This window comes from Pleurodeles waltl, chromosome 6 (genome assembly GCF_031143425.1).
Source record: "Pleurodeles waltl isolate 20211129_DDA chromosome 6, aPleWal1.hap1.20221129, whole genome shotgun sequence".
Taxonomy (NCBI): domain Eukaryota; kingdom Metazoa; phylum Chordata; class Amphibia; order Caudata; family Salamandridae; genus Pleurodeles; species Pleurodeles waltl.
Window position 1 is genome coordinate 361,723,347 of NC_090445.1, and position 144,179 is coordinate 361,867,525.

Below are 144,179 nucleotides of genomic sequence, written 5' to 3' on the forward strand. Positions count from 1 at the left end.
CAGATGTCACACAGTGGGGCCCACATCTCTGAAATCGGAAGGGAAAGTCACAACTCAGTTACCATGCATTGGGTGAAAAGGACAGACAGTAGAAAGGTAGTAGTGTTAAAGTACATGTAGTATGCCGGTGTGTATTCTTACCAGTGTGTCATTGGAAATATTGCTGTATTACTGTTGTCCTGTTGTCTATGTCATCTTCTTCTCCTTCCTCGTCTTCACTCTCCACAGGCTCCACAGCTGCTACAACACCACCATCTGGACCATCCTCCTGCAGAAAAGGCACCTGTCGTCGCAAAGCCAAGTTATGAAGCATACAGCAGGCCACGATGATCTGGCACACCTTCTTTGGTGAGTAGAATAGGGATCCACCTGTCATATGGAGGCAGCGGAACCTGGCCTTCAGGAGGCCGAAGGTCCGCTCGATCACCCTCCTAGTTCACCCATGGGCCTCATTGTAGCGTTCCTCTGCCCTTGTCCTGGGATTCCTCACAGGGGTCAGTAGCCATGACAGGTTGGGGTAACCAGAGTCACCAATTAGCCACACACATTGCCTCTGGAGTTGACCCATCACGTAAGGGATGCTGCTATTCCGCATGATGTACGCGTCATGCACTGAGCCAGGGAACTTGGCATTAACATGGGAGATGTACTGGTCTGCCAAACACACCATCTGCACATTCATGGAATGATAACTCTTCCTGTTTCTGTACACTTGTTCACTCAAACATCAAACGACGGTGAGAGCATGTGCCACATGGCAAGGGTAGGGATGGGGGGCCACTCACATTGAGGGTGCAGAAGGTGATGACTATTCTTCTCCCCCTGTACATTTCATATAGGTCAGCGCCCACCAGAAGATCGACATTTGGGCGTGCCATCGCCAAGGATGTCCGGACCCTGGGGGTCCACCACAGACGGGGCACCCACTGCCGAATGAGATGGGAGGACATTCGCCGCTGGAGCAGGAAGACGGCGGAGGCTCAGCTGGGGATGGCCTCCCAACGTGGGAGGGGTGCCAGTCGGACTTTGACCCCCCTGATGTCCCGGATCCTGGCGGTGGCCTACCCCGATTTGGATGGGCGCGTGAGGACATCACAGCAGACACAAGGGGGTGAGTACACTCTCATTCTGCTGACTGCGCGCAGTGGAGGTGTCTGGGTGGGGGAGTTGGGCTGTGGGTATCCCTAGGCCAGGGCGATTTCTGTAGGCTAGGCCCCTCCTTAAGGCATGGCCCTGTGCCCCCGCCCCCCACCTCTGTAGGGTGCCAAGTACAGCTATTCATGGCCCTGTGTTATCTTTGTGTGCAGATGTCATCCATAGGCTTGTAGGCCATGTCCAACGGATTGAGTAGTCGTCCCCAAGTGCGCGGCGTAGTGCAGGGGGCTTCTGTGTCTGTCCTGTCCGCAAACGGTGTCGCCAATGCATGCACTCAACATGTCTTTATCCCCCCCCCCTTTTTTTTGGTCTTCCTGTTAATGTGTGCATTAGCATCATCAGGCGGAGGAGAAGTGGCATCGGAGCACGAGGGAGCTGCATCCCACATGGCCACGGAGGGCCACGCAACGGACTCCGAATTCACCAGTGGGACGGAGGGCGAGGTGAGCTCCACAGCGGGGACTCGGGCAGACATCAGTGACACCGACTCGTCCTCTGAAGGGAGCTCCCTTGTGATGGCGGCAACATCTGTGCCCCACGCAACAACAGGTACAGCCGCCACCCACCGCACCAGCACCGCCCTCCCAGCAGCCCCTCAACGTTTGGCCCGTGCCCGCTCACCCAGGAAGGTGGGCATCTCCTTCGCCCCAGGCACCTCAGGCCCTGCCCCAGTCACCCCTGCTGCCCTCAGTGAGGAGGTCATTGACCTCCTGAGGACGCTCACTGTTGGGCAGTCTACCATTTTGAATGCCCTCCAGGGTGTAGAAAGGGAGGTGCACCAGAGTAATGCATACCTGGAGGGCATTCATTCTGATCAGGCTGCCCTTCAGCGATCATTCCAGACTCTGGCCTCGGCACTGATATCAGCCATTGTCCCTGTCTCTAGCCTCCCCCCTCCAACTTCCTCCACCCATACCCTATCACCTGTACCTCTGCCTATCCCAGACACACCATCAGACCAGCCTGCACACACCTCAGCACCCAAGGGAAGCTCAGCCAGACATAAGCACCACACATCACACAGGCATTCACACAAGCAACTTCCACATACAGACATACCAATACCCACTGCCTCCACTGTGTCCCCCTCCTCCTCGTCTCCCTCCTCCCTCCCTGTCACGTCTCCACTCACACCTGCATGCACAACATCTTCAGCCACTACGTCCCTCAGCAGCACACACACCAGAACCCCCCACACACGTGCAGTCACCACCCCCACTGCCATTTACACGTCCCCTGTGTCCTCTCCCAGTGTGTCTGTGACCCCCTCTTCCAAGATACACAAACGCAGGCAGCCACCCACCCAACAGCCATCCACCTCACGACAGCTTCCAGCCCAAGCACCTGCACCCAAAGACACCAGACTTACAACTCCTACAACCACAACCTCTTCCTCCACTCCCATACCCACTACACCTACCCGTCCCACTGCTCCTAAAAAGCTTTTCCTGTCTAAACTCAACCTCTTTCCACCAACTCCCCCACCCCGTCCATGTCATAGGACTACAGTCAGCACCTCAGCCACAACAAAACCGGCACCTGTCATCACAGTCTGCCATGGAATGTGGAGTGCCCCACCCTCCAGGGCAGCCAGTTTGGTGCGAAGCCAAGGCACGGGCAGCCCACCCCCGGAGAAACATCCAAAGATAGGCATTGGCCGGCGCGAGAGGGTGAAAACACCAGGGACTAAAACCCCTACCAGGGCTCTGGCAGGAAGTGCAGAGACAGCTGGCACACCACCCAAGGTGGGGAAGGACCACAGGCGATCAGGGAAGGCTGGGAAGGGCAGCACATCCGACAACACCGCCATCAGCCCAGCTGCCCAGGAGGGCCCTGCCAGCCCCATCCCAGGTGGGCAGGAGGCCACCAACAGCCCCGGCACAGCTGCCCAGGAGGGCCCCGCCAGCCACAGGACAGATGGGCAGGAGGGCCCCGCCAGCCACAGGACAGGTGGCAAATGACCTTCCCACCATGGCCGGAACCGCCGAACTGGGCCCTTCATCTCAAGCACTGCTGCACAGGGCCCTTCATCTCAAGCACCGCTGAACTGGGCACCGCCGTCTCAAGCACCGCTGCACTGGGCCCTTCATCTCAAGCACCGCTGAACTGGGCCCTTCATCTCAAGCACCGCTGAACTGGGCACCGCCGTCTCAAGCACCGCTGAACTGGGCCCCGCCGTCTCAAGCACCGCTGAACTGGGCCCCGCCGTCTCAAGCACCGCTGAACTGGGCACCGCCGTCTCAAGCACCGCTGCACTGGGCCCTTCATCTCAAGCACCGCTGCACTGGCCACTCCATTGCAGGCACTGCTGGCCCATGAGCGGCAGGGGCTGGCCCGCATCTGTGTCAGGCAGGGCTGCACAAGGCACTCTGGGCACCAGGCCCCCTCCAGAACCAGTGGAGACTGTTATCCACTTGTGAGACTGTGGCTTTGCTCTCCCCAGGATTGAGCAGTGGGCAGCCCACCCACTGCCTGAACTTGTGAGACTGTGGCTTTGCACTCCCCAGGATTGAACAGTGGGCAGGCCACCCACTGTCTGGACTTGTGAGACTGTGGCTTTGCACTCCCCAGGATTGAACAGTGGGCAGGCCACCCACTGTCTGGACTTGTGAGACTGTGGCTTTGCACTCCCCAGGATTGAACAGTGGGCAGGCCACCCACTGTCTGGAGTTGTGAGACTGTGGCTTTGCACTCCCCAGGATTGAACAGTGGCCATGGAGGCCCCTCGTGGATCTGGGGTCGTGCACTCATCTGGCTGAGGTGCCCCCCCTTCCCTTCCCCCTGAGGTGCCTGTAGTTTTGCTATCTGATGCCCCTGCAGTGTTCTCTCCGTTGGAGTCAGGTATCCTGTGTGGGCTTTGCCCATGTGATTTGGGCCCAGTGGTCCACGAACAATGCCTGCCTCAATGCTCGGACTTGTACATTTCTGTATATAAGAGTTTTTGATGTGTATATATTTATTTGGCAGTAATGCAGTATATTCCAATGTTTCATTTCCTTTTGTATTTGCATTCTTCCGGGGGGCTTGGGGTGTGTAACTCTGATGTGTTGCTATGCATTGATGTGTGTATTGTAGTGGGTGAGAGTGGGTGTGTCGCGTATGTGTGTACTCGTAATATTTTCCCCTCCCCCCTCCCCTGTGTCGTAGGTGCAGTACTCACCGTTGTCTTCTGCGCCAGCGTTCGTGCTCCTGGTAGAAGAGCAGGAAGACTATCGCTGGGAGTATGTGGAGTTCGGGTTCCATGTTGTCCTGATTCCTCGTGGGGTGTATGGAGGTGAGCGTTTTCCCTTCGAAATGGCTGTTTCCGCCGTGTTTTTATCGGCGGGGCTACCGCCCCGGAAAAGGTGGCGGATTGGTAGGTTGTGATACTGTGGGCGGTACATTGTCTCCCGCCTGTCTGTTGGCAGTGACCGCCGCGCTGTTTGTTTGTACCGCTGTGGCGGGCCGTGTGTTAATGTGGCGGTCTCTGTTGGCAGTTTCTGCCAGGGTCGGAATTCAATTTTTTTTCCTGCCAGCCTGTTGGCGGTTTTGCCGCCGCTTTAACACCGACCGCCAGGGTTGTAATGACCACCAAAGTGTCTTAAGACTTTTTAAAGCAAAGTCTCTTTCAAGCACAAAGTGCCTGGTTTGCGTGAAACATTTCCGCAAAGGGTCGCAGAGGAGGAGAAGGGCGGAAACAAAGGGGTGTGCATCGATTTCTCAGACCGCACACGGTGATGCGTCATTTAGTTTCCATGCAGGGACGGCTGTGCGTCGATTTCCAGTGCTCATCGTGGATCCTCTTTGGGTTGCGGGGTTTTCAGATGCCCCTGGGATGGTGCATGGGTTTCCTGCACTGGTAGGACAAAGTCACATGAGCTGCAATAATCCGGTGGGCGTTGTGTCAAATTTTCTACCGCACGGCAGGTGCTGCATCGATTCCTTTCTGGAAGTCAGCTGTGTCATTCCAGCTCAGCTATGCATAGATCCAGTCGGCCGTTCGTCAAATTTCCAGTTGCTACGCTGGCACTGTGTCGATCTTCTCGTTGCGCAGTCGGGCTACATCATTCCGGTTTGGCATACAGTGAAAATTTCACTGCATTGCAGGCTGTGCGTCGTTTATGGCAGGCAGCGCATCAAATTTTGCCACAACAGTAGTAGTCCTTGAAGAGATTAGGTATTTTTGGTCTTGAGACTTTAGGAACCTTGACCTTGGAGAGCAGGTCTTCACCACAGTCAGGGAGCAGCAGGGCAACAGCAAGGTAGCAGTCCTTCACGGAAAGTAGTCAGGTGAGTCCTTTGGGCAGTCCGGCAGTTCTTCTTGGCAGGATGTAGGTTCTGGTTACAAGTTTCTTCTCCAGGAAGTGTCTGAGTTGGAAGGGGCAGAGGCCCTGTTTATATACCCGTGTGTGCCTTTGAAGTGGGGGAGACTTCAAAGAGTGGCTTACAAGTGCACCATGTCCCCTTTCAGTTCAATCCTGTCTGCCAGGGTCCCAGTAGGGGGTGTGGCAGTCCTTTGTGTTAGAGCAGGCCCTCCACCCTCCCAGCCCAGGAAGACCAATTCAAAATGCAGATGTATGCAAGTTAGGCTGAGTATCCTGTGATTGGGGTGTGTCTGAGTGAATGCACAAGGAGCTGTCAACTAAGCCCATCCAGACATGGATTGTAAGGCACAGAAAGATTTAAGTGCATAGAAAAGCTCACTTATGAAAAGTGGCATTTCAAAAATAGTAATATTAAATCCAACTTCACCAGTCAGAAGGATTTTATATCACCATTCTGGCCATACTAAATATGACCTTCCTACTCGTTTCAAATCAGCAGCTACCATTTAAACAATGTATGAGGGTAGCCCCAATGTTAGCCTATGAAGGGAGCAGGCCTCACAGCAGTGTAAAACGAATTTAGGGGTTTCACGCTACCAGGACATGTAAACTACATAGGCACATGTCCTGCCTTTTGCCTACACAGCACCCTGCCCTATGGGATACCTAGGGCATCCCTTAGGGGTGTCTTATATGTAGAAAAAGGGGGGTTTTAGGCTTAGCAAGTAGTTTTAAATGCCAAGTCGAATTGGTAGTGAAATTGCACACACAGGCCTTGCAATGACAGGCCTGAGACAAGGTTAAGGGGCTACTTAAGTGGGTGGCACAATCAGTGCTGCAGGCCCACTAGTAGCATTTAATTTACAGGCCCTGGGCACATATAGTGCACACTACTAGAGGCTTATAAATAAATTAAATAGTCCAGTTGGGCATGATCCAATGTTACCATGTTTAAAGGGAGAGAGCATATGCACTTTAGCACTGGTTAGCAGTGGTAAAGTGTGCAGAGTCTAAAAACCAGCAAAAACCGTGTCCACAAAGTGGAGGAAGGCAGGCAAAAGTTAGAGGTGACCACCCTAAGGCTGTCAGGTCTAACAACACCTTTTTAGGTATGATATTTAGAAGACTGCAACCTTTTGATATATCAGATTCACAAAGCTTAGGGTCATCCTGGGAAAAATGACAAAGATTATTTGAAAATTATCTAAAAGTGACATGCAAAAAAGACACCGATGAACAAGCAAGAGACTTACTAATCAACTTAATAGGAGATAATGTGGAAGAAATGATGGCAACATACCTACCAGAACAAATTGAAACCTATGAAGGCATGAAGAAATGTCTAAATGAAAGCTTTAACTCACAAGGAAATATTGATTTTGAAAGCTATACTTTCAACATACCTTATCAAGAGGCTGGCGAAACCAGGAATGAAAGTGACATAATTAAGAAAATGATTAACACATTGTGATTTTCAAGAATCTAATAATAAGAATCAATACACTTAAGAGTTACTGGAGGTTGTCATTATCTAACATTTAGAACAAAGTTATTAACAGAATCATTTGATCTGATGAATATTTTACAAATGGCTCTCTCTGAAATAAGAGTGGAAGTTCACGCAAGTAATATGGAGATTTGACTGACTAAAATGATGGGTGATATCAGACATATGAAAGAAAGACCAAAAGATAATACAAATATGAAAACAAATAAAAACATTAATTTATGTTAGAGATGTGGAGTGGCATATCCACTTTCAGGAATATGCTCAAACATAGTACAAAAAGGAAAGATATGTGGGAAAAAGAATCACTTTGCAAGTGCATGTAAAACAAATAATCTGTTAACTAAAATGGAGAACTTCATGAAACAAGAAAGGCAAGTGAAAAAATCAACTTGGCATGTGGAAAATGGAAAGCCAAATGAAAATGATGAAATAGGCATATCTCCTATCAGAAATATTGAGGAAAGACTATGGCCCTCATTCTGACCTTGGCGGTCGGTGGAGAGGCGGCGGTCGGACCGCGAACAGACCGGCGGTCAAAAAAATGGCATTCTGACCGCGGCGGTCACCACCGTGATCGACCGCCACTTCCCCACTCCGACAGCCACGGCGGTCATGACCGACGGGCTGGAGTCTGCGCACTCCGGTCCGGGGGTCGACCCAAGACCGCCAACGGTATCATGACCCTGCTTACCGCCGCGGTTTCTGGCGGTCGGGAACCGCCATGCGAACCATGGCGGTAGGCACTATCGGGGCCAGGGAATTCCTTCCCTGGCACTGATAGGGGTCTCCCCCACCCCCCACTGCCCCCCGAGTCCTCCCCCCACACCCTCCACCCCCCTGCCACCCCCCAGAGGTGGTACGAACCCCCTCCCCACCCCCACATACACGCACCCCGACATGCACACACCCCCAACATGCACATATACACACCCCCTACACACACACACACAACGGGGACACATACCCGCACACATACATGCCGACATGCGCACCCGCCGAACTACACACATTGCCCATAGGCACAGCAGCACTCCCCGCCCGCATGCACGCACTCACACACGCCCTCTACACACTCACACGCACACCCCCATGCACGCTCACATCACACAACACCCCTCCACCCCCTCCCCTCACGGACGATCAACTTACCTTGTGCGTTGGTCCTCCGGGAGGTGACAGGAGCCATGGGGAGGTGATCGCCAACAGAAGACCGCTAACAGAAGACCGCCACACAGAAATGTGGGTCGTAATTCTGTGGGCGGTGTTCTGCTGGCGTGGCGGTGGAGGTTGACCAGTCTCCACTTTCCCGCCGACCGCCAGTGTGGCTGCTGGCGGTTTTCCGGCGGAACGCTCCCAGCGGTCGGAATGCGCACAGCGGCATACCACCGCGGTCGGCGATCTTCACCGCGGCGGTAACTCGGCGGTCTTGCGAAAAGACCGCCAAGGTCAGAATGACCCCCTATATTTAATGGGACATAAAGAAGAAACTGAGAGTAAAAAAACCTGTCACAAACAAGTACATCACTTAGGACGGAAAAAATAAACAAAAAACAGCTTCAGTGGAATTGAAAGTTGGTCAGCATACTGCTCAATTTGTTTTAGATAGTGGTGCAACATGTATCATAATTTCCTTTTCTGAATACAATAAATTGGTGAAAAAGCCAATACTCACACCATCAGTTGTAAATGTGTTCCAATCAGAAGTAAGTAATCCAGTAGAAAATATAGAAAAGTTCAAAGAAACCATAAACTATGGAACAACATCACTAGAAAAAATACATGCCACAAAAGGAGATGTCCCTGCACCATGTTTGTAAGCAATGTCACAGTGAACAAAATGGGCCTTGTAGCTATGGCATCATATAAAAACCTATCACCCAAATTATAATGAATTTCTAAAACTATTTGCAGGTCTTGGCAAGTTACATGACACTCAGATCACTGTACACATAAATGAAGCCATAAATCCAGTAGCTCAAAATCATTGCCGAATACCAATACACTTTCAAATTCAAGTAGAGGAGTAGATTCAGTCTGAAACAGCAAGATATTATAGAACCAGTAACTGGCCCACTCCTTGTGTTTCCCCTTGTGTAGAGGTACCAAAGAAACAAACAAACACAATTTGAATCTGTATAGATATGTGTCATTATAATCCCATAATTGAACGAGACCCAGGTGTCATTGTTTGAGACATGATTAGTTCTTTGAAAGGAGCTACAATATTCTTGAAACTAGACCTATGTAAAAGGTATCATCAATTGGAGATAGATCAACAGTCTCTCTACATTACTACTTTCTCAACTCATCTAGAACTTTTCAATAGAAAAGACTGAACTTTAGAATACCAGCAGCTACAGAACTGTTTCAAAAATTGTAAGAAAAGCAATTATACCTGTAAAAATTGGTTCAATTAGAGCAATAATATTCTTTCGTATAGTACAGATGTCGAAATCAGTACTAAAAGAAGATGACAGAATTTCACAGAGAAATCATCTTGCAAAGTCCAGAATGAAGGAGAACTCGGATCAAACAAGACATGCCAAAGGGTCAGGTATCACTTTGAGTGACTGGGTTATTGTAACATAAATTCAAAGTAGGAAAACAGATCCTTTATTTCATAAAGAGCCTTTGCAGGTAATGCAAATTAAATAACTGTGATAACTGCAGCATCTCCAATCAAGTCCATCACCAGAAATATTTCACATTTCAAGAAAATAGTTAGTCAAAGTAATGAACCAAGAATGTCCTACATGCTGACAGGAGACAAACAAAACACAGCAAATGAATGTTCTTTGTATGATGAAGCAATTCAACATCAAGGCAAAGAGGGACGATAAAGAAAACAACATCCTGCCAGGAGCACATTGACCACGTGTAATTGAAGAAATGTGATGAGTAACAGCTCAATGATTTAATTTGTATTTTTATATTGTTTAATTATTTAATGTATCCATTTTTTCTTTTCTTGACTTTTGAAAGTGGCAGATGATGCAGTGTTGTATGAGAAAATGCTACCTGCATGCAGCTGAGTATCATGTGATCTAGTGTTTCCATTTTGGAATGTAAAGGGTTGGAGGAAGATACCAGAGGAAAGAGCAAGTTGTGAGACATTTTTAATTACAATAAAATGGTCAATAATTGCAACCTGGTGCCACCCAGTCTCGGACACGCATCTGCAGGAGTTGTGTGCAGGACCTGCCAACAGGCCAGGCCCTGCGGTCAACCCCACCTTGTGCACATCAATCAACATCTTACTTAATGTTACCAAAATAATGGAAATCCACTGAAAAAAAACAAAGTTTAAAGTTATGTTATATTTAGGAATTGTAATAATATGTTACTATACATTAAAAAACCCAAACAAATATAATGCTTCTGTTTCTGGGATTATTTGTTCACTTGATCAGCGGTACTCCTCAATGCCAACAGTGAAACCGGCAGTGCATCAATCCAAGACAGTTAAGTGGCTGGGCAGATTTGTCCAATTTTACCTTTCTTTAGCTTAGTCTTGTGTTCAGCTTTAACCTCTGCAAGTGAGTGATATGCAAAGTGGAGTTTCTGCATCTTCTCCAACCCCTTGCAGTAAGACTCGGGTAACTAATGCCAGTACATTATCTGAACTAAGAAGTTTGTGGATGCCAAAACATGGAAATCAGGTCCTTTATAAGGAAATTAGTCATGTTCAATGCATCACATTTCTTTGTGGGATAGGCCTCAGACCATTTGCTAAACATGCACACAGTGACAAGGACTTACTTGAATTTGTTGATGAGTAGTAGTTAGATGAAAGCAATCTGTAAACTTTCAAAAGGCCCTTGTGGAGGTAGGAAGTGATCTGGTGCAGTAGGTGTGCTCTTACCCAAATTAAATCAAACACATACAGTACAACTTTAACACGGTCTTTCAGCTCCTGACAAACGTTTAGATGACTACCATGCCATCACAGCAAATATGGGAGTGTCCATGGATCAACCGTGCCACAGATGGGAGTAAAATCATTGGCAAACATAATTTCCATTAAGACTAATCCATATTCCCTCCTCTGTCCCCTCCACCTTGGGACCAAGACTGCAATTCATCTTCAGAAACTTGTTGTGTATGCTGTGCTCAAGATAGCTTTGTGACCTTTGTCATGTGTTGTAGTGTTGGCAAATCTACTAACCCCTTCACTGCCAGGCCTCTCTCCTCCTGTGCCGAGCCTTTTTTTGGCTATTTGTGCAGTTCGCGCTTAGCCCTCATAACTTTTTGTCCACATAAGCTACCCACGCCAAATTTGCGTCTTTTTTTCCAATATCCCATGGATTCTAGAAGTATCCAGAGTTTGTGAGTTCCCCTAGAAGAGACCAAGAAAGTAGCCAAAATACAGCTAAAATTTCATTTTTTAAAAACAAATGGGAAAAAAGGGCTGCAGAAGAAAGCATATGTTTTTCCCCTGAAAATGGCATGAACAAAGGGTTTGTGGTGCTAAAATCACCATCTTCCCAGCTTTCAGGAACAGGCAGACTTGAATCAGAAAAACACAATTTGCAACAAAACTGTGGCATTTTACTGGGACATACCCCATTTTACTATTTTTTGTGCTTTCAGTCTCCTTCCAGTTAGAGACAGAAATGGGTGTGAAACCAATGCTGGATCCTAGACAGCTAAACATTTCTGAAAAGTAGACAACATTCTGAAATCATCAGGGGGTCATTTGTGTAGCTCCTTCAAGGTTTTACTACAGAAAGTAACAGCTAAAAGAAAAAGATATTGAAAATTAGGTGAAAAAAGAGCCATTTCTGTCCACGTTTTCTCCTATAACTTCTTTCAGCTATGGCAGATTTTTGAAAGCCATATGCTGTTACGTCTGCTGGTTTCTTCGGGTTGCAGGGATATATAGGGCTTGTAGGTTCATCAAGAACCCTAGATACACAGAGCCAATAAAGGAACTGCGTTCATTTGGTGAAATATAAAGAGTGAAAAATAGGTATCAAGAAAAACATTGTGGGCCAGATGTAGCAAAACGCCAATTTGCGACTTGCAAATTGCGAGTCCCTGCGACTCGCAATTTGCAACTCGCAAATTGGTATGCAGTACGGTGTCTCAGACACCGACTGCGACTCGCTATGGGGTCGCAATGACCCACCTCATTAATATTCATGAGGTGGGTCGCTAATTGCGGCCCCATAGCGAGTCTAGGCACTCGCAAACATGGAGGCCTGCTGTCGTCAGCAGACCTCCATGTTCGTGACTGCTTTAAATAAAGCAGTTTTTTTTTTTTTTAAGTGTAGCCCGTTTTCCTTAAAGGAAAACGAGCTGCACTTAAAAAAAAAAAAAAAAACTTTAGTTTCGGTATTTTTTCAGGGCAGGGAGTGGTCCCTTGGACCACTCCCTGCCCTGAAAAAATATTTGTGGGTCCATTCACAAAGTGGAAGGGGTCCCATGGGGACCCCTTCCAATTTGCGAGTGGGTTACCATCCACTTCAAGTGGATGGTAACTGCGACTCCTTTTGCCACCGCATATGCGGTGGCAAATGGAATTGCATTCCACTCCGAATCACAAATAGGAAGGGAACACCCCTTCCTATTTACGATTCTGAAATGCATATTGCGAGTCAGTCCCGACTCGCAATATGCATTTCTGAATAGCAAAGAGGCTTTTGCGCCTCGCAAACGGCGATTTTCGCCGTTTGCGAGGCGCAAACCCTTTGCTACATCTGGCCCTGTATTTCCAAAATGTGCACAAGATAAGGTGTTGAGAATGAATTTGGGGGTCCCCATACTAGCATGTGAATTACAGGGCATCTCTCAAATAGGCTTCTTTTTTACACACTGTCTTACATTTGGAAGGAAAAAATGTAGAGAAAGACAAGGGGCAATAACATTTGTTCTTCAATTATGTGTTCCCCCATGTCTACCAATAAAAATGGTACCTCACTTTTGTGGGTAGGCCTAATGCCTGCGACAGGAAACACACCATGGACACATCACATTTTTACATTGAAATCTGACGTGTTTTTTGGAAAGTGTCTACCTGTTGAATTTGGCCTCTAGCTCAGCCGGCACCTAGGGAATCCTACCAAACCTGTGCATTTTTTTTAACTAGACACCTAGGGAAATCCAGGACGGGGTAACTTGTGGGGCTCTCCTCAGATTCTGTTACCCAGAATCATTTGCAAATCTGAACATTTGGCAACAAAAAAACACTTTTTCCTCACATTTCGATGCTGCAAAGTTCTGGAATCTGAGGGGAGCCACAAACTTCCTTCCACCCAGCATTCCCCCAAGTCTCTTGATAAAAATGATACCTTAATTGTACGGGTAGGCCTAGTGCCCTGACAGGAAATGCCCCAAAACACTGCACGGACACATCAAAATGATCATATACAAAAACTCCCTGTTTTTCCTGGGGGGGGCGCCAGAGTTTTTGGTCCTCGGCTCAGCAGCGATTTAGCGATCTAGGGAACCCTACTAAGCCCAGACTTTTCTGAAAACTAGACACCCAGGAAGCCCAGGGTTGTATGACTTGCGTGGATCCCCCAGTTTTGTCTTACCCAGAATCCTCAGAAAACCTAAAATTTAGATAAAAAAATCTAATTTTTCCCACATTTCTGTGTGGACTCACCACACCGGCACAAATTTCATATCACCCAACATTTCTTTAAGTCCCCCGATAAAATTGATATTTCACTTGTGTGACAAGGAAGAGCCAAAAACATGTCAAACTTGAGGGGGACCAAAGCAGGTCCAAAAGGGCAGTTTGAAAAAATACATTTTAGGCTGACAAGTGGGGCAGAATTTTTATCTTACTGCCACGGGCCCGGCAGAGTAGACCGCCATATTATGCCCCTCATGGTGATCCAACCACAACGCAGCCAAGTTTTCATCAATACCACCAGTGAGATTGGACCGCCGCCAACGGCGGTAGACCACTCCAGGCCGGCGGGGACCAGTTCACCAACCACCATATTATGAGTCAGCAGACTGCCAGGATTTTGGGGGCGGTCAGACAGCCACGAAAAGCCTGGCGGAACCGGTCAGTATAAAAGGAGACACTTACCTTCAGGTACACAGACGTGTCCGCGGCTGCCATGGAACCTGAACTGGAAGTTTTTCCACTGCTGTACCTCGCCATACACCTCCAGGATCAGTGGCGAAGACGACAACCGTAAGTACCCCCGCCTTGCACACACTGGAGGGAAGGGCAGTATTACACACCCAGACACCCAGCATGGACAGCGATGGCCACACACATGCAAACAAATGCCCATATCAACACACCCATCTGCAGGCACACACAAACTACACAAACGCATATGTTAAAATACACACACCATGGACACCACCACCACTGTCAAACACATCCATACACCACACCCCACAATCACACAATGGCAACAACATCACAAACACACAAACGCACTGTCAGAAAGGGACATCAAACAACTGCACCTGACAACACATAAGTAAATAGCAAAGACATTCAAACAAGGTCTCTGGTGACACTCCACGTCCAACCAACACACAAAGTACATCACTGATGCATCACTATACACACGGACGCACACACCACTACCAAACAATGCCACACACCATCATAACAACACTCACAACAAGTACATGGCACAAGTGATCAACCCAATGCATGCAGCAACACAGATACATTCCATACACATAGGACAACCACACCAATACGGATATAACAAAACCACGTTGAAGGAAATCCAGGACAAATTCTTAACCTTGACACCAACATCTCAGTGGTGCAGATGTATTGAATAAATTAATACATTTTAAAAACTATACACAACTTAGGCCTACTGGCCAGTCCAAATGTCACAAGTGCCCCAGAAACATTGGGCACGGTCACATGCCCCAACTTGAATCCTGACTGCAAATTGGCCTCCACATGGCAGGGGCATCAATGGGGCAGGCAGGCACCGCATGGGACAGGAGTAGGGAATAGGTCAGGGCGGGCAAGGAAACGTTTTTTAGGTACACAGGGCGGCCATGGGTAAAAGGTTTAAGAGTAGAGGCAGAGGGAGTGGTTGTAGGAGGTGTTGGTGTGCTGGATGTGGATGCAGGTGTGTGCAAAGTGTGCTTGTGTGTGGTGGGTGTATGTTGGGTGGGTGGGTGAGGGCGTTTATGCTTTGTGAGAAGGGAAGAGATGAAGGGAGTTGGGATGCAAGATGTGTGAGTGCATGTTGGGGTGGTGTTTGCAAGTAAGGTGGATGTTCTGCATGTGGTCATGAGTGAGGATGTGGTGTGTGGTGTGGATGTCTGCAGATCTGCTCTTGTGATGTCTGTGGGTATGACGAATGGTGGCAGGATCAGGGAGTGTTGATGTAGTGATAGCAGGTGTGAGTGGTGATGTGACCGTGAGGGAGGAAGTGGTGGGGGAGACAGTGTAGGGAGTGTCTGTTGTTGTGTCTGGAGGTGTGTGTTGATTGTGTCTGTGGTCTGAATGTGTGCTCTGGATGGGTGAGGGGAGAGGGATGTACGATTGTGTACAGGTAGCTGGAGGGGGGACAGAAGATGAAGGGACACTGGCTGCCATCAAAGAGGAGGCCAGAGCCTGAAACAATCTCTACAGGCCAGCCAAGGTACTGTGAATGCCTTCCAGGTAGGAATTGCTTTGCTGCATCTGGGATACCAGTCCCTGGATAGCAGTCATGATGGTTGACTGCCCCACAGAGATGGACCTCAGGAGGTCAATAGCCTCCTCATTGAGGGCAGCATGGCTGACTGGGGCAGGGGCAGAGGTGCCTCCGATGAAGGAGATGCCCACCCTCCTGGATGAGCGGGCACGGGAAACTGTGTGGGGAGCCACAGGGAGGGTGGTGCTGGTAAGGAGGGTGGCAGACAAGGATAGTGCTGGGATGGACCCAGATGGGTCTGCCAGGGAGCTTCCATCAGAGGAGGAATCTGAAGATGATGTAGCTGTACTGGTCTCCCACGTGGTGCTCCCCTTGTCCTCAATCCCACTGGTCCTTTTGGCATCAGTGGATTCTGCCTCCTGGGTCCCGTGGGCTGTAGCTTCCCCACTCGCCAGTGCCCCTTCTCCTTCAGCTGATGATGCTGATGCACATAAAGATAGAAGAGGACAGGGAGAGAGGGTGGGAGAGAAAGAAAGGGAGAAAAGGTTCAATACCTACCCATCTAGTACACATACCAACAAGTACTCCACTCCTCCTCTAGTGTGGCAAGGAATGGCCATGTTACATTGTCCCCAAATATTGGTCATGTAGACATAACCTAATATTCAAGTTATTACCCCCTACTTTCCGCAAAACTACTAGTTTGGACATGCTGCAGTCTGTCATCAGTCGTTCTACAATGGAAATAACTACCAACTACCCACATATACTTACCAATCTGTCAATTTTGTCACTTTTGTTTAAATGTCCTGGATAAGTACATTGCAAACAAAATATAGGACAGGTAGGTAAAGGACTCATAATGTACAGAGGTCCATTGACAATTTAATGATTTCACACTGGAAATTCTCTACTCACAGTACTTATTACCCAATATCAGCCCTGATAAAATGGCATTAGCTATCTAAAGTAGACTCAGGGATAGAGAATAGAGGTTTGAGAATCACTCAACATAGGAGAGTGTCTAAAAGTAACTGGGCAAGGAGGTATAAAACCAACATATTACTGCCTGCATGATGTTGGAAAGCTAACTTACACCACTTCTAAATAGTGGAAGTAATAGCCAGAGACTATAATCTTATCTTATGTACACAAACCTCATTAGTACCTAAGTATTCTAACTGACACAAAAGAAGCCCATACAACTGATATTAAACAGTCTGTAATCACCCCCTTGTGGCTGTTTTGCAGCCCTCAAGTTCCCATCTATCTCCGGGTAGACCACCACCAATATGCGGGCCATTAGGGGGTGTCAGGGTCCAACAGGCACCACTCCCTAATTGTGAGGACGTCGCCAGCTGGGCCTCCGCAGTCTTCCGGGCCCAGCGTCTCATGTCCTCCCACGTCTTTCTGCAGTGGGTGCTCTGCCAGCTATGGACCCCAAGGGTCCGCAATTGCTTGGCGATGGCTCTCCATATCCCCTTTTTCTGATGGATGCTGACTTGCATGAGAGACACAGACAAAAGGAGATGATCATGTAGAGTTACAGTACACCTAAAGCAGTGGCCTACACACAGCATACACAACACATGCCCATACCGAGTCCACATTACGTCATTATCAATCATACAACACAACCCCAGCAGTCAATCATGCAATGTCAGTATTCACATACTTTTGCCGTCAAACACCACCCTAGCTGATAAGTATTCCACATTGTACTGACCTGTTTATCTGGAGCCCCATACAACTGTCCATACAGGGGTAGGACCCCTTCCACCAGTTTCTCCAGTTCCTCCGGGGTGAAGGCTGGGGCCCTATCTCCTGCAGGACGTGCCATTGTGGCTTCCAGATACCGAACACAGCAGCTCACACAGTGAAGGTCTTGCTTGCTTGAGTGTCAGGAGTCAAATGAGCTGGGCTATAGAAAATGGTGGTCATGGCCCCTGTAGTCAATGACTTCACCGCCGGCAGTTATCATCATTGGCCCCAGTTTTCCATAGACCTCAGTCATGACGCCTACCGCCATGACGACTAATGCCGGTGGAATTAGGTCACTTCCATCTGTCCTCTTCATGCAGGACAGGCGGCTACCCTTTTACGTATTTTTATGATTTCTATGTCATCCCAGGACGTCATAGCTTGATGTTATTTCTAGTTGCTTGATGTACAAGGTCAACCCATGTGAACTCACTAGTGAAGTGGGTGTCACCTGCCAATATGTATGATGTATTATCTTTTTTATGTGTGGAAGTTTGATAACTGTATCCGTCTTCTGGACGATATTACTGTTTCTGACTTACATCTCTGTACAGACCCCCTGTGAAATGTGTAACAATGGTATTCACAGTCAGGATATCACAGTTGTGTAGTGTGTAAATAACTGTTTCTTTGTGTCAGCGATCAAATACCTTACATGACTTGTCCTGTTTGCTACTTCTATAGTGTACTTTTTTGTAAGAACAGTGTAAGAGGTGTCATGTATTTTGTTCTATCCTATGCCTAGATACCGTCCAATAGGGAGAATGAGAAATGCACCGGTCTACTGTGTACTCAGTTGGAACCTGGATCTCCTGCCAGCCATACGTAATCCCTATGCCATCCCTCCAACAATACAAGTGTTATCAGTGATCTACTTCTTAGCCTGTGGCTCTTTTCAGGTGACAGTGGGCTTGGCAGCAGGTATGTCACATTCCATGTTTAGCTTTGTGTTGGACGATATACAGTTTGCATTGCGTAAACACATGGACAGCTACATAAGGTTCTCACAACGTGTTGACTTACCTACTGTGAAGGCTGACTTCTATGATGTAGCACATATCCCTCATGTGATAGGTAGGGGCCATAGATGGCACCCACTTTGCTTTGATCCCTCTCAGGATCAATGAACAAGTATTTAGGAGCTGGACGAATTATCTTTCTATGAATGTGCAGGTGGTGTGTCTCGCTGATCAGTACATATCCCAAGTTAAGGCCAAGTTCCTTGGATCTGTGCATGACTCCTACATGATGGCACAACTAGAGAGGGAGGGGGCTTGGATCATTGGTGAGTCCATTCTTTTGTTGTTCCACAGTTAGCTATTCATTCTTCACGGATTAACTTATGCCACTCCTGGATTGTAATATCTGCAATTGCCTTCCACACAGGTGACTCTGTCTATCCTAACCTCTCATGGCTGCTGACACCAGTGAGGTATCCCAGGTCAGAAGGGGAAAATCGCTATAATGAGGCCCATGGCAGGAAAAGAAAGGTGATTGAGCACACGTTTGGCTTACTGAAAGCAAGATTCCGATGTCTGCACGTCTCTGGAGGTTTCCTGCTCTACTCTCCGCAAAAAGTCTGACAGATACGTGTACCTGCTGCATGCTACACAATTCGGCCCCGAGAAGACATGCTCCTTTACTGGAGGAAGAGGTGCTGCTGTACCAGTGGCAGATGAAGGTGCAAATGACAGCTATGAAGATCTTGATGATGAGGATGATGCGCACTCAAAAACTCAGCTGATCTCCAATACTTCCAATGACAGTCAGGTCTGAAGGAAAAAAACTGAAACTCTTCTGATCTTCAGTGTGGCTGATGAGATGTCACTTACTGGTATTATGGCTAGTGTGCAGATGGTGATTGACATGTGTACACAGTGAGAAAATAAGGGATATGATATATACATTCAGCACAAGTGTTGCAGTACAGATTGTCTTACTGACATGTTTATGCTAAGTGCTGCACTACCTTGTGTGACAACTTCTTTTGGAAACAGTTTACAGTCTTTCCACATGCATTTACCATTTGGACATAAACATATCCTCAGCTGTAAGGCTCTCCCTGACTTAACTCCCAGCCCAGGATGTTAAGAAGCTGTCATTGAAATTGTAACTTTGGATACTGTTTGGATGTGTCCGCTGTGAGGTCCTGATATATGTTATAGCGTAGGAGATGTCATGTGCTATAGAACAATGTTCCATTCGTCCACAATGAGTAATTCAAATCCCATTTTGTAAGTTTATAAGAGTGCAGCATGTTTAGTGCTCACCTAAATTGAGATCCTAATGTGTCTATTCTCACTGTCTTGCACTATTTACAGATAATTTTGTTGTGATAACTCAGTTACCTGCCTCTTCTGCTGCCTGCCTTTGGAGAGGAAATCAGATCCTGTGTGAAGAAGACCTATTTTTTTGGCACTTTCCTCCACCTTCAATCCCCTTCCATGACATACATTTGTCTGACATTTTTTGACATTTTGATTTCGGAGTACAAACCTTGTTATATCACTCAATAAGGAAACGTAAATTGTATATGTGCTCAATTGTGTTTATTCTGACAATGTAGTTGGAAGTGGAGAAGAGTGGGGTCATGGTGTTTGAAATCATCAGAGTAGTATGCACAGCTGTGGGTAGTACAGGTCCAGTAGCCGGGGGCCAATGGAAAATGGGACAATAACAGCAGAGATTCAATAGTGTGTCTCAGAGGCACACAAGGGAGACAGTTCAGGAGAGGGTCACTTCCTGGCAGTGGGATTGGGTTTGCCTTCATTTTCTGCAGGATGTCTGGTCTCAACAACTACTTTTGTGGGGAGGGTTCCTCAGCTTCAGAGGGAGGGGTGCTAGGGGCCTGTGAGTCCTTTGGCAGAGTCTCCACTCTACTAGCTGTAGCGGATGCTGAGGGCTGTGTTGGACTCAGGCTAGTGGAAGGGTCTTGCGGGTGGGTGGAGGACTCACGCAAGATGGTGGGTAGTTCCTTCAGCACCCTTGCTATGGAGGCCATGTTGACACTGAGTGCCTGCCATTGCTGCATGGCCTCCTGGTGGTGTTCCCTCTGCAGTTCTCCTAAAACGTGGCAAATATCTGGCCCATTCTGTCCTGGGATTGCTGGTATGCTCCTAGGACTTGTGAGACGACCTCCTGGCCAGTAGTTTCCCTGGGTGGCCCCATCCCCTGGCCCACAGCTGACCTCCTACTGGCCCTAGCCCCCTGTGCCTGTGTCCCTGGCACAGTGTACCCACTGTGAGTAACACCAGGACCTTCGCCGTTTGGGTGGTAGGGGAAGACTCAGTTCCATGTACTGTTGGGCACACTGCTGATTGAGCTGTCCTTGAAACACAGGTTTAGGAACTTGGAGTTGGTTGAGGTGTTGTGGCTACAGGTGTGAGGTCCTTTGCAGTGGGCTGGGGGAGGCTGGTTGTGGGTGACTGATCAGATGTCCCAGATGGGCCAGGTATGTCATCCGGATCTAGACATCCCGAGTTGTACTCATCACTGGGACCTTCTTCCTGTGGAGGACTGGCAATTTCGGTAATGGGATGCCGGGTGACAGTGGCTGTTGTACCTGTGGATGGACCAGACTATTGTTGGTATCAGGTTTATGTGATTGTAGTCTGATGTCATGGTGCATGCTGCTGTTTAGATGCTTCCAAGGGATGACAATGACAGTTGCTACAGTCCAATTTGACATTGCTGGAGCATTTTCTTCACATGGGTTTCAGCTTAGATGTGGGATTGTATCTTTTGTGGTACATTACTGTCATTGCCATGTCATGGGTTGGAAACTACACCTCACGATTATGTAGCATATGCCTTGCTCATACATGCAGGTGTTCCAATGCTGAATGTGCACATTGAGTACGTAATGATGCATCGTGGGAGTAGTAGTCCATCCAGCTGAGTATGCTTTCCTTTACGTTGGTCTGGATATGGTTGGGATGGTGTTAGTTGGATGGTGTGGACATGCAGGCGAAGGGTTTTAGATGATTAAGGGGTTGAGGATCAGTGTAGGATGGGCTGATGTGAGCAGTGATAGGGGGATGGGGTTGCATGCGGTACAGGTGTCCAATTTGCCTGGGGAGTTTACATGATTTAAGATTCTCCAGTCCTCCGGGTATTCCGGTCAGGCCCTCTGGATGCAGAATAGCCAAGACCTTCTCCTCCCGTGCTGTGAATACCGGGGGAAGGGGTAGGGGCCCACCACCAGTCTTGTGGATGGCAACCTGGTGTCTCAAAGTCATGGAATGCACCTTGCCCCGTAGGTCGTTCCATCTCTTCCTGATGTCCTCCCTTGTGCGTGGATGATTTCCCACTGAGTTTAGCCTGTCAGCGTCCTCTGCCATAACTCTATTTTCCTGGCTATGGTTATTTGTAGGACCTGTGCTCTGAACAGCTGTGGCCCAACCGTGACTATTTCATCTACCATGACCCTCAACTCTTCATCAGTGAAGCGTGGGTGCTTTTGTGGGGACATGGTGATAGTGTAGTGGTTGTTTTAGGTGGGTGGTGCAAAGGGTGGAGTGTTTTTTTGGTTAATGGGGTGTGGGGTGGGTGGTTGTGTGTGGTGATGTGTTGTGATTGTGGGTAGTGGTGATGCGTGTGTGTTGCAAATGGTGAGGTTGAGTCGTGTGTGTGTAATGTAAATGTGCCCATGGTATGTGGGTGTTAAGTGTTGGCTTCTTGGGTCCTCGCTGTCTGTGAGATTGTGGTTGTGGTTGTAAAGGATTGCGGGATGTGTGGGTGTGTGTTTTATAGCGGTGTGTGTGGTGTCTGTATGTGTATCAGGTGTGGGGTATTCGCACTGGCCAATGTGGGGTAGTTTTATAGTGGAGGTGCTATTTCGACTGCGGTGGTTCGCACCGCCAATGGTTTTCTGCCATGCAAAGACTGCTGTGCTAATTTGTGGGTCGTAATTTAGAGGGTGGGATGTTGTCAGCGTGGCGGTATGGGTTGTGGGACTGACTCTCTCCCGCCATCATTCAGCCTTGGTGGTGTCGAATTTGTGGCTGTTTCTTGGTGGTTTTGAGTTTGTGACTCGTAATACGCCGGTCTCGTTTTCACCACTATGGTGGTGTTTCGACGGCCACCACTAAAGACCACCAAACTCGTAGTGAGGGCCCTAATGTTTTGATGATATACGAGCTGCACATTTCACAATAGCAATTTTTGATGGCAACACATGAGTTTGCAAAAGGTCATAGGGCAACTGCACATGCTGTATTTCATGTCCTGCTGAATTGAGAAATCATCTCATGGCCCATAACTGTCTGAAGGCATGAGTGACCGCGAATACATATTGGCTGTGAGTAGACATGTTAACATTTATACCTTTTGCTATCTACCTGGTTTTAGTTAAAGCTATCAGTTCAACTAATAGTGCACTTCTGACACTCAGTAATTGTGCACATTCCACAAGCCTATGTGCAGTACAAAATGTATAGGAATCCTGTAGTGTCACCTGCTGGTCACTCAAGCAGAAACCATCCACAAACAAGTCCCCATCAGCATCAGGAAAAGGAGTATCTTGCAAGTCAGGTTGCACCTTAGTGTGATGTTTGACAGTCAAGGTGCAACCAGTAAAAACCATCATCACTCAATAACTGATTTTCCACCATTGGTAACAACGCAGCAGAATTTAGGGCCAGATGTACTAAAACATTTTTCCATAGACACAGATTGGGTAAAACCCTTTGATACATCTGGCCCTTAGAGTGGTGAATATTTCTATGACAGCGTGTGGTGAAAACAGATGCAGTTCATGTCTTGTTAATCTGGTATTTGAAAGGTTTCAACAATTTTTCTATTGCATAGAGAACATGCCTTGGCTGCTGCTGCCATCATGTCAGTGTGGTGAAATGATCGGCAACTGTGTGAAAGTAACTTCCTTTTTTCTGAGCTAGTAAACCCAATGAAGACAGTCTTCTTTTTCATAGCAAAACAAATGAATTTCTTGGAATTTCAGGAAGCCGTAAAGTCGAGGCCAGTTCTTTCTTCAATGTGAGAAAGGTGACTTCATACTGCTGGGTTAAGGGACAGATCTGCTACCGCCTTATGGATCAACACCTGTAATGGGGGGTGATCAATGAGAAATTAGGAATCCAATGACAGCAGTACCTCACTGTGCCACAAAAGACTCTAACATATTTTTGGGTGATGGGTCCAAGGAAATATGTAATGGTTGAGATCCTATCAGATGACAGTTTTGTAGACTCTTCAGATAATTAATTATCCAAGTATGGTACTGAAGTAGCACAATACTGCAATTGTTTAGGGATACTTCAATACTTTGGTTGCAAGATGACAGAGAAATGCAATAGTGTATTGCTTGCAACCCTCTGCTGGAGAGGAGGCTAGAAGCAAATCGTCTACGTACTGACTCAAAGTGGAGCCTCAAGGAAATGTAGAAACATCTATATCATTCTCTAGCTCTTGAGAAAAGATGGAGGGACTATCTGTATTGCCTTGCACTAACTGTCCAACAGTAAGATTTATTGTTGAATTGCAATGGGAACAGGAATTGACTGTCAGAGTGCAATGGTACTGTGAAAAATGTGGAAGCCAAATCTAGAACAATGAAATGTTTACCATTATCATGAATTGTGGAGGACGCCGCTATCCTATAAATTCCTCTTAAATCTTGTAAAAACTAAAGCTAGGGGAACCATATGGGCCTGTAGAGGCTTTTTTTACTAAAAGAATCAGAGTGTTACAGGGGCTACCTCTAATCTCTCTCAGCCTGCCTTGTTCTAGTAGGTCTTTAATAACTGGTGTGATGCAAAAAATCGCATTCTTTTGGTATTTTATACTGTGGTATATGTGGTAAAAATTGCCCCAGGAGAAATGTTATTTGAGAAGGAAGGTAATCAATGAGTTGGGTGTTGAGCTTACACATGTGAAGTGATAGAGTGTTGCAGATGGGAGGTAGCGAAGGTGTATTAGCTGCTTCAAATATCTGTAACACGATCCCTTTACTATTACTTTCCAAGAGGACACCATTGCGTGTGCAATGAATTGTACATTGCAGTTTAAGCAACAAATCTCGTCTCAGTAGGTTTCCAGGGCAAGTATCACTAAAGAGAAATTGGTATTGCTCTGATAAGGGGCCTATTAGAATTTGGAGAAGTTCTGTTGCTCAGTAACCCATTCTCTTGTTGACTGCCTGCCTTTACTGGTGCTCCAGAAAGGGGTCCATGCACCACTTCAGATGCCTTCAACCTTCTACTAAAAATGGTATAGGCATGTGTGTTAGCCCCTTGTAACATAGGCACCCTTCTGATATATCTGTTTAGGTCGAGCTTTTAGGCAGTCATCTCCTTTTGGGAATCCCTAAAACGTCTCACATGTGGTAGTAACCATCTGTGTCATCCAGATCAGGGACTCACTGATCCTCTTGTTATACTGGTAGGTAAAGTGCAGGGGTGCATTTGTGGATGTGGTGGTGCAGAGGTGTAATTATCTAAGGCTTTAGGAGGATGGGAACAGGCTGCTTGACCTTCTCTATGTGCTTCACCAGTGAATGAACTGAGTTCAGTTAAAACAGTTACTTCCTTGTCCATAGCCACCTATGATCCTCTCTTCCTCTGCACCATCAGTGCCCTCTTTCTGTTCCTGGCACGCCTCTGACAACATTTTCTTAATAACTCCATTGGTAATACTGCGCACATGCTAACATTAATCTATCCCCCCCCTTTTCAACTTCCCTTTCAGTTCTTCAGAAAAGAGTTCTTAATATTTCACAAAGTATTTGATTGTCGCCAATATCTTTTCCATTGCTTCTTTGATGGCAAAATACAAATGCAGTTTGTAAGCGTGTTCTTATATTCTGGTGCTAAATCTTGTACAACAGTGGTGATAAAGGCTGGTAACCCATCACCGAAAGGATTTAGCATCCTAGCAATTTCTCATTGACAATCTCATCTTTGGTTTGAGTGGTGTGCAGAATTTTAGTCAATCAACTATCAGCTCTTCCACATTCTTTTTGATGTATGTAAAAACCTCATGTAACTTTCTTGCCACTTCTGGTCCTAGGCCATTATCTAGAGCTCTGGTTGGCTCATTTGATGACCAATGTACATGCAGCTTGTAGTTGTTCAACACAATTATATTAAAGAGGATGTTTACATCCTTCCAGAGGCCCCCAATTGCCATTAGTCTGTTCAACTTAGTATATCATTGGGTGGGGCCCTCACAGAATTTTGGGAAATCCCTAGTGAATTATAGTAGATCAGCCCGTGACCAACAGACATGGATATAGGCAGTGGAAAGACCATTGTTCCCCTAGGAACTTCACAGAGGGGTGATAGAGTGTTTACTTGATCATCATTGAAGGAAAAGTAATGAGGAATTTGCAGATTCGGCAAATCTTGTTTAAGCTTCTGCCTATTGAGATATTTGCTCTAATTGCTCCATGTCCACATTTTAAATTGAATGACACCTCAGTGATACGCAGATGTGGTTTGGGCTTGTCCCAAGTGTGCATCAGGTATTGAGTACATTTCAAGACATAATGGGGCTAGGTATAGTTATCAGACATATTTTGATCAGCAAGTAATGAGTCCCAATGCACTTCAAATGTGTAAAGAAATTGCTCATAGTCACAAATAAATAGGAAAGAGGTAGAGGAGACCCATTCATGGGCCAGTTCAAGCACGTGGTCTAGCTTGTTTTGAGACCAGGAGGAGCGCAAGTCAGAAATAGCCAACTTTTTTCTTTAAAAATGTCTCATTATAGTCACCTGTGTCCTTATTGGGCTTTTGTCTGGAGCAGTGTTAGGGGTGGTATTATTTTGATTCGATGTGTTTTGCTATCAAGAGCTTCCTTCCACAATGCTAGTAAATCATCATAATTATTTTTCCATTCCCTGTTAGGGCTGCCATCTATAGAATGAAATTACAAAGAAAGATTGGAGAGACATCTGCAACAACTGAGCGATCTTGATATTTCTTCTGCCAATAAACACTATCTAATAATTTGCGCAGGGACCTTTATTTCCTTCTTGTTACATTGTATAACAAGGTCATTAAGGGCATTATACCTATTTTTTGTGTCATTGGCGGCAGCATCAAATTTCTAGTGCCGGATTTCCGTGTCAGTGACAGGATGGAAATCAGAGTCCATTAAGTAATTTGCAAACGGTTTATTAAATAGTGCTGCAGTTGGCATTCGAAGATGGGGCAGTGGAGGTTTCTGTTCTTTTTTTTTTCACAAAGGAAGGTGGTCTGGTGATTTGTCCAAGAAGCTAGTCTTCTACCAGGGGTCCTCTTTATCCTCCTATTTCGACGCCACACTTCCTTTTGTTTCTTGGCCCAGGCTTGTGCGTCACCACATGTGACGATGTCTAAAGACTGACGTTCTCTGTGAACAAATCTATTTATTTAACTGGCTGTGCAAATATCCATAGCAGCTAAATCCCAGTCCCTGAAAGCAACCCATTCTGCTGATCAATTCCTATGATCTTTGAGCAACAGCAATTGTTTTAGATAACTTAGGGCCAGATGTAGGAAACTTTTGCGAGTCGCAAATGGCCCGAATCGCAATTTGCGACCCCGCAAAATCGGAAATGGGATGCAAAAATCCCATTTCCGACTCGCAAACTGTGACGCGAGCCATTACCGACTCGCAAAAACAGCGACCCCATTTTGCGACCCGCAAATAGGAAGTCGCAATTTGCGAGTCGCAACCCAATTGCAATAGCCACTCGCAAATTGCGAGTAGTCGCAAAAAGCCCATTTGCACTCCCAATTTACCACTAACTCAGAGCAGGTGGTAACCATTACCAAAGTATAAAAGGAGACCAAGAAGGCATCTGGGTTACTCAAGATGGCGGAGATATATGTGATAGGAATGAGGAGGAGAGCCCACGCCGCACAGCAGAGGAGGAGGAGGAGCCAGAGACAGGAGAAGATATACAGAACCAGACAGACACTTTTTCAACAAACTGAGGATGAGATTTATGATAAATATAGACTCAGCAGTGCAGCTATACTAGATTTAATAGAATTACTCAAACCACAGCTACAACGCCAGACTGTGCGCGGCTGCACCATCCCTACGCATGTGCAAGTGCTTTGCTCACTGCACCTCTTGGTCTCGGTAGCTATCAGGGGGTCATTGCAGTGGCAGGTGGGGTATCCCAAAGTTCACTCTCACAGTTCTTCAGGGCATTCCTAGATGCCTTACTCACACGCATGTCCAGATACATATACCTACCAAGGAATGAGGCAGAAATCAACAGTACCAAGTTGGAATTCTACAGGATTGCCAACTTCCCTCATGTCATAGGGTGTGTAGACGCGACACATATACAAATATGCCCTCCTGCAAATCTGGAATATCTGTTCCGCAATAGGAAGTGTACCCACTCACTCAACATCCAGGTGGTATGTAACGCCCATTATGTTATCACTGACATGGTTGCCAAATTTCCAGGGAGTACACATGACTCTTACATTTTCAGGCACAGTGGGATACACCAACACCTAAAACGTGGGGAGTTTGAAGACGGATACCTCCTACGTATAGCTGAATACACCTTGCAGACATACACACAGGTCAATGTAGAACCCATCTATGCCCAGCTGTAAGGAAATGCCTCCTTGGCATGGTTACCCCCTGACTTTTTGCCTTTGCTGATGCTATGCTTTGAATTGAAAGTGTGCTGAGGCCTGCTAACCAGGCCCCAGCACCAGTGTTCTTTCCCTAACCTGTACTTTTGATTCCACAATTGGCACACCCTGGCATCCAGATAAGTCCCTTGTAACTGGTACCTCTGGTACCAAGGGCCCTGATGCCAGGGAAGGTCTCTAAGGGCTGCAGCATGTATTATGCCACCCTAGAGACCACTCACTCAGCACAGACACACTGCTTACCAGCTTGTGTGTGCTAGTGAGAACAAAATGAGTAAGTCGACATGGCACTCCCCTCAGGGTGCCATGCCAGCCTCTCACTGCCTATGCAGTATAGGTAAGACACCCCTCTAGCAGGCCTTACAGCCCTAAGGCAGGGTGCACTATACCATAGGTGAGGGTACCAGTGCATGAGCACTGTGCCCCTACAGTGTCTAAGCAAAACCTTAGACATTGTAAGTGCAGGGTAGCCATAAGAGTATATGGTCTGGGAGTCTGTTTTACACGAACTCCAAAGCACCATAATGGCTACACTGAAAACTGGGAAGTTTGGTATCAAACTTCTCAGCACAATAAATGCACACTGATGCCAGTGTACATTTTATTGTAAAATACACCACAGAGGGCACCTTAGAGGTGCCCCCTGAAACCTAACCGACTATCTGTGTAGGCTGACTGGTTCCAGCAGCCTGCCACACTAGAGACATGTTGCTGGCCCCATGGGGAGAGTGCCTTTGTCACTCTGAGGCCAGTAACAAAGCCTGCACTGGGTGGAGATGCTAACACCTCCCCCAGGCAGGAGCTGTAACACCTGGCGGTGAGCCTCAAAGGCTCACCCCTTTGTCACAGCACCGCAGGACACTCCAGCTTAGTGGAGTTGCCCGCCCCCTCCGGCCACGGCCCCCACTTTTGGTGGCAAGGCTGGAGGAAACAAAGAAAACAACAAGGAGGAGTCACTGGCCAGTCAGGACAGCCCCTAAGGTGTCCTGAGCTGAGGTGACTCTAACTTTTAGAAATCCTCCATCTTGCAGATGGAGGATTCCCCCAATAGGATTAGGGATGTGGCACAAAGAGGGTGTACTCACCCTCAGGGCTAGTAGCCATTGGCTACTAACCCCCCAGACCTAAACACGCCCTTAAATTTAGTATTTAAGGGCTCCCCTGAACCTAAGAATTTAGATTCCTGCAACTACAAGAAGAAGGACTGCTGAGCTGAAAAACCCCTGCAGAGGAAGAACAGAAGACACCAACTGCCTTGGCCCCAGACTTACCGGCCTGTCTCCTGCCTTCCAAAGAACCTGCTCCAGCGACGCTTTCCAAGGGACCAGCGACCTCTGAATCCTCTGAGGACCGCCCTGCTTCGAAAAAGACAAGAAACTCCCGAGGACAGCGGCCCTGCTCCAAAAGAACTGCAACTTTGTTACAAGGAGCAGATTTAAAGACCCCTGCAACTCCCCGCAAGAAGCGTGAGACTTGCAACACTGCACCCGGCGACCCCGATTCGACTGGTGGAGAACAACCAACTCAGGGAGGACCCTCCGGCGACTCTACGACTGTGAGTAACCAAAGTTGTCCCCCCTGAGCCCCCACAGCAACGCCTGCAGAGGGAATCCCCAGGCTCCCCCTGACCGCGACTGTCTGAACTCCATTTCCCGACGGCTGGAAAAGACCCTGCACCCGCAGCCCCCAGCCCCCAGCCCCTAAAGAAACGGAACTTCTGTGCAGGAGTGACCCCCAGGAGGCCCTCTCCCTTGCCCAGGTGGTGGCTACCCCGAGGAGCCCCCCCCCTTGCCTGCCTGCATCGCTGAAGAGACCCCTTGGTCTCCCATTGAAACCTGAAGGAAACCCGACGCGTGTTTGCACACTGCACCCGGCCGCCCCCGCGCTGCTGAGGGTGTACTTTCTGTGCTACTTTGTGTCCCCCCCGGTACCCTACAAAACCCCCCTGGTCTGCCCTCCGAAGACGCGGGTACTTACCGGCTGGCAGACTGGAACCGGGGCACCCCCTTCTCTCCATTGAAGCCTATGTGTTTTGGGCACCTCTTTGACCTTTGCACCTGACCGGCCCTGAGCTGCTGGTGTGATAACTTTGGGGTTGCTCTGAACCCCCAACGGTGGGCTACCTTGGACCAAAAACTAAAACCTGTAAGTGACTTACTTACCTGTGAAAATTAACAATAACTTACCTCCCCCAGGAACTGTGACAATTGCACTGTGTCCACTTTTAAAACAGCTTATTGTGTTTTATGTAAAAAGTATACATGCTAAAGTAATGATTCAAAGTTCCTAGAGTACTTACCTGCAATACCTTTCAAATGAGATATTAAATGTAAAATTTGAACCTGTGGTTCTTAAAATAAACTAAGAAAATATATTTTTCTATAACAAAACCTATTGGCTGGATTTGTCTCTGAGTGTGTGTACCTCATTTATTGTCTATGTGTATGTAAAACAAATGCTTAACACTACTCCTTGGATAAGCCTACTGCTCGACCACACTACCACAAAATAGAGCATTAGTATTATCTCTTTTTACCACTATTTTACCTCTAAGGGGAACCCTTGGACTCTGTGCATGCTATTCCTTACTTTGAAATAGCACATACAGAGCCAACTTCCTACATTGGTGGATCAGCGGTGGGGTACAAGACTTTGCATTTGCTGGACTACTCAGCCAATCCTGATCACACGACAAGTTCCAAAAATTGTCATTAGAAATTGATTTTTGCAATTTGAAATTTTTCTAAATTCTTTAAAGTCCTGCTAGGGCCTTGTGTTAGTCCCTGTTAGCATTGCTTTTAGAGGTTAAAAGTTTGGTAAAAGTTTGAATTAGATTCTAGAACCAGTTTTAGTTTCTTAAAAAGTATTCCAACTTTTAGAAGAATAATGTCTAGTACAGATATGAATGTGGTGGAACTCGACACCACACCTTACCTCCATCTCCAGATGAAAGAGCTAAGGTCACTCTGTACAATAAGAAAAATAGCAATAGGCTCCAGACCTACCAAACTACAGCTCCAGGAGCTGTTGGCAGAGTATGATAGAGCCAACCCATCTGTGGATGGCAACACAGAGGATGATGATAGTGACTTGGAGGGTGATTCCCCCCCACCAGTCCTATCTAGGGAGAACAGGGCTTCTCAAGCCCTGACTCCAAAAATAATAGTCAGAGATGCTGGCTCCCTCACAGGAGGGTCCAGCCTCTCTGAAATCACTGAGGATAACTCCAGTGAAGAGGACATCCAGTTAGCCAGGATGGCCAAAAGATTGGCTTTGGAAAAACAGATCCTAGCCATAGAAAGGGAAAGACAAGAGATGGGCCTAGGACCCATCAATGGTGGCAGCAACATAAATAGGGTCAGAGATTCTCCTGACATGTTGAAAATCCCTAAAGGGATTGTAACTAAATATGAAGATGGTGATGACATCACCAAATGGTTCACAGCTTTTGAGAGGGCTTGTGTAACCAGAAAAGTGAACAAATCTCACTGGGGTGCTCTCCTTTGGGAAATGTTCACAGGAAAGTGTAGGGATAGACTCCTCACACTCTCTGGAAAAGATGCAGAATCTTATGACCTCATGAAGGGTACCCTGATTGAGGGCTTTGGATTCTCCACTGAGGAGTATAGGATTAGATTCAGGGGGGCTCAAAAATCCTCGAGCCAGACCTGGGTTGACTTTGTAGACTACTCAGTAAAAACACTAGATGGTTGGATTCAAGGCAGTGGTGTAAGTGATTATGATGGGCTGTACAATTTATTTGTGAAAGAACACCTGTTAAGTAATTGTTTCAATGATAAACTGCATCAGCATCTGGTGGACCTAGGACCAATTTCTCCCCAAGAATTGGGAAAGAAGGCGGACCATTGGGTCAAGACTAGGGTGTCCAAAACTTCCACAGGGGGTGACCAAAAGAAAGGGGTCACAAAACCTCCCCAGGGGAAAGGTGGTGAGACAGCCAAAAACAAAAATAGCAAAGAGTCTTCTACAGGCCCCCAAAAACCTGCACAGGAGGGTGGGCCCAGAGCCTCTTCACAAAACAATTCTGGGTACAAGGGTAAAAACTTTGATCCCAAAAAGGCCTGGTGTCGTAGCTGTAGTCAATCTGGACACCAAACTGGAGACAAGGCCTGTCCCAAGAAAGATACCACTTCTAACTCCCATCCAGCTAAAACTGGAATGGCCAGTCTCCAAGTGGGATCAACAGTGTGCCCAGAGCAAATCAGGTGTCACACTGAAGCTACATTAGTCTCTGAGGGTGGGGTGGATTTAGCCACACTGGCTGCCTGGCCCCCTAACATGCAAAAATACAGGCAGCAGCTCTTAATTAATGGGACAAGTGTAGAGGGCCTGAGGGATACAGGTGCCAGTGTCACCATGGTGACAGAGAAACTGGTTTCCCCTGGCCAATACCTGACTGGACAAACTTATCCAGTCACCAATGCTGACAATCAAACTAAAGTACATCCCATGGCAATGGTAACTTTAGAGTGGGGAGGGGTCAATGGCCTGAAACAGGTGGTGGTCTCCTCAAATATCCCAGTAGACTGTTTGCTTGGAAACGACCTGGATTCCTCAGCATGGGCTGAGGTAGAACTAAAAACCCATGCAGCCATGCTGGGTATCCCTGAACTGGTGTGTGTCAAGACAAGGGCACAGTGCAAGGCACAGGGTGAAAAAGTAGAGCTGTCAACCACTTCTACTGGCCCAATATGTCCCAGAAGGTTAAGGAGTTTTGCCTCTCCTGCCCCACCTGTCAAGCCAGTGGTAAGACAGGTGGGCATCCAAAGGCCCCCCTCATTCCACTTCCAGTGGTGGGGGTCCCCTTTGAAAGAGTGGGTGTGGACATAGTTGGTCCACTAGAACCTCCCACAGCCTCAGGAAATATGTACATCCTAGTAGTAGTGGATCATGCTACTAGGTATCCTGAAGCTATTCCCCTTAGGTCAACTACTGCCCCTGCAGTAGCCAAGGCCCTCATTGGTATCTTTACCAGAGTGGGCTTCCCTAAGGAGGTGGTGTCTGACAGAGGTACCAACTTCATGTCAGCATACCTAAAACACATGTGGAATGAATGTGGGGTGACTTATAAATTCACTACACCATATCATCCACAAACTAATGGCCTTGTTGAGAGATTCAACAAGACATTAAAGGGCATGATCATGGGGCTCCCAGAGAAACTCAAAAGGAGATGGGATGTCCTCTTGCCATGTCTGCTTTTCGCTTACAGAGAGGTGCCTCAGAAGGGAGTAGGATTCTCACCCTTTGAACTTCTGTTTGGCCACCCTGTAAGGGGACCACTTGCTCTTGTTAAAGAAGGCTGGGAGAGACCTCTTCATGAGCCTAAACAAGACATAGTGGACTATGTACTTGGCCTTCGCTCAAGAATGGCAGAGTACATGGAAAAGGCAAGTAAAAACCTTGAGGCCAACCAACAACTCCAGAAGTTGTGGTATGACCAAAAGGCTGCACTGGTGGAATTTCAACCAGGGCAGAAAGTCTGGGTTCTGGAGCCTGTGGCTCCCAGGGCACTCCAGGACAAATGGAGTGGCCCTTACCCAGTACTAGAAAGGAAGAGTTAGGTCACCTACCTGGTGGACCTGGGCACAAGCAGGAGCCCCAAGAGGGTGATCCATGTGAACCGCCTTAAGCTCTTCCATGACAGGGCTGATGTAAATCTGTTGATGGTAACAGATGAGGACCAGGAAGCTGAGAGTGAGCCTCTCCCTGATCTCCTCTCATCAGACCCTAAAAATGGCTCAGTAGATGGAGTGATCTACTCAGACACCCTCTCTAGCCAACAGCAGTCTGACTGTAGGAAGGTCCTGTAGCAGTTTGCTGAACTCTTTTCCCTAACCCCTGGTCAGACACACCTGTGTACCCATGATGTGGACACAGGAGACAGCATGCCTGTCAAAAACAAAATATTTAGACAGTCTGACCAAGTTAAGGAAAGCATCAAGGTGGAAGTCCACAAGATGCTGGAATTGGGAGTAATTGAGTACTCTGACAGCCCCTGGGCTAGCCCATTGGTCTTAGTCCCCAAACCTCACACCAAAGAAGGAAAGAGAGAGATGAGGTTTTGTGTGAACTACAGAGGTCTCAACTCTGTCACCAAGACAGATGCCCATCCCATTCCTAGAGCTGATGAGCTAATAGACAAATTAGGGGCTGCCAAATTCTTAAGTACCTTTGACTTAACAGCAGGGTACTGGCAAATCAAAATGGCCCCTGGAGCAAAAGAAAAGACAGCATTCTCCACACCTGATGGGCATTATCAGTACACTGTTATGCCCTTTGGTTTAAAGAATGCCCCTGCCACCTTCCAAAGGTTGGTGAATCAAGTCCTTGCTGGGTTGGAATCCTTTAGTGCAGCTTATCTTGATGATATTGCTGTCTTCAGCTCCACCTGGCAGGATCACCTGGTCCACCTGAAGAAGGTTTTGAAGGCTCTGCAATCTGCAGGCCTCTCTATCAAGGCATCCAAATGCCAGATAGGGCAGGGAACTGTGGTTTACTTGGGACACCTTGTAGGTGGAGGCCAAGTTCAGCCACTCCAGCCTAAGATCCAGACTATTCTGGACTGGGCAGCCCCAAAAACCCAGACCCAAGTCAGGGCATTCCTTGACTTGACTGGGTACTATAGGAGGTTTGTGAAGGGATATGGATCCATTGTGACAGCCCTCACAGAACTCACCTCCAAGAAAATGCCAAAGAAAGTAAACTGGACTGTAGAATGCCAACAGGCCTTTGACACCCTGAAGCAAGCTATGTGCACAGCACCAGTTCTAAAAGCTCCAGATTACTCCAAGCAATTCATTGTGCAAACAGGTGCCTCTGAACATGGGATAGGGGCAGTTTTGTCCCAAACAAATGATGATGGCCTTGACCAGCCTGTTGCTTTCATTAGCAGGAGGTTACTCCCCAGGGAGCAGCGTTGGAGTGCCATTGAGAGGGAGGCCTTTGCTGTGGTTTGGTCCCTGAAGAAGTTGAGACCATACCTCTTTGGTACTCACTTCCTAGTTCAAACTGACCACAGACCTCTCAGATGGCTGATGCAAATGAAAGGTGAAAATCCAAAACTGTTGAGGTGGTCCATCTCCCTACAGGGAATGGACTTTATAGTGGAACACAGACCTGGGACTGCCCATGCCAATGCAGATGGCCTTTCCAGGTTCTTCCACTTAGAAAATGAAGACTCTCTTGGGAAAGGTTAGTCTCATCCTCTTTCGTTTGGGGGGGGGGGTTGTGTAAGGAAATGCCTCCTTGGCATGGTTACCCCCTGACTTTTTGCCTTTGCTGATGCTATGTTTTGAATTGAAAGTGTGCTGAGGCCTGCTAACCAGGCCCCAGCACCAGTGTTCTTTCCCTAACCTGTACTTTTGATTCCACAATTGGCACACCCTGACATCCAGATAAGTCCCTTGTAACTGGTACCCCTGGTACCAAGGGCCCTGATGCCAGGGAAGGTCTCTAAGGGCTGCAGCATGTATTATGCCACCCTAGAGACCCCTCACTCAGCACAGACACACTGCTTACCAGCTTGTGTGTGCTAGTGAGAACAAAATGAGTAAGTCGACATGGCACTCCCCTCAGGGTGCCATGCCAGCCTCTCACTGCCTATGCAGTATAGGTAAGACACCCCTCTAGCAGGCCTTACAGCCCTAAGGCAGGGTGCACTATACCATAGGTGAGGGTACCAGTGCATGAGCACTGTGCCCCTACAGTGTCTAAGCAAAACCTTAGACATTGTAAGTGCAGGGTAGCCATAAGAGTATATGGTCTGGGAGTCTGTTTTACACGAACTCCACAGCACCATAATGGCTACACTGAAAACTGGGAAGTTTGGTATCAAACTTCTCAGCACAATAAATGCACACTGATTCCAGTGTACATTTTATTGTAAAATACACCACAGAGGGCACCTTAGAGGTGCCCCCTGAAACCTAACCGACTATCTGTGTAGGCTGACTGGTTCCAGCAGCCTGCCACACTAGAGACATGTTGCTGGCCCCATGGGGAGAGTGCCTTTGTCACTCTGAGGCCAGTAACAAAGCCTGCACTGGGTGGAGATGCTAACACCTCCCCCAGGCAGGAGCTGTAACACCTGGCGGTGAGCCTCAAAGGCTCACCCCTTTGTCACAGCACCGCAGGACACTCCAGCTTAGTGGAGTTGCCCGCCCCCTCCGACCACGGCCCCCACTTTTGGCGGCAAGGCTGGAGGAAACAAAGAAAACAACAAGGAGGAGTCACTGGCCAGTCAGGACAGCCCCTAAGGTGTCCTGAGCTGAGGTGACTCTAACTTTTAGAAATCCTCCATCTTGCAGATGGAGGATTCCCCCAATAGGATTAGGGATGTGACCCCCTCCCCTTGGGAGGAGGCACAAAGAGGGTGTACTCACCCTCAGGGCTAGTAGCCATTGGCTACTAACCCCCCAGACCTAAACACGCCCTTAAATTTAGTATTTAAGGGCTCCCCTGAACCTAAGAATTTAGATTCCTGCAACTACAAGAAGAAGGACTGCTGAGCTGAAAAACCCCTGCAGAGGAAGAACAGAAGACACCAACTGCCTTGGCCCCAGACTTACCGGCCTGTCTCCTGCCTTCCAAAGAACCTGCTCCAGCGACGCTTTCCAAGGGACCAGCGACCTCTAAATCCTCTGAGGACTGCCGTGCTTCAAAAAAGACAAGAAACTCCTGAGGACAGCGGCCCTGCTCCAAAAGAACTGCAACCTTGTTACAAGGAGCAGATTTAAAGACCCCTGCAACTCCCCGCAAGAAGCGTGAGACTTGCAACACTGCACCCGGCGACCCCGACTCGACTGGTGGAGAACAACCAACTCAGGGAGGACCCTCCGGTGACTCTACGACTGTGAGTAACCAAAGTTGTCCCCCCTGAGCCCCCACAGCGACGCCTGCAGAGGGAATCCCCAGGCTCCCCCTGACCGCGACTGTCTGAACTCCATTTCCCGACGGCTGGAAAAGACCCTGCACCCGCAGCCCCCAGCCCCTAAAGAAACGGAACTTCTGTGCAGGAGTGACCCCGAGGAGGCCCTCTCCCTTGCCCAGGTGGTGGCTACCCCGAGGAGCCCCCCCCTTGCCTGCCTGCATCGCTGAAGAGACCCCTTGGTCTCCCATTGAAACCTGAAGGAAACCCGACGCGTGTTTGCACACTGCACCCGGCCACCCCCGCGCTGCTGAGGGTGTACTTTCTGTGCTACTTTGTGTCCCCCCCGGTGCCCTACAAAACCCCCCTGGTCTCCCCTCCGAAGACGCGGGTACTTACCTGCTGGCAGACTGGAACCGGGGCACCCCCTTCTCTCCATTGAAGCCTATGTGTTTTGGGCACCTCTTTGACCTTTGCACCTGACCGGCCCTGAGCTGCTGGTGTGATAACTTTGGGGTTTCTCTGAACCCCCAACGGTGGGCTACTTTGGACCAAAAACTAAAACCTGTAAGTGACTTACTTACCTGTGAAAATTAACAATAACTTACCTCCCCCAGGAACTGTGAAAATTTCACTGTGTCCACTTTTAAAACAGCTTATTGTGTTTTATGTACAAAGTATACATGCTAAAGTAATGATTCAAAGTTCCTAGAGTACTTACCTGCAATACCTTTCAAATGAGATATTACATGTAAAATTTGAACCTGTGGTTCTTAAAATAAACTAAGAAAATATATTTTTCTATAACAAAACCTATTGGCTGGATTTGTCTCTGAGTGTGTGTACCTCATTTATTGTCTATGTGTATGTACAACAAATGCTTAACACTACTCCTTGGATAAGCCTACTGCTCGACCACACTACCACAAAATAGAGCATTAGTATTATCTCTTTTTACCACTATTTTACCTCTAAGGGGAACCCTTGGACTCTGTGCATGCTATTCCTTACTTTGAAATAGCACATACAGAGCCAACTTCCTACACCAGCTAACATTGTACATTTTGTGCCACACAGGTGACAGTGCATATGCACTTCGACCATGGATACTTACCCCGTACTTAACACCCATCAATGAGACAGAGAGGCGATACAACAGTGCACATAAGAGGACCAGAAATATCATAGAACTGACCTTTGGACTGCTGAAAGCAAGATTCAGATGCCTCCACAGAAGTGGAGGTGCCCTCCAGTATACCCCAATAACAGCTTTCAAGATTGTTGTCGCATGCGCTATCCTGCACAACATTGCCACCAGACGTGGGCTACCTCTCACCCCAGAAGACCCAGATTCGGAGGATGAAGAGCAAGAGCTACCACATCGCCATCATGGGGATAGAAGCACCGCAAATGAAGGCAGACTGAGACGGGAACACATTGCAAACCAATACTTTGGAAGGTACGTGCTAACTGTCACCACACTCACTAATGTCACACACAAAGAGTCCAGGTGTGAAGTGGAACTAACAAGTGTTTTAATTTGTGCAACCAAAAAAAACTATGTACATTGACAACAGTTCAGGGGCTGTAACAGGTCTCCTGGCATGAGGACACATTGACCTCATGTGCCCCAACCCCAGGACAGTGTGGAGCTAATATCCTATGCCGGCCTCGGCCAGCATGGCTGGTACCAGGGGTGTCAGCAGTGCCCTGCCTTGCGCTTCCACTGCGCAACACCCTGGTGTCACTGGCAGAGACACTGCTGATGGTGGAGCCCTCCTCGCTGTCTTGCGGCGTGTCAGCCGCGCCCCTGGCCACCTTCCGTGTCTCCAAAATATCAACAGCGTGACTGAGACGGCCCAGTCCACGTGCCACATCACTGGCAAAGTGGCCCATGTCAACTTGGAGGCTGACCGTGCGCCTAGAAAGGCCAGTAATGTTCACAGCCAGCCTGACTATGGAGGCAGACATGCGGTCCAGCCGGTTAAGTAGCTGCCTGTGAAGACGCCTTGCACCCTCTGTCTTAGTTAGGAGTCCGGCCACAAGTTGTCTCATGGAGAGTGCAAGGTCGCCCACGTGTGTTCATTTGTTGCAACTCCGTGTGTACAAGCTGCATGCTTCTGCCTTGGTTTCGCTCCATGCACCGCAATGCCCCTGTAATTCTCCTAATCTCCTGTGTTTGCAGGCGCTGACCCCGTAGGAGTGCGGCCTCAGCACGTGACATGGAGGCGTCCCCTGACTCTGCCTGCCACTCTGATGGTACATTTACGCGTCGCCTGCGATGCAGTGGAGGCTCCGTGTCTTCTACAGTGGCACTGTGGCTGGGACCAGGTGCTGGATCACACACCAGTATGGCAACTGGTGTATCATGAGGGGACTGAGTGTTGGTGGTGCAGGTCTCAGTGGTGGCTGGTCCTGATTCATCTGTTGGCTGGTGGCTGACCAGTGGCCCCTGGATGCTTTGGCTGGTGGGGGTGTCTTGTGGGAGACCTGTGGGACATAGGGAACACACTGTCAGTATCTACTATCTGTTATATGCTTCCTAATAAACTGTTGCCTATCAACTGCCTACTTGACTACATTGCCCATAATGCACCATTCTGGTTGTTGCTACTCTGAAATGGAGCTATTTTGGTTGTGCATGCTACTGTGTACAAGGTGGGTGGGGGTATGGCATTATTGAGGGTACATGCATGTCTCATGGTACTCACCGGTTGATGGTCCTGGCTCTGATGTATCCAGATCTCCCATCCCGCACACTGCCTCTGGCTCAAGGGTCTCCTCAACTCTTTCCTCCAGGGGTGTGGGTGGTGTTATTGTGGACGGTCCCCCTCCAGTGCCTCTCATCTCCCGGAGCCGCTCTGCCACCCTCTCCTTGGTCCGGGAGCGCAGGTCATACCACCTTTTTTTTAGTTCTTCAATGCTCCGGTGGCTGAAACCCAGGGAGTTCACTTTGTCTTGGATGTCCGTCCAGATTCTTCTCTTCTCCACCTCTGGCACGGTGAGGGCTGCCCTCCCAAAAAGTTGGTCATGGTGCTGGCAGGACTCCTCTGTCAGCACCTCCAGCTCTTTCTCAGCAAATTTAAGTTTGCGCTTCCTTGGTGTCTCAGCCATGGTAGCTGCTGTTCTCTCTGTTTGCAGTTCTGCTGTTAAAATGGGTGTGGTCCTCCCTCCTCCCAGGTGTATTTGTAAACTTCCTGGCTGTGACGTCATCATCATGAGCTAGGAAGTGTTTTCCAGAGTGTTCTGCAGCACCTGCATTCAATTTGCGGCACAGTCGCAATTTGCGACACCCACTCGCAAATTGCGTGTTCGTTTTTAGCGCGGTCGCAATCTGCGGTGCGACTTCATTTGCGAGTCGCAAATTGAAGTCGCGTTTTCTTCTTGGGTACCATTTAGCGAGTCGGAAATTGCGAGTCGCAACGACTCGCAAAATGTTTCCTACCTACATCTGGCCCTAAGTCCTGACACTTTGAAGGTACCATATAAAGGAAACTGTAGTTCTTCATTTTTACACATTAAGGCATGCCATTTGGGTGCCCAAATACTCGGCCCCAGACCCACACTGATAGCCATTTGACAAGCCTGCCATGCCTGAGGAGGTGCAGGTCTACTCTCATGAATGACTTAACTGTTTTGAGAGCGCATTCTTTGCACAACCTGCTACAACTGACCCTAGGACTGTAACAGGCACAAAACATAGAAGATGGAATAAGAAAATGTGCTCTTCCCGGAACTATTTTCCAAAGCTTATTCCCCGCGCCTGCCAGAAGGAGAAGAGAAAGGTGTTGTGAGAAAACAGGGCTGATTGCAGAGCCCCCCTAACTTTTTGCCCCATTTTTCACTTTTAGCTGCTAACCAGTCCCAGGGCCTGTGCTCCGTGTAAAATTAGTATGCAAATTAGGCTAATTATAATTGGCTAAGTCAACCTAGCTATAAGTCCCTAGTATATGGTAGGGCATGTAGGTTTAGGGACACCAGCATAGGTAGTGCACCCATAGGTGCACTGCTGTGGTGCCCAGTGTCATTGTAAAGGCAGGCCTGCCTTGCTGGCTGCTTTTAAATTAAAGTTACATGCAAATTCGACTTTGGGATTAAAAGTAGTTCCAAAGCCTTAAACTACCTTATTGTTACATATAAGTCACCCCTAAGGTGTGCCCTATGTGCCCCTGGGGCTGGTAAATCCCCCAACTTCCATTTCTTGGATTTAATATAACTTGTTCAGTTAAGGAGTTTTAAACTTTACCTGAAAAGTTGCCAACTTCAGCCCTGCAGTGTTTTTGCTGCTTTGCTCTAATTGACCAGCCTCTGGCAGCCTGGCCAGGCTGCTTGATGTGGTGTGAAGTGGCCTGGCTCACACAGAGATGTGCCTGGGGGAGGAGATCTTCCCTCAGCAGATGGGGAAGCAGAAAGGGGGGAGGGCTGCCAAACTGGCCATCAAAGGCAGGGAAGGACATTTGGAGCAACCCAGTAACACCCTCACATCCTGCAAACCCAGACAATTAGGTGCCCCCTTGATTAGATTAGGAGAGGGCAGGAGAGGGGTGTGTTTAGGATTTTCAGCCACACCTGTGGGTGGGCTCAGCCAGATGTAACCTCCAAAAATCACTTCCAGCAGTGATGGATTTTTGTGGAATGTTGCTCCCTTGGATTGATTTGTGCCACACTTCCCAGGCAGTGGTCTTCACAGGGGGAAGGACCCTGCCCCTGATTGGAGAACCAGGATCCCCCTGTTTTTCACACAGGAGCAAAGATAAAACTGGCACACCTGCACCTGGACACTGCACTCTGGAGGACTGCACCAGCTTCACACTTGGACTTCACCACAAGAAGGACTTTGCCTGGCTTCAACTGGTTCAAGGATGGACTCCCTGTTTGCTACAGGTGAAGACTTGCTAACCAGAGTCCCCTGCACCAACTCCCGAAGAAACCAACCAGCTGGCCACTGTCCAGTGGCCAAAAAGGAGTTTGCGCCAGGTGGATTCTGGGAGTTGTAGTCCGCACCCTCAAGTCACATCCCAGTGCTTCTGGAACCTTGGGGTGAACTGTGGACCTCAAAAGAACCTCAAAAGAACATCTGGAAGAAGATACAGAAGTTTGGAGAAGTTTGGAGAACTTTTGGAAAAAAGCTCCATAGAGCGACCGACCTGCCGCGGCAACTCTAGCCGGATTGCCTCAACCGTTACCCTGGCTGACTTTCAGGTTCGTCCTGGTGAAGAAAATCTCCAAAAGAAGTGACTAAGGTGGTCATTACAACCCTGGCGGACGGTGATAAAGTGGCAGTAGGACCGCCAACAGGCCGGCGGTAAAAATTTTGCAATTACGACCGTGGCGGAAACCGCCAACAAAGACAGCCACTTTAACACTCCGACCGCCACGGCGGTACAAACAAACAGCGCGGCGGTCACCGCCAACAGACAGGCGGAGGACAATGTACCGCCCACACTATTATGACAGGCCAATCCACCACCTTTTCCGGGGCGGATTCACCGCGGATAAAAACACAGCAGAAACAGGAATTTTCAAAGGGAAAAAGCTCACCTCTACACACCCCACGAGGAATGAGGACACCATGGACCCGGAACTCCAAATTCTACCTGCGATAGTCTTCCTGCTCCTCTACCAGGAGTACGAACGCCGGCGGCGAAGACCACGGTAAGTACAGCACCTACGACACAGGGTAGGGGGGTGGGGGGAGTGAAAAAAACAGGGACATACACACACAACACCCCCACCCACTACAACACACACACTAATGCATATTAATACATCACAGTTACAACCCCAACCCCCCCCCCGGAAGAATGCAAAGACAATAGAAAATTAGTGTAACCATTGTAATATATTAAAATCAAGTAGGCAAAAAAAAAAATATATATATATACCATTTACAAAATATATATCAAGCATAGTAGTCCAGGTAGTGCTCCAATTAAGTCTGTGGAACACTGGGTCCACACGGTATGGCCGAGGCCCACACAAGATTCCCGACCATGACGGAGAGAACACTGCAGGGGCATCAGACAGCAACTAAACAGGCACCTCAGGGGGAGGGAAAGGGGGGGCACCTCAGCCGCTTTAGTGCACGACGCCAAATCCATAAGGGGGCCACATGCCCACTGTTCAATCCTGGGGAGGGCAAAGCCACCGTCTCTCAAGTCTCTAGAGTGGGTGAGTTGCCCACTGTTCAATCCTGGGGAGTACAAAGCCACGGTCTCTCAAGTCTCTACAGTGGGTGGTCTGCCCGCTGTTCAATCCTGGGGAGTGCAAAGCCACAGTCTCTCAAGTCTCTACAGTGGGTGGTCAGCCCACTGTTCAATCCTGGGGAGTGCAAAGCCACAGTCTCTCAAGTTTCTACAGCTGGTGGCTTGCCCGCTGTTCAGTCCTTTGGAGTGCAAAGCCACAGTCTCTCAAGTCTCTACAGTGGGTGGTCTGCCCACTGTTCAATCCTGGGGAGTGCAAAGCCACAGTCTCTCAAGTCTCTACAGTGGGTGGCTTGCCCACTGTTCAATCCTGGGGAGTGCAAAGCCACAGTCTCTCAAGTGGATAACAGTCTCCACTGATTCTGGAGGGGGCCTTGTGCCCAGAGTGCTTCATCCTGCTAAGAACAGAGGTAGTGGATGTATGTCTCCACTGGTTCTGGAGGGGGGCCTTGTGCCCAGAGTGCTTCATCCTGCTAAGGACAGAGGTAGTGGATGTATCCCTCCACTGGTTCTGGAGGGGGCCTTGTGCCCAGAGTGGTTCATTCTGCCCGTGACGGACTCAGTAGCGTCAGTGCCCTTGGCGCTCATGGGCCAGCAGTGATTGAGGCGGCGGTGCCCTGTTCAGTGGTGCTTGAGATGGCGGTGCCCTGTTCAGCGTGCTTGAGACGGCAGTGCCCTCTTTAGCGGTGCTTAAGGCGGCAGTGCCCTGTTGAGTGGTGCTTGAGGTGGCAGTACCCTGTTCAGCGGTGCTTGAGACGGCGGACTCCATTGCAGGGACTCAACTGCTGGCAGCCCTTCGTGGCCCAGCGGGGCTTGTGCTGGCGGTCCTTCATGGCCCAGCGGGGCTTGTGCTGGTGGTCCTTCATGGCCCAGCGGGGCTTTTGCTGGCAGTCCTTCATGGCCCACTGGGGCTTGTGCTGGCGGTCCTTCATGGCCCAGCGGGGCTTGTGCTGGCGGTGGCCTCCTGGGCAGCTGGGCTGGTGCTGGCGGTGGCCTCCTGGGCAGGTGGGCTGGTGCTGGCGGTGGCCTCCTGGGCAGCTGGGCTTGTGCTGGCGGTGGCATCCTGGGCAGCTGGGCAGCTGGGCTGGTGCTGGTGGTGGCGGCCTCCTGGGCAGCTGGGCTGGTGCTGGCGGTGGCCTCCTGGGCAGCTGGGCTTGTGCTGGCGGTGGCCTCCTGGGCAGCTAGGCTTGTGCTGGCGGTGGCCTCCTGGGCAGCTGGGCTGGTGCTGGCAGTGGCCTCCTGGGCAGCGGGGATGATGGAAGTCTTCTCCGCTGTGCTGCTCTTCCCAGACTTGCCGGGTTTCTTGTGGCCCTTCCCCACCTTGGAAGGTGTCACAGCTGACTCCACACTCCTACCTGTACCCCTGGGAGCAGCTTTGGTGGTTGGAGTCTTACCCCTCTCCCTCCTGGCACTGGCCAACTTCTGATGCTTCACAGGTGGGGAACTGTCTGTGCTGTGGCTCCGTGCCACACTGGCTGCCCTGGTAGCAGGTGCACTCCAGATTCCGTTGACTACAGGCACCACTGGTCCCGGAGATGTTGTGGCTGAGGTGCTAGTTCGGGACCTATGAGACGGACGGGGTGGAGGAGGTGTGGGAAAGAGGTCAAGGTTGGATAGGAAAAGTTTTTTTGACACACTGGGATGGGTAGTTGGAGGGGGTTTGGGAGTGGAGGAAGAGGTTGTGGTTGTAGGAAGTGTTCGTTTGCTGACTTTGGGTGAAGGTGCATGCGCTGGAGGCTGTCGTGAGGTGGATGGCTGTTGGGTGGATGTGTGCCTGCGTTTGTGTATCTTGGGAGGGGGCGTCACAGACACACTGAGAGAGGACACAGGGGAGGTGTGAATGGTAGTGGGGGTGGTGACTGCACGTGAGCGGGGTGTGGTGGTGGGTGTGCTGGAGAGGGACGTAGTGGCTGTAGAGGTAGTGCATGCAGGTGCAAGTGTAGACGAGACAGGGAGGGAGGAGGGAGACGAGGAGGAGGGGGACACAGTGGAGGCAGCGGATGTTGGTGTGTCTGCATGTGTCTGATGCTTGCGCGAGTGCCTGTGGGATGTGTGGTGCTTATGTTTGCCTGAGCTTCCCTTGTGTGTTGACCTGTGTGCATGCTGGTCTGTAGGTGTGCTTGAGATAGGCTGAGGTACAGGGGATTGGGTCGGGGTGGAGGAAGTTGGAGGGGGAGGCTAGACACAGGGACAATGGCTGCCATCAGTGCTGAGGCCAGAGTCTGAAAAGCTCGCTGAAGGGCCACCTGACCAGAATGAATGCCCTCCAGGAATGCATTTGTTTGTTGCAACTGCCTTTCAACACCCTGGATGGCATTCAAAATGGTAGACTGCCCAACAGTGAGGGCCCTGAGGAGGTCAATGGCCTCCTCACTGAGGGAAGCAGGGGTGACTGGGGCAGTACCTGAGGTGCCTGGAGCAAAGGTGATGCCCACCCTCCCGGGTGAGCGGGCACGGGGCGAAGGCTGAGGGGCTGCTGGGAGGGCAGTGCTGGAAGGGGGGGTGGCGGCTGTACCTGTAGATGGGGGAGCACAGATGTTGCCGCCACCACAAGGGAGCTCCCATCAGAGGACGAGTCCGTGTCACTGGTCTCAGCTCTGGTCCCCGCCATGGAGCTCCCCTCGCCCTCCGTCTCACTGGTGAACTCCGAGTCCGTAGTGTGGCCCTCCATGGCCATGTGGGATGCAGCTCCCTCATGCTCCGGTGCCACCGCTCCTCCGCCTGATGATGCTAATGCACACAAGAACAGGGAGACCACAAAAAGGGGGACAACGACAGAAGAAAGACATGTTGAGTGCATGCATTACCGCTACCGTTGGCGGACACGACAGACACAGAAGCCCCCTGCACTACGCCGCGCTCTTGGGCTCCACTGTTCAATTCCTGGGAAATGGCCTACAAGGCTATGGACGACATCTGCACACATAGATGACACAGGGGCATGACTAGGTGTACTTGGCACCCTACAGAGGTGGGCTGGGGTGCCACATGGCCTGCCTTACGGAGGGACCTTGCCTACGGAACTCGCCCTGGCCTAGGGAAACCCACAGCCCACCTCCCCCACCCAGACCCCTCCACTGCGCGCAAAGTCAGCAGAATGCGAGTGTACTCACCCCCTTGTGGCTGCTGTGATGCCCTCAAGCGCCCATCCAACTCCGGGTACGCCACTGCCAGGATTCTGAACATCAGGGGGGTCATGGTGCGACGGGCACCCCTCCCACATTGGGAGGCCATCCCCAGCTGAGCCTCCGCCGTCTTCTTGTTCCAGCAGCGAATGTCCTCCCATCCTTTCTGGCAGTAGGCGCTCCGTCTGTGGTAGACCCCAAGGGTCCAGACGTCCTTGGCGATGGCACGCCAAATATGTTTTTTCTGTTGGGCGCTGACCTACATGATTTGTACAGGGGGAAGAAAAAGTTATTACCAACTGCACCGTCAAAGTGATTGGCCCCCATCCCTACCCTTGCCATGTGGCCCATGCACTCACCGTCATTTCATGCACGCCGCACTCTCCCCCCTTCCTTCCACCCCTCTCCACACAGGCATAGCCCATACAGCATGCTCCCAGTGTACTTACCTGTTTGTCTGGAGGACCGTAGAGTAGCGTGTACTGGGGGAGGACCCCATCCACGAGTTTCTCCAGCTCCTCCGATGTGAGGGCAGGGGCCCTTTCCCCAGACACTCGAGCCATTGTCTCTTCCAGACCGAGGTCACAGCAGCCCTTGCAGTGTAGGTCCTCTTCTGTCGAAGATCAGGTATCAAGTGATTGAACATATAGAAAATGGCGGTCACGTCCGCGGCGGTGCGTAGCTTCACCGCCGGCGTACATCGTCATTGGCTCCTGGTACCCATAGGGTCCAATGTTAACCAATGCAGCATTGCGCCGCGGTCTTTGACCGCCTACCGCGACGGTGTACAATGCCAGTGCAGTTACCTCACATCCCATTGTCCCACTTTAGAGGTCAGACAGCCGCCATTTCAGGGGCCCACATAACTTCGTTTTCAACTGCGTCACACATATCTAGACCTAGACTGAACACACATACAGGCCACTTTTTGTGTATGAATGGTGTTCTGTGTAAGCTGTGGGTACGTACCTCTGAGTTGTTTGACTCTGTGCTTGCTGTTGTACTTCACAGGCACCGTCCTCTGGGACATGTGAGGAGATGGCGGCATCCTCTGGTGTACCGACAGTTGGTGGAGATGTCGGCAATGAAGGAAAGACACGTGATAATGACATACAGCCTTGACCGTGCCACAATCCAGGAACTGTGTACCCAGCTGGAGCCAGACCTAATGTCAGCTATCCGCCATCCCACAGGAATCCCCCCTCAAGTGCAGGTGCTGTCAGTGCTACATTTCCTTGCAAGTGGGTCATTTCAAACAACAGTGGCCATAGCATCAGGGATGTCCCAGCCTATGTTTTCCAACGTGTTGTCAAGAGTGTTGTCTGCCCTGCTGAAACACATGCGGAGCTACATCGTTTTCCCTTAGGTTGAGGATTTGCCTACAGTGAAAGGTGATTTCTATGCCCTGGGACATATCCCCAACATCATAGGTGCCATTGATGGGACACATGTGGCTTTGGTCCCCCCCACAGGAGTGAACAGGTGTACAGAAACCGGAAGAGTTATCATTCGATGAATGTACAGATGGTATGTTTGGCAGACCAGTACATCTCCCATGTGAATGACATGTTCCCTGGCTCAGTGCATGACGCTTACATCCTGCGGAATAGCAGCATCCCTTATGTGATGGGTCAACTCCAGAGGCACTGTGTGTGGCTATTAGGTGAGCACCTGGAAGCTAGTCAGTGGGAATGGTTGTCTGGGTCTGGGGATATCCCTCCAGGTTAGTGTGTTTCTAACAGTTGTCCCTCGCCATTTGCAGGTGACTCTGGTTACCCCAACCTGTCATGGCTACTGACCCCAGTGAGGAATCCCAGGACAAGGGCAGAGGAACGCTGCAATGAGGCACATGGGCGAACTAGGAGGGTGATCGAGCGGACCTTCGGCCTCCTGAAGGCCAGGTTCAGGTGCCTCCATATGACAGGTGGATCCCTATTCTACTCACCAAAGAAGGTGTGCCAGATCATCGTGGCCTGCTGTATGCTTCACAACTTGGCTTTGCGACGACAGGTGCCCTTTCTGCAGGAGGATGGTCCAGATGGCGGTGTTGTTGCAGCTGTGGAGCCTGTGGACAGTGAAGACGAGGAAGCAGAGGAAGAAGACATGGACAACAGGGACTCAGTGATCCAGCAATATTTCCAGTGAGACACAGGTAAGAATACAAACCTACCTACTACATGTACTTATACACTACTACCTCTCTACTGTCTGTCTTTTTCACCCAGTGTATGGTCACTGAGTTGTCACTTTCCCTTACGATTTCACAGATCTGGGTCCCACAGTGTGACATCTGCTTTGATTCCTCATGGACTAGAGCTGTGTGACATAGGTATGTTGACATTACAAATGAAAGAGCTTTTTGCCACAGTTATTGCTAATACAGTACTCCGAAATCACATTGGAGGGGGTAGCAAAATGGTGAGGGGTGATGACGGAGGAATGTCCATGGAAGAGTCCAGTCTATTAGTCTCACAGGTGCATTGCCCAAATGGGCATAGGAAGTGGAGCTGGGGCAGTTTAAGGATGGACAGGGTGACAAAGTGGGACAGTAGGATGACAATCAGGGTGGTCTCATTTCTTGGTGGGGGTCTTGGCATCGTTCTCTGTCTTGTTCCTGGATCTCAGGGACCATTTACGAGGTGGTTCTCCCTCTGCAGGGGGTGGGGTGCTGGTGTGGTGGTCCTGTGGCGGGGCGTCCTGTCCACTAGGGCCGGCGGAGGTGGTAGGCAGTTCATCGTCCAGGCTAGTGTCAGGGGCCCCTTGGAGTGCCCTCCAGGTGTTGAGTACTTCCTTCAGCACCCCTACGATGGTGCCCAGGGTGGAATTGATGGTTCTGAGTTCCTCCCTAAAGCCCATATACTGTTCCTCCTGCAGGCACTGGGTCTCCTGAAACTTGGCCAGTACCCTTGCCATCGTCTCCTGGGAGTGGTGGTATGCTCCCATGATGGAGGAGAGGGCCTCGTGGAGAGTGGGTTCCCTGGGCCTCTCCGCCCCCTGTCGCACAGCAGCCCTCCCAGTTCCCCTGTGTTCCTGGGCCTCCATCCCCTGGACCGTGTGCCCACTACCACTGCCCCCAGGTCCCTGTTGTTGTTGGGGTGGTGGGTTAGCCTGGGTTCCCTGTAGTGGTGGACACACTGCTGATTGACTTGTCCTGGGGATGGAGGTATGGGCCCGCTGGGTGGGTGCTGTGCTGGTGTTTCCAGAGGGGGGAAGCTCTGTAGTGGGCTGTGACCGTTTGTGATGGGAACCGACTGTCCTGAGGTCCCCGATGGGCTGGGCTGGTCATCTAGATCCAGTTGGGCCTCTTCTGTTGGTGGTGTGGACATGTGTGGACCCTCCTGTCCGGTGATGTTGGGTAGGGGTCCTGCAGGGGTATAAAGGCATGATTATTGCATCTGTGTGTGTCAAGGTGTGCAATGGGTGGGTGACCGTCTACCCAAGTGCTAGCATTCCTGTGTGGGACCTTGTGTGATGGTGGTTTAGGGGGGTGTATGGGTATGTGCAGTCGGCATGCTTTAGTGATGGGGGTCCATGCTTTGGTGTTGCATGCAGGGCCTGGTGTTGGGAAGTGTGGTTTGTGATAGTGGGACATTTGTGAGGAGTAGGAGTGATGGGGGTGAGGGTGAGGGTGGGGGTAGGTGATAGCATGCAAGTGGGTGGGGGATGAAGTAGTTAAAGGTTTGACTTACCAGAGTCCATTCCTCCACCTACTCCTGCGAGGCCCTCAGGATGCAGAATCGCCAAGACCTGCTCCTCCCATGTTGTTAGTTGTGGGGGAGGAAGTGGGGGTCCGCCGTTAGTCCGCTGAACCGCCAGGTGGTGTCTGGAGACCACGGAACGCATCTTCCCCCTGTAGGTCGTTCCACCTCTTCCTGATGTCCTCCCGATTTCTTGGGTGTTGTCCCACTGCGTTGACCCTGTCCACTATTCTTCACCATAGCTCCATCTTCCTAGCTATGGAGATGTGCTGCACCTGTGCTCCGAATAGCTGTGGCTCTACCCAGACGATTTCCTCCACCATGACCCTGAGCTCCTCCTCGGAGAACCTGGGGTGTCTTTGCCGTGCCATGGGGTGGTGTTGGTGATGTGTGGGGTGTTGTGTGAGGTGCATGGAAGTTATGTGGGTGATGGTGTTGTGTGTCTGTGGATGCTAGTGTTGTTGATGGTGGTGTCTCTCTCTGGCTTTCGTTCGTGATTTGTTGTTGTAAGGGTTTGTGGATGATGTGGGTGTGTGTTTTATAGCGTATTGAGGGTGTGGGAGTGGTGTGTGTATGTGTATCAGGTGTGTGTATTTGGAATTGTCCAATGTGGCTGTTTTTTGCAAGAGTGTGTGTATTTTGAGCACGGCGGTGTGTACTGCCAATGGAATACCGCGGTTGAAAGACCGCTGCGTGGATTCGTGTGTCATGATACTGTGGGCATATTTCTGTTGGCGTGACGGTAGAGGTTTTGTTTTCACCAGTTTATCACTGACCTTTGGTGTGGTGGACTTGTGTGGGTGTCTGAATTTTGGCGGATTCCGAACTGTGGGTCATAATAGCTGTGACGGAATTCCGCGGCAGCGGTGGTGTGGTGGCGGTCTTCTGCACGGCGGTAAGCAGCTTTTACCGCCAATGTCATAATGAGGGCCTAAATCCGACATAGGAAGTTGACCGGGACCTCCCAGGCAGTGTATCTGAAGAGGGCTCCAAGGACGTCGGATTGCAAGGCTGCCCTAGTGTTAAGCCAGTGGCATGAAATTTCACAATCGGGAAAACTGCAAAGTGTACCCTTAGAGACACCTAAAGTCCATTCTACAAACCCACATGCGCACACACACAGTATTAAGAGAACAGCCTGATATGTTTCTAGCCTGGTATGCTTTAGCCTATACGACACACCTTCTCCACATCAAATCTGTACAGTGATTGGAAAACGCGGACAATAGTATATATATCTTATTGTAAAACTAACATTCTGTCATGAGAGAAAATAAGTAAATCCTATGTGCAGAAACAAACCATTGATCCTGCGCTGTATAAGTTAATTGGCACTGAAACATGAACTAGCACATGGCCACAGTTTTGTTGTGCATTTAGTAAATCAATATGTGCAGATAAACCTTCAGTTAAATAGAACTCTTTAGTAAGGGAATATAGTACTTTGAGCAAAACTGCAAATATATCAATAGGACAAGACAAAATTGCAAGCATGATCATCTGACCTATGAATGTAGTGAGGGGTTTGGACAGACATTCCAGTGGAAAACCTATTTCTTCAGTAGTAGGCACCTGGTAGTCTGCATTAACAGTCACTTTATTGAATGCGAAGGTCACTTCGACTGCCAAGACGAACTCAAGATCCAAAAAGTTGTCTTATAATCAACTAAACAAATACCCAATGAGAGTTCAAAATAAAATATTTTATAAAATACAGCAGTGGGAGGATAGCCTCTATGAGTGACTGGCCTAAGGTATCACATGTCACAGGGGTTTTTATACCCTTTATCACATCTTACTACATTAACACAGCCAATCGGGCATTACCTGGTGTAGGTACTTTCCAAACATTTATCCAATTATTGATTGACTACAGACATAAAACTATAATTAGGTATGACTTTATGAAGTCTGCAATTGTAGAATAGCAGCAGAACGTCATGTACATATGTAACCTATGATTTCTGTCATTTATTAAGACCTTGGGGTTACTTCAAGCTCAGCACAGGTCACCAAATATTCAGACGTTTTGCCAGCTTTATATCAAGTCACAACATGGAGGCAAAAAACAAAATGACTTCAACATCCAAAGAAACTTACATATCAAGTATACAGTATACATATAACTTTATGCATGCATGAAAACACACATATCCATAATACTTAGTAATATTTCTGCACAATTAATTGATCCACACAAATACATCCATGTAATATGTTTACCAATTAATTACTTTGAGTAACAAGATTGATTTTCCCAGAGCTTAAAACTCAGATCACCAGTTCCACAAATGGTAGTGTGCCAACGTGGACATTTTGAGAAAAAGAAGAACTATTCTGTCAAAAAAGATCAGTCAACTTTTGTTCAGTGAATACAGCGTTATTTCATTGGAACATCCAATTAACAGATAAAAAATATAATTATGATATTGTTCAGCGAAAAATATGAAATGATTAACATAGTCAAAATGTGCTGTGTGGGACTCTTGCTTTGGCAGGGCTGCTGATTAGAAATAAAACATATCATCACATGATGACAAATAGCCAAAGACAATCTCTTATTTGTGATGATCAAATTAACATCACAATAACAAATCCATAGTCTATGTGACACTGAAAACCTGCAAACATGCTTTGAATACCCTACATTCAATGATGCTAAAATTTGTATAGCTGCTATACTATAGCATAATTGTGAGAAAGTGTATTATTGGTAATGGCAGTTTGTGAACCTACACTTACCAACGGGGTACAAACCCCTATTAGGTTCAGTCAAGGCGTCATTACATTAATCCTTGCTCAACCCTTGGTAGCTTGGCCCACGAGCAGTTACTCTTAACTTAGGAGACAGGTGTGTAAAGCATTCAATAACAACAAAACTGTAAATAATTAAAACAGAACACACAATACAAAATCTGACACCAGTTTATAAAAATAGGAAATATGTTTATCTTTAAGCTGACACCAAAATAACAAAAACCAATGTAGGGACCCGGAGATGAAAGACACTGATTGACAACCTGATTATGGAAGAAAAATTGCCATTTGCCAAAAGAATTGTAAGGCGATTTTCACATCCCTAGCATCCAGGGGGCATTTGTGCAATATCCTTCCTTAAGAAAATGTTTTCATCAATAAATTAAAATAATCTTCTTTTGCAACCCACATTAAATCATCTAATTGATATAGCCACTTGTGATCAAACACTGGTTTGAAAGTCCAACTCAATGCCCAAAGGTATCTGTGTTAATAATGTACTAAAAATTATTCTGTACTTAAAACACAGTTTCTAAACAAATCCCTTTTACTAAGCCTATCACAAGTAACTAGAAAAAAAAAATTATCCTCTAGAGCGCATAATTCAATCCATTGACCCCATGTAAAGAGAAACTAGAAAAAAAATAAACATTGCACATCTTGAGAGTGTATTCCCACAGAGATTCAAGTTAACAATCATTCCTTTTGCCTATCATTGCACCAAATATATCTATCGAAACCTCATTTTTCAATTAAGAAAGAGTACACATGAGAAGGTGAAATGCTGTGATGTTTCTTTCTCTCACAATGTGTGCATGGGCAACCACATCAACATCAGATTGTGCTGATGCTGATACACACATTGTTGGAGAAATAAACATCACAGCATTTCACCTACTCGAGAGTGTGCTGCTCCTTCTTAATCGTGAAAAGATGTTTGGATAAGTGATATGGTTTTTCACACCCAAAGGTGCACCAGTCGCAAGGGCTATAATGCTTTGTGAGGACTGAGCTGCTTTTATTTATTTTGATAAATATGTGGCCAGTTTTGTGATCAATGATGTTGCAGTAACATTATCAATGATAGTATAGAACATTTCATGAGTGATGTAATATGTGAGGAGGTTAAGTGATTTCCCCAGAATTACAGGATGCTGAGCCGACGCTGAGACTTGAACCTAGTTCCACAGCTCCAAAGTTGGCAACTCTTGACAAATGCCACACCTCTCTTTTTTTGATTTGTAAATTCATGTAATGTACATACTGTTTGTGTGCATTGTTGTGTTGTGAGCATTGTGGTCATGTAGGGAATCGCTTGATAAATCTTCTGAAGCTGAGATGGTTGTAAGTGGAACTTATGTTTAGGGGTAACACATTCCACAGTTTGGCTGCTTGGGCAGAGAAAGAGATTGCACCTGTGTTTTTTTACCTTGAAAGCTTGGATTTGGAGGTGGTGTGCCAGTCTAGAGTGGAGGTCCCTGTGCTGAACGTATCTTGTGATTTTCTTACCAATGAAAAGTGTTCCTTGGTCATGTATGGCTTTGTGGGTAATATAAAGCAGCTTATAGGTGGATCTTCTGGCAACAGGTAACTAGGGCAGGCTTTCCATTCCATGTGAGAACTCCATTAGCATATGTTCTGATAATACACCTTAAGGGCAAGATGTAGCAAGAAACCAAATTGCGACTTGCAATTTGCGAGTCCGTGCGACTCGCAAATTGCAAGTCGCAATTTGGTATGCAGAAATGTGTCTCAGACACCTTCTGCAACTCGCAATGGGGTTGCAAAGACCCACCTCATTAATATTAATGAGGTGGGTCGCAGTTTGCGACCCCATTGCGAGTATGGGCACTCACGGGGATGGTGGCCTGCTGGAGTCAGCAGACCACCATGTCCGTGACTGCTTTTTAATAAAGCAGTTTTTTTTTTCCATCTGCAGCCCGTTTTCCTTAAAGGAAAACAAGCTGCACTTGGAAAAAAAAAACGAAACCTTTAGTTTCGGGTTTTTTCACGGCAGGCAGTGGTCCATTGGACCACTGCCTGCCCTGAAAAAATATTTATTTTTCCAATCACAAAGGGGAAGGGGTCCCATGGGGACCCCTTCCCGGTTGCGACTGGGTTACCATCCACTTCAAGTGGATGGTAACTGCGATTCCATTTGCGACCACTTTCGCGGTCGCAAATTAAATTGAATCGCATTGCGAGTCGCAAATAGGAAGGGAACACCCCTTCCTATTTGCGAGTCGGAAATGCATTTTGCGAGTCGGATCCGACTCGCAAAATGCATTTCTGCATAGCGAAGAGGCTTTTGTGCCTCGCAAACGGTGTTTTTCGCTGTTTGCGAGACGCAAACGCTTTGCTACATCTGGCCCTAAATCACTTGGACCTTATAGGGTGATCCTAGGTGCAGGAAGGTGTTTTGCACAGTTTTCATGGTAAGAAAGCTTGATTTGGATACCATATTCACTTGGGCATTCATTAACAGCTTGGAGCCCATGGTCATTTTCAGAGGTTTCTTACCTCCTTGGAAAATGGTGGTGGTGGTCCAGAGTGTCAAGCCAGGCAAAGAGAGGGTCATACGTTTTCCATTGCCAGAAGTGGAAATTTCAATTTTAGATGCATTAAATTCGAGGTAGCTTCATGTCATCCACTGATCTATGTCACTCAGGCAACTGATGATTTTGGTATTTCCATTGTCCATGGGGATTTCCAATTTAAGACCTATCTGCATGTAATCTGCATCATTCTAGCAGGTGAATTGAAAATCATTGGTCATTCATGTAGATGTTTAAAGGCATGAGTGGGATAATAGAGCCTTGAGGGAGGCCTGCATTTATGCTATAGGGTGTGTATGAGAAAGGTGGAGTCTGAATGATATTTATTTTATTGTGTAGGCAGGGTATGATCCAAGCAAGAGTAGTGCCCTCTATGCCAGATACCTTGAGTCTTTAGATTAGTGTGTCATGATCGGCTGAGTCCAAGGCTGGTGAAAGGTAGAAGTGAAGGTAGGCAGCAACTCTGTTCTGGTCAACTGTGTTTTAAAGGTCATTCTAGAGTGTGGTTAGGGGTGATGTAATGCCTCTTCCTGGATGGAATCCCTCTTTGAGGTCAGAAAGCAGATCGTTTTCTGTAAGTTTATTCAGGAATGGTTCATTTGCTATAGGTCGTTAATCGTTGGGAGTCTTGAAGGTCCAGGTTTGTGTTCTTCAATAATGGGTCTTCTGTAAAAACTCCTGTCATTAAGGAGTTTTTGATCAATATTCTGACTGGGTTTGTGGCTCAAGTTGTTAAAAGAATGTTTTTGAAAATTTGTGTCGACAAAGGTCAGATAGGCAACTCTCTAGCCTGTTTGTCTCAACAGAATCCAGAAATTCAGTAGGTAATAGTTTTTTGATGGAATGCACAGGCTGTGTTAACCTACCACTGGAGGAGTATGTAAGAAGTGGGTTAGACCTATTGGTTTTCTTTAGGGTTTAATAGGACTCCAATATGTAAGCTTTGGTTGTATAATGATTTGATTGTTAGCCACAAACGTCTTGTGAAATGAGATGGTACCTTCTGTGCATCTGACTTTTGAAATTCTATGACAAGGTTTCTAAAATTGTTTATTGCCACATTTTGCATTGTGAATTCCTCTTGAATAGTAGCTTTTTTGTTGACTTCTATATTCTGTTATGTCTGTGCAGTGGTATTTTTCCTTGAGTGCTTGTTTTGAAGCTTAGCAATTTGTTGTTTTTCTTTTAATGCTGCTTTCATCCAAGGGGCTTGTTTTTTAGTCATGTTTAGATGTAGTCGGATTAAGATATCAAGGTTTCATGAAGTCATGTGTCTAGAGGTTTTGAATGAATATATTGTGTCCAAATCTGTGTTGGAATCAAGCTGGCTTTGCAGGTCCTCAAATTTCAGTTTTGTTCCATGGTCAATATGTGGTGCAGATAAGGTGTGTTGTGGTGTCTGACAATGTCACTAGAGTAATCCTCTGGAATGTTAATAGCTTTGGATTGGTGAAAATGACATCCAAAGTGTGTCCTGCAAAGTGCCTGGGTTTGAGGATAAGCTTGGGTATGTTTAGGCTATTGAGGATTATTCTAGGGTGGGGCATATTAGATTTGTAAAACGTGTCCAAGTCACCAATGAAACATAGGTTTAAATACTACGTTAGAAGATTCGAAATTGTGTCTTCCAGAAAGATGTCTGGGAATGTTCCATTGCTAGGTGGTGGTAAGTAAAGAAGGAGGATGCTGCAGGAAAGTGTTGGGGAAATGTTGCATCTGATAGGGCGGGCCTCACAACCTTGAAAGGAAATACCCTGGCTGTGGTTAGATTTGTTATTTACTTAAATGTGAGGGCTAAGTCGCCTCCTCTTTTGCCTGTGTGATTTTGTGTCACAGTTTGATAGCCTGGTGGGCAGCTTCATGCAGCATAGTGTCAGGCTCTCCCAGCCATTGTAAATTAATTTATTTATTAGGAGTAGGTCAGAATCTGTATCTGTCAATAGGTTGAAGATGCATACTTATTTTAGGAAATAAAGCATTTATTAGTAGGCAGTTTAAAGAAAGGATTTTGTAGGTGGTGTGGTTGTATGCTGAGCAAGAGTGAGTATTATTCTTTGAAGTTGTTGGAGGCATAGTATTAGTGGTGGTGTTAACTGTAGCAGTTAAATGTTTTAAAAGTGTTGTTTGTGTATCATCATCTAAGAGGCGAAGAAGACATAATTGATGGGCTTGTGTATGTAGTGAGGAGACTGAGATTGGTTGAGAATGAGGTGATCAGCTGTGGAAATGCTTTTCAAAGGTAGCTTTGTTGAGTGAAAGGCAAGTGGATGAAAGGCTCTGAAGAGTGGTATGGAGCTTTTTCTTTTTCATACAGTAAAGGTAGAATGTGTATAAGTGAGGAGTGGTAGTAGAGCATGATGGTCAGGCTTTATGGCTCTGGATTCTGCAGTGAATGATTGCTGAGTTAGCTCTTATTGTTTTTGATGTTTGGAAAGTGTGAGATAGCGTTAGCTTAGAATCTGTGCTATTTTTATTATCATGAAGAGCAGAGTGGATGCATGGTTGTATTTGTGGATGAGTTGGAGTATTTGATTGTGTAATGATTTGTTTGGAAGAAGGTTGCATGGCTGTTTGGCTTTGTTTTTCTGGGGTAGTAAAGTTTCAATATTGGTGAAGTAACTTAAGGTGTAGAATTTGAATGTGAATAACTGGGGCAGTATGGATATTGAAGGATAGTTGGCATGGGTAAAGGTGTTAAGGAGTCTCTGTGGATTGTGAGAGGGTATGAACAGGGGTTACGATGTTTGTTTGTAGGCTGAATACAGGGAAGAGGTAGTCTTATTGGTGGAGGGGAGTATAGAAAATGTCATTGGGTTTGGGTGAAGTGAAGTGAAGAAGAGTGTGAATTAGGGGCACTTTATGATAGATGGCAAAATAAAGGGTTGAGTAGGCAAATAGTAGTAGTAGCATCTATTGTAAAATGGGGCGGGCACATGAGATTAAGGGGATTATGGATATGTACAGTGTGTGTTAGTGGTGTATTGGTAATGTGCTTTGGAATGTATTTTATCACAGAATTGTGGTTTGTGTAGGGCAGATGTAGGGGTAGAAGAGTATGTACTTGTGTTGTGTTGAACTGTAAAGTATTTGGTGAGTTATTAGGTGGAGTGACCTTGTTTGCTGAGGGCAGTGATAGATGTCTGTCATTACTTTGTGTGTATGTGGACCTGGTGAAGGTTTGTAGATGAAAAAAAGTGCAGCATTTCAGAATCTAGGCCCTACCAGGCCTGAACAGGTCTAAACAGTTGAGTTGCCCTTGTCCTCTTCACTTTAACCTCAATTACCGGGCTAAGACACAAACCTCTCCCAACCCCTGAAGCTCACCTGCAGTCCCATTCAAGTGGTGGCCCAGCACCCACCAAATAAGTGCACATGGCAACTTTCTAACCCGCAACCTGTACCTGGTAGAGCACGTAGGAAGAGGGGAATGGAGTAAGGAGGTCGGAAACTGTTTTTTTGCAGTAGTAAACATTAATGGCTGGTAGAACTGTACAACAATGACAAACATTTATATCAGACAGAAGCACAATTTATCCCCAAAAATCTGATCTATAGCTATAAATTCATTTTGATTTTAGTCAGAGGACTACCCAGCTATTGGGCTGATAAGTAGACTCAGGTTCTCAGCTGGGGCCTGTGAGTGAAGAAGCAAGGGAGCAGAGAGAGCAGGAGGTACACAGAAAAAATATAGTTCACCCCAGAGGTATTTCCATTGAAAAGTATCTCTTCGAAAAAAGAGGGGGGTAAGAGAGGAGGATTGGTCGGTCCAGTGTACGTCCTCCCAATACAGTACTAATATGATATGGTACACTGTTCCGAAAACGAAAGGAGAGGAAAGAGAGAAAGAGTCCTGTTAATCAGGAGCAATGGTCCTCACACACCGTATTTGGTGTCATGCTTCATCATCGGACAGCTCCTCGTCAGACCGGCGCTGCAATGTCTGACGGGCACCCCCCGAGGGGGGGCTCTTTGCCGGAGATCTTTTTGAATATACTCGATGATGCCGCGGAGCCAAATATGGGTCCGAGAGAGGAGAAAATGTACAGAAAAAGAATAATAAAATTGGCTCAGATCCCTCACCTAATAGTTTATTATTTGCTGTTGGGAAGTGGTCAATATTAAAAAGAAATCAAGGGAGTGAAACTAAAGACAATGCTTGAACACTCACACAAGATCAATCAAAGTAATTAAGGAGGACGGAGAAGGTCCGACACTCCTTAATATGCGGTCGACATGTTTCGCGTCGTTACTGGTCCAACAGGATCCCGTGACGCTTCTTCAGGACCTAATTAATCATAGATTTTCTCCACAAGAAAAAAACAAAACAAAATACTTATACTTCTGTTGACTAACGTTCACAGTCAAGACGTCATCAGTCGCTTAACAGGACTAAAGCAGACTGGGTTTCCTTTCCTATCAGTCGCCCTAAGTATGGGAAACAAAAAAGGGGGCTAAAATTAGCTCAGTATATCATCGCTTCACCAGTATTCAAGGGCGACGAGTACAGGTTCATGCGGAAAAAGGGGAGTGACAAAATAGTGCAACACTCAGTGATCAAGTGGTTGTAGGCACACCATGCTGGTAACATATAAAGTGGCTTACCATCTCAATTTAGAGAATAGGCTTCATGGGATATCGCTGGCCCATCACCCGGTACACAGTAAATCTGATGGTAAGAGAACATGTGCCAAAAGGGGGGGCATCATATTGTAGTTATACAATCATCATAAAAGTCCGAGGCACAAATGGCTAGGGATGAGCCGACCAAATTGGGGAAATGAGGGACTGACAGTAAAAGTGAAATTCAAAAATTATATTTACATATGACTCACTTCAAATCTTATACACATACATCATAGAAGCAGCAAAAGAAAAAACAGTCATCAATTCTGTGGGAATGTTCATAAATATCCCTAATATCACGTATAGGGTAGGGCATGTAGCCAGTTTCATTGAGTGAAGAAATACTTCATCATAAAACACACTAAGAGATGTGCCAAAGGTCAAAGGTAGAGTGGCACATGAGGGGGATAAAGATAGGGGGGTATATCGTGACCCAGGAGTAATCATGCCCTTATGTAACACACCGTAGTCAGTTCGAGAAGAAACAAAGAATTGGACTGAAGGAGTACAATCTGTTAAACTGCGGCCGTATCATTAAGTGCAGAGCACGAGGTCCCCCGACCTAAATGCATTGCAGCGTTCGAAAAAGATGCCGTGGTAAAGTTTCTGCAAAGAAAAGTATCTACATTAGGAATTAAACTGTGAGTTCCACTATGGGTAGCTATGTTTTATTTCAATATATACCCATTCTAATGTATTTCTATGATATCTGATTTTGACTATTGTACATGTATTACTATTTGCTGTTTATGCGACTTAATGTTTTTGTGCTGTTTCTGACATTTCTCTGTGGGTATCTGTATAGTTTTGAAGGAAAATCATCTGCATGGTTAAATATGTTTCTCCCTGCTCTGAGATTGCCCACCTGTACTCTGGTCTGGATGCCTAATGCTTACTTTATGTCATAGACGAACACAGATCATGTGTGTGCCCCATGACACAGGTCTTTCTCACGGATTGTGGTCTTTTTGGACCTGGAGGGGCATCCATAGTCCTACCCTCATATTAGCGGAAGGCTACGGCCTTCACCAGAAGTTAAGCAGCATGTGCGTGGTGGTGGCAGCATACAGTGAAGTGATTCGTAGTAGTGAATAGGACCTTTTAACCCTGTGTCACAGTAGTGAGGCCTACAGACTCACTCACCCTTTTAAAAGTTCCGCTACTGTGTGTTTATTTCACCCTTGGCCTACATCACTTAGATGTGCAGTGCTGTGCAGCCCTGGAGTAGAGACTCTGTGCTGTAAGTATATGTGTCTGGACAGGGTAAAGGGTTAGAGCAGTGCTTTGTTGTATGTGTGTGGTTTGTGCATATGCTGGGAATATGAATGCTTGAGAAGAATATATTACATTAGAGATGTAGTGCTATGCAGTGTGTGCACAATTAAAGCATATGATGGGTGTATGTCTGCTTGCGTAAAGTACAATACATGCTGGGTGAAGTGCTGTGCAGTGCACACATGATGTTTGCTGGTATTGTGTTTAGCAAATGGATCATGCTTGTACAGTATAGCAAACAACCTCAGTGCTGAAAACTACACCCAGTCTGAATAAGTGTAGTGAATACATTTGTACTTGTAAGGGTGCAATGCATGGAGGGAACAGTGCTGGACAGTAAGGAGGAAGAAATCATCCCTGTACACCTCAAAAGATTGCTCTTTGATTCACTGATAGATCACAAGGAAGGGGCCTGGACACATCTCAGAAATGAGATGGGGCAGATATGGGACTCATAGCGAGTAGGACTGAGAGCCATAAATTATCCTTTTGACGCATATATCACTGTAGCTGACATCTAGATATGAACTCTGGTCACCCCCAAGAATTGTGCTTTGGGTCGGTACTCTTCAGAGTCATGCAAGCTTTGGCAGGCTTTCTTTCAAAATGAAAGAAAAACAAAGAAGAAGTAGAAACCTCATAAAAAGCAGGCCCTCAGCATAAACCTTTGAAGGCCTTAAATCACATTTTGGTGTCTGGAAAAGGACCCCAAGTTAGTCCTCTGCCAAGCAGCCAGATGGGCTGTACGAAGAGGAGATGGTCTGCAAAACGTCTGCCTGTGTCCAGGTCTGGGGGCAAAGGCCTGTGAGTCTCTCTGCTGGGTGAGGGGACATTACCCAGGAAAACCAAGATCACCTGTCCTGGAGCACCAGAGCCTAACTTGCTTGCTAAGACTAGTGAGCTATTTGTGTGAGGTGTGAAGATTTCGCTGTACACTAATCAGACCACAGCCTGTATGCAGGAGTGTCAGCTTGGCAACTTCCATATGCCAGCAGAAGGCCACCGTGGACTGAGCCAAGTGATAACACAATATGGGACTGGGTGAGTAAGTACCCCTGGGGTGACTCTGTTGCCATGAGAGGCCACCCCTAAAGTTGCTAATGTGAGTTACACATAGGCTTGTAACCCTCATGACAAAGTGTGCTTGTACCAGAGGAGCCTGCACCCTAACTGTCCATTACCTCTGAAAACCTGTATGCCAGCAGGGACTGGCAGTACTAACATTGCTGAAGGATTCAGGCTGCTGCCCAAAGGAGAAACTGAGGCTGCATTCAGCAAGCTGGACCCGCAGTGCAAGGGAAGTGCTGCTGACTGATCAGTGAAAACTGCCAGGAACACTGTGGATGATGTCACATCCTCGCTGGGCTCCAGTCGGGAACTGAAGAAAAGATTCTCCTCCCTGGCAGGGTAAAGCTGCTCTGACAACTGAGAAAAATCTTGCATAGCCAATCAGGAGGGAGAGCCTGAGCTGCCGGTGCTGCTGCTTCGGTCGCATACAGCTAGACTTCTTCAAGCAGAGCAGGATTTGCACTGCTGAACTCTTCTGTGATGCAAGAGCGGCTAAGGTATTAATTGGGCTGGTTGGTCCCCATTGAATTCACTTCTAATGGTGCTGTGGCACTATGAACACTTTCGAAGAAATCCTGAAGAATCAAAGGTGAACTCTGGAGTACAGCCTAATATTGAGCATTACCTGGATGCAGCCAACAGTGAATTTGGAATAACCTCGAATATGGTACATGAGGGAGAGTGGGTCAGGGATTTGCCTGACAACTATTGGAGCCCCAACCTCAAGTGGGTTGTGTTATTGAGTACCCATATCGTTATTCCTTTGAATATGTAGAGTTAGAAATAAAATACTTTTTTTTCTTATAAAAGCAAGTAATTGACTGGACATTGATTTAGTGTGTGTACAGGTTGCACTTTTAGTTATGAGTCAACTACCACTGAGAGTCAACTGCAGAAGGGGTACTTAGCTGAGTTGCTCCTGGTCTATAGTAGGTCGATCCCCAGGACATGAGGAGTGAAAGGTCTGAACCTCCATGTTAGGGCCCAGTAGCCCCTGTGTGCGTGCCCCTTGGTCCTCTGAATGGGGCTCTGACATATATATTATGCCACAGGCTTGTCACCCTTGATGATACTTTTTTTCTGGAAATAGGCAGAACCTTTTGGGTCACAGTTCTACTCAGTGATTTGTTGTTGTTGTTTTTGTCTGCATACTCAGCCTCAGGTTTTGCCCCTTTTAGGTCACTCGCTGAAAGTCTTCCTCCCTGTCTAGCATTTTGCACTAGTTAAATTTCATTAACTATTCTTGACTTGCCATTTTTATGCCATTTTATGCACAGTACGGTATTCTACATACAGACACCAACGCAATGCTACATTGATACTTATTTCCCTACATTTAAGAGGCACTTTATATTTAGTTTGAATACGGCCTTGCAATTTTAAGCCATTCCATGTGAGTATGCATGCAGTGTACAAGCACGTTGGTCAAGAAAGGACATTGACTCACACAGCTAGTATATTTGCTGTGCCTCTTCCGACAGGAGATCGCCTTAAGGTTCGACTATTGACACCGATGCTGTCCTTTGTTTTTTAACACTACACCTTGGTGCTACAATTGGTTTCCTTCGGTATTTTATATGTTTTTTAATCTTTTAAGTTATTGTGGAAGGAATACCCGACATGTATGTTCATATATAATACCCAGTTTGTCATAACGCAGTGTGTTATCAGCACCTTTAATTTTGAAATCATAACACTTCTGTAAAACCGTGTCTTGCATTTAAAGCAATTTATTTTTATTCATTCCAGAACCAAGGTAAATTTGAACCTGTTTGCTGTTTTTGTCTTATTAATTCTAGAAAGTAAACCCAATGTTGCTTTGAATAGTGTGTTCACATTGTGTCCACTTCCAAATATGTAACTAGGTCTAGGCAGAACTAGCAGAATTGGGGTTATATAAAAACTCTGTGAGATTGTGCTGTGATTTAGTGCAGTAAGCGCATTGCGCACTCAAAATTCAGCTCAAACGGCAGCAAGTGGTGCAGTTTTCTCCCCGCTACTTTTGTTTCCCAACTCCATTCCAACCCAATCCACGCCATCTGATCATCCACTTCCCAGTCCCTCCTCTTCCCTACTTTTTATTAGTCTGACTTTCCTTATGAGTATTTATGTTTCTGTGTGTAGATTTGTGAGTTTTTTGTTCCTTGTTTTTTGTTTTTCATTCCTGATCTGTTGTCTCTGTCCTCCTGTTCCCTTTCCATCCACTCCAACTGTCTCCCATCCCAGATCATCATAGCAGAAGCAGGCAGCACCACTTGCACCCGATGTCTATGACTCATTTTCTTGGTGCAGCACAACCTCCCCCATATGTTGGCAACAGACAAAAAGAGGGTGGGAGCACACTGCCTCATACCCCATCACTCAGTTCGCCCAATGCATCATGTTAAATGCAGTGCATGAAAACACTTACTTCAGTGTCAGCCTTTAGTTTTTCACCCTTGTTGGTGCAGCCTGTGCTGCGTATCTCTAGACACGTTTCAGGATAGTTGTCCTTCTTTAGTAGAGAGCAACACCGTCTCTGAGGGTGCTAGAAATGCTGCCCAAAGTCTCCTCATGACTCTGTAACACGCACTAGGCACAGGTGTATCAGCCAGAGCTCATCAACTCATTAGCTCAAGGAAGCCTTTTCAAACAAAAAGAGGGTAGGAGCACACTGCCTTTCATTCCAGCATTCAGTTCACCCCAATGCACCATAGTAAATGCAGTGCATGAGAACACTTACTTCAGTGACGGTCTTTAGTTTTTCAACCTAGGTGTAGCTGGTGCTGTGTATCTCTAGACACGTGTTTCAGGATAGTTGTCCTTCTTCAGTAGAAAGCAACACATTCTCTATGTGTCCTGGAAATGCTGCCTAAAGTCTCCTCGGGTCTCTGTACCACTCAGTATGTGCAGGTGCATTAGCCGGAGCTTGTCAGCTCATTAGCTCAAGGAAGCATTTGAAACAGAAAGAGGGGGGAGCACACTTCCTCACATTCCAGCACTCAATTCTCCCCAGTGCATCATGGTAAACGCAGTACATGATAACAATTACTTCTGTGACAGTCTTTAGTGTTTTGTAACCCTTGTTGGTGCAGCCAGTGCTGTGTATTTCTAGTCATGTGTTTCAGGATAGCTGTCCTTCTTCAGTAGAGATCAATACATTATGTGGGGATTCTGGAAATTCTGCCCAACTTGTCCTCAGGTCTCTGCACCACTCACTAGGTGTAGCTGCATCAGGTGAACTCCAACTGTAGGACTATTCAGAAGGATTATCCATCACAGGCAAATAGACTGAAAGAAAACACAGAGTTAGTGGGAAATCCGTGGCTGAGACCATCCTGACAAAAAAGTCATATTATATTAACTTGCAGTAGTAGTTTCTAAAAAATCTTCGGAGTTTGTAACTAATTAAAAAAAATAAAACTAAACTGTTTTGTCCGATCCACTCACTTGAATTTCAGGCGTTCCGACGGGGCGATGACCATTCCCTAATCCGGTGAGGACTAATGTGGCCACAATGAAGACTACATTGCCATCAAGCAAGTCCTCAAGGGCAAGGGGGTTATGGGAAAAGAAAAAGAGCAAATACCAGCTTCTTGTTCATGGACTGCAGAATCGGACTGCTGGACCCTGGACTACATGTTGTGTTGGGAGTCAGGACTTCTGATTTCTCAAAATACTGGGTTCTTGGTTTTTAGAATTCTGGGCTGCAAAAAAATTACTTTTTAATACATTGAGCTTGCATAAACTATTGTACATTGCATAATGTCAGTTATTATTGACACATTGTAAAACGTTTCTATAAGGCTGACCAAGTCTCTTCCTCTTGTTACAATACTTAAAGAATTTCTCAAAAGCAATTTCCAAACTCAAAAACAATTAACTTGACTAAAGGGCTTCTTCGTGTTCTGGTGTAATCGCTTGCCAATAATACTTTTGGTAAACTTGCTCTATATTTTCAATCTCCTAATTCTCAGGGCAGCGCTTGTTGCAGGAAATACATCGTTCCTTAATGTCTGTCAAGCAGTATTTTGGATTCCCACCCAAATGATAACTCACGCTAGTTCTTATTGTGATAAATTATTTAAAAGACAGCTCTGTTTTGTTTAAGTTAAATGATAAAATCTTTCTTTCTCATTACCACCAGCACCTATCTGTTTAAGATGCTTTTCCCACTGGATTCATTGACTCTTTCTCAGATAGGACATTTGGACTCTAGTACCATATTGTGAATCTGACTTACCTCAGTGAACATGTGTGGCAAATGGATCCTATTGCAATGTTACACTTCCACTTACTAATCATAAAGAAGTCCAGAATTGGAGAGGATAACTTTTTGCCCCGAAGAACTGGAGGTACGTGGCTGTGGCATTTGCCTCTCCATAGGCCATATTTCAACTGTGGTAGTGGGGGACCCAGATCTTGACGAGGTTCTTACAAATATGAAAGCTGGTGGTAATGGAACCACATCCTTCAGAGCAGGTTGAATAGGAGGGGTCATATCAGTGTACTCTGAGTTGCCTTCAATACAGACTATCACTGGCTCACCATCATCACTGTCACTTACCATAATTTTAAAGCTTTCAGGAACTCTACTTTTCCCTTGTCTCTCGGAGGAGATCTCAGACTCGGCCGGTGTCCAATCCATGTCCAAATCATCAAAAGAGGGGCTTGGAGAAGATGATGGAGTACACTTTCCTTTTGTTTCTAGAAATCGTGAAGTCAATGGTTGAAGAGCAACATCTTGCTCTGCAGGAAGTTCAACCTCCTGATTGGCTCGTACTGCAAGAAGGACTGCTGCTGACTGCTGCTCCTGTTGTCTACTTTCCTGTGATGATCATGTTCTTGCTGCACAGACAGATCCTGTTGAGACTCGCTGCTCGTTGCCATAACTGTAGTAACTACATCGCTGAGAGACATGGGACTTAATCATAGATTGGGGTGGTGCTGTTGATGATGCGGAAGTGCTGCTCCCAGCCTTTTGATACCCAGAGGAGGGTGCAACAGGTACACTGTATTTTCTGGAAAAACTGGAGAGAGGAATGGCAGTGATGGCAATATTCTTCTTCTTCTCCTCCACACTGGCCACTTTCTTGGTAGGGACACCCTTCTTTAGGCCCATTTTCAAGTTCTTTTCTATCCCTGGTAGTTGCCACTTAGCTGCAAAAGAGGAAAGCAGAGGAGGTCTGACGTGGTGTGTGTCACTGCTGGCCTTCTGTCTGGCATTACTGGGTGTGATGTCTATTGTACAGCTAAAAACAGGCAAACAAAAAGAAGATCAGTGGTGTGGCATTTGCAATTTGAATCTACAGACAATATAATTTAGTAAATTCATTTTACAAACAACTAACAATAGTGTATCAATTCCAAACCAAAAAATAATATTTCAATAACCTAACAGATTAAAACATTTACTTTATGCACCTCTAAGACCTACAAGATGCCTCTGGCAGTCAGGGAGTGCAGAGGAAAATTAAATAATCCTTAACACTTATTGCTGGTGTGCACCTATGAGAGACCTATGGCAGTCAGGGAGTGCAAGGGAAAATTGAATAATACTTGAAAAAATGATTGCTGGTGTTTACCTAAAGCCTAAAAATCTACCTAAACCCTCAGTTCGGGTAGAGCAATTAATCCAAAATTTCAAGTCGATTTTGCTGCTTCTTGAGTAGAAAATGTACTCCAGATGCAGTCCTCTGAAAGTGACTGCTTGCAGTAGAAATGCCTTTAGACTTCCTAGCGATGGGAAATCAGACTAGGGGATAACAACTTTTGCTTCCGCTCGTCAGCTTGCATGCTGGAGCCTTGCATTGTTTATGCTTGCTGGAGCCTTGCTCTGCTCCCATCATCTTTTCTCACAGAGGAACAAAATTCCACCATGCAAAGACTGGCAAAATTTGGCCAGAACCCCACGTTAATAGAGTAAGGTGGTGAGTAACCTAATGCTGCCAATTCATGCCCAGAATGAGAATTTCCACCGGGCCCACATAATATTTTTTTCTTCTTTGGGATCACTTCCCTATTTGTTCAGTCCTTTTTGATTTCCCAAAAGTACTTTTGAATGTGTCTTTAGACCTTTTGGATAGGTGTTGGCTCGACTGACCTTAATAAGTAAACTTACAAGGAGATGCAAATAGGCCAATGAACCTTTTGACTCGCCTACGATGTTCCCACCATAAATCCAGTATATGCAGATCAATAATCAATAACAATCAATAACATTAGTAATCAAATAGGAGACAGTAATTGTCACACACCATGACTTAGCAATCATAAATACCCACACCTTTATGTTAAAGTTAGAATATATTTATTTCCCTATATTAACAATGCTAATGTCATGTAAAATAATCTCAAAATCAAATGATAAACATACAGAAACAACACTGGCTGATGGAAACGACGAAAGAAATGCAATCTAATCAAAGCTTGAGCTACTACACATTCTAAAGTTACAGTGCAAAGTAATAACAAGAATAATTGTGCAAACGATATTACATACATTTAAATCCAGCAAAGAAAAAGACATCAAATGTTACTCCATGTATTGTTTTTCATTCGTGAGGTTCCTAACGAACACCAGATTAGAATTAGCATGTTGGGGCTTCATGCAAAACAATTTAGTCAACAAAAACTGGGGAAAACATCTAACTATGGCTCTATCAAAATAGCACGGTTGGTACCTAGAAAGAAAATCAAACAGACATAGCAAACAATCTCATATTCAATATACTTATCCTCAGTTTGGATCAGCAATCTATGACAGTCTTCATCATCAGGGACATCAGTCTCGTCAGCAAGGTTTCAGGATTCAGCATCAAAGTTCAGAAAAGGGAAAGTCTTTTAAGCATTGAAGTTAAGCACATCTCTTCTCAAGATGGAAAGTGGACAAGAAATGGAGCCAAAGTGGCTCGTTGGGCAATTCAAAAGAAATGACGGTATGGCAAACGGAAAATGGCAAATGCTCTCTTCTCCTCAGTGAAGTCTGGCTAAGTTAGATTTCCTAATACTACTTCCCAAGTCCCTATTGGTCAAGGGATTGCATGTTCACACTTTGTCCAATAAAACTAAAACTTCAAATCTACATTTCTACTAGTACACGGTTCACATGTCGATGATTGGCTCCTTCCGTACTGTTCTCATCATCCAGCTCATCAGGTAACAATATTGTTGCAGCTTATACTCCAGCCAGGGTCTTCATTGTACTCTCCTGGGAAAGTCAGTCTTACACATATTACATTAACAATGTTGCATTAATAAGAACAGCATCTTCTAGCAAGCAGCTCTCATGAGAAAGACTTTTAGCTATGAGCACATTAGGTGAGCACATTGGAAAATCACTATTTAATTTTCTAAGCAGACATTTTATTAAACGCCTAAGAAATACAGTTTGACGTGAGGACGTGCAACTAGGCCAAGACCTCCACTAAGTTAAGGCCTACAATTTATAAAGCTAATACATAATGCGCAACCCTTAATATGATGTATTACTACATTAATCAAACATAAGCACATCATTTCATATTAATAAGCCATTAATAAGTATACTTTGTGAAAATTGATGGCCACTCCAGTGGTCACACTTTGAAATGCATGCATTATTTTCCTCTAGATTATTACATTTTCTACGCAAATTCATCACTCAAAACACATAGATTTTCATTAATATTTTCATTAAAAACTCAGCATTAGCATGGGTTAGTCATATTGAGCGATGATACTGTGGTATCTTTATTGTTGTGATCCTCTTTGTAATTGTCACTCAATGGGGGTCATTACAACCCTGGCGGTCGGTGTTAAAGCGGCGGAAATACCGCAAACAGGCCAGCGGAACAAAAAAGGGAATTATGACCGTGGCGGAAACCGCCAACATAGACAGCCACTTTAACATTCCGACCGCCACAGCGGTACAGACAAGCAGCATAGCGGTCACTGCCAACAGACAGGCGGGGCACCTCAGCCGGATGACCGCACCACGCTAGATCCACGATGGGGCTCCATGCCCATTGATGTTTCCTGGGGAGTGCAATCCACAGTCTCTCAAGTCTTTGCAGTGGGTGGGTTGCCCACTGTTTTATTGTGGGGAGTGCAAAGCCACAGTCTCACAAGTCTTTGCAGTGGGTGGTTTGCCCACTGTTTTATCCTGGGGAGTGCCAAGCCACAGTCTCACAAGTCTGTGCAGTGGGTGGTTTGCCCACTGTTTTATCCTGGGGAGTGCAAAGCCACAGTCTCACAAGTCTTTGCAGTGGGTGGGTTGACCACTGTTTTATCCTGGGGAGTGCAAAGCCACAGTCTCACAAGTGGATAACAGTCTACATTGGTTTTGGAGGGGGGCTGGTGCCCAGAGTGCTTCATCCTGTTAAGGACAGATGGAGTGGATGCTGTTCTCCACTGGTTCTGGAGGGGGACTGGTGCCGACAGTGCTTCATCCTGTTAAGGACAGACGGAGTGGATGCTGTTCTCCACTGGTTCTGGAGGGGGACTGATGCCCACAGTGCATCACGCTCCCCGTGACGGTTCTAGTTTCATCACTGCCCCTGCCGCACATGGGCTAACGATGCTTGAGTTGGCGGTGCTTGCCCTGTTCAGCGGTGCTTGGCCTGTTCAGCGGTGCTTGCCCTGTTCAGCGGTGCTTGCCATGGCGGTCTTTGCCCTGTTCAACGGTGCTTGGCCTGTTCAGCGGTGCTTGCCCTGTTCAGCGGTGCTTGCCATGTTCAGCGGTGCTTGCCATGGCGGTCTTTGCCCTGTTCAGCGGTGCTTGGCCCTGTTCAGCGGTGCTTGCCATGTTCAGCGGTGCTTACCATGGCGGTCTTTGCCCTGTTCAACGGTGCTTGGCCTGTTCAGCGGTGCTTGCCCTCTTCAGGGGTGCTTGCCATGTTCAGCGGTGCTTGCCATGGCGGTCTTTGCCCTGTTCAGCGGTGCTTGACCTGTTCAGCGGTGCTTCAGTTTGCTGTCTCTGACCTGTGCAGCGGTGTGTGCCATGGCGGTCCCTCATTGCCCAGCGGGGCTGTGGCTGCCGGGGCCCTCCTGGGCACTGACTCTGGCGGTGGTCTCCGGACCAGTGACGAGTGTGCTGCCCTCCTGGGCACTGACTCTGGCGGTGGTCTCCTGACCAGTGACGAGTGTGCTGCCCTCCTGGGCACTGACTCTGGCGGTGGTCTCCGGACCAGTGACGAGTGTGCTGCCCTTCTGGGCACTGACTCTGGCGGTGGTCTCCTGACCAGTGACGAGTGTGCTGCCCTCCTGGGCACTGACTCTGGCGGTGGTCTCCTGACCAGTGACGATTGTGCTGCCCTCCTGGGCACTGACTCTGGCGGTGGTCTCCGGAACAGTGGCGATGGGGCTGGCGGTGGCGCCCTGGGCAGCGGGGAGGATGGCGGCCTTCTCCACCGTGCTGCTCTTCCCAGACTTTGGCGACTTCTTCTGCCTCTTCCCCACCTTGGGAGGAGTCACAGCTGACTCGACAATCCTCCCGGGACCCTTGTGAGCGGCTTTGCCTGCAGGAGTCTTCATCCTCTCCGGTCGGGCACTGTCCAATTTCTGGTGCTTCACAGGGGGTGGACTGGCAGTGCTTTGGCTCCGTGTCACACTGGCTGCCCTGGTGCCCGGTGCACTCCACATACCTCCACCACTGGTACCGGACTTTTTTTGGCTGAGGTGCTACTGCGGGACCTATGAATTGGAGGGGGAGGTGGTGGGACAGAGGTCAAGGTTGCTCAGGAAAAGTTTCTGATGAACACTGGGACGGGTAGCTGGAGGGGTTCTGGGAGTGGAGGAAGAGGAGGTGGTTGTAGGAGGTGTAACTTTTGATGCTTTGGGTGCAGGTGCATGTTCTGGAGGTGGATGGATGTTGGGTGTGTGTGTGCCCGCGTTTGTGTACTTTGGGAGGGGGCGTCACAGACACACTGGGAAAGGACACAGGGGATGTGTAAATGGTAGTGGGGGTGGTGAGTGCAGGTGAGCGGGTGTGGTGCTGGGTGTTCTGGTGCGAGTCCTAGTGGCTGTAGTGGTAGTGCATGCAGGTGAGAGTGTAGACGAGACTGGGAGAGAGGAGGGAGAGGACGAGGAGGGGGACACAGTGGAGGCAGTGGATGTTGCTGTGTCTGTATGTGGGTGATCCTTGTGTGAGTGCCTGTGGGATGTGTGGTGCCTATGTTTGCCTGAGCTGCCCTTGTGTGTTGACGTGTGTGCAGGCTGGTCTGATGGTGTGCTTGGGATAGGCTGAGATACAGGGGATTGGGTCTGGGTGCAGGAAGTTGGAGGGGGAGGCTAGACACAGGGACAATGGCTGCCATCAGTGCTGAGGCCAGAGATTGCAGGGTTCGATGATGGGCAGCCTGACCAGAATGAATGCCCTCCAGGAATGCATTAGTAGTGTTGCAATTCCCTTTCTACACCCTGGATGGCATTCAAAATGGTAGACTGTCCAACAGTGAGTGACCTGAGGAGGTCAATGGCCTCCTCAGTGAGGGCAGCAGGGGTGACAGGGGCAGGGGCTGAGGTGCCTGGGGCGAAGGTGATGCCCACCCTCCTGGGTGAGCAGGCACGGGGCGAATGCTGAGGGGCTGCTGGGAGGGCGGTGCAGGTGGGGGGGTGGCGGCTGTACCTGTAGAAGTGGGGGGCACCCATTTTGCCGCCACCACAAGGGAGCTCCCATCGGAGGACGAGTCCGTGTCGCTGGTTGCTGATCCGGTGACCGCCGTGAAGCTCCCCTCGCCCTCCGTCCCACTGGTGTATTCAGAGTCCGTGGTGTGGCCCTCCATGGCCATGTGGGATGCAGCCCCTTCGTGCTCCGGTGCCCCTGTACCTCCGCCTGATGATGCTGATGCACAAGAGAACAGGGAGAGCACAAAAAGGGGGGGGGGAAACAGAAGAAAGACAGGTTGAGTGCATGGCTTACCACTACCGTTGGTGGACAATACAGAAACAGCAGTTCCTGTGATATGGCCTACATGGCTAGGTGGACATCTGCACACATAGATGACACAGGGGCATGTATAACTGTACTTGGCATTCTACAGAGGTGGGGTGGAGTGCCACATGGCCTGCATTACGGAGGGGCCTAGCTTACGGAACTCACCCTGGCCTAGGGAAACCCACAGCCCTCCTCCCCCACCAAGAACCCTCCACTGCTCGCAAAGTCATGAGAATGTGAATGTACTCACCCCCTTGTGTCTGCTGTGATGCCCTCATGCGCCCATCCAACTCAGGGTAGGCCACCGCCAGGATCCGGAACATCAGGGGGGTCATGGTGCGATGGGCACCCCTCCCACGTTGGGAGGCCATCCCCAGCTGAGCCTCCGCCGTCTTCTTGCTCCAGCGGCAAATGTCCTCCCATCTTTTACGGCAGTGGGTGCTCCGTCTCTGGTGGACCCCCAGAGTCCAGACGTCCTTGGCATTGGCACGCCAAATATCCTTCTTCTGGTGGGCGCTGACCTACATGACATGTACAGGGGAAGAAGAGAAGTCATTACCAACTGCACCGTCGAAGTGAGTGGCCCACATACCTGCCCTTGCCATGTGGCCCATACATTCACACTCCTTCATGCTCGCTGAACTCTGCCCCCTTCCTACTTACATCCAGCCCTCTCCACCCAGGCATAGCCCATACAACTTGCACCCTATGTACTCACCTGTTGGTCTGGAGGACCGTAGAGTAGCGTGTACTGGGGGAGGACCCCGTCCACGAGCTTCTCCAATTCCTGTGCAGTGAAGGCAGGGGCCCTTTCCCCAGATGCACATGCCATTGTCTCTTCCAGACTGAGGTCACAGCAGCACTTGCAGTGTAGGTCCCCTCCTGTCGAAGATCAGGTATCGAGTGATTGAACAGATAGAAAATGGCGGTCACGTCCGCGGCGGTGGGTATCATCACTGCCGGCGCACTTCGTCATTGGCTCCTGGGACCCATAGGGTCCTATGTTAACCAATGAAGCATTGCGACGCGGTCTACGACCGCCTACCGCGACTTTGTACAATGCCAGCACAGTTACCTCACATCCCATTGTCCCACTTTAGAGGTCAGGCATCCGACATTTCAGGGGCCCACATGGCTTCATTTGCAACTGCGTCACACATACCTAGGCCTGGAGTCAACACACATACAGAAAGTATTTTGTATTTTGTGACGTGTTCTGTGTAGCTGTGGGTACATACCTCTGAATTGGTTGACTCTGTGGTCACTGTTGTCCTTCCTAGGCACCGTCAGCTGGGACATGTGAGGAGATGGCGGAATCCTCCAGTGTACCGACCGCTGGTGGACCTGTTGACAATGGAGGAGCGACATTTAATCATCACCTACAGGTTTGACCGTGCCACAATCCAGGAACTGTGTACCCAGTTGGAGCCAGACCTTATGTCACCAATCCGCCATCCCACAGGAATCGCCCCTCAAGTGCAGGTGCTATCAGTGCTCCATTTCCTTGAAAGTGGATCATTTCAAACAACAGTGGCCATGGCATCAGGGATGTCCCAGCCTATGTTTTCCAACGTGTTGTCCAGAGTATTGTCTGCCCTGCTGAAACACATGCGGAGCTACATCGTTTTCCCTCAGGTGGAGGAATTGGCTACAGTTAAAGGTGACTTCTATGCCCTTGGACATTTCCGTAACATAATAGGTGCCATTGATGGGACCGATGTAGCTCTGGTCCCCCCCACAGGAGTGAACAGGTGTACCGGAACCGGAAGAGTTATCATTCCATGAATGTACAGATGGTATGTTTGGCAGACCAGTACATCTCCCAGGTAAATGCTATGTTCCCTGGCTCAGTGCATGACGCCTACATCCTGCGGAATAGCAGCATCCCTTATGTAATGGGTTAACTCCAGAGGCACCGGGTGTGGCTATTAGGGGACTCTGGTTACCCCAACCTGTCATGGCTACTGACCCCAGTGAGGAATCCCAGGACCAGGGCAGAGGAACGCTACAATGAGGCCCATGGGCGGACTAGGAGGGTGATCGAACGCACCTTCGGCCTCCTGAAGGCCAGGTTCAGGTGCCTGCATATGACAGGTGGTTCCCTATTCTACTCACCAAGGAAGGTGTGCCAGATCATGATCGCCTGCTCTATGCTTCACAATCTTGCTTTGCGACGCCAGGTGCCTTTTCTGCAGGAGGATGGTCCAGATGACAGTGTTGTGGCAGCTGTGGAGCCTGTGGACAGAGATGAGGAGGAAGCTGAGGAAGAAGACATTGACAACAGGGACTCTGTCATACAGCAATATTTCCCGTGACACACAGGTGAGAACAATTTCTTTACTAGTACATTTACTTTCACACTTCTACCTCTATCCTGTCTGTCAATTTAAAGCAGTATTTGGTAACTGAGTTGTACATTTCCATTACGGTTTCACAGGTGTGGTTACCAACGTGTGTCATCTGCTTGCATCCTTCATGGACTTGTGATGTGTGACATAGGTATGTTTACATTACAATCTTCGAAAGGATTTTGTCATTGTCATAGATAATACAAATTTTTTAAATCACAGACTGACTCCAGATTGTTTTGTGGTTCAAGGGTGTTTATCCACGTGCTAATTATTGGAGGGGGTGGCAAAATGGTGAGGGGGGGTGGTGGAGGGATGTCCATGGCAGAGTCCAGTCTATTAGTCTCACAGGTGCACTGCCCATATGGGCATAGGAAGTGGAGCTGGAGCAGTTCGAATTTGGACAGGGTAACAAAGTGGGACAGTGGGATGACAATCAGGGTGGTCTCATTTCTTGGCGGGGGTCTTGCCATCGTGCTCTGTCCTGTTCCTGGATCTCAGGGACCGCTTGCGGGGTGCTTCTCCGTCTGCAGGGGGTGGGGTGCTGGTGTGGTGGTCCTGTGGCAGTGCCTCCTGTCCACTAGCGCCGGCGGAGGTGGTGGGCAGTTCTTCGTCCATGCTAGTGTCAGGGGCCCCTTGGAGTGCCACGGTGTCCCTCCTGGTGTTCAGTATCTCCTTCAGCATCCCTACTATGGTGCCCAGGGTAGAGTTGATGGATCTGAGTTCCTCCCTGAAGACCAAATACTGGTCCTCCTGCATGCGCTGGGTCTCCTGAAACTTGGCCAGGACAGTAGCCATCGTCTCCTGGGAGTGGTGGTATGCTCCCATGATGGAGGAGAGGGCCTCGTGGAGAGTGGGTTCCCTTGGCCTGTCCGCCCCCTGTCGCACAGCAGCCCTCCGAGTTCCCCTGGACCGTGTGCCCACTACCACTGCCCCCAGGTCCCTGTTGTTGTTGGGGTGGTGGGTTATCCTGGGTTCCCTGTAGTGGTGGACACACAGCTGATTGACGTGTCCTAGGGACGGAGGTATGGGCCCGCTGGGTGGGTGCTGTGCTGGTGTTACCAGAGGGTGGAAGGTCAGTGTTGGGCTGTGCCTGTGCGAGGGGAACCGACTGTCCCGAGGACCACGATGGTCCGGGCTGGTCATCTGGATCCAGTTGGCCAGAGCTGCTGTCGTCACTGTGGTCCTCTTCTGTGGGTGGGGTGGAGATGTCTGGACCCTCCTGTCTGGTGACGTTAGGTAGTGGTCCTGCAGGGGTGTAAAAGCATGATTATTGCATCTGTGTGTGTGTCATGGTGTGCAATGGGTGGGTGAGCGTGTACCCCAATGCTAGCATTCCTCTGTGGGGGCTTGTGTGATGATGGTTAGGGGGTGTTATGAGTATGTGCAGTGGGCATGCTTTAGTGATGGGTGTCCATGCTTTGTTGTGTCATGCAGGGCTTGGTGTTGGGATGGGTGGTTTGTGATGTTGGGACATATGTGAGGAGTTGGGGTTATAGGGGAGGGGGTGAGGGTGGGGGTGTGTGATAGCATGCAGGTAGGGTGGGGGATATGATAGTTAAGATTTGACTTACCAGTGTCCATTCCTCCACCGACTCCTCCGAGGCCCCCAGGATGCATGATGGTCAAGACTTGCTCCTCCCATGTTGTTAGTTGTGGGGGAGGAGGTGGGGGTCCGCCGCCAGTCTGCTGAACCGCAATGTTGTGCCTGGAGACCACGGATCGCACCTTCGCCCGTAGGTTGTTCCACCTCTTCCTGATGTCCTCCCGATTTCTTGGGTGCTGTCCCACTGCGTTGACCCTGTCCACGATTCTTCGCCATAGCTCCATCTTCCTAGCTATAGAGGTGTGCTGCACCTGTGATCCAAATAGCTGTGGCTCTACCCGTACGGTTTCCTCCACCATAACCCTGAGCGCCTCCTCCGAAAATCTGGGGTGTCTTTGGTGTGCCATGGGGTGGTGTAGGTGATGTGTGGGGTGGTGTATGTGGTGATGAGTGTGGTGATGTGTAGTGGTGTGTGGTGTTTTGTGCGTGGATGTTGTGTGGGTGATGGTGTTGTGTGCCTCTGTGTGGTGGGGTTGTCTATTGCTGTGCTCTCTGTCTGTCGCCTTCGTCTCTGATTTGTGGTCGTAGGGCTTTGTGGGTGATGTGGGTGTGTGTTTTATATTGTGTTGGGTGTGTGGGAGTGGTGTTTGTATGTGTATCAGGTGTGTGTATTTTGAATTGTCCAATGTGGCGGTGTTTTGTATGTGTGTGTGTATTTTGAGCGCGGCGGTGTGTACCGCCAGTGGAATACCACGGTTGAAAGACCGCTGTGTGGATTCGTGGGTTGTGATAGCATGGGCGTGTTTCTGTTGGCGTGACGGTGGAGGATTTATTTTCGCCAGTTTATCACTGACCTTTGGTGTGGCGGACTTGTGTGGGTGTCTGAATTTCGGCGGATTCCGAGATGTGGGTCATAATAGCTGTGGCGGTTTTCCAATGTTGTAATGACCCCCTATATCTTTTTGCATCGCCATCTGTTCTGCTTTTCCAGGGAATTGGTCCGCAGTCCTATTTTCTTGTTTATTTATTTTGAGCCCTATTTTGAACATTTTGGTTATTAAATTGCCAATGTCTATTTTTTAGATTGAGGTGCATAGATGTCACCATCCCCTTGAAGACTTCATGGCAGAAATCACCTAATGGGTCAAAACACCAATAAAGAAAAATGTGTAGACGCTCTGATTGGCTGGCTGTTGGAATGTTAGAAATTAAATGGGGCCATTACTGTTTACTGTGAAGCAACTGGAGGAGCTGTAGAACTGAAATAAAAAAGCAATATAAAAGAGCAGCAAAAAGACATGCTGTCCCCCTAAGGGATAACTACTGTGAAGAAGATAAATGGATATTGTTTTTAACTAATTTTTATGATCTTGCTGGACTCTCTAGATCGTGAAAAATAAAAAAGGGGTAGATGGGTTCTGAATATCCTTCTTTAATAGGAATGCATATTGTAGCCATTGTTTTTGAGAGGAGGTATGTCAGAGATAAGTTCTGTCATAAGTAAATGGTTAATTCCTATTTTCCAAAACATTTATGATATTGCAGGATTCTCGTGGGATCATGAACAGTAGAAAGGAGTAGGTGATCTTTGAATAGACTGTAGTGTGCACACTTGCTACTGTAGGAAGGAGTACTAATGGAAATGGTCTCTGTCAGAGTGTACTATTTATGCCCACTGGCTTTGTAAGAGTTGTGAATAGGGTATATTCTCTACACTCTCATTACTATGCACATCAATCATGAGAAAGAGGGGCATTAGTAGGGAGGACAACTCCTTTCTACTCACTACTACTTACACCTCTCATCTGAGAGAAAGGTCTCAGCAGAAAGACCAGTCCCTCTCCACACACCCTACTATGCACATGCATCATCTGAGAGAGACAGATCTGACAAGAGAGGCCAGTTCATGTACACACCCTAATACGCACACCTGTCATCTGAGAGAGAGGTGTAAGAGAAGAGGCCAGTTTCTCCCCACACACTACTAGGCACACCTGACATCTGATAGAGAAGTCTGAAAGGACAGCACTGTCATTTTCCACACACTACTACACACAGCCATTAGCTAAGACAGAGGTCTGAAAGAAACGGTCAGTTCATCCACACATCCTACTACGGACACTTGTCTTCTGAGATAGAGGTCTAACAGCATAGTTCAGTCTATGTACACACCCTAATATGCACACCCGCCATCTGAGAGTCCATGGAAAGGCTAGTCCATGAACACACCTTACTACACACAGTCATCATCTAAGGCCTGATAGAAGGGGGTAGTCCATGTACACACCCAAATAACCATCATCTGAGAAAGAAGACTTAGTGGAGAGATATTCTTTCTCCATACACCTCACTAAGCAAGCCCACTATCTGAGAGAGAGGTCTGGAAGGAGAGGGCAGTCCATGTACACACCTTACTACGCACTCCTGTTAACTGAGAAAGAGGTGTGGAAAGAGATGGCAGTCCATAGAGACACCCTTCTATGCACACCTTTCATGTAAGAGAGACAACTGAGGGAAGAGGCCGGACTCTTCTCACAGCCTACTATATACACCCATCATCCAAGAGAGAGGTCTCACTATAGAGGCCAGTCTGTCCATACAAACTACTATGTACACATGTCATCTGAGGAAAAGGTCTATGTGGGAAGGCCAGTCTCTCCCCATACCCCACTACACACACCTTCCATATAAGAGGTAGGTCTCCGTAGAGAGGATACTCTGTCCACATACTACTATTTCCCTACAATTTTGCTGCGATTTTTCTAGACTCTTGCAAGAGTAGGAGTGAGTGAAACTTGTTGATTAGATACGTGCAAGCTTGCAAGAGGCTTGAGAGATCTGAGAGGTAATTACTGACCCTGCCACGAGGTGTTTTACTATCCTGCAAGCCTCTCGCAAGACATGAATGGAAAATTACTGGGCCTGCCACAAGGTGTTTTAAGATCCCGCAAGGGTCTCATGAGATTATATGTCAGGAAGTTAAAAAAAGGGGCAGGTCTCAACCAATAGCACCATTCCTATTGAATGGTTGAACCCCTATAGGGTTGAATAGTCCTATTGATGTGACTCAATCACATCACATGCTGTGATGTGATTGCGTGTAGAGCCAGGGATAGCTCAGATTGTTCTTGGTGATTTGGAGGAGGAGGAAGCCTGTTAGAGTTGTGTTCAGCAGAAGTGACTGAATTTCAAATTGAAACAGACTGGTGTCTTGAGCTGTATATAAGAAACTGCTCTAAGTTTAGGTAATTAGAAATATACTTTAGGAACTTTGTTGAGGCATATCAGTAAGCGCACTTCTGTTGGTAAATTGATTCCATACACAGTTTAGTGAGTGAAAAGTGGTTTGTAGAGGTGCATGTTTATTAATATAGTTTTTGAGAGGTAGACTTTAGAATGTGGAGAGATATCACCAAGTATTAGATGTTGTGTTTAAAAATGAAATGTTCACTCTGTATGTAGTTTATGCAAAAGAGTCAGTGTTTCTGTAATTATAAAACAAAGCATCTTCAATCTGGTAATACAAGGCCTAGTGTCTTTATGAACCTTACTGTGCACATATTTTACCCCCATGAGATGTTTAAGTGGAAATATTGTCATTTCTAGAGTAAACACTGTAGGAAAGGTATGTCTAGAAAAATGTGTTAGTTTATAAACTGTTGTGAAACCAAGTTTGATGGCATGATATAATTGAATTGTGAAAAAATGCACTGGTTGAGGATGGTGAATTCCTCAAGAGAATGGGATCTGAAGATAGTGGTATAGTACATATAACTATGTCATTGTGGGCGACAATGTAAAACAACTTTAGAGTATATAGTGATGTATCACTGCTATCAATTGTGTAGCAGTATATAACTTTAAATTCTTTGTTTTTGTCTTTTTTAGGTTGAAAATGGATAGCAGAAGTTTTGAAAAACAGAAGTACATGCCACAAAATATAATGAGGGGAAAAACAAAAATAGTTCACTTTGTAACTGTGTGGAAAGCAAGAGAAAAAAATAATTACACAGCTGATGTTCTTGTTGCTGCCTACAGTGACATTTGTATTCTGAAAGAAGCTTGCTCTGTATAGTTATACTTTTTTTTAAAAGATAAAATGATCTGCTTACTTAAAGAGCAAAATTTGCTATACTTAGAAAAAAGAAGGGTTGTTATCTGCTTGAGCAGGTGTGGATTCCTGTAAAGGAGTAACTCTCTGGTTGTTTCTAAACAAAAGGGCTTTTTCAAGAAATATTTTGAACAACTGTATTGTTTTGTGATTTGTAACGTTTGTAACTTATTTTGTATTGTGTTAAAAAGCGATAAAACAAAAACAGGAATGTGGAAGTAAAAAAACACCCCCTTCAAAACAAAGATAAAAAAGAATTTTAAAAAATGTAGTTTCTAGTTTCCCAGATGAACTACATTTTGCAAATGTTATTTTATTTTAAATTACTCTTTTGCCACCTAGCCTGACAGAAAAAGTCTATTAAAGCAGCTATTGTTTGGCAGCTAAGGTGGCTGAAGCAAAGGAAAAGAAGATCTATGTACCTCAAAATCCAGTAGGCAAATAGAGCAAAAGGGAAAGAGGTGTTGGTGCTGAAATGAGGAAACAATATTATAGATTAGTTACGTTTGCTGTTTTGTTTGTTTTACAGTTGTAGTTTGTTAATATAGTTGTTGTTGTTCGTAATATTGTTAAATTGTGTTTTTGTAATAAAAAGTTTAAAGTTACTACTGATTTCTTTCCTTAATAGCTTTTAAAGATGTTAATATTATTACAATCTTGCAATATTGACTTAAAGTGGCAGTTCCATCTTCAAGATCTGTAACTGTGCTGCTTGATGTATATGTATGTATAAGGTGCGACGGTGAGATTAGCATTTCCTCAAACTGTAGAATAAAGAATTTTGTACAAGAGAGAGAGATTCTGGCACAGAGGCAAATTCATCTTCATAGCATACAATGCACTGCTCCCAGCTGGTAGAGATGGCAGTTTTTTTGCATGTCTTAGTACATACGCTTGTCACTCTGGAGAGAAGTTTCAAAGCTGCCTTTATGCACACCTTACTGCATATGCCTGTCCCCGTAAGGAGGTGTGTGAGAGAGAGGTGAGTGTGTTGTTGTATTCAAATATGCACACTGGTTTCCAAGACACAGATGTCAACAGAGAGGATACTCCATTTTATACTCTACTAAGGACATCCATTATCATAAAGAGGGTTATTAGCAGAGAGAGCAGTCTCTACCAACAGCCTACTTTGCACGTGTTACTCTGGGGAGATGTCTGAGCCGACCCAGCAGTCTATCTGTATCTTAGTAGGTATGCTTGTTATTCAAGAGAAACTTCTCAGGATAGAGCTTAATTTTTCTCTGCATCATGGTTGTCCATCTGTCTGTCTCAGCAGAGATGACTCAGCAGAGAGGCCAGTCCCTACCAACGCCCTCCTGTGCAAACCCATCATCCAAGTGAGAGATCTAATGATAGGGGCTCAGAGGAGAGACCAGTACATCCCCACAGCCTACTACGCACATTTGTGATCTGAGAGAGGTCTCAGTGAAAAGGCTAGTTTCTTGCTACACTGTATTACACACACTCTACATTCAAGAGAGAGTTCTCAGTGTTGAGGCCAGCCCTTCCCCACGCTGTATAGTTCATCCTTATTGTCCTGGGGAGAGGTCTTCATGGAATGGCCACTCCTTTTTATGATTTACTATGTAGAGTGGTAATTCTTTTGTGAGGTGCTTTGAAGAGTCCAGTCTCTCCTCACTCCCTATTGTATGCTGCTGCCATACTGTGGACAGATGGGACTGGAGTAGTCAACTTGTCCTAAAATCCTAGGAGAAGGAAGTACGCACCCCACTTCACACACCCAACCACAGTACCCAACACCCACATACTTACACACACCATACAACAACCATGTCCCGACAAAGGCACCCCTGTTTCACAGATGAGGAGTTGCGGGTCATGGTAAAGGAAATAGTCAGGGTAGAGCCACAGCTGTTTGGAGCAAAGGTACAGCAAATATCCATTGCCAGGAAGACGGAGCTGTGGCAGGGATTCGTGGACAGGGTGAACGCTGTAGGACAGCATCCAAGAACAAGAGATGACATCAGGAAGAGGTGGAACGACCTACAAGGGAAGGTACATTCTGTGGCAGCAAGGTACCAGCTCGCAATACAGAGGACTGGTGGTGGATCCCCACCTCCTCCCCCACAGCTCACAGCATGGGAGGAGCAAGTCTTGAGATTACTGCATCCTGAGGGACTCACTGGAGTTGCAGGAGGACTGGACACTTGTGAGAGAACATTTACTACTTATTACCTGCATACCTGCATGCCATTGCACACCCTCACCCTCACTCCAATCACTCCACTCCATCCCACACACTGCACCTACACATATGACTAACCCCAATGCCAAGCCCTGCATGCTATACCAATGCATGGACAGCTCTCCCAGCCCTGCATGGATATCCATCACAAAAGCATGCACAGCATAGAGGAACTAACAATCACAACATACATTACCATACACAAAGGTGGCAGGGCAACAGCAACGATAGAGGGGAAGCTAGGGATGTACAATATGTCACAGACATGAAGCATAATACATCACTTACATCCCCACAGGTGCCCCAGCCAATGTCAGCAGAGAGGAGGTGCCACGACAAACCAGTTCCCCAACAGAAGATGCCCCAGTTTTGACAGCAATTCTGGACTTCTGGATCTGAATGAACTTCCTGGCCCATCAGAGACCACTGGTCAGTCGGTCAACCCAGCCTACTCACAGTCAACCACAGAGCATCCCCTTTCAGTATCCAACACCACAGTACCCACCCAGCGTCCACATACCTCTTTTCCCAGGGCACGTCAATCAGCAGTGTGCCTACTTGCACAGGGACCCCAGTCCACACCTCACCCCCAAGGCAATCAGGGACCTGGGGTCAGTGGGCACACCATTCAGGGGACACAGGCACAGGAGAACAGGTACACAGGGAGGACCGCTGTGTACCAGGGGTAGGACAGGCCCAGGGAACTGACTCTCCAGGAGGCACTCACCAAGATCCTGAGGATCTACCAACAATCCCACGACACAATAGGCCAGATCCTAAACAACATGCAGGAGAACAAGCGGCTGCAGGAGGAACACCACCATGATTTCCATAGCAGGGGTGCTGGTAGACATGGCCAACATCATGAGGGAATCAACAGCACGCCAGCGGGTCCCTACCAGAAGCCCTCCATTTCGGCTGCAGCTAGTGGGCAGGAGGCCCTGCCACAGGACCCACAGGCCACCAGCACCCTTCCCCCTGCAGAAGGTGAACTACCCCGCAAACGTTCCCTGCAGCCCAGGCAGAAGCCAGAGACACTTGCCAAGACCAAGACCACCACCAGGAATTGAGACTCTCCTGATTGTCCCCCTTGTGTCCCACTCTGTCACCTTGTCCACTTTGAACTGCCTTTGCTCCCCTTTCTATGGCCCCTTGGACACTGGACCTGTGCTACAAACATACTGGAACAATAGCCTGGACTTTCCTCTATCATAACCCCATTCCATTGCACCTTTCAGTTACTTATTTGCACTACAATAAACACCCTTGAACAGAACTTGAGTGACACCGTTTTATGTGTTGAAAATGTGCATTTATGGGCGCAGTCACATCTAGTGTGTACACATGATCCACTGTGATAGCAGACAAATAATGACCTGTAGCTGTCTGAGGTAAACACATCAGGAAACTGTTGTCATATCACCAACATCTGTAGATGATAATAAATTGAGATGCGAAGAAAGTGAACGCCTTCATGCTACAGCCACATAGAAAACATCAATAGTCAGAGTAATGGTCAGTTCCACTGTCTCACCTGTGTGTCATTGGAAGTATTGACGTATAACTGATGTTTAATTGTCCTCATCCTCATCCTCTGCCTCCTCATCCTCACTGTCCTCAAGGTCCACTGCTGCCACAGGGTCATCTCCAGTCCCCTCCTCCTGCAGAAAAGGCACATGTCGTCTGAAGGCCAGGTTGTGCAACATGCATCATGCCACTACTATCTGGCAGACCTTCTTGGGTAAGTAGCACAGGGATGCAGGCATCTGAACCTGGCCTTCAGGAGACTGAAGGTCCTCTCGATTATTCTCCTGGTTCGCTCATGTGCATCATTATAACGGTTCTCAGCCCCTGTCCTGGCATTCCTCACAGGGGTCAGCAGCCACGATAGGTTTGGGTCGCCAGAGCCACCTCCAAGTATTGAGGGACAAAATTTCGCCTTATACAATGCTATGGGGATAACACTTTAAGGCATTCGCTAACATACAGTGAATGGGGACTCAGGCTCACCTATTAGCCAAACCATGTGCCTCTGTAGTTGGGCCATCACATTTGGGATGCTGCTATTCCTCAGAATGAAGGCGTCATGCACCGACCCAGGGTACTTGGCAGTAACATGAGAAATGTACTGGTCCGCCAGGCACACCATTTGCACATTCAGTGAGTGGAAACTTCCGATTCCTGAACACCTGTTCATTCTGATGGGGAGGGGACAAAGGCAATATGTGTATCGTCAATCGCCCCAATAATATTGGGAATATGTCCCATTGCATAGAATCCAGCTTTCACAGTGGCCAAATCGTCCACCTGGGGGAAAGAAATGTAGCTGCACGTGTTTCACCAGGGCAGACAATACCCTTGCCAGCACGATTGAGAACATTGGCTGTGACATTCCTGCTGCTAAGTCCACCGTCACTTGGAAAGAACCAGTTGCCAGGGAATGGAGCACTGATTGAACCTGCACAAGAGGAGGGATCCCAGTGGGATGACGGATAGCTGATATCAGGTCAGGATTCAATTGGGCACACAGCTCTGTGATTGTGGCCCTGTCCAGTCTATAGATGAATATAATGTGCCTGTACTCCAGTGTAGCCAAGTCTACAAGGGGTCTGTACACAGGGGTTTGTCTCCTCCTCCTATTCATCCACAGTGGTAGGTGTCTAAGGGACATACGAGTGAGTAGGCTGTCACAATTTGCACAATGGAACCACCACCTCAGTGTGCATGCAACATTAATGTGATGGGACAGTGGGAATGGCAATGTATGTGCAATTTCCATAAATTACACATTATAGAAGACCTGATTTTAGTCCACCACCATTAAATGGCGACCACCTGCCCTGTATCTAGGGACAGGTGGAAGTGAGGTAACTCCGCCGACGTTGGGTGTCATGGCGGAAGGCAGTCTTGCACCGCCGTGCAATTCCTCATTGGCTAATATGGGTCTCTATGGAGTACAGTGGCCAAGGGGGATCAGCGTCGGCGGTGACGGTGTACACCGGCACAGACTTAACTGCCATTTTCTGTCTATAACCTCACTTGATTCTTGACTTTCCACATGACAACACCTATACTGCGTGTGCTGCTGTGAACTGTGTCTGGAACCTACCATAGCCCGTGTGACCGGGGAAAGGTCCCCTGCCTTCACTTCGATGGAGTTGGAGCGCTTGGTGGATGGGGTCCTGCCCCAGTATGAACAACTGTATAGGCCTCCAGACCAACAGGTGAGTACACCTTGGGCACGACGCATGTGGGAGGGTTGCATGGAAATGTGTATGCAGGCATTGTGTCATATGTGGGGTGGTATGTCTGGTAGTAGTGTACATGCTGTGCACCGGGTGATGTGTGTGCCAATGGAGTTGGAAACAGGATTTGTGGGCCATATGTGTGACAGGCTGGATTGTATGTGTAACAGTCCTCCTGTCTGTATTCTATCTGCAGGTCAGCACACAGCAAAAGAAGGGATTGTGGCGTGCCATCACCAAGGACGTGCAAACCCTATGGGTCTACAGCATGCAGAACATCCACTGCAGGAAATGGTGGGAGGACCTGAGTCGCTGGGCACAGAAGAATGCGGAGGCCCAGCTGGGGATGCCCTCCCAACAAGGAAGGGGTGCCCATCAGAACCTGACCCCCCTGATGGCCCTCCTACTGGTGGTGGCCTACCCAGAGCTGGATGAGCACATGAGGGCATCTCAGCAGCCACAAGGGGGTGAGTACAGTGGGCCTAGCTACAATAATTTTAAGGTGGCATGGGATCCGGGTGGTGGTTGTGAGTTAGTGGGTGCCCCTTAACGCCAGGCCAGACATTGCAGCATGATCTAGTTCAAGGGTAATGGGTGTCTGGCAAATGCATGTAACCAAGCTCGTTTGCATTCCATGTCAGTCAGGGCTTTGTGGGTCCCAGGGGTGCGCAGTTGACAGTGTTTGGCCCTCATCTTGCTGTGGCATCTAGCCAGTTCAATGCCAGTGCAATGCATAGTGCTCAATCCTGATCCCTGTGTGTGACGGTGCTGTGTATGCCGACTGTGGTTTTGGTGCTGTAATTGACCCAGTGCTCCCTTTCTCTCCCTCCCCCTTTTCTCCTTATGTCATCCTATCCATGGGTGCATTAGCATCATCTGGCGGAGGAGCAGGGGCACCGGTGACAGAGGGAGCTGCATCCCACAGAACCCAGGAGGCAGAGTCCACCGACGCCGAGGGAACCAGTGGGACAGAGGGCAAGGGGAGCACCACGGCGGAGACACGAGGTGACAACACTGACTCAGATACCTCCTCCAATGGAAGCTCCCTGGTGGTGGCGGACACCTCTGTGACCACCCCAGCTGCAGGTACAGCTGCCACCCCCCATACCAGCACCGCCCTCCCAGTAGCCCTCAGCAAGTTGCCTGTGCCCACTCACCCAGGAGGGTGTGCATCTCCTTCGCCCCAGGCACCTCAGCCCTGCCCCAGTCAGCCCTGTTGCCCTGAGTGAGGAGCTATTGACCTCCTGAGATCCATCTCTGTAGGGCAGTCAACCATTGTGAATGCCATTCAGGGGCTGGCATCCCAGATGCAGCAATGCAGTGCATTCCTGGAGGGCATCCACAGTGGATTGACAGCCCAACAGATATTGATTCAGGCTCTGGCCTCCCCTCTGATGGCAGCCATTGTCCCTGTTCTTACCATCCAACTACCACGTCCCAGTCCCAGTCTCCTCAACCCCATCTCATCCCATGCACACATACAGACAAGCATGCACACAAAAAATCACACAAGAGTGGCACAGTCAAACACAAGCACCACACTTCAGTCTACAAGACCTAAAAAAACAACAGACAGATGCACACACATCCACTGCCTCCACTGTCTCCCCCTCCTCCGCCTCCTCCACCTCCCTCACAGTCATGTCCACACTCACACCTGCATGCACTGCTTCAACAGCCACCACCAGTATCATCATTCTAAGCAGCACACATACCTCACTAGCAGACACTTCCACAACATCCATCCACACTTCCCCTGTGCCCTCTCCTACCCTGTCTGTCCCCCCTTCCTAAAGGACACAAACACAGGCACTCAGACACCCAACAGCCATCCACCTCACATCAGCACACTGCCCATGCACCTGCACCCACGTCCAGCAGACGTACTCCTCCAACAACCACTCCCTCAACCACAAGTCCCATCCCTCCTCCCTTATCCCTCCTTAGTGTCCCTAAGAAGCTTTTCCTTGCCCAACTTGACATCTTCCCTCCCCCCCCCATCCTGCCCGTAAGAGCAGGGTCCCAACAACCCAGCCAAGCACCTCAGCCAAACAGTCCACTGGGACAGTGGAGGCACCTCCTGGTTGTGGACGCAAGATAGTGAAGGATCCCACTCCACCAGCCAGGAAAGGGAAGAATCCCACTCCACCAGCCAAGAAAGGGAAGGATCCCACTCCACCAGCCAAGAAAGGGAAGGATCCCACTCAACCACCAATGTCAGAAGAGGTTCCCACTCAACTACCAATGTCAGCAAAGGTTCCCACTCAACCACCAATGTCAGAAGAGGTTCTCCCTCAACCACCAATGTCAGAAGAGGTTCCCACTCAACCACCAATGTCAGAAAAGGTTCCCACTCAATCACCAATGACAGGCAAGAAGCCCTCACCTCCAACAGACGCTCCCCAGGAGACAGCTTCCCCAGCAGAGACAATGCAGCCCTCACCTACTGCAGAGGTTGCCCAGGAGACACCTATTCCCCTCTCCCACCCTGCCTGCCCCCCCTCCTAAAGGACACAAACAGAGGCACTCAGACACACAACAGCCATCCACCTCACATCAGCACACTGCCCATGCACCTGCACCCAAGTCTAGCACCCGTACTCCTCCAACAACCACTTCCTCAATGTCCACTCCCATCCCTCCTCCCTCACCCTGCCCTACCGTCCCTAAGAAGCTATTCCTTGCCCAACTTGACCTCTTCTCTCCCCCCCCATCCTACCCGTAAGAGCAGGGTCCCAACAACCCAGCCCAGCACCTCAGCCAAGCAGTCCACGGGGACAGTGGAGGCACCTCCTGGTCGTGGAGGCAAGACAGTGAAGGATCCCACTCCAACAGCCAGGAAAGGGAAGGATCCCACTCCACCAGCCAGGAAAGGGAAGGATCCCACTCCACCAGCCAGGAAAGGGAAGAATCTCACTCCACCAGCCAGGAAAGGGAAGAATCCCACTCCACCAGCCAGGAAAGGGAAGGATCCCACTCAACCAGCCAAGAAAGGGAAGGATCCCACTCAACCACCAATGTAAAAAGAGGTTCCTACTCAAACACCAACATAAAAGGAGGTTCCCACTCAACCACCAATGTCAGAAAAGGTTCCCACTCAACCACCAATGACAGGCAAGAAGCCCTCACCTCCAACAGAGGCTGCCCAAGAGACACCTCTCCCAGCAGAGTCATTGCAGCCCTCACCTCCAGCAGAGGCTGCACAGGAGACACCTCCCCCAGCAGAGACAATTCAACCCTCACCTCCAGCAGAGGGCATGTAGGCCACCCTCCAGGGACTGTTGTACATGGAGCCCCCTCCAGGAGCAGTGGGCAAGTTCCCCACCTCAGAGGCTGTGACTTTGAACTCCCCAGCATTGGGAAATGGGCATGGAGCCCCCTCTAGGAGCGGTGGGCAAGTTCCCAACCTCAGAGACTGTGACCTTGCACTCCCCTGCATTGGGAAATGGGCATAGAGCCCCCTCCAGAAGCAATGGGCAAGTTCCCAACTTCAGCTGAGGTGCCTGTCCACTTCCTCCTGAGGTGCCTGTCCACTTCAGAGATGATGCCCCTCCACAGTGTTGTGCGGAATTCGTCAGGATCAAGTTGAGGCTTGGACTGTGCACTGTGGCCATGTGGGCCTTATGTACTTTGGACTGGGCATTGGCTCTTTCTGGACAATTGTTCATGTATCTTTGTTCTAAAATTGGTTCATATGGTGGGTGTTGCCTTGCTATTACAGTGTCAGTGCTGCCAAGCTGTAGTCCTTGTATTATTATGCCGTGCGTCGTGTGGCATTGGTTTACGTCTGCAGCTGGTTTTGTGGATGGTGTGTGTCCTGTGTGTGTGTGTGTATCACTCTCCTTTTCCTCCCTCCCTTGTGTGCTAGGCGGCTGTACTCACTGTTGTCGTCTTCGTTGGCGTCGGTGTTCCAGGTGGAGCATGGCATAGAAGAGCATCAGGAAGACTTGCAGTTCCGGTTCCATGGCGCGTTGGTCTTCTCTGTGTCTCTGTTGGTGAGTCGTTGGTCTTCTGTGATGTGTTTCCCCTAGGCTTTTGATGGCATTTGTACCGCCCCGTAAATCGTGGTGGTTTGCAGTGTCATAATATGGTGGGCGGCACCTAGGCTTCCGCCTGGCTGTTGATAGCTACCGCCGTGGTCAGTGGTGTTAACGCCCTGGTGGTTGGTGTGGTACATTGGCTGTCAATGGGAGTTATCACCACCATGATCAAAATTTGGCGGTAATTACCGCCAGCCTGTTGGAGGTATTACCGGCACTTTGACAGTCACCGCCCGCCAATGTCTTAATGAGGGCCTCTGTGTCTTAAAAAAACTTTACGATCTTGCTAGAGTCCTGCAAGATTGTATTTTAAAAAAGTGGAAAAATGTAGTGCATATAAATTAAACCTACAACAGGATATGTTCAGTGAAAATGCAAATTCCATTATAAGAATACGGTCTCACAAGACACTCGCCAACACAAACCAGCAAACATTGCCTCAGACACAGAGGACTGGGTGCCTGACTCTCACAAGAGGCTTCTGAGAATTACTGATGCTATGTATGGAAGCAGCATGTCTGTCGTGAGTGTCTCTTGAGAGTCATCAAGAAGGATCAAAAGGGGTACATAGTACAAACAACATACATAATGAAAGTGTAAGTTAGCTGTGAAGAGAGCTTTTTCAAGTAATGTTTTCAACAACTGTATTTTTTCATTGATGTCATTTGAGATGTCATAAATAACGTCATAGAACATGTCATCAGTGATGCTATGTGAGGTCATAAGCAGTGCATGGCAGGGGCACAAGGTATAGTTAGTGCTGCTAACTATAACTGCTGAATTTCTGTGTTTTTTTGTTCAAAATATATATATATATATATATAATCTCACCAATGGACATAAATGTGAAGTTTGACATAGAAAACCTATACCAAACGTACTTTTTGATTTTTTGTTCCTCGATATTCTGGTCACAATATTATGACCTGTTAAAATTCTGCACTAGCAAGTTTTCTCCCCACATCCCCAGTTTGTTTGGCATTTTTGGTACTTTTTAATGATATATATTGGTGGCAATACCTTTCTGCACATCATTTATATGGGTACTGCCACAGCAAAAGGTCACCACTTAAGCAGTCGCAACAGGCTTATGCTACATAGTAGCAATGGGTGAAGCTTAATCCTTCTCTCAGTTCTGAAGCAGGCGTACACCTACAAGTTGTTGATAAAAGCACTTGCTGAGGCTGGAGTAAATCTCTAATTCTCACACCCCTTTACGCATATTTCAAACAAGGTCGTTGAGACATCTAATAGTATGCTTAAGCAAGCCTTGCGAGTGAGGGTCTGAAATAATGGTTAAAAAACCTCCATAGTTCACATACAGCTTTAAACAATATGCCAAGACATGTTGTGTTGAACATATGTGTTAGAAATGGGGTCTTTGATTGTCAGTCAGGTTACCCCCTGTCCAAGCAAGGACCCTCACTCTAGTCAGGGTAAGTCACACACAATCCAAATTATCCTGTGCCCACCCTCTGGTAGTTGGCAATGAGCAGTCAGGCTTAACTTAGAAGGCAATGTGTAAAGTATCTGTGCACTAAATCATACAATAACACCATATAGTACTACCAAAAACACACCTCACAGTGTTTGTAAAAATATAGAATCTTTATCTGAATAATTGTAGGTCAAAAACGATTAGAATGCAATAAGTATACGTTGAAATATCACTGGAAAAGTAATATAAAATGTCTTTAGAATTGTAATTTTACTGCAAAAGCAATATAAAGGGGGTCATTCTGACCTCGGCGGTAAAAGGCCCTTACCGCCGGTCAGAAGTCTGCCATTCTACCGCCGCGGCCGCGGTAAACCGCCACGGTCATTCTGACCCACAACGGCGGAACAGCCAAAATCCCGACATCCAAGGAAGGCCGCCACATCAGCGGGCCGCGGAAAACTGGAGATGACCAAACCTCCACCGTCACGCCAACACAAACACGCCCATGCCATTCTGACCCACGAATCCACGCGGCGGTCTTTCAACTGCGGTATTCCATTGGTGGTACACACCGCCGCGGTCAAAATACACACACAGCTCCAAAACACAGCCACATTGGACAATTTGAAATACACACACCTGACACACATACAAACAACACTCCCACACATCCAACCAACTATAAAACACACACCCACATCACCCACAAACCCCTACGACCGAAGATCATAGACGAAGGAGAGAGAGACACATCACAGAATAGAGAGCTACATCACACAGAGGCACACTACACCATCAGACACACCACATAGAAGCACAAAGCACCACACACCAACACACTCTTCACCATATACACCACCCCACACCTCATCCACACCACCCCATGGCACCCCAAAGGCACCCACGCTTTTCGGACCAAGAACTCCGGGTCATGGTGGAGGAGATCATAAGAGTCGAACCCCAGCTCTTCGGCTCACAGGTGCAGCACACCACTATAGCCAGGAAGGCGGAGCTATGGCAGCGGATCGTGGACAGGGTCAACGCGGTGGGACAGCATCCCAGAAATCGAGAGGACATCCGCAAACGTTGGAAACGTTGGAATGACTTACGGGGAAAGGTGCGCTCGATGGTCTCGCAACACAACATCGCAGTGCAGAAGACTGGCGGGGGACCCCCACCCACACCACCCGAATTCACAGCATGGGAGCAAGAGGTACTAAACATCCTGCATCCTGATGGCCTCGCTGGAGTACACGGAGGAATGGACTCTGGTAAGTACAATCTCAACTACTTCACCCCCCCCAGCATGCCAACCCCCACCACCACCCTCAGCCCCAACCCCCCATCACACATCCTCCCTGAGAATGTCTCCCCAGCACAACTCACCCAACACCAACCCCTGCATGCCACCACAAACTATGGACACCCATCACCTAAGCATGACCACTGCACATACCCCCCCCAACACCCCCACAACACCTCCCCCAAGGGAATGACAGCACTGGGGGACAAGGGCACCCATAAATCGCACACAATAGCACACACAGAAACAATAACCATACTCTCTTACCCCATGCAGGACCCGAACGCCAACACACCGGCCAGGAGGGTCCAGAAATGTCCATCCCCCCCCCGGAAGAGGCACCCAGTGATGACAGCAGCTCTGTCGACCTGGAACCTGACGACCAGCCCGGACCATCGGGGACCTCTGGACAGTCGGTTCCCCACACACAGGCCACAGCAGACCCAACCCCCTCTGGGAACAACAGCACAGCTCCCACCCAGCGGGCCCATGGCTTTGTCTCTAGGACAGGTCAATCAGCGGTGTGTCTGCCACTACAGGGCCCCCATGCTAACCCACCACCCCAACAACAACAGGGACCTGGGGGCAGTGGTAGTGGGCACACCGTCCAGGGGACAGAGTCCGGGGGAAACAGGGCAACTCGGAGGGCTGCTGTGCGACAGGGGGGGGAGGAGAGGCCCAGGGAACCGACTCTCCGAGAGGCCCTCACCACCATCATGGCAGCCTACCACCGCTCACAAGAGACGATGGCGACGGTACTGGCCAGGTTCCAGGAGATCCAGGCACAGCAGGAGGAACGCTACATGGGGGTCAACAATCATCTCACCAACATCTCTACCGCCATGGGGAGCCTAGTCCAGGCCCTCCACCGGATAGAAGACACGTTGCGGGACCATGTGGCACTACACAGGGCCCCTGTCACTAGCCCGGACCAGGAACAGCCTACCACCTCCGCCGGCGCTAGTGGACAGGAGGCCCCACCACAACGACAGGCCACCAGAACCCCACCTCCTGCTGAAGAACAACCACCCCGCAAGAGGAGCCTGAGATCAAAAAAATCGACAGAGTAGGATGTCAAGACCCCCGCCAGCATGAGATACCCCCTGAAGTCATCCCACTGTCCCACATTGCCACCCTGTCAAACCTTGAACTGCCCCTGCTCCATCCTTCCACAGGCATATGGACAATGCACCTGTGAGACTGAGAACTGGACTCTGCCATGGCCATTACTCCACCCCCACCCATCACCGTGTTTATATCATGTACCATTATCTAGCACAAAAAATAAATCACTCAATGCACTGAAATCATGCTGGAGTCAGGCTGTATTATTTACAAATGTAAAACACATTACCGATCAATTATGTTCTGTAAACTTTGTGCTGAACACATACCGAGATCAATAAGCATTAGTCCATGGGCTAACCAAGCAGAAGTCACGCAGTGGGTCATACAGCACTGAAAAGGGAAGGGAGAATCAAACATCAGTTTCAAATAACTGGGGGGTCATAGACAAAGTTGAGAAAAACGAGGCAGTCAGGAAAATTAAAATGGCGTGTGTGATTCTTACCTGTGTGCTACTGAAAATACTGTTGGATAACTCTGTCCCTGTTGTCTGGGTCGTCCTCTGAGTCTTCCTCCTCTTCACTCTCCACAGACACCTAAACCTGGCCTTCAGGAGGCCAAAGGTTCTTTCAATGACCCTCCTAGTTCGCCCATGGGCCTCATTGTACCGTTCCTCAGCCCTGGTCCGGGGATTCCTCACTGGGGTCAATAGCCAAGGCAGGTTGGGATAACCAGAGTCACCTATTAGCCACACACGTTGTCTCTGTAGCTGTTCCATCACAAAAGGGATGCTGCTATTACGCATCACATACGCGTCATGCACTGACCCAGGGAACTTGGCATTCACATGGGAGATGTACTGGTCAGCCAAACAGACCACCTGGACGTTCATAGAATGGTAACTCTTCCTGTTTCTGTACACCTGCTCATCGTCTTTTGGGGGGACTAAGGCTACATGGGTCCCATCAATGGCACCAATTATGTTGGGAATATGTCCAAGGGCATAAAAATCACCCTTCACAGTGGGCAAATCAACCTCCTCTGGGAATATAATGTAACTCCGCATGTGTTTCGTCAGGGCAGACAACACTCTAGACAACACCTTAGAAAACATTGGCTGAGACATTCCAGATGACATGGCCACTGTTGTCTGGAATGAGCCACTTGCAAGAAAATGGAGGACTGACAGCACCTGCACCAGAGGGGGAATTCCTGTGGGTTGGCGGATGGGGGACATCAGGGCTGGCTCCAGCTGGGCACACAGTTCATGGATGGTGGCACGGTCAAGTCGGTATCGTAGTATGATGTGGCGTTCTTCCATTGTCGACAGGTCCACCAGCGGTCGGTACACGCGAGGATTCATCCTTCTCCTCGCAAATCCCAGCGGACGGTGCCTAGGAAGGACAACATGGAGCACAGAGTCAAGATAATCACTGGTACGTTCACCACTGCTTGCATGGCACACGGTTATCTAGGTATTGAAAGGCGTGTATGTGTGGCAATGCCAGGCCTAGGCCTGTGTGTCGCAGTAGAGATTATGCCATGTGGGCCCTTGAAATGGCGGCTGCCTGACCTGTGAAGTGGGACAATGGGATGTGAGGTCACTGCGCTGGAGGAGCACACCGTGGCGGTAGGCGGTCGAAGACCGCTATACGGAGCCGCATTGGATAACATTGAAGCCTATGGGTTTCAGGAGCCAATGACGATGTACGCCGGCGGTCGCGGTACGCACCGCCGCGGTACGCACCGCCGCGGGCGTGACCGCCATTTTCTATCTGCTTAATCACTCGAGACCTGATCATCCACAGGAGAGGACCTATACTGCAAGTGCTGCTGTGAACTCGGTCTGGAAGTGACAATGGCTGCTGCGACTGGGGAAAGGGCCCCTGCCTTCACGTCTGAAGAGTTGGAGAAGCTCGTGGATGGGGTCCTCCCCCAGTATGCGTTACTCTACGGTCCTCCAGACCAACAGGTGAGTACACCGGGTGCACATGGAATGGGCGATGCCTGTGTGGAGTGGGGTGGATGTAAGTTGGTGGGGTGGGGGGCGAATGAGGAGTGCAACGCACGACAGATGAGAGCATGTGCTATATTGCAAGGTTGGGGAGGGGGGGCCAATCACATCTAACATGCAGTAAGTTGATGATTGTTTCCTTCCCACCCTGTACATGTCACATAGGTCAGCGCCCATCAGAAAGTCGGGATTTGGCGTGCCATCGGCAAGGAAGTCCGGGCCCTGGGTGTCCACGTCAGACGGGGCACCCACTGCCGCAAGAGGTGGGAGGACATCCGCTGCGGAACCAGGAAGACCACCGAGTCACTGCTGGGGATGGCCTCCCAACCTAGGAGGGGTGCCAGTCGTACCCTGACCCCCCTGATGTCCCGGATCCTGGCGGTGGCCTACCCGGAGTTGGATGGGCGCTTGAGAGCATCACAGCAGACACAAGGGGGTGAGTATCAGCACATTCAGCTATCTTTCTGCGCAGTGGAGGCGTCTGGGTGGGGGAGGAGGGTTGGGGGTGACATTAGGCCAGGGCGCTTTCTGTAGTGTAGTCCTCTCCCTTAGGCATGGCCCTGTGCTCCCGGCCCCCACCTCCGTAGGGTGACAAGTCCAGCTATTGATGGTCCAGCCTCACACATGTGCGCGCTTGTCGTCTCCTGACCTGTTGTCCGAGTCAGAAGTACTGAGTAGTGTGCCCCGAATGCGCGGCTTAGTGCATGCGGCTCCTGTGTCTGTCCTCTCCGCCAACGGTGTTGACATTGCATGCACTCAACCAGGTTATCTCTTTCTCCCCCCACCCTTCCTCTTCATCTTCTTGTGCATGTGTGCATTAGCATCATCAGGCGGAGGAGATTTGGCATCGGAGCACGAGGGAGCTGCAAGCCACAAGGCCCCGGTGGGCACAGGAACAGACACCGAGGGCCCAAGTGAGCCAGAGGGCGAGGGGAGCACCACGACGGGGACCGCTGGTGAGAGCAGCGACAGCGACACGTCCTCGGATGGGAGCTCCCTAGCGGTGGCGGCAACATCCGGGCCCCCCGCCTCTACAGGTACGGCCGCCACCCAGCACACCAGCCCCGCCCTCCCAGCAGCCCCTCAGCCTACGCTCCGTGCCCACTCACCCAGGAAGGCGGGCGTCTCCTTCGCCCCAGGCACCTCAGCCCCTGCCCCTGTTACCCCTGCTGCCCTCAGTGAGGAGGTCATTGATCTCCTCAGGACACTCATTGTTGGGCAGACTACCCTTTTGAATGCCATCCAGGGGGTAGAAAGGGAGGTGCATCGGAGCAATGCCTACCTGGAGGGCATTCATTCGGGTCAGGCTGCCCATCAACGATCGTTAAATGCTCTGGCCTCAGCACTGACGGCAGCCATTGTCCCTGTTTCCAGCCTCCCTCTTCTGACTGCCTCCAGCCTGTCTCTGTCTCCTGTTCCTCAGCCTATCCCATCCACACCATCTGACCAGCCTGCACACACCTCAACACCCAAGGGCAGCTCATCCAGACACAAGCACCACAGATCTCACAAACACTCACCCAAGCAGACATCCCAACAGTCACTACCACCCCTGTGTCCCCCTCCTCCTCGTCTCCCTCCTCCCTCCCTGTGACGTCTCCACTCACACCTGCATGCACACCAACATCAGCCAGTGCTTCCATCACCACCACACCCTCCTGTACAGTCCGCACGCGTGCAGTCACCACCCCCACTGCCATTTACACGTCCCCTGTGTCCTCTCCCACTGTGTCTGTCACCACCCCTTCCAAGACACACAAACGCAGGCAGACACCCACCCAACAGACATCCACCTCACAACAGCCTACAGCGCCTGCACCTTCACCCAATGACAGCACACCTGACTCTCCTACAACCACATCCTCTTCCTCCACTTCCATCTCCACTTCTCCTACCTTTTACCTTGGCCCTAAAAAACTTTTCCTGGCTAATCTTGACCTCTTCCCCTCCGATGACCTACCCCCTCCATCTGCAAAGAGTCCCAAGAGCACCACAGCCACCACCAGCCCAACTTCGGGTGTCACTGTTGTGCATGGGTTCTGGAGCCCACCCTTTGCCAGCAGTGACACCTCCATCAGCAGCAAGGACACATCCAGCCCCCCCCCCCGGCAAGAGGACCAGGAAACACAAGGGCCGCCGTGCGAAGGCTGACACGGCTGCCCCCAAGGAGCAGAGTTCGCCCACTTCACCAGCCACAACGTCTAGGGGAGGCAAGGGCCCGAGAGCCCCATCTAAGGAGCGTAAGGGCAGCAGGGCGGAGACGTCAGCCAGCAGGAGCGCGGAGCAGGTGGGCCCCACATGCCACATCCTAGCTGTAAAGGAGGACACCAAAGGGCCCAGGACTCCGTCACCGAAGGGCCCAGGAACATCACGGCCGGAGGGCGTCTGAGCACGGAGTCCAGGCCAGGTCTGGCTCCCTTGAACCTACTGGATGTGCACCGCTGAACAGGGCCCGCCGTGCAGAAGAGCACCGCTGAACAGGGCCCGCCGTGCAGAAGAGCACCGCTGAACAGGGCCCGCCGTGCAGAAGAGCACCGCTGAACAGGGCCCGCCGTGCAGAAGAGCACCGCTGAACAGGGCCCACCGTGAAGATAGGCACCGCTGAACAGGGCCCGCCGTGCAGAAGAGCACCGCTGAACAGGGCCCGCCGTGCAGAAGAGCACCGCTGAACAGGGCCCGGCGTGCAGAAGAGCACCGCTGAACAGGGCCCGCCGTGAAGATAGGCACCGCTGAACAGGGCCCGCCGTGCAGAAGAGCACCGCTGAACAGGGCCCGCCGTGCAGAAGAGCACTGCTGAACAGGGCCCGCCGTGCAGAAGAGCACCGCTGAACAGGGCCCGCCGTGCAGAAGAGCACCGCTGAACAGGGCCCGCCGTGCAGAAGAGCACCGCTGAACAGGGCCCGTCGTGCAGAAGAGCACCGCTGAACAGGGCCCGCCGTGAAGATAGGCACCGCTGAACAGGGCCCGCCGTGCAGAAGAGCACCGCTCCGCTGGGCCCTTCCTGTCAAGCACCGCTCCGCTGGGCCCTTCCTGTCAAGCACCGCTCCGCTGGGCCCCTTCATCTCAAGCACCGCTCCGCTGGGCCCCTTCATCTCAAGCACTGCTCCGCTGGGCCCCTTCATCTCAAGCACCGCTCCGCTGGGCCCCGCCGTCTCAAGCACCACTCCGCTGGGCCCCGCCGTCTCAAGCACCGCTCCGCTGGGCCCCTTCATCTCAAGCACCGCTCCGCTGGGCCCCTTCATCTCAAGCACCGCTCCGCTGGGCCCCGCCGTCTCAAGCACCGCTCCGCTGGGCCCCGCCATCTCAAGCACCGCTCCGCTGGGCCCCGCCGTCTCAAGCACCGCTCCGCTGGGCCCCTTCATCTCAAGCACCGCTCCGCTGGGCCCCTTCATCTCAAGCACCGCTCCGCTGGGCCCCTTCATCTCAAGCACCGCTCCGCTGGGCCCCACCGTCTCAAGCACCGCTCCGCTGGGCCCCTTCATCTCAAGCACCGCTCCGCTGGGCCCCGCCGTCTCAAGCACCGCTCCGCTGGGCCCCGCCGTCTCAAGCACCGCTCCGCTGGGCCCCGCCGTCTCAAGCACCGCTCCGCTGGGCCCCTTCATCTCAAGCACCGCTCCGCTGGGCCCCTTCATCTCAAGCACCGCTCCGCTGGGCCCCTTCATCTCAAGCACCACTCCGCTGGGCCCCGCCGTCTCAAGCACCGCTACGCTGGGCCCCGCCGTCTCAAGCACCGCTCCGCTGGGCCCCTTCATCTCAAGCACCACTCCGCTGGGCCCCTTCATCTCAAGCACCGCTCCGCTGGGCCCGCCGTCTCAAGCACCGCTCCGCTGGGCCCCGCCGTCTCAAGCACCGCTCCGCTGGGCCCCGCCGTCTCAAGCACCGCTCCGCTGGGCCCCTTCATCTCAAGCACCGCTCCGCTGGGCCCCGCCGTCTCAAGCACCGCTCCGCTGGGCCCCTTCATCTCAAGCACCGCTCCGCTGGGCCCCGCCGTCTCAAGCACCGCTCCGCTGGGCCCCTTCATCTCAAGCACCGCTCCGCTTGGCCCCTTCATCTCAAGCACCGCTCCGCTGGGCCCCTTCATCTCAAGCAACGCTCCGCTGGGCCCCGCCGTCTCAAGCACCGCTCCGCTGGGCCCCGCCGTCTCAAGCACCGCTCCGCTGGGCCCCGCCGTCTCAAGCACCGCTCCGCTGGGCCCCTTCATCTCAAGCACCGCTCCGCTGGGCCCCTTCATCTCAAGCACCGCTCCGCTGGGCCCCTTCATCTCAAGCACCGCTCCGCTGGGCCCCGCCGTCTCAAGCACCGCTACGCTGGGCCCCGCCGTCTCAAGCACCGCTCCGCTGGGCCCCTTCATCTCAAGCACCGCTCCGCTGGGCCCCTTCATCTCAAGCACCGCTCCGCTGGGCCCGCCGTCTCAAGCACCGCTCCGCTGGGCCCCGCCGTCTCAAGCACCGCTCCGCTGGGCCCCTTCATCTCAAGCACCGCTCCGCTGGGCCCCGCCGTCTCAAGCACCGCTCCGCTGGGCCCCTTCATCTCAAGCACCGCTCCGCTGGGCCCCGCCGTCTCAAGCACCGCTCCGCTGGGCCCCGCCATCTCAAGCACCGCTCCGCTGGGCCCCGCCGTCTCAAGCACCGCTCCGCTGGGCCCCGCCGTCTCAAGCACCGCTCCGCTGGGCCCCTTCATCTCAAGCACCGCTCCGCTTGGCCCCTTCATCTCAAGCACCGCTCCGCTGGGCCCCTTCATCTCAAGCACCGCTCCGCTGGGCCCCGCCGTCTCAAGCACCGCTCCGCTGGGCCCCGCCGTCTCAAGCACCGCTCCGCTGGGCCCCTTCATCTCAAGCACAGCTCCGCTGGGCCCCGCCGTCTCAAGCACCGCTCCGCTGGGCCCCGCCGTCTCAAGCACCGCTCCGCTGGGCCCCTTCATCTCAAGCACCGCTCTGCTGGGCCCCGCCGTCTCAAGCACCGCTCCGCTGGGCCCCTTCATCTCAAGCACCGCTCCGCTGGGCCCCGCCGTCTCAAGCACCGCTCCGCTGGGCCCCGCCGTCTCAAGCACCGCTCCGCTGGGCCCCTTCATCTCAAGCACCGCTCCGCTGGGCCCCGCCGTCTCAAGCACCGCTCCGCTGGGCCCCGCCGTCTCAAGCACCGCTCCGCTGGGCCCCTTCATCTCAAGCACCGCTCCGCTGGGCCCCTCCGTCTCAAGCACCGCTCCGCTGGGCCCCGCCGTCTCAAGCACCGCTCCGCTGGGCCCCTTCATCTCAAGCACCGCTCCGCTGGGCCCCTCCGTCTCAAGCACCGCTCCGCTGGGCCCCGCCGTCTCAAGCACCGCTCCGCTGGGCCCCTTCATCTCAAGCACCGCTCCGCTGGGCCCCGCCGTCTCAAGCACCGCTCCGCTGGGCCCCTTCATCTCAAGCACTGTTTATGGTTCACTGTGCCCACCATGCCTCCTCCTTGACCAGTGGAGACTGTTATCCACTTGAGAGACTGTGGCTTTGCACTCCCCAGGATGGCAGAGTGGGCAACCCACCCACTGTAGAGACTTGAGAGACTGTGGCTTTGCACTCCCCAGGATGGCAGAGTGGGCAACCCACCCACTGTAGAGACTTGAGAGACTGTGGCTTTGGACTCCCCAGGATGGCAGAGTGGGCAACCCACCCACTGTAGAGACTTGAGAGACTGTGGCTTTGCACTCCCCAGGATGGTACAGTGGGCAAGCCACCCACTGTAGAGACTTGAGAGACTGTGGCTTTGCACTCCCCAGGATGGTCCAGTGGGCAAGCCACCCACTGTAGAGACTTAAGAGACTGTGGCTTTGCACTCCCCAGGATGGTATAGTGGGCATGGTGGCCCCTTCGTGGATCTTGCGTCGTGGACTCATGTGGCTGTGGAGCCCCCCCCTTCCCTTCCCCCTGAGGTGCCTGTAGTATTTTCATCAGATGCCCCTGCAGTGTTCTCTCCAAAGGACTCAGGTCTCCTGTGTGGGCTTTGCCCTTGTGTCGCTACACTGTAGCCCACGGACTGTTCCATTTGACTTGGATGTAGCGGACTAATTGCCTCGGTTCGCCATGGCAGTGTATATAGTATTATTTTGTTATGGATATTTTGCATAGTTGCCGATACGTCTCAGAGTCTATTTTTTATATAAAAATTTGGTTCACAATTTAATTATGTCTTTGCATTTTTCAGGGGGGTTTGGGTGGTGTCACTGTGCATTGTTGCTCTGCATTGGTGTGTACATAGTTTAGGGGGGTGGGGGTCGCATATGTGTGTGCCCGTAACCTTTCCTCCTCCCCCCTCCCGTGTGTCGTAGGTGCAGTACTCACCGTTGTCGTCTGCGCCGGAGTTCGTACTCGTGGTAGATGAGCAGGTAGACGAGTGCAGGTAGGATGTTTAATTCGGGTTCCATGCTGTTCCCGCCCCAGAAAAGGTGGCGGATTGGTGAGTTGTGATAGTGTGGGCGGTACATTGTCTGCCGCCTGCCTGTTGGCAGTGACCGCCGCGCTGTTTGTCTGTACCGCCGTGGCGGTCGGAGTGTTAATGTGGCGGGCTGTGTTGGCGGTTCCCGCCAGGGTCAGAATTCCATTTTTTGGACCGCCGGCCTGTTGGCGGGTTGGCCGCCGCTTTATCACCGACCGCCAGGGTTAGAATGACCCCCAAAGTGTCTTAAAATCTTCTAGAAACAACAAGTGTCTCTTGCAGGGCAAAGTACCTAGTTTGCGTTGAAAAATCCTTGCAAGGGGCCGCAGAGGAAGAGATGAGTGGAAAACAGGTAGGTGTTCGTCGGTTTTGCCCTTTCGCACACGGACTTGCATCGATATTTTCCACGTGGGGAAGCCATGCGTCGATTTTCGGCGTGCAGACTTGGATCCTCTTCGGGTTGTGGGATTTTCGGACGCCCCGGGGTCGATGCGTGAAAAATCCCGGGCTTGCGTCGAAGTCGCAGGCGCTGCGTCGATTCCAGTGGGCGATACGTGGAAATTTCTCCTGCACGCCAGGCGCGGCATCAATTCCTCTCTGGAAGTCGGGCTGCGTCATTCCGGGTTGGCTGTGCGTTGATCCAGTGGGCCCTGCGTCAAAGTTCCGGTCGCGTCGTTGGCGCTGCGTCGATCTTCCTGTTGGGGAGTCGGGCAGCGTCATTCCGGATTCGGCATACAGTGAGTTTTCACCGCGGTGCAGGCTGTTGCGTTGTTTTTCACAGGCTGTGCGTCGTTTTTTGGCGCACAAGGAATTTCTTGCAGAGATGAAGTCTTTTCTGGTCCTGAGACTTCAGGGAACAGGAGGCAAGCTCAATCCAAGCCATTGGAGAGCACTTCTGCAGCACAGCAAGAGAGCAGCAAGACAGCAGGGCAACAGCAAGGCAGCAGTCCTTCACAGAAAGCAGTCAGGTGAGTCCTTTGGGCCGCCAGGCAGTTCTTCTTGGCAGGATGCAGGTTCTGGTTCAGGTTTCTTCTCCAGGGAGTGTCTGTCTTGGTAGGGCAGGGGCCCTATTTTTTTACCCAAAAGTGCCTTTGAAGTGGGGAGACTACAAAGAGTGGCTCAGAAGTGCACAAGTTCCCCTTTCAGTTCAATCCTGTCTGCCAGGGTCCCAGTGGGGTGTGTGGCAGTCCTTTGTGTGAGGGCAGGCTACTGTCCATTGTCATGTAAGTGTCAGGCCCTCCACCCTCCCTGCCAGGAAGACCCATTCAAAATGCAGATGTATGCAAGTGAGGCTAAGTATCCTGTGTTTGGGGTGTGTCTGAGTGAATGCACAAGAAGCTGTAAACTAAACCCAGCCAGACATGGATTGTAAGACACATACAGATTGCAGAGAAATGCTCACTTTCTAAAAGTGTCATTTCTAAAATAGTAATATTAAATCCAACTTCACCAGTCAGCAGGATTTTCTATTACCATTCTCGTCATACTAAATATGACCTTCCTACCCCTTCCAGATCAGCAGCTACCACTCAAATACTGTATGAAGGCAGCCCCAGTGTTAGCCTATAAAGGGAGCAGGCCTCACAGCAGTGTAAAAACGAATTTAAGAGTTTTACACTACCAGGACATGTAAACCACACAGGTACATGACCTGCCTTTTGCCTACACAGCACCCTGCCCTATGGGTTACCTAGGGCATATCTTAGGGGTGTCTTATATGTAGAAAAGGGGAGTTTTAGACTTGGCAGGTACTTTTAAATGCCAAGCCGAATTGGCAGTGAAACTGCACACACAGGCCTTGCAATGGCAGGCTGTAGACGAGGTTAGGGGGCTACTTAAGTGGGTGGAACAATCAGTGCTGCAGCCCACTAGAAGCATTTAATTTACAGGCCCTGGGCACCTATAGTGCACTTTATTAAGGACTTCTAAGTAAATTAAATAGTCCAATTGGGTATGATCCCATGTTACCATGTTTAAAGGGAGAGAGCATATGCACTTCAGCACAGGTTAGCAGTGGTAAAGTACGCAGAGTCTAAATACCAGCAAAAACAGTGTCTAAACAGTGGAGGGAGGCAGGCAAAAAGTTAGGGGTGACCACCCTAAGGCTGTCTGGTCTAACAATATGCCTTATGAAATGTTATTTGAGTCAGAATTTATGTACCAGATCTTCCTGAAGGGAAGAATTTGGATGATCAGTCAGGTCTTAATCTGCTAAAGGATTTGCAACATACCCATCAAATTGAAAGCGAGGCTGCCACAGCCACATCATCATCTGCTGTGATTGGTTGGCTCTCAAAGTTCAGTGTGTTTGTGGAAGAGGGAATGGGAACTAATGCAGATTTTTATCCTGTGGTTAGGAAGCCTGTCCAAGTACTAGCTGTGAAAGGTGATATTAATACTGCGGCCCAGGAAAAGAAAGAAGCAACAAATGTCAATTGACTTAGGGAAATAATCGCATGAGGTCCATCCTACATTGCTGCCCAGGGCTGCCACTAAAGCTATCACAAGCTGTGCACTTGATGACAAGGTTGAAAATTGTGTCACAGTAGGAGACCACTCTGATTACAGAGCAACCAAATCTGAGCATAGAGCTTCCAGCTGTAAGTATTGAATAACAACACAATCAGTACCACTATTTATATGAAATCTAGAATTCACTGCCATTCTGCTAACTCAACGTGTCAGGGAGTGACAAGTATCAGATTCAGAATTCTCAGCTTGTGAGACGTTTTTAGTCAATGATTCACTCACAGAGGAGACACATTCCATATTCAAAATGACTGTTCCAGAAGGCCTAATGCAAAATAGATGGGGAAATTTTAAACAAACTAGGGAGAATTATTGAAACTCCCCTGAACTTAAGCCTGGATTGCCTACGACACTGATCTCATATTCTGGTCTGTTGTTAGCCAAGACATCTTGATTTTTACTAATCTAATATGTACTTTCAGCCAGCCATCTTTATTCATTAATCAGCTATTTTGACATTTACATTTTTCTTCCATGCACTACAGCATACAGCATGTGGCAGTGGGTCAAACAACTGCCATTGACTAACTTCACTGTGAGGGACAGAATTCTGCCATTTCACAAGGAGCACATTCACACATATAGAGGGTAATTTTTAGTTTGGCGGACAGAAAACTCTGTCCGCCAAACTCCAGACAGGGTAGCCACCGCCTATGCAGCCACCTCCCCACTAGAGTTATTAAGGGTTTCCAACTAGTTTGGTGGGTGGAAACCTAAGTTTCCATGCTGCTGGCCTACCGGGAAACATGCTGCAGAATTGTCTCTGGCTCATAATCGAGCCGGTGGCAATGCTGTAGCGAGCAGGGTGCACCAGCACCCTCACAATGTTCACGGTCTGCAAAGTATAAGACTGCCACACTCGCAATCAGGCCCAAAATAGTTTCCATCAATGCGAAGGACTAATGTAGCAATGTGTGCTCATTGAGGCCAAGAAATATTTTCTGTTTTAGCCAATGCATTTTTAGATTGACAAAGGCCCAGTAGCTTTCCCAACAATAAAGTTTTGCAAAAACTGTGCCAAAACAAAACAAACATTGACAAAGCCAAAAGGCTGGCAACTTATTGCACTTGCCAAAGTTGTTAATTTGGCTAACAACAAATTCCATAGTAAGGAACTGTGCATGGCAAGTATGTTGCAGGCACTGAGGATCCTTAACTAGCTGCAAGAAAGCTGAGCAAGGTAGAAAGATTGCATCAAATCATTACGAGTGTGTTACATTTGCCTCAGAGTGACCTATCACAGGATGGTGTCTATTGGGGGGACCTGGAACATCAAATCCTGCGTGCAGCAGTGACTATTCAAGTGCCACCCATTTCCGTTTCAACTTGGATGATGTCTTATTTCTGCGACAATGCACTAGTGACTGGAAAAAGGACACTTTAAAGGATTTGCTTGTAGATTTACAGCTCTACACTTGCATACAGTATATGATGCAAATACCCATCTCACAGTAAACAACTAAAACATTTCTATTGATTTAAGGAGTATGCTGATAGTTTCATACATGAAGCTATTGACAGAAGGACAGAAGGAAAGTTTTCCCGTATTTTCAGTTTGAGCACATCTCCTCTCCATGCCAATGTGGGGGAATAAACCTGAGTTTCATGCAAACGTTCCATATATGAAACCTCCATCAAAGTATAGATTTGAGCATCACTTCTATAATCAGAATTACAAACTTAATTTGTGAGCTTATTTGTAGACAAAAATGGTTTATTCATTTGCACTTTTGGATTAATATATTGAAAGTGGGTTTGTGGTCTGGAGTAAAACGCTACCTTTACAAACAGTGTTGGGAAATAAGGGTTGGCAAATTCAAGGATAGGACATGTTGTCATCTTCTTGACTGATGCTATACAACAGTCTACATGTTTCAGTTTTGCAAGTGTTAGAGAATTACTAATTCCTTTGATGATTTTACACTTATTCAACTGGGCGAGGGAAAGTCCATTAATCTATCATGAAATGAAAAGGAACATATATTTGGAATTTACAAACAAGTAATGTCATCAAAGATATCTAAAGGTGTAACAGGATGATTTGCTAACCGAGGGGATGCTAGACAGAGTAAGGTTCGTGTTAACAACAAAGTTATGCCAGCATTGGAGTAATAACTGTTCTTTAAATACGACCACTCAACACATGGACACATTTCATGTATGAATAAATAGAAAAGTTGTTCTTTATGGTCCCAAGCAAAAGATGAGGTCGAAATAAGATTTAATATCACACTTTCCATGTCCATTATGCAGAAAACCTCTTACTCTGCAACGGAAGCAACAATGAGAAATAGAGAGCCAGACACTGCGACTATTCCAACAACTGTCAGGGTAATAGCTAATGATCTAGGAATGTTAAATGAGAGAATATATTTAATTGGAGAAATAATTTTGCCTGCCTGTAACCCTGTAAAGGATGCATTAGAGAGCCACAAGCAAAAGCAAAATAAAGCAAGTTTTGCATTGGAGTCTCTTCTGCAGGTATTACAATCACACCGAGTGCCTTGGGACCTTATCAACGACTCCATAATTTTCAAACCTCATAAACTAAAGAGATATCAGAAAATGTTACCTAAATTAAATTACATGTTTATACTTTAGTCTCTGTGCAGAAATTTAAAATATCACCATTCATTTATTGTGAGAAATTGGGTTGTTGCTTGAGTGGGGTGAAACCCTGCTCAAGCAACAGCCCCAGTCCTCCTCAGGGTGAACAAAAACATTCACTAAATTAACCTCTGCTTACACCTCTGGTTGCTTGACACAAAAGCAGTAAGGCTTAAAGTGGAGCCAATGTGTGAAGGTTTTTTGCAGGACACAATCAGTAATAAAGTGAAAACACAACGCATGAAAAATCCCACACCGATTTAGAAAAATAGAGCAAAATGTAATAAATGACTTCAAACCAAAATGAGAAGCATCCAATCAGTGGAACAGGAAATCTGCAATTTCCAAGACTTAAGTAAAAATACAGCTTAAAAGCACAAAGCACCAATTTCAGTTTTCTGGACGTGGACACTGGGTGCAAGTCGCAAAGTCAGGCCAACCACAAGGCACGAGGGACTGTGGTCCGGATACTGAGTTCTCAGGTAAAAGTATCTTGTGTCTCTCTGCATTGAGATGCAAGTCCTTGCCTGGCCTGTACACCATGATGCACAGTCCTGTGCTGAGATGTATCAGGTTGCGTCAGCGCAGGCGAGCCTGTTACATCCCTGATACGTCCCTGTAGCTCAGAACAAGAGGCAAGCTAACTAGCCCTGAGAGACACTCTGGTAGTCCTTTCCTACCTGCTCCTCATTAAAAGTTACCATTTATCAAATGCAATAAGGGAACCCGATGTTATCCAATGGGAGAGGTAAGCCTTGCAATAGTGAAAAACAAATTAAAGAGTTTTTTACTACTAGGGCATGTAAAACTAAAAACTACATGCCTACATTGTTAAATATACTGCATCCTGCTCTGTGGGCTGTTAAGGGCCTACCCTAAGAGTGACTTATAGGTATTACAAGTGCGTTTCAGACCTAGCAAAAGGGTTATTGTAATTTATGATGCCGGTTGTGGATCTCCACTACACAGTCTTAGTTGCACTTAGCTCACAAACCTTGTTTCAAAAGTTCAATCAGTAATTAATTTTTCCAAATAATTCAATGACAGTTTTCTCCTCTTGTTCACGAAAAAACTTGTATTAATTCAAGATTAATTAAGCATGAAAAACATAAATAAAATTGTTTGTAGATCTCTGTTTTATGTGCCTGCACAACACCCAATGCATTTTGGGTCCTGAGACCCTTCTTCAGGGGTCTATAAAATGTGTAACATAAGCACTAAATCAGCATTGGTGGCAGGTTCCCAAATCAATAAAAATACTAACTTATGTACCTGTAGATTCAAGTGACTAATTAAACTACTGCTAATATGGTAATTCTGGGTGAACTAAATTAAACCATCATACAAACAGAAAAGCATTAAATAACACTATGACCGCCCCATAGTGCCCACCTGTAAGTGCCATTGGGCACAGTGCCATGTAGGGGGGCCCAAGTTAGACCCCCCATGGCACTTAAAAAAAAAAAAGTAAAGCCTACCTGGACATACCTGGGATGGGTCCCCCCATCCTTAGGTGTCCTCCAGGTGGGGGAAGGGGTGGCTGGGGGTGTCCCTGGGGGCAGGGAAGGGCACATGTGAACTGCTTCCATCGTCGGACACCATGGAAATGAGCCCACAGGTCCCCTAACGCCTGCCCTGACCCAGGCGTTATATAATGGTGCTAAACAGCCTTAGTGCCATTATTTAAGGCCCTCCTCCTCCCGTGTGTGATTTTTGCACAGGAGGATAAATAAGGCGCTAAGGCCTGAGAGTCATTTTTTGCCCAGGAATGCCTACCTTGCATCTCATTGATGCAAGGTAGGTTTTCATAGTAAAAAATGACGTTAACTCCAATATTTTGATGCTAGACAGGTCTAGCGTCAAAATATAAATCTGGAGTTAGGTTTGCACTGGATTTGCGTAAAAAAATTACGCAAATCCAGCGCAAACAGAGTATAAATATGCCCCTAAGGGCCTGATTTATACTTTTTTAGTGCCGCATTTGCGTCAGCTTTTTACGCAAAAGCGGCGCAAACTTCCAAAATTCAATTATATTATGTAAGTTTGTGCCGTTTTTGCGTCAAAAAATGACGCTACTGTGGCACTAAAAAAGTATAAATCAGACCCTAAATTCACTTATCCATATATAAGCCCCAAGAAAAACACTGGAGAGTGAAAGTCCAACAACGTTATAGAATGAAAACTTGGCTCCCTCCCATCAACATTTGCATCATGCAACACCAAAACCAGGCTGAATGAAACACAGCTAAATTCCTAAAATGAATATACCATCTTAATAAATCCTAAATTAATGTAACCAAAAACAAATCATAAAATAACATCATAAAAAACTAGCATATTCCAATGTGTCGTTCATCCATGATGGGTTCGATGTTTCAAGTTTTATAATCATCCACAAAAATTCCCTTTGAGATAGTTTCTTCTGGTTATCTCTGTCTTGGCTGATTGTTTTTACTTCAAATACTTGTAAACGTAATTGTGACTAAAACCCAAACGTGATTGTGCAAGCATGTTATGTGTGTACAGTGAAGGGTATGACTGGTGGAGGTCGCATAGCGCACATGGCATTCCCGGCACGGCAGCAATAAGTCACACAACTAGCCGTTTCCATTACTCAGCTCCGGACTGTTGGCGCCTCGCCAGTCCAGCCCCTTTATTTTTACGTCCCCTGCGTCAGGGGCTAAACCACTCGTCCCATAGGTAACAGGGGGACACAACAGTTACAATAAAACACGTATGGTATAAACTAACACCCCTGCCAGCCGGGCCAACTTAGGGAGTCCCAAACATAACATTCCTCCTCAACTATAAAATAAATTAAACTAACGGTGAAAAAAATAAAACAAAACACAAAGTCTTTCCCATAATGTTCCAATGCTATCTTCTCGAGCTACCTGGCAACAAAAGTGCCCCGTACCCCAAAACAATTTCGCCCATGCCCCCCCACTTACGATCACAGGACATCAACTGTTGGTTAAACAAATATCAAGTGTCCGCCTACTCACATATATAGTCCTTCAGTCTCTCTGGGGGTGACGTACGGGACCGCAAATTATACCTGCCCATACCTCGTTGTTGGACTACCTCATTTCTGCTGTTTTCAGATGGCACCTCTGTCAGCTGGCCCTCCTCAATCTGTGCAGGGGGGTCCAGTGCTGTGATTTTGTCTTCTTCCCGTCCCTCCCGGGTTTGCGAGGGACCCCTCATCAAACACCCCTCGGCAGAGGTAGAGGGTCTCCTGAATTCTTCATCTTCTCTGTCCTCTTCGTCTTCTCTGTACTGGCCGCTGTCATTTTCGCTCCCTTGACGATCCCTTTGATCTCCGTGATATGTTTTGAAACAGGAAATGTTCCTCGTCACACTCTCGCTCCCTCTAGTAGCAGTCACTAGTGTTCCTTTTACTCGAGTGACTGTCCACAAGCTGGATTCAAATGGTGTTTTGAACTTTCCCCCTGGGTGTCGAGTCTTCACCAGTACCACATCTCCTATGGTCAGATTTCTGGTGCGAGCTCTCCTCTTCCGTGACATTCGTTCATTGTAGATACGTCTTTGTTGGAGCCTTGTCTCCACTTGTTTTTGTCTGGTTCGCGCCTGTCCTGGCGTCTCTGTCGGGGTTTCCACTTGGGGAATGGTGTCTCGCACTGCCCGTTGCATGCAAATGTGACTCGGGATACCCCTGTTGTGCTGTGTGGTGTCAGGCGATACTCCCTTAAAAATTCAAAAATGGCACAGTCCAGATTCTTCTCTCTCACCACTGCGATCCTTAGTACTTTGTTTAGGGTCCTCATAAATCTTTCAACCTCGCCATTGGCTTGAGGCCATCGTGGAGTAATTTTTCTGTGTTGGATGGCATGTGATTCCAAGTATGCTGCAAAATCATGGCTGGAAAATGGGGGACCATTGTCAGTTCTTGGTTCTTGTATGATCCCATGCGTGGCCATTATTTTCTTTATACATGGTATCACTCTCTCAGTGACCGTGGATTCTAAGATCTCCACCTCCGGATACTTTGAGAAATCATCAATCACTACTAACACGTGTCTTCCATCCGGTAAGCTCCCCAAATCTGCACTTGCTCTCTGCCATGGTATTGACGGGATGGTTTCGGTAATGATGGGGGGTGGCGGATCTGTCGGCCCCACCAATTGACACACGTGACACCTTTGTATGGTCCTCTCCACTCGGGCGTCAAGGTCTGGGAACCACACTTTGCTTCTTAGCCTGGCCTTGGTTTTCACCATGCCCTGGTGTGCGGCATGGGCCAAATCCACTGTCCTTTGCCTCATACTGTCCGGAATGACAAGTCGACTTCCTCGCAACAGACAGTTTTCCGACGTCACCGCCAACTCATGCCGGACTCGGAATAAAGCTTGCAGATTGTTGTTGTGCTCCTCAGTCCTCAGAGCCAGATTGTGCTTCAGCAGGTGCCATCTTCCGTCACTGACGCATGATATTGCAAACTGCAATACCTCATCTTCTCTTGTCGCGTCCTGTATTTCCTTTATGGACATTGGCAGTGGCCAGGATCTCTCTACTATCAGCCTCACATACTCCTCCGTGTTTTCAGTTTCCTCTTCTTCGAGCTTGGTGAATGGCCTGGCGTGACGGGATAAATAGTCGGCTGGATTCTGGGCACCTGGACGGTATACCACAGATAATTGGTACCCCTGTAGCTGAAGAATCCATCTTTCAATCCTCGGGGGAGGTTGGGAGGCTGTTTTGTTGAACAATGGTATCAGTGGCTTGTGATCAGTGTATACTACAAAAGGGTGACCATAGATATACAGATGATAGTGGCGACAGGCCCAACTTACTGCTAACGCTTCTTTTTCTATGTGTGAGTATCTTTGTTCCGTTGCCGTCAGAGCTCGGCTGGCATACGCCACTGGTGCCCACTCGCCATTGTTTTCTCTTTGAGACAGTACTGCTCCTAGACCTATTGGGCTGGCATCCACTGATAGCTCTGTTTCTCTTGCTGGGTCGAAGAATACTAAAGTTGTCTCTGCCGATAGTGCCTGCTTGGTGTCTTGAAACGGCCTTTCGTGCGTTACATTCCACTCCCACGGAGTGTGAGCCTTTGTGAGCTCCCGCAGTGGGGCAGTGAGGGAGGTCAGATTGGGGATGAATCTCCCGCAGTATGTTACCATTCCCAGGAAACTTCGAACGCCTGTGACTGAGGTAGGAGGGGGCGCCGACTTTATGTCCGCCACTTTTTCTGGATCAGGTCGAACGCCTCTTTCAGAGAAGTGATATCCGAAGAATGCAATGTCCCTTCTCAAGAACTCACACTTCTCCCGATGCAACGTCAGTCCGTTTGTTTGCAGTCGGTGGAAGACTGCTCGTAGCCTCTGTAGGTGTGCCTCAACCGTTGGCGCATGTACCAAAATATCATCACTCACATTGATGACTCCCTCCAGGCCAGCCAAAACACCTCTTATGGTATCCTGGAACACTTCAGCCGCGCTGGCAATCCCGAAGCTCAGGCGTCGGTATCTTCTTAGTCCCACATGGGTGGAGAAAGTGGTGATTGCTCTAGATTCCGGAGCCAGCATGATCTGGTGATATCCAGCTCTCAGATCCATCTTTGAGAACCATTTGGATCCGCTGACCTCCGTCACTATGTCATCGACGGTGGGAGTGAGATGACGTTCTCTCCGGATAGCCACGTTTGGGAGGCGCATATCTACACATATTCGAACCTCCCCTGGTTGCTTGGGTTTCCTAGTGACTACAATGGGTGACGTATACCTTGGTTCGTACCGTTACCTCATCATGATTGATATCTGTCACGAAGACTCCTGCCATTGGGAGGGGTCTTGTTGACCCAAAAGCGAATACTTGTACTGTTGTGCGCCGTAGCGGGGGATGGTGCAGCATTTGGTCATAAACAGATTGAGCTAATATGTTAATAGAAGCCCCCGTGTCAATTAGGGCTGTCACTTGGTGTCCCGCCACTTTGACTTTGCATTTTGGAATTTTCTTTCGGCTTTGGCAGCCTGGTTCCGTTGCATGGATTATGTACACCGTTCCTTCTGGCTCATCATCATCATCCATGTCCGGGATTAGATCGGGTGGTTGTACTGCTTTTGCTCCTTGGCTTGTTTTGCGTCCTTCACCTTTTTCTCTTGTGTTTGACCGGCAGACTTTTGCGAAATGATTTAGTTTTTGGCAGTTGGTGCACTGTTTTCCCAATGCAGGGCATTTGCCTTGATGTGGAAATGTTCCTCCACACATGTAACATGATCGGTGTGCCCCGGCCGGTCTTGTCTTATCCTTTCTTTTTATTGCGCTGTTTGAGGCGATTACATTTATTGTCTCTGTCTTGATGGTCTGTGCGAGCGCCGACTCCATGTGTGCTGCTCTTACTCTGGACAACTCCTTTGACCTGCCCATCGTCAGCATATCAGCCATTGTCATGCCTGGGATTTGAAGTATATGCTCTCTTAGTTTGGTCGAATGGCATCCCTGGATGAATTGCGCTCTTATTTCATCACCCGGGTCAGGCAACGTACATGTGCTTGCTAGTTCCTTTAATCTTGCATAGTATGTGTCTACCGACTCGTCTGAGTGCTGACTGGCTTGTCGCAGGAGAAAACGTTCATAATCGGGATTTGCCATGGGTTCAAAATATGCTGTGATTGCCCTTTTTAGGGTTCGGTACGTGAATGGGGGTCCTTCCTCGGCCACTGTTTTGCTGATTCTGTGCAGCATTATTCCCCCCATGTGAAGAAGCATCGGTCTTTGTCTGTCCGGGTCAAGTGCGACCGCTGCAAAATAGTTCTCTAAACGTTCTACCCAGGACTTCCATTTCGCGGGTTGTGCTGATGGGGGCCCTTCCATGACAAAAGGTTCAATGATCGGAAAAGTTGCCATTCTTTTTTTTTTTTTTTTTTTTTAGCTGTGTCTGTTTTATCACTGACTCCTTCTTGTGATGTTCATTTGATTTTTTTTTTTTTATATGTGTCCTTTTGCCTCTCTGTATATTGCTATGTGTGGGCCCACTTCTTCGTGTACAGATTGTCCGGGCCTCGCTCTCCCGAGGCACAAAACTCCTTTCTTCCTCACCTCTTCACAGTGCGTGAGCAGTTTCCCGGGGGCCCGTAGGAGCAGTGGATGTTCTCCTTCGGGACGCGCGTCGCCCGTATTGTACGGTGGTCCTCTTCTGGAGCGTCACTGCTTTTTTACCTGAAACGCGACTTATCCATGTGCGCTCTCTGGGCGATTCCGTCTCGGCGTGCTTCTCCGCTGTGCCGGGGCCGCAGACGCTGTTCTTTGCCCCACGCGGGTATTTTCCTCTCTCTCGTCGCCAATTTGTTATGTGTGTACAGTGAAGGGTATGACTGGTGGAGGTCGCATAGCGCACATGGCATTCCCGGCACGGCAGCAATAAGTCACACAACTAGCCGTTTCCATTACTCAGCTCCGGACTGTTGGCGCCTCGCCAGTCCAGCCCCTTTATTTTTACGTCCCCTGCGTCAGGGGCTAAACCACTCGTCCCATAGGTAACAGGGGGACACAACAGTTACAATAAAACACGTATGGTATAAACTAACACCCCTGCCAGCCGGGCCAACTTAGGGAGTCCCAAACATAACAAAGCACATGAAACATATATATACTGACTGCTACGAGTGATTTTGTCGAGGTTTTTCATGTTTAAATAATTTGGAACGAATACAAGTTTTGACTAAATAAATATATATTCATAAAGCATTTGTGAACAAGAGGAGAAAACTGTCATTGAACTATTTGAAAAAATGAATTACTGGTTGAACTTTTGAAACAATATGTATGTGAGCTAAGTGCAACTAAGGCGGTATAGTGGAGATCCACAAACGGCATCATAAATTGAACATCATGTGTCATTTGGAGACATGACACACCCTAGCCAGAACATGTTTTAAGCCCATTAATTAATACATATAATTATTTCTATTGGATGAAACAAGAGTGCATTTGTTATACAAAATTCAAAAGATATATTTTGCCAGGTTGAATGGCCTTTTAAAACTACACCAACAGACGACAATGGCAGCTTGGGTCATGTTTAAAAAGGCTACTTAAGGAGGTGGCACAATCAGGTCTACAGACCTCCTAGTAGCATTGAATATACAGGCCATAAGTACCAGTAGTGCCACTTTACTAGGGACTTACAAATAAACTAAAAACACCAGTGGGTGTAAGCAGTGCTTAATTTGTAAATAAAAACGTGCCGGTGCCCAAAGCCCTCCTCTTAAACGCGCGCCTACTGCAATTACATTTGTGAGCACGGAATAGTGAGGCGGCTTAATCCTGAAGCCACCTCGGGCCTCTTCAATCCATATAAAGCCACTCCCTGCCCCTTCAGCTCACTCCTGCAGCCTTCCACTCTCTCCCTTTGTGACGCTTTTTCGTTTTTTTCCTTCCTCCGTCTTTCCCATATGTCTGTTTTGCTTGCAGCAAATGCTTGAGGCACAAGAATACTTCCCGGCCCTCAAAAATAAGTGCCAGTGCTCAGCACCGGAAACAACAAGCACAAATTAAATCCTGGGTGTAAACCAGATTCACCACATTTAAAGGAGAGAGCACAAGCGCTTTAGCACTGTTCAGTACATGTAGAGCCCTAACCCAGCAAAATGAATTCAGCAAAAACTGGAGGGGTAATGCAAAAATGTTTGGGAGAATACCACCCTAAAACTGACAGGTCTAACACTCATTGTGAAAAAACAAGCACTATACGACTGAGGCAGAAATATTGTGCTACCAAAATATCATAGACAAACTATCAAGGACCAAGATATGGAGAAGCTAAGTGCATCGCATAAGTAGATGAGGAGTTGATAAAAGAACATCTATAGTTACCTAAAGGCCTTAACCTTCTCAGTATCTGGTCCTTGATTTTTTGGCCATAATATTTTGGAGTCGATATTACAGTGAAATACTAAGGCTTTATTACAATACTGATCAATATTTAACATTTTGAATTTTGGTGCTTGAAAATGCGATAGCATGGCAAACTCATTTTGCATTACTCCAAGAAAATACTATATTGATTGTACTGTTTGTTAGAACAGCAACATATTTACATGAATACAATGGAAAGCTCTAGTCTTCCACTTGTAAATAAAACTGAACTATATAACAAGTATTACATAACTAACTCAAGTGACATCTGCACAATTAAAGTGTCCCCAGAACAAGAAGTAGCTGAAATATTTGCACCAATGAAAAACAATACTTCTCTAGTATGTTGGATCTGGCCCTCTGTGCAGGGCCACCCCAACCTTTTTGCCTTCACTCCCTTCCTTTTCTGAACTAATTTTCTTTGGCTTTTCAAGACCCTGTTCACTTTACCACTGCTAACTAGTGCTAAAGCGCTTGCGCTCTCCCCTTAGAAAATGGTGCAATTGGCCTGCACCTGATCAGCATATTTAATTTAATGGTATGTTCCTAGTATGGGGCACTACATGTACAGAGGTCCTGTATGTTAAGTGGACCTGCAGCACTAATTGTGCCACCCACTAAATTAGTACTTTGAAACACGTCTCCTGGCTTGCTATTGCAACCTGCAGTGCAGTTTTAAACTGCCATTTAGACCTGGCTAAATAATCCTTTTGTCAGGCCTATATCTTCCTTTCAGTACTTATATGTCACCCCTGATAGGGCTCATAGGGCACAGTGCTTGGTATTTAAAAGGTAGGACATGAGGGTTTCGGTTTTAAATGTCGTGGTTGTGAAAAACTCCTAAAGTCATTATTCACTGTTGTTAGGCCCATCTGTCTCATTGACTAACACTGGGATACCTTATTATGTTTAGTAAGTGCTAACGTCAGAGTAGCAGCAGACAGAGATATTCTGTTTAGACTAAATGAATTCTATTTTAAAATAATCTTTAATGGTAAAATTGGATTTTAAGTTAAAATTATGAAAGTGACACTTTTAGAAAGTTGGGATTGTCTTGTCCTAAAGATGTATGCCTTCTGACAGTGCCCTGGGTCAGGTGGCATTGAATGGCTCTGTTGTTGGAGTTTGTGTATTCCTTTCAGATAGTGACACAAAGGGAACTGGGTGTAGACAGAATGGGCCATCCTGCCAGGACAGCTGGGAGTGGAGCTGTACCCTGCCCCAATTATAGTTTAAAAGGCTTCTCTCCATAACACATAAAGGACCATGACATCAGCCTTTTGTCACCTCAAACTTCTTGGAGCCTTGAGAAAGGAAGAACTTTCCAGAGCAAGATGTGAGGAGTAGAACAGGGCACCCCACCACACACAAACAAAGGCTGGCACCAAGTATAAATATAGGCCTTCAGAGCTACTCATTAGTGCACTCCTGGATCTGCAGACATTACAGAAGAAGGACTGCCCTGCCTCCAGAGGACTGACCTGCTACTTGACGTCTGCCTTGTTCTGTGAGAAAGAAGATTGGACCTGCTCAGGCTAACCTGAGTGAATCCAAGGATCCATTGACTGATTTCCTGTCTGAGCTACAGGGAAAAAAGCTCGAGAGCCCCACCGCCCAAGGAGTTTCTAGGGGTCTTGAGATCCACCAGGTGAGTGGACTCTCTCTTTTGCTCCTTCATCTCATATGGGCTGTTCAGCTGTCCTGGAGAACTCTGGACTCCATAGGGTCCGTAACCCACACCATCTGGCCAGGCAGAGAGAAATAGGGAAATAATGAGCTCCAGAGGCTGCCCTGCAACTGCCCAGCTGACCTGCTGCAGTAGACCTGTCTGATCCTGCAACAGGAGCGGTCTGAGCCCTCTGGCCTCTGTTGCAGTGAGGTCCTGATCTGCAAGAGGTACACCCACAGGTCCTGGACCCTTGGCTGGCATACGTTACTCTCCTCCTGTGACAGAAGGTCTTGAAATTGGTTTCAAAGGAAAAATGCAAAAGGAAGAGCACTTGGCTATTTTTGTACGTACACGGTCCATGCTTTTTTGCTGCAATAATATTTTGAATGGTATGTTGATGTTGCAATCAATAGGTCAGGATATGTTTCAGGTGGGCATGACTGGGTTTATAGCATGATTTGACACTGTGCACTCTCAGGGGTTCAAGTGGATGATCAAAAGTAATTGTCATGACAGTAGGGATCAAAGTGCTAAAAAACTTCAACATATGAACTTGTTCTGCTTTTCCAGACACTCCCAGGATGCCAGTGTTGTCCCTTTGACCCCTATCCTCCTATCCAAGTCAATCATTTTCTGTCAATGTGCCCAGATTTCCAGGCCCCATTCGAGTTGATCATCCCCTTTGTTCCAATGTGACCAGTTTGGACTGAAATGTGGTGATTTCTATGTGGAGGGATTACATGTCAACAGATATGACCTCTACTACATTGTTGACTGCACCAATAGGTAGTTTGATGTTTGCCAGTACCTTCAACAAAGTAGCCAAAGCTGAGTCCAAGACTGTTGTGATAGTCATTGTTTCTTTCCCGGGTTGCCCCTTCCCTGCCACTGCCTCCGAAAAGGGTAACTGTCAAACATGCGTCAATTTTGGCATATTTTACATGGTTATCCTTTTTTACATTTAGGAACACCCAATCTGTCCAATGCACCGGTGCCCTGTTAATCCTACCTTGGATCGGGACCACTAACTGCTTTTTCTAAAATCCCAGTTCCATCCAATAAGCTTCTGTACTTACTGCTGTTGACAGTAAACAGTTAAAACAATACCTGTTTCCAGGTGCCAAAACTATGTACATTGGTTTCTGTTTGTGCCAGTAAGTTGCAATCCCAGGAAGCTCAATTTATCTGGAGTACTGCCAAGGTACTCATCATTGGTAAGACAATCAAGATTTTGTACAGCAGACTAAGAGGTCAAGTCAGTCACTCATTTTGTCGCCTTACACAGTCCCTGCTTTTGATCCCAGGCCAAGGTGGCCAACATTCGTGAAGCATTAGTCCTCTGTCTATGACCACTGGTTGACTGTTACAAGTAACCAGGGCCTTCCTGATGTCACTAATATTTTGCCTCTTGCTTTACTGGAATAAATGACTTCCTAACTTTACTACAGTAGTTTCCGAATGGATTTGCTGATAGGTCCTTTTCTCCATGGTGCCAGTTAACAATACAAGTGAGGAATTCCACTTATGTCCACAGCAGTGAGAGCCCAGCAGGGGTGGCTGTAATAATTGGGGAGAGCTTTGTTCCCACTAGAAGTGGGGGATGATTCAATGGTCTCTCAACGCCCCCCCTCACTGCCAACCCCACCGGGTGAATTGCATTGTTACTAATGGCTCCAGCACCTCCTCTTTTCTACTCTGTCAGCCAGATTCACTTTGCAAAGTCAGCCCCATGGACCACCACTCAGGAACTGCCCATTAATGGCAATGCTTGGTGTATCATGATCCTTGGGACTTCCTGCTGCATGGCATCTCAGATATTAGTTTGGGTTCACCATCATAAGTACGAACTGTGGTGTAGGGTATGCTCATAGCTCAAGAGCTCTTGGCTGATGCCACCCTTCTCTTCAGAGTCCAGCCACACCCTACTCCCAGGTATGGTTCTTCAGCAGAAAAGGGTATTTACTGGGATACTCAGAGTATTAATCAGTGCTCCAGGACATCATTTTTGGCATGGTGTTTTAGTGAATTATTTGAAGTGCTGAGTTTTCTTCTTAGTGAACTTCTGTGGAATGACAACTCTCAGGTCAGAAACAATGAGTTGCACTACAGTCTTTCAGAATACCAATACCTCCTAGCTATTGCATTTTTGTCCTTATAGTTGTCTTTAAATCTACTTCTTTGCATTTTGATTCACACACTGCTGCTGTACCTGGAAGAACTGCTTTGCTGCCTGGAGCCTGTCATGAACTATCAGAGGCTGGCCCTTTTGTTGAGCCCCACATTTTCCCCTGTACCCGGGATATTCAGGTGTCGATTTGATGTCAAATAATTTATTAAAATGTAATCTATTTTTCTAAATTTGTGTGTGATTTTTCTTGTGCTGTGTTTTCACTTTATTACTGTTTAAGTGCTGCATAAATACTTACACATTTCTTCTAAGTTAAACCTGACTGCGTTTTGTGCCAAGCTACCAAAGCAAAGGTTAATTTTGTGACTCTTTGTGGTTCACCCTGCCGAAGATTGTGGCTGTTTTTTGATCATGGCTCACACCCCACTCAACCAACAACCCAATTTCCCATATAGCTCTTTTGAACATGCCACTAATTTACACATTTTTAGACAAGAGAAAATCTTTGTACATCATGTACAGTAGTACGTCACTGTGTCAGCAATGGTTAGACCACAAATAGGTATTTGTCCTGTATTCCCACTCGCTGATCCAGACACAAGTCCCTTATAGGTTAGAAACATGATTGCTGTAATCAGTTTGAAAAGATGCCAGAAACTGCTGTAAATAGAAGTGGCCCATCTCGCACTTGTTGCATTCAGATCATGTAGTTATCCCAGGTGTTAAACGCAGAGACAGTGCACTCCATCAAAACCAAGGATTCTGGTACAACTGACTGTGAACGCCTGTGGATGCCTGCTTCTCAGCTTTGGTAGACACAAAACAGCAGACAAGCGCACACACAAATTCTTATTACATAGTTGCTGATTAAAATGCATCTCAGAACTGTAGTAGGTTCTTACAGAAAAACCAGATCACAAGAGCAGCAAACCAGTCTAAACAAATGACCTTGGTTCCAATGTAATGATTGATTGGTGTTAATATCTTCAGATGGTCAGAGTGAGTGACTGAGTTTAATTTGCGCCTTTTATAATCAGACCTCGAAAGGACATGATTTGCATTGCAATGCATCTTCTTTTGAAACAGTGGCGCGGCAGAATAATAACTTTAAAAAATAAATTCAACTGCATCCAAAGGGATCTGAAAAAAAGCAGGGTTTAAAAGTGTGGGAGCTTTCTGTGTGCTTAAGTATTGAAATAATATCAGGAATCACAAATCAAACAAGCGCACTTGCAGAGTTTAGTTTAAAGAATTTGGTCTATTTGTCGATGTAGGAAGCTGGCTCTCTATATGGTACACTAAAAAGAAGTCCAGTGGATCCCCAACTGGTTTGCACAGCCAAAAGTAGATAGGACTAATAATCTATCTGTGGTAGTGTGGATGAGCAGTTAGGCTTATCAGAAGTTGGTGCTAAGTATTTGTTGTATTCACAGAGGCAATAAATGAGATACACACTCAAAGAATAAATCTGAGAAAAAACTAGAAAAATAACACTTCTTTTTATATATGTTTCAAGCCTAAGAGCTTCAGAATCAGGTAAGTAAGTTTTCACGCACGAATACTGCGCAGATTCAAAAATAAACACTTTTTATAGTTCTTAAATGTTAACCTATGGAGGAAAACAATGTTCAGCAAACACACAATTAACAACAGCTTACAAGGCCAATTTCAGAAAGCAAAGGTAAGTACTAGGCACAGATAAGAACCGCACCAGCAGGTCACACCTGGCAGCACCGGGGCTTCTGGGATGCAGGGATGCAGTATGGCATCAGGTGCCCAACGGTTTTCAATGGGAGTTGGTCCTCATGACAAACAGGCTGCAGGCTCTGGCTAGCAATCCAGTCGGGGACAACAAACAGGTAGGTTGTAGACGTGGAGTGCTTGGGGACATAGGTGCACTTTTGGTCATTTTCTCTAGGGCCAGGGGTGACAGTTGCAGGTCTGTCCTTTGGCATTTGGTTTTCTCAACGGGAGCACTCGCGGTCGGGGGTCCTGTGTGTTAACGCTGCAGGTGGCGTCAGTGAGTCCGGCAGGGGTGGACCCAGGGTGGAGTCAAGCTCGGAGGAGCTAGGGATGCCATTGGCACTGGTGACCCACCTCAGATCGGGTCGTGGGCAATTGGTGTAGTGGTTGCTGAAGGTGTCGGGTTTTCTATCACCACAAGGCTGTGGGAGAGAGGGCCTGTGTGCAGAGGCTCAAGGTGACTTGGGTGAGTTCAGGATGGGTGAGACCACACTGGACTCAGTCTCTAGACAGCTGGGGAACCTTGTTAGCACCACTGGGTGGCTTCACCTTGGGTTCTGGACGTCGGGTGCAGTGGTCACTTCGGGTGTTGGGTCTTTGCAGTTCCAGAGGCTGCAGAGTCCTTTCTTGAGGCTGTGTTGCAGAGCAGATCCACTGCTCACAGGAGTCTTGAGTCATTATCGAAGTCCTCCTGAGTTTCTTAGAGGCTCAGCTGTAGGATGAGTCGGCTTTTTGGGCAGTACTTTGAGGTCAGCAGGCAGTCCAGCGAGGTCAGCTGCTTCTTCTTTTCCTCTTCTGCAGGTGTGACTCTTCTGTGTCCTTGTCTTCTTAGATGGTCAGGATCTGAGTACTAGGGTTTAGGGGCGCCACCTAAATACTCAATTTAAGGCTATTACAGGGAGTGCCAGGTGGTATCCAATGGGCTGCCCACCATTAGGGTGACTACATACTTTCTATAACCACTTCTTCTGGGAAGTGGACATAACCCTAACCCCAGTGGCCTAATTACTTCCAAGCAAGATGGAGGAATTTGAAAAGTGGTGTCCCCTTCAGCTCATCCACCTTGATGTGGAATTGGCATGAAGTTGGCACACCTCCTAATCTGCCTAATTTTCCAGCCTGTGCTGCCACCAAAAGTGGGGTCAAGACAGGGGTGTTGGTCATCTCCACCATCTGGAGAGACCTGGGTTGCATTACAATGGAGGCTAGGCCTTTGAAACTTCCCATCTAGAATGTCCATCCTGCTTGGGTGAGGTGATAACACCTCTGCCCAGTGCAGGGTTTTGTCTCTGGCTCTTCAGAGTGCTGGCTCTCACCTTTGGGGGCCAGAAACCCATCTGTGGTGGCTGACCTGGTCAGGACCAGTCAGGCAACACACTCATAGCTGTTAGGTGATCAGGGGGCACCTCTAAGGTGTCCTTTGGGTACATTTATTAATACATCCATCAATGGAATCAGTGATACAAAACATCCCAGGGTTCAGAGAAGCCACCATGTAGCTGGGGAGTTTTTATTGACCAGTGTCCAGCACATGTATTTAAAATTGGTTCCCTGTTCACTTACTATGTCTCATAATTGACAGAGACATAGCAAGGGCATATCTGCTCATGCATGAATGTTGTCACATGTGTCCTGATGCACCCTGCCTTATGGATGACTTACATCTGACATATGCAGTGGTAGAGGACGTGGCACACAGGGGTGTGTGGCAGGCCCTGTTTTCAATTTTACCTGCACCAACACACACAGTCTGTGATGGCAGCACTGTGTGTGTTTGGTGAGGTATCCCTGGGGTGGAAAAACTGGTGCTGTAGCCCTCAGGATCCTTCCTTAGTTGCCCAGGCCCTAGGTATCAAGGGTACCATTTCTTAGGGACTTACAGTGGGTGATAAAGAGTGTGTCAAATGCGGTGAGCAAATGTGCAGTTTTGGGAAAGAGTTCTGGCACTCAGGACTTGGGTAGCAGTGACCCAGTGCACTGTCAGTCGAAATCACATCAGAAACCAGGCAAAAAGTAGTGGCTAACCATGCCATAAACGTTGTTTTCCTACATGTCCCCCCCCCCCCCAACGAAAGAGGATGAAACTAACCTTTCCCTAGAGAGTCTTTATCTTTTAAGTGGAAGAACCTGGAAAGCCATTTACATTGGGGTTGTCAGTCCCAGGTCTATGTTCCACTGTGAAGTCCATTCCCTGTAGGGAGTTGGACCACCTTAACAGTTCAGGTTTTTCACCTTTCATCTGCATAAGCTATCTGAGAGGCCTGTGGTCAGTCTGAACAAGGAAGTGAGAGCCAAACAAGTATGGCCTCAACTTCTTCAGCCAAACCACACAGAAGGCTTCCCTCTCAATGGCATTCAAACGCTGCTCTCTGGAGAGTAACCACTGCAACAGGTTGGTCATGGCCAATATCATTGATTTGGGACAGGACTGTCCCTGTCCCATGTTCAGAGGCATCTGTCTGCACTATGAACTGCTTAGTGTAATCTGGAGCTTTTAGAACAGTTGTTGAGCACATTGCTCCTTTCAGGGTGTCAAAAGCCTTTTTACAGCTCACTGTCCAGTTTTCTCTCTTTTGCTTTTCTTGAAGGTCAGTTCTGTGAGAGGGGCCAAAATGGTGCCATTTGCTTTCACAAACCTACGGTAGTACCCAGTCAAGCCAATGAATGCCCTGACTTGAGTCTTGGTTGTTGGAGATACTCAGTTCAGAATTGTCTGGCTCTTGGCTTCCAGTGGTTGAACTTGTCCTCCACCGGCAAGGTGGCCCAAGTATACAACCCGGCCCTGCCCTATTTGGCACTTGCATGCCTTGATAGTGAGGCCTACCCTTTTCAAAGCCTTAAGGACCTTCACCAGGTAGATCAGGTGTTCCTGCCCTGTATAGCTAAAGACAGCAATATCATCTAGATATGCTGCACTAAAGTCTTCTAACCCAGCCATGACTTTGTTCACCAATCTTTGGAAGGTGAGAGGGGCATTCTGTAGCCTAAAGGGCATAACAGTGAGCTGATAATTCCCATTTGGAGTAGAGAATACAGATTTTTCTTTTGCTCCAGGGGTCAGACCTATCTGCTAGTACCCTTGTGTGAGATCAAATGTACTGAGATATTTGGCTGACCCTAACCTGTCAATTAGCTCATCAGCCCTAAGAATGGGATTAGCATCAGTTTTTGTCACAACACTGATACCTCTATAGTCCACACAAAACCTCCTTTCTTTCTGTCCACCTTGGAAATGAGGATTAGGGACTAAAGCCATTGGGCTGGCCCAGGGACTTTCAGAGTGCTCAATGCCTCCAAATTCCAGCAGCTTGCTGACCTCACCATTAATACTCTCTTTGACATGACCAGACTGTCTGTAAATTTAATTTTTGACAGGTAAATTGTCCCTGGTGTCCACAGCATATGTGCCGCAGGTAGTCTGACTAAGAGTCAAGGAGAAGAGATCAGCATACTCCTGCAAGACTTGCTTTCAGTCAGCCTTCAGTTGGTCAGTGGGAGTTTCTGAAAAGACCACTCCTTCAACTGAGCCATCTTTTGGGTTGCTGGAGATGAGATCAGGGAGAGGTTCACTCTCGGCTTCCTGTCTTTCATCAGTGACCATGAGCATGGTCATCTCAGCTCTGTCATGATAGGGTTTGAGGTGGTTTACATAGATAAACGTTTGGTGCTCCTGCAAGAGCCAAAGCGTACCATGTAGGTGACTACACCTTTTGTTTCTACGATGGGGTTGGGTCTATTCCATTTCTCCAGGAGTGGCCCTAGTAGCCACAGGCTCCACTACCCATACCTTGTGCCCTAGTTTGAACTCCACCAATGCAGCTTTTGGTCATACCATAGCTTCTTGAGCTCCTGGCTGTCCTGAAGGTTTTTAGAAGCTTTTTCCATGTACTCAGCCATTCTGAAGTGAAGGCCAAGCACAGAGTTCACAGTGTCCTGCTTAGGCTTTCTGAGAGGCTTTTCCCATCTCCCCTTCACAAGACAAAGTGGCCTCCTTACAGGATGCTCAAACAGGACTCAAAAGGGGAAAACCTACTCGCTTGTGTGGCACTTTATTTGTAACCAAAAACCAGGCATGGCAGTAAAAGTATCTCCTTCTGGGTTTTTTAGAGAGTCCACCAATCATACATTTCAATGTCTTGTAAAATATTTCAGCAAGGCCACTGGTTTGTGGGTGAAAAAGGGGTAGTGAACTTATAGGTCACACCACATTCAGCCCACATGTGTTTTAGGTAGCCAGATATGAAGTTTGTACCTCTGTCTGATGCCATCTCCTTTGGAAAGTCCACTCGGGTGAATACACCTATGAGGGCCCTAGCTACTGAAGGGTCAGTAGTAGGCCTCAGGGGGATTGCCTCAGGATACCTGGTTGCATGTCCACTACAACCAGTATAAATCTGTTTCCTGATGCTATTGGAGGGTCAAGGAGACCAACAATGTCAATCCCTACCCTTTCAAGGGAACCCCACTGGAAGTGGAATTAGGGGGCCTTTGGGTGGCTACCTGTCTTGCTAGTTGGCTTGATAGGTGGCATATGTGTTACAAAACTCCTTCACCTTCTTAGACATACCTGGCCAGTAGAAATGTGTTTACCAACCAACTCCATGTTCTGGCCTGGCGAATATGTCCAAAGTAAGGAGAAACTCTCTAAACATCTGAGGCACTACCACTCTCCTACTGCCACCAGGTTTGGGGTCTCTGGCCTCAGTGTAAAGGAGTCCCTCCTCCTAATAGTTCCAGTGGGACTCACTGACATCTCCCTTTTCCTGATCAGCAATTTGCTGTCTCAGGCCTCCAAGAGTGGGACAGGACCTCTGTACCTGGCACAGATCCTCCTTACAGGGTTCCCCTGGTCCTAAGAGCTCTGTTGTGTAATGTCCAAGCTCCTGAGGCTCAGTTCCCTCTGGGGCTGGCAGGTCTTCTCCCTGAGGAGAGGGAATCTGATCTGGTGTCTGATTGGGAGCTGTCTTTCTTGATTTTTTGCTTTGCCTCTTAGTAGGTTGGGTAACTATTCCAGACTCCAACTCTCTGTCAAGAAGCCTTGCTCTATGCTCTTGTTTTTACACACACCTTTTCAGGAATAACCTGCATAGCTGCATGGGTTTTTTTCTTGACCTCAGCCCATGCTGAGGTCTCCAGATCATTTCCTAGCAGACATTTTACAGGTATTGCAGGAGATACCACCTTCTTTTGGCCAGTAACCCCTCTGTATTCAAAGGATACCATTGTCATGGAATGTACCTTAACCTGAGGGGTGTTGAGGACTGTATATGTCTCACAAGTCAAATATTGTATTGTTCTGAGGACACCAGTGTCTCTGAGTGCTTCAGTCTTAATCCCATTGATATATGGATGTTATCTGTATCTTTCCAGATTACTGGGCCAGATAGCCAGGGAAGCTACATCCAGCCCACGTCTGAGACAAAAATGTGCCTCACTAAGCTCACTGACATGATGAAGGGCTACTTGGAATCCCATCTGGAGACTTACTGCTGCATTTACTGCAGATGCACTGAAGTCATTCTTTTTGTTGGGACAAATGAGATTTCCAGTTCGGTGTGCATTAGCTTTACAGTCATGGCACCAAGCCTTTCTGGACATTATTTTCCCTTGTACCCACCTTTGGGTTGGGAAGAGTCTCAGTCCCACCCTACTGTGCAGGTTTTTGGGGCCTTTAGAAGACTCCTTGTTTTTGTCTTTGTTTTGTGTACCCTCTTTCCCTTGGGGGGGCTTTTTGGCCTCATTTCTGGGGTCCCCCCCCCACCAGTGGAAGTTTTGGTCACCCTTGTTTTGACCCATTGGTCTGCCTTCTTATCCAACTCTTAAGGAGAAAGTGGACCTAGGTCTACAGGGTATCGATGTAACTTCTCCTTCACACAATTGTTCAAAAGATGCTCTTTTATCAGTAAATTGTAAAGCCCTTCATCGAGAAGTCCACAAAATCAACCCAGGACTGACTATGGGTTTTTTGAGTCTCCCTGAATGTGATCCTGTACTCCTCAAGAGTGAACCCAAATCCCTCAGTCAGGGTATCCTTCATGAGATCACAGGACCTTGCATGTGCCTCATTCAGTGTCAGGTGTCTATCCCTTCACTTTCCTGAGGACAGTTCCCAAAAGAGAGAGCCCCGATTCTTTTTGTTATCCCCTGTGGACACACAGGCTCTCTCAAAGGTTGTGAACCTCTTGGTGATCTCATCACCATCCTCACATTTGGGGACTATCCCTTTGGGGATTTAAGAGTCATAGAGTGCCCTATTCTGTCACTAGGTATTACGTTCATGGGTGCTAAACCCATTTCTGCTCTTTCTCTTTCTATGGACAGTTTCCTGTCCTCCAGGGCAACTCGTTGAGCTAATCTCGCTGACATAATCTCATCTTCAGAGAGTTCTTCTCTGGACATTGAGGAACCTGAGATATCCTCATTAGAGGGGGTGCTTTAGGTACCTTTGTTTGTTTGGGGCTAACAGGTTCCTCTCTTTCAAGTGAGGAGCATCCAGATCCTCCTCCTGACTTGAGCTGACCTGATCTACAGGGCCAATAGATTGGGACTGCTCATACTCTGCCAGCAGCTCGCAGAGCCATATTGAGGTAGGGTTTGAGCCTGTTTTAATTGTGTACCCTTTACAAAGGGCTCCTAACTGCTTGTGAGAAAACTGGAGGTAAGGAGTAAGGTCGGGCTCTTTATCAACACCCACTATGGTAGTCCTTTTTGTTCCTAAAGTTAGGACCCTTTTGAGCTAGAGAGAAAATCCTAACAGATTTTTGCAGTCTTAACTAAAGAAAGTTTTTAACATGTTTACACTGTCAAGCTACAGGGATCTAACCAGGGCACTAACAATACTTTTAAGAATTTGGAAAAAAATACCCAATTCAAAAAATGCAATTTAATTAAAGGCAATTTTTGGATTTACTAGTACATTCACTAATGGACCAAGTGGTATCAGCAAATACAAAGTTGCAGATCCCACCGCTGTTCCACCAATGTAGAAAGCTGACTCTCTGCACAGTGTACTTCATTTTAGTGCACCAATTAGAACATCCAACAGTTGATATTGTATTTTGTTAAGCACAAACTATAAGTGAAACTATGTGCAGAAGTAGGATAGAAAGGGATTCACTTTTTATTTTAACCCACTTTCAGAACAGACTTTTGTTGGAAATGGCCCTCTCTACAGGGTCACCCTCAAACGTGTTGCCTTCCTCCTCTTACACTTTGCTGGATTTTTGCGTGCTGGCTTTAGGATTTCATACACTTTACCATTGCTAAACCGCTTGCTCCGTAAACATGGCCAAATTGGCCAAATGGCCAAATTGGCTTTCACCCATATTTACTTTACTTGGAAGTCACTTGTAGAGTGGTTTACCATTTACCCAGAGCCTGTTAATTAAATGCTACCAGCAGGACTGCAGCACTTATTCTGCCACCCACCTATGTAGCCCTCTAAAACATGTCTCAGGCCTGCCATTGCAACCTGAATGCAGATTCACACTGCCATGTCAACTTGGCATTTAAACCCCCTCTCCAAGCCTTAAACTCCCCTGTTATTACATGTAAGTCACCTTTAAGATAGGCCTGAGGTAGCGCACAGGGCAGGATGCTGTGTAATTAAAAGATAGGAGATGTACTTTTATATTTTACATGTCCTGGTAGTGAAAAACCTTTCTTTACTGTGAGGCTTACCCCTCCCATAGGATAACGCTGGGAGTTCCTTATTACAATAAATAAGCTGTAATTCCTAAATGAGGGGAAGTAGATTTTGCCGGTTTGGTATCTATGAACTTGTAATAATAAACCCTCATTAATGCTAAAGTGAAATGTGTCATTAAAAGTTTAAAGATGCCACTTATAGAAAGTAGCGCCACTGGATTCAAGCTAGCCTGGCTGATGAAGGGTGATACCCTGAAACCGGCCCCAGGATGCTTGAATCCTGTCCAGGGAGGACCTAGCTTGGCAGTTCAGGCTGGACTGCTCCCATAGGGAGCAGGGTCAAGACTGATTTGCATATGGCTGTGTCTGAACTGGGTTGACGTGGCAATCAAAATAACGATGGATTAAACCCAGATCTGTGACTGGGGGTGAGTGATTCAACACTCCGTCCATCATTTTATTTTGGGATGTTGACTTATAGAGGGTTGTCATTTTCCTTCCTTTAGCCCTCTGTGCCTGCAGCCTGCCTTGGCTCACATGGGTGTAACTGACAGTTGAGACATTGTGAATTCAACCCACATAGTCGCACAATAGTGGGATTAGCAGAACCTGAATGGCCTTTCTACTGGCAGGATAGTGGGGCAGAGGTGAGTACTGCCCCAATTCCACCTGAATAGGCAGTGCTCAATAGACAATAGGCTTAACGACCCTGTATTGTCAGAAGAGCCATCTAGGAGACAGGCCAGGGGAGGAAGGAAACTGCTGGAACTTTAAAAAACCTTTGTGGAAATGTCACCCACCTTCTAGGAGCGGGGTACCAGGGTATAAAAATAGGGCTCTAAGACCCACTCTTCAGTTCACTACTGGACCTGCAGAAGGACTCACTGCATGCTGTGCACTCTGCCAGACTGCTGCTGTACTCAGAAGAACTGCTTTGCTGCCTGGAGCCTGCCTGAAACCCTCAGAGGTCAGCCCTGCTGTTGAGCCTTGCATCTACATCTGGACCCAGAACTTCCAGATGTGACTCCAAGGTTTAATTTGCTGCCCTGCTGTTCAGAGCCACAGGGACATAACAGGATCCCACCATCTAGTCTCCACATTTGGACCCTGCCTGAGTGAGTCCTGAACCCCCAAGAGGGCTCCATATACTCCTGGACCCTTGATTGTGGTGCTAAAGGTGACCAGATGTCCATGGTCTGCGCTTTTATCTTTTAGGAGCTTTTTTGAACCTTAAACTTTACAAATTCATAATTCCTGTTCTACTGATTGAATTTCTGTCATTTTGGTGTCAAATAATTCAATAAAATCTACTCTCTTTGTCTAAATTTGTTTGGGATTTTTCTGGTGTTGTTGTGTCACTTTATTACTGTTTGTGCACTGCAAAAATACTTTATACATTGCCTCAAAGTTAAGCCTGACTGTTTTTTGTGCCAAGCTACCCAGGGCTGAGCACAGGTTAACTTAGTGGCTTTCTGTAGTTCACCCTGAAAGGGATTGTGGCTGTTGCTTGACCAGGGCTCACACCTCAGTCACCCAACAATCCAATTTCTCACAACTTTTGTATGAGTAAAACTACCAAAATCTGCACTGAAATGATTTGGCAAATTTTATGCTGAACACAAAAAACAATTCATGTTAAAACTACCCCTATATCCCTGGACTGTATAATTGTCCAGGAAGGTGCCTCACTTTCTCAGAGATTAAAATGTGGGTATCAATCAAAATGTACAAATAGAGGCACATACTCATAGTGATTGGAAAATAAAAGTTGTTTCAGCAATTTGATTGGCTGCCTTTTAGACTGATTTGCAAAAGAGGCTGCTTGCAGTGTATTGGTTGCATTGTGCTGAGAACAGCCTTTACCTATGCAGTATGAGGGATACTGAAATCCCCCACACCACAAAATAACTTTTCATTAAAAGTTGCAAACCTCTTCCCCCAGAATTGTTAATTAGGCAGGAAATTGCTTGGGCTCATATTGATGGGTTGGAAATGCAAGGATAGAACCTTGCCCAGAAAAAGCAAACCTTCAGACATTTGGGAGTGCATGCAGCTGTCCATGGCACTGATGATATTGCTTGCCCTCAGAAAATACTAACCATTCCGTGAAACAAAGGGCCTGATTACGAGTTTGGCAGTCGGACCGGCAGACTGCAAGTTGGTGGTCCTGAAAACATCATCATGCCGGCGGTCTTCCAAACTGCTCTATTACAAGTCATACAGGAAGGACGCTAACCTCCAAGCAAAAAAGGCAGACCACCAGCGGCGCGGCAGCCTGGATATAGGCGGTCTGACCTCCAGTTCCATCAGCGCCTTAGCCAACCACTGAGCATATTTCAATCACACAGTTGCTATGAATGTTCCTTTGTGGCGGTCAGTCAGTGGCCGCTAGGACCACTACAGTTTGCGGTCAGCAAAGTAGCAAACAACTACACATTGGAGGAATTAAAAAATAACACAGCTGACACACACTGGTCGAGTAAAGACATCTGCAAAGCACACTATAAAACACACTCCCTCACAGACCACAATCCTTTCAATTTACACAGCAGGACCAAGGAGCCTGAGCAACTTGAATATATTGAGTATACAGATTAGGTACCCTGAACACACTTTTGTCCAGTCACACCCTATTACACTTCCCCTGTTAAATAAGTCCCTGTCACCCTCAATTGTTTTTTCCCACAAATTAAGATTCAAAATTACCAGTTTTTCTAAAGATGAGTAAGAGTCATGGTGGATGAAATCATAAGAGGAGAGCCACAATTGTTTGGAGCCCAAGTCCAGTACACTCCTCCCAGAAGGAAAATGGAAATGTGGGACCGGATGGTCAACAGAGTGAATGTTGTAGGTACCACCCTGTGCACAAAGAAGGACATTAGGCATAGGTGGAACAGCCGCAGGGGCATGGTCCATTCCCTGGTCTCCAGGCACCAGCTGCAGGACAAGAAGACTGGCAGTGGTCCTCCCAGTGCTGCATTAATACTCTTTGCCTGGGAGGTAAAGGTCTTGGCCGTCCTGCATTCTGAGGGCTTGACAGGAATACCTGGGGGAGTGGAGCCTGGTAACTCACAGCACAAAATATGTCACACAAATGCAATGTAATGCATGGCCACATCTCACCTTTACCCACTGTCTTGTTCATGTACCTCACCAACATTCAATACCCAGAGTATCTGAGTTTAAACACTGTCAATGTGTATGATTGACCCAATATCACAGCTACCAAGGGCCAACACATGCCACATGTCCAAGTGGGGCCTGGAAATCTCACACTATTAGAAACACATTCAAGGATCCATGACATGTCCCAAAATGACAATGTTTGCACAAACATAAATGAAGACTGTACAGATATGTTAAAAACAACATTTGTCAAGTATTGGGGTGTAGTGAGAATGTCCTGTCTGCAACTCACAGGAAGCACTGTTTCAGCAACTCCAACCACCAGCCCAGTGTCCTCTTGTCTAAAGACCCCTGTTTTTTAACTTTCAAATTAGGTTTACTCACGTGGGGGGACATTTGTCTAGTGTGTGTAGTAGAGGGAGTGCCTGACTGAAGCTCCCAGCAGGCCCTTTTCAAGGAACTCTAACCACCAGCAGAGTGGTCACATGACTCAATACATTTGTTTGTTAACTCACAAAAGAAGTTTACTCACCTGGGGGGATAACATTGGTCGTGTGTGTAGCAGAGAAAGTGACCTGACTGCAATGCACAATAGGCCTTGTTCCAGTAACTCCAACCACCAGCACAGTTGTCACATGACCCAATAACTCTATTTGGCAACTCTCAAATTAAGATTACTCACCTGGGAGGAGAACATTGGTATGCATCTTGTTTGAGTCATTTGAGGATCTTGTAAGCAATATGTATAGTGCCACAGGTCTTTCAACCCACATCAGGCCTTGGAAAGCTGTTGTCTGGAAGGCATATCTTGACTCACTCTGCCCTTCAGGTTGCAACACAAACCACATGTCACATTTCTGATTGCCACATGATGTATTGTCATGCATGGAAGTGATGGAAATGTGAGTGTCATGTAGGTTCTATATGCTCAGTCTGCAGAGACCACGGCCTGTCACATGTACCTCTCAGTATGGGACTTAGGTGGTCATTATGAACATGGCGGTAAACACCGTCGGCCGCCGTGGTGACGGTGAACAGAAGAACACGATTGGCGGTGAACAGAAATCCGTGATATAATGATGCCAAAAACAGAAACCGCCAAAAACTCTGCCACCACCAGCCACCGCCAGGCCCTTGTCGGCGAAAAGGCTGCACATCCCACCCCGCCACCGCCAAGCAGACAAATCCCCCACCCTCCAAATAATGATGCACAAATCACCACAGCCGTTAGTGGATGTCGAACGACCATTGGCGGTACAGACCACGACGGCCAGCAAGTGGACCCAACAGCAAGAAATGCACACATTGGCAAGTTTGAAACCCTCACACCTGACACCCATCCACAACACTATAAAATACACACAGACACACCCCACAATCCTTTGCATCGCCAATAGGATAACTGAGACTGACAATACAACATGCAGACACTGAACGCAACTACACACAACTCACACACCCAACCACACAACAGCACCTCGCCAATATCCACACAACACCCCACTCACAACACACACCATGGCACCCCCTAAACACCCACGCTTCACAGATAGGGAGCTAAGAACAATGGTGGATGAGATACTCAAGGTCGAGCAACAAATCTTTGGGGCACAGGTCCAGCACACACCCATCGCCAGGAAGATGGAGTTATGGTAGACTATAGTGAACAAGGTCAATGCAGTGGGAAACCATCGACGTACGAGGGACGACATCCGTAAGAGATAGAACGACCTGTGCTGGAAGCTGAGGTCCATGGCATCGAGGCACAACATTGTGGTCCAGAAGACTGGGGGAGGGCCCCCATCTACACCCCCGAATACACTGACTGGGAGGAAAAGGTACTGGCCATCTAGGACCCTAAAGGCCTCACTGGACTCACTGGAGGAATGGACTCGGGTAGGTCATCTACAATTACCACATATCCACCACACCTGTAATGCATGCACCATCTCACCCCTCCAACCACCACCAGGACCAGACCCCACCCTGGCCACAATCACAACATCCAGTCCCCTTGCATGCCCACAAACCCACCAACAGGCCCACATCCCTCCCCCTGTTCACAGCAACCCACCGCTCCAAGGAATCACATTGGCACTACACCACCCACAATGCACCTCCACATCCCATGCAAAAAGAAATGTCAACCCCACAAAAGGTCCCTGCATGGCCCAACTGGGGAATAAACTGCACAAAATAGGCCAGAGCTGTGCATCCTCATCCGCATTAGTAAATGTAACATACATGTCCATTCCCCCCCACAGGCACCATCACCCATGCCACCCTGACGGGAAGGCCAAGGAGTGCCAGGACCCCACATGGAGACAGAGGCCCCACTCAGGACACTGGAGAGGGAGGTGTGGACAGTGAGGAATACCCTGGCCCGTCACACAGTCCTGGACTGTCACCCTCCAGCAGTCCCACCCAGGATACTACTGACACCCCTACAGCCCAGCCACCAACATCAGCTCTTGCTAACCGACCCCACACTATTGTATCCAGGCCACAGACTGGTGGAACACAAGTACAAAGGGCAGAGTCTCCACCTACTAACAGGCAGAATGACCATGGCTCCAGTACAAGTGGTACCGCCAGACCTGTGCAGGGGACACAGGCACAGGGGGCTAGGCCCAGTGGGAAGGTATCAGTGGCCCAGGGGGGAGGCCATAGGATGGATGCTGCAGCCCAGGAGGTGATCTCTGAGGTCCTGGGAGTATACCACCATACCCAGGACAGGATGGGCCAGATCCTGGCCACCCTGGAACAGAGTCAAAGGTAGCAGATAGCCCAACATCAAGAGACCATGGAGCACTGGAAACAACTGAATGCCACCATAGTCACTATGGCAGGGGTGCTGCAGCACCACCACCCAACACAGCTTGAGACCGCCACAAACCAGGAAGCCCCTACCACTGCCCAGGACACAGACCAGCCATCAACATCAGCAGCAGCAACTGGACTGGTGGCACTGGCAAAGGACACACAAGAGACCAGCACCCCTACCCGTGCAGCCCAGCAGCAGACCCTCAAATGGTCCCACAGACCCAGAAATGGCACAGGAACACCTGACAAGACCAAGGCCCCCTCAAAGAAGTGACTTTGACATGGACTGTCTCCCAAGTGTGCCACTGTGCTACCATCCTCACCGGCCAATAGAAACTCAACAGCTTGCAAGGGACAGATGGACCTATACCCACTGCCACCAATCACTGAGCCCATGTACCTAGTATGGGCATACATCATTAGCCCACTCCCTATCACTGTAAAGTGCACCAATGCATTCCTGACACCAAATAAAACACATCTACACCAATTCCTATGTCCCCTGTCATTATGTTGAATCCATTGTAAGTGTGAATGAATTTGCCAGTCAATTCCATAATCAGACCTTTATTGCAGGAATGGCACCCCATGCACAACATTGTGTGGAGTAAACAGAAATGTACACCATGTTGGTTTTCATGGCACATGGCACCTTAAATTCAGGTAACAGTGTCAATGACTACAGAACCCACATCCCCATAGTAAATAAGTCAGACACACATTTTTCAGTGCAAACAACATCATCAGTGAACAGTACCTCATAGTCACTGGAAGTATAGTTGGATCAGTTGGTTCCTGGAGTGGACATCTTCCCCCTCTTCATCTTCACCATGACTCTCATCCCCTCTCAGAGGAAGCAGGTCTGGATATACAGCACCATCCTCCTCCAGTAGGGGGAAACATTTCCTCATAACCACGTTTTGCAGCATGCAGCAAACCACCACTATTCTACACACCTTCTCAGGACCATAGCACAGGTAACCCCCAGAGAGATAGAGGTAATGGAATCTAGCCTTCAGGAGACCTATAGTGTACTCTATCACCCTCCTAGTACGTCCATGTGCCTCATTGTAATTCCTCTCTGCATCTGTCCTAGGATTTCTCACAGGTGTCAAGAGCCAATGCATGTTGGGATCACCAGAATCACCTGCAGAAGTGGTTGAAACAGGACTGTAACAAACTGCCAATACTTGCAGACAGCCTGGCTGCCAGCTATGTACAGAATCAGTGCCATACACACTCACCTATGAGCCATCCTCTGTCCCCTTGTAGTTGATCCATCATGTGTGGTACACTGCTGTTCCTTAGGACAAATGAATCATGGAGTGATCCAGGAAACATGGCATTCACATATGAAATGTGCTGGTCTGCAGTACACCAATTGTATGTTCATTGAGTGGAAGTTCTTCCTGTTTCTGTACACCTGTTTATTCACTCTTGGGGGGATGTGGGTGCCATTGATGGCACCTATCACATGGGGAATCTTAGCAAAGGCATAAAAGTCTGACTTGATGGCAGGGAGTTCAGCCCTTTGGGGAAACTTCACATATGTCTGCTGGTGTAGTACAAATGCATTCAAGAATTTGGACAGGATAGGGCTAAACATTGGGGGTCATTCTGACCCTGGCGGTCATGGACCGCCAGGGCCAACGACCGCGGAAGCACCGCCAACAGGCTGGCGGTGCTTCTGGGGCCATTCTGACCGCGGCGGTAAAGCCGCAGTCAGAAAAGGGAAACCGGTGGTTTCCCGCCGGTTTCCCACTGACCCAGGGAATCCTCCACGGGGCGCTGCAAGCAGCGCCGCCATGGGGATTCCGACCCCCTTCCCGCCATCCTGTTTCTGGCGGTTTTCACCGCCAGAAACAGGATGGCGGGAACAGGTGTCGTGGGGCCCCTGGGCATGGGCACTGCAGGGGCCGCCTAACAGGGCCCCATTAAGATTTTCAGTGTCTGCTTGGCAGACACTGAAAATCGCGACGGGTGTAACTGCACCCGTCGCACACCAGCAACTCCGCCGGCTCCATTCGGAGCCGGCTTCCTCGTTGCTGGGGCTTTCCCACTGGGCGGGCGGGCGGCCTTTTGGTGGTCGCCCGCCAGCACAGCGGGAAAGTCAGTATGACCGCCGCGGTCTTTTGACCGCGGTACGGTCTTCTGGCGGCTTCCGCCACCCACGGGGGTCAGAATGACCCCCATTGTCTGTGAGAACCCTGCACCCATGCCCACTGTCACCTGAAATGAGCCCGTGGCCAGGAAATGTAAAAAGTACAGAGAGCACTTGCACTTCAGTAGGGATGGCATGCTGATTCCGATTTGCCGGTCTCAGTACTGGATCCAGTAATGCACAAAGCTCATGGATAGTAGCACAAGAGAGTACGTAGTTGATAATGATGTGACGTTTCATCATGGTCTCCAAATCAACAGGAGGTCTGTACAAAGATGGGGGCCCCTTCGCCGCATGGGTTTGTACCTAGGAGGAGTGGAGAACACATGTGAGGGACACACATACATTTTCTCAACATGTTGTGTATGAATCACTGCTGTACAATATGTAGGTTACACACAAGCATTGTATGATGTACAACTGTAGGGATATGTTTAAACCCATATGTCTGGACTGCTGTGGGCAGAAAATAGTCATGTGGGCATGCGACTGAGGGCTGGGCTCCATAGGGCCTGCCTGGTGCCCATGACCAGGAAATATCTGTGCAATACTGGCAAAATGGCAGCCCGCTGCCATCTAGATATGTAGCAGTGGAAATGACCTTATTCTGCTGGTGGTTGTTGTTATGGCGTAAGGCGGTGTTCACCGCCTCGCACCCATTCATTGGTTAACATGGTTGTCAGTGGGGAATCTGAGCCTATCATGATCGCCGCCGGTGGTGACGGTGCACGCTGCCACGGAGCGTACACAAATTTCGTCACCCCAGGTTCACTTGACTCCCGGATTCCGTGCATGGAAGTACTCCACTGAGTGTGCTGCTGTCTCCTGACTCTTGTTACCCAAATGGCACAAGTCACGGGGAAAGGGCCCTGGCCTTCACCACCGAGGAGCTGGATAAGCTGGTGGACAAAGTCCTACCCCTGTGTGCCAAGTTATATGGGCGGCCAGAGGTGCAGGTGAGCGGATGACGTGCATGGATGTGTGTGATGGTGGTGGATGCCTGTATGCATATGTGGTCAGTATGTACCTGCACAGGCATTGAATGTTTGTCAAGTACTGTGAGTGAGGTGGTGAAATTATGTTGTGAAGTGTCCGTCCCATAGAGGATGTATAGCCAGCGGTATCACATGGCCATTTTCTGACCTCTGTGTTTCTTTTCTGTCTGTCCCCTACAGGTCAATGCCCATCAGAAGAGCACACTCTGGCAGGCCATTGCCAGGGAGGTGCGGACACTGGGGGTCTACAACTGGCGGAGCACCGACTGCAGGAAGCAGTGTGAGGAACTGCGGCACTGGGCCAGGTAGACCTGCGAGGCCCAGCTAGGGAAGTCCTCCTGACGAGGAAAGGATTCCCGTCAGGCCCTGACCCCTCTAATGCGCTGCATTCTGGCGGTGGCATATCCAGACTTGGATGGGCACTTGCAGGCTGCACAGCAGGCACAAGGGGGTGAGTACGAACACCATATCATGCCTCTTTGATGGATGTCTGAGGGTTCTGTAGGATGTATGCTGTCTAGTGCCAGGAACCATGGGCAATGAGATGATTAGGGGCAGGTCTGCAGTTGCTCAGGTCCTTGTGTCATGTGGGAGATGGTTGTATGCTAGGGTTGTGGCCAGGCATGACAATAGCCATAGGTGCTGCATGTTTGTGTATAAGCTGGGTGGGAGTATGTGTAAACCAAATATGTACATCCATTTAGGTGTTAACACATATCGCTCCTGTTTTGTCTCCCCACCCCTGTACTCTTGTGTTGTCTGTGTACATCAGCAACATCTGGCGAGGGATCAGTGGCACCAGCGAGTGGGGATGAAGCAGCCCACAGTTCAAAGGAAGCAGAGTCTACCAACGCCAAGGGGACCAGTGGGTTGGAGGGTGAGGGGATTACCAGGGGGGAGGCTACTAGCAATGGTGGTAGTGACTCTGATACCTCCTCCGACAGGAGCTCCCTGGTGGTGGTAGACCCTAGTGGGCCCACCCATCCTTTGACATCTTCTGCTGCCCCCCATACCATCACCGCCCTCCCAGTTGTTCCCCACCCAGTTGCCCGCTCACCCAGAGGGGTGGGCATCTCCTTCACCCCGGGCAGCTCATCCCCTGCCCCAGTCAGCCCTGCTGCCCTCACTGAGGAGGTTATTGACCTCTGAGGACCATCTCTGTAGCGCAGACAACCATTGTGAATGCCATCCAGGGGCTAGCATCCCAGATGCAACAGTGCAATGCATACCTGGAAGGCATTCACGGTGCCATGTCTGGCCTACAGAGATCTTTTCAGGCTCTGGCCTCCTCTTTGACGGCAGCCAGTGTCCCTGGTCTTTCTGTCCCCCCTCCAATCACCTCTACCCCTTCCAACACCCCACTCCCTTCACCCATCCCAAGCACACGTTCAGACACCCATGCACACACCTTAACACACAAGAAACATACAGAGAAGCACAAGCACCACACTTCCCACCACAGGCATACACACAACCATCGTACAAAGGCACACACAACAACATCCACTTCTCCCAGTGTGTCCACCTATCCCGCCTCCCTGTCTGTCACCTCTACTTGCACACTCACAAGCACTCCACCCTCATTCACTGTTGCTGGCCCCATTCTTGCAGTCACCACAACATCAAACATCCAGTCATGCACCCAGGCACCACACCTCCACTCATCACAACGACTTTGACTGACACATGCAGCACACTCACCAGACTTGCAGACACCCATCCATTTATACTGGCAGCCTGTCTTTTCCCACTATGTCCACGTCCAGCATACCTACACCAGTTACACTTCCTCTATCTCCACTCCCACACCTTCCTCCATGTCCACCCCAATTGCCCCTAAAAAGCTTTTCCTGTCCCATGTTGACCTTTTTGAACCCACTGGCCCACCCAGTCTCATCCCTAAACGTGCCCACCTCCTTGCCCTGTCCACTCCTTCCATGTCCAAGTCCACCCCAGTCCGCCTTTCCCATTCCCGTGCCCCTTCCAGAGTGAGCAAGAAGCCACGTGCTGGCCCAGGTCCTTCTGCCACCCCCGGTCCAAGCCCACTCCCCCACCTTCCAAGGCTAAACCCAAACCCCCTCCACCTCCCAAATGTAAGCCCAAGTTCCCTGAGGCGCCTGGCTGCCCCATTGATGTCCCTTTATGGCGGAGTACCATGTGCAGATGTGGGAGTCAAGTTCAGGCCATGTGAGCCCTTCAGCCTTTTTGTGTTTGATTGGCAAATGGCCTTATTTGGACATTCCGATTATCATTTGTAATAAAGTTTGTGTGCCCAATGTTGGTGTTGTCACACTCTGGAGATGTGGTTCATCATTTCATTGTGTGGGGTGTTGTGCACATGTGTGTACTTTGGGCAGGTTGTCTTGGCATTGTGTCGGGTAAGTAACTCTTGCTCATGTGTGTATAGCTTCTGATGTGTGAGGGGTTGGGTGTGCGTTGCAGGGTGGGTGGGATGTTTAGGTATGTAACTGTGCCCATTCTTCCCTTGTTTAGTAGGTTGCGGTACTTACCGCCGTCGTCTTCGTCAGCGGTCACGGTCGTGGAGGTATATGGCAAGCAGCAGGACTGGCAGGATTTCCAACTCTCTCCATCTCTGCTTTGGCGTGTTGTGTGTGCCTCCGGTGAGGGTTTCCTTTTATATTGTTCATTTCCACCAGGCTTTGTGTGGCGGTGGTTCCCGCCCTGGAACTGACGGCGGTCTTGTGCTTCATTATTTATTGGGTGAGTAGGGCCTTTTCGTCAGCCTGTGGTCGGCCTCTTCCATCAATGTCAGTACTCCTCTGCTGGCGGTGACTGTTTTTCATGCTGGCTGTTTTTCATGTGCTTCATTATTTGGCGGTCCAGACCACCACCCTGTTGGTGGTAGGTACCACCGCCGCCGGCGGTACGGTCTTTCCAGCAATGTTGATAATGAGGGCCTTAGTCCAGGCTGTGGGAGACTCACTGTGGCTATGTAACTGTGGCACTGTGCCCACACCTTATACAACAGCAGATCCTGTCATGTGGAAAAGATGATGCTCTAGTGGCAAAACCTGCCCTGAATGCCTCAGTCAATTGACTAGATGAGGAATGGGTATAGTAGTACATCCCAGAAGTAGTTCACATGTGCATTTTGCATCATTGTCAATGTGTGACTTTGACCTATGACAGGTCCCTTACAGGGTTATTGTACGAATGACAGTCCCACAGTGCAGATAGTGTGTTAATATCTAAGAGGCCATGACATGCGAGTCAGTAGCTTGGTCACATAGCAGAAATTGTACAATGCATACCTTTGTATGTTAGATGTCATCTCTGTAGGTTAGACACATATGTCCAAAGTTGTGTTCTGTGGTACAAGTACATGTCACAGAATCCCCCACAAAGTGGCATGAGTCTGCATTTCGTAGGCCACATGTCCATACTCCACACATGCACAGGAAAGACAATTTCTGTACCCACCATGCCAGCCCTCTTCATTATCACTCAAGTGTAAGGGTGAAGTCTGTACTATGGAAGTTGCCTATAGGGATCCTACATAGTGAGTCATTCTCACAGAGTGTGAATGTGTTGGTCCATTCAAGCATAAGGAGTTTGCTCTGCAGAAACCACATGTGTGTAGTGTTTCATTATGGTCACATCACAGTACATTTTGCTAGAGCATGGGCTACCTGATGTGAGTCGGCTTGCTTAGTCATAGTAGGCCCTGAGCAGGGCAGCAGGTCTGCAGATAGATACATTTCAAGTGGTGCCACAGATAGGAGTGTGTCACCATTGATTGTTGGCTGACACTTACCCTCACCCATCATTGCATGTCATTTGGCATGTACAACTTAGGTAACAATGAGGGACATGACGTGGATAACTAGATTTTTAGCCACAATGTGCATATCCATGCAATTGATGTGGCATAATGTGGAAAAGTGCACTGCAAGGGTGTAATGTGAAAGGTTTATACCCTGACTGTTGGCATGCATCATGGAGTGATTTGCAGTTTAGTTGCAATCATATGTATTTGGGTACACCCATTTATCTACAGGCATCTGTGTTTGTAGGACTACAATGGAGACAGTGCTGTAGTTTCCCACTGGGCAACATATTGAGGGCCTTCTAATAGTACTTCAAATCTATGTGCCTCTCCAGCATTCAAAGGACTAATAGAGTCTACTGATGCAATCAGAGTATGTCATTGTAAGGGGTGCCAGACACAAGTGGTGATTTCCCTGGGGCTTGCTCGTTCATTGTGTTATGGATTTTAGGGACATATCTCCCTCACCTTTATCACATTTTGTCTACACTGTCCATTTCCATGTCAAATGTGTAGCATAACTAAGCAACATTAGTACTACCTCCATGATGCTACTAGGAAATTTTTACTTGGTGAAGTATGCATTGTTGATATGTTTCCAGAGTGACATGAGTATTTCTTTGTCACCTTCTCTAGGCTACAGTACTGTTGTCAGCAACATTGCAGGTTTTAGGAGCATCATTTCACATGTTGTATTATTGTGTATATGACAAATAGATGTATGCATGACCTTGCGGGGGATCTGTGGGAATGAAGTTGGCATTGGGCAACTATTGTATACCAACAGGTAACAGAGGTATGAAACATGAGGCAAAGCATTGAAGGTGATGGGGTCTTCTACTTGTTCAAATGTTACTGTGATTGCACAACTTTAGCCATGCAGTTGCAGTTGTCTGAGATCCATATTTTTCTGTGGCCAACTGTTGACAGTTCAGATGGTATGCACGCATGTGATATGGTACAAGTAGTAGATACTTTGATGTAGTTTATTGCTGGGGTGTATTTGACATCATGATAATGTTTGCTAATCACAACTGTTGTTCAAATGTGTTCAGAAATATGCAGTGACCCTTTTCCTCTTTGTTTTTGCAGCATCATCCCTGGTAGGTGAAGGAGACAGGGCACAACCAAGTGGGGAAGCATCTGGCCACGGTACCTCTGGTCATGAAATCACAGACACGAGGGACCCAGTGGCGTAGAGGGTGAGGGTATTGCAATGGAGGAGACAGGATCAATGTCTTCATCATCGGATTCTACCTCCAGTGGCCGCTCCCTAGTGATGGCAGACCCATCGGGACCTACTCCTGTACCATCTTTGTTTGCCACCCCCAGT